At 43.2% G+C, this 142,540-nt stretch overlaps 4 protein-coding genes, 1 long non-coding RNA gene and 1 pseudogene across 8 annotated transcripts; 3 read left to right on the forward strand and 3 right to left on the reverse strand.

Annotated features, from left to right (window-relative positions):
- Positions 1-228: 228 nt before the first annotated feature.
- On the reverse strand, positions 229-1,104 carry LOC137766368 (uncharacterized). The gene is made up of 2 exons (XR_011074308.1): positions 993-1,104; positions 229-502 (listed from the first exon to the last, which is right to left on the reverse strand). It is a non-coding gene; the product is annotated as an uncharacterized lncRNA (long non-coding RNA).
- A 114-nt stretch (positions 1,105-1,218) lies between these two features.
- DYNLT2B (dynein light chain Tctex-type 2B) lies at positions 1,219-21,820 on the forward strand. Of its 2 annotated transcripts, XM_068546524.1 has the most exons (6): positions 1,219-1,473; positions 4,268-4,401; positions 10,203-10,272; positions 15,325-15,394; positions 18,763-18,826; positions 21,673-21,820. In XM_068546524.1, the coding sequence occupies exons 1-5, from the start codon at positions 1,349-1,351 to the stop codon at positions 18,790-18,792; spliced, it is 429 nt and encodes a 142-aa protein (XP_068402625.1). In that variant the 5' UTR covers positions 1,219-1,348; the 3' UTR covers positions 18,793-18,826; positions 21,673-21,820. The 2 variants fall into 2 exon arrangements, with proteins under 2 accessions (XP_068402625.1, XP_068402624.1); XM_068546523.1 differs by lacking the exon at positions 15,325-15,394 and having other exon boundaries at positions 1,222-1,473.
- Positions 21,821-24,396: 2,576 nt separating this feature from the next.
- On the forward strand, positions 24,397-69,582 carry PCYT1A (phosphate cytidylyltransferase 1A, choline). Of its 3 annotated transcripts, XM_068546529.1 has the most exons (10): positions 24,397-24,509; positions 41,345-41,471; positions 52,344-52,443; positions 57,909-58,025; positions 58,764-58,915; positions 61,156-61,234; positions 61,674-61,816; positions 63,277-63,465; positions 68,358-68,406; positions 69,020-69,582. In XM_068546529.1, exons 2-10 carry the CDS (start codon positions 41,355-41,357, stop codon positions 69,022-69,024), a joined length of 951 nt encoding a protein of 316 aa, XP_068402630.1. In that variant the 5' UTR covers positions 24,397-24,509; positions 41,345-41,354; the 3' UTR covers positions 69,025-69,582. The 3 variants fall into 3 exon arrangements, with proteins under 3 accessions (XP_068402630.1, XP_068402626.1, XP_068402627.1); XM_068546525.1 differs by lacking the exon at positions 69,020-69,582 and having other exon boundaries at positions 64,360-68,854; XM_068546526.1 differs by lacking the exon at positions 69,020-69,582 and having other exon boundaries at positions 68,358-68,854.
- SLC51A (solute carrier family 51 member A) lies at positions 69,541-86,558 on the reverse strand. The gene is made up of 9 exons (XM_068546530.1): positions 86,369-86,558; positions 85,651-85,745; positions 74,452-74,606; positions 73,593-73,666; positions 73,024-73,182; positions 72,355-72,466; positions 71,918-72,064; positions 70,309-70,414; positions 69,541-69,757 (listed from the first exon to the last, which is right to left on the reverse strand). The coding sequence occupies exons 1-9, from the start codon at positions 86,404-86,406 to the stop codon at positions 69,600-69,602; spliced, it is 1,044 nt and encodes a 347-aa protein (XP_068402631.1). The 5' UTR covers positions 86,407-86,558; the 3' UTR covers positions 69,541-69,599.
- A 5,875-nt stretch (positions 86,559-92,433) lies between these two features.
- On the reverse strand, positions 92,434-92,664 carry LOC137765706 (cyclin-dependent kinases regulatory subunit 2 pseudogene; annotated as a pseudogene).
- Positions 92,665-94,185: 1,521 nt separating this feature from the next.
- On the forward strand, positions 94,186-104,022 carry ZDHHC19 (zinc finger DHHC-type palmitoyltransferase 19). The gene is made up of 8 exons (XM_068546532.1): positions 94,186-94,325; positions 94,676-94,797; positions 95,355-95,494; positions 96,332-96,504; positions 96,924-97,029; positions 102,614-102,699; positions 103,041-103,245; positions 103,841-104,022. The coding sequence occupies exons 1-8, from the start codon at positions 94,186-94,188 to the stop codon at positions 103,958-103,960; spliced, it is 1,092 nt and encodes a 363-aa protein (XP_068402633.1). The 3' UTR covers positions 103,961-104,022.
- The last annotated feature ends 38,518 nt before the right edge of the window (positions 104,023-142,540 follow it).

Below are 142,540 nucleotides of genomic sequence, written 5' to 3' on the forward strand. Positions count from 1 at the left end.
TGGTGAGGCTGGGGGAACTGCAGGTTGGCAGTTATGGATTAGAGCAGGACACTGCAAACTTTTTCTGTAAAGGCCCCGATAATATATTTTTTCACTTAGTTATCTTTTTTTTTATATATATAGTTTTGCCTGGCCAGATAATATTTCATATTTTGAGAGCCATATGGTCTCTTTTTGCAACTGATCAATTCTGCCAATATTGCAGAATGCTAATCTACTGATGCTGGGTTGTGGTGAAGGAAAGTACAGCGTTTATTGCAGGGTGACAAACAAGGAGGATGGGCAGCTAGTGTTCAAAAGACTCATATTCCCCAATGGCTTTCAGTGCAACATTAGGGGTGAGGGTCCCAGGGTGTGTGATCAGCTCCTGGACATTCTTCTGATTGGTTAGTGGTGAGGTTAACTGGGTTTCAGGAATCTCAATCATCGAATCTCTGGCTCCAGCCAGTCTATGATCTAGCATTTGCAGTCAGCAGTTTCCATCTGGTGGGGGTCCTGGTTTCTGTGAAAACAATTTAAGAATGTGCATCAGCAGTGGATGAGGGCAATGTTTTCTTAGCAGAAGTCAAAGGTTATCAATCACCTTAGGTACTTTTTCCCCCAATTTTATTTGTGGTAAAATACACGTGACAAAATTTTTCATCTTAACCACTTTTAAGTGTACAGTTCAAGGGTATAAATACAATCACAATGTTGTACAACCATCAAAAAAAAAAGAATGTGCATCAGAGGTTACCTATATCCCTCAAGGAGAAGATAGGAATCCTGTAACTCTTTTTATGGCTGACCTATTGTTTATTATTACTTTTCTTGCTTGACTGCTTTTCCATTTTTCTAAACATTAACTGCTAGAGTCTTTTCTTTAGAACTCGGAAAGGCCTAGGAGACTAAAGCGTTTTTCACAAGCAAGAAGCCAAGAACACAGGATCTGTCACTGGACCGCCCCCCCACCCCTCACCCCAGGGTCCAGCTCAGTTTCACCGGCTGCTTACTAGCTGTGTATCCTTGGGCCTCTATGGGCGTCAGGTTCTGTGTCACTTTCTAAGATTGCAGCGCGGTTAATAAGGGCTGACGCGTGTTGAAGTGCTTTGTAAACGGGACAGAAACAAACCAGTCTTTGCCGAAGTTATGGTCACTGCAGCTCCGCCGGTTCTGGTCCAGCATCCGGCGCGCAGGCGCGGGTAGGGCGGTGCAAGCACAAGAAGGGCGGGTCGCACAGCGCAGAGCGCGCAGCCGCCGCACATAGGGTCAAAGGCGGCGCTGTCGCCCTGGCGACCGTTTCCCAGCTCCGTGGCGCCGCGAGCTAAGCCTTCTTCGGGAGAAATACGGGGGCCAAGAAGCTTAGGCCATGTCGGTCGCCGCATCCTTCTCGATGCGCACGTCCTTCTCTGCGGTCGAAGGGTTGCCTGAGACTGAGAAGAACGCTGGGGAGTCCGAGAATACCTATATTCTGCGGCCCATTTTCCAGCAAAGGCGGGTAGCAGACGCGTTGTGGCGTGGCCGACCTGCGAGACTGCAGCTTCCCGCAGGCACAGCTTGCCTGATAGCCGGGGCGTCCGGAAGGAACCCGCGGGTGACGGGCGGGGTGGGGCGGGGCGGGACGGGAGAGAGGGGGCGGGGCTAGGAGGGGAGGGGCGGGGCTAGGAGGGGAGGGGCGGGGCTAGAGACAGAGTGGCGGGACGGGGAGGAGGCCGGGTTTTGCCGGGGAACCGGCGACGGAGGAAGGGACAGGACCGGGGAAGGAGGGGCTGGGCGGGAGAGGGTGGGGCGCTGTTCTCCTTGGGCTTCCAGCTGCAGGGGGCAGCAGAGGACCAGACCTGCGGTTGCAGGGTTAACGCGCCGGGAGGTAGTCCCTTAGACAAGCACAGTAGGGATGGTTGACTCTAGGAGATCCAGAATGTGGGCACAGAGGAATTGAGATAGTTGCATGGCAGAAAACAAGCGGCTTGCATCGAATGCCATTCAGCCCTGTTTCGAGGGTTACTGTGTGCATACGTGTGCCAGAAAGCGCTTACTCTTCAGCAGGGCGCGAGACCTGTATGCGTACAGTCTTACCCAAGTAGCATCTGGAGGCTTTTGGCCTGCCACCCTAATACCTTCCCAGAATTAAGGCACAACGTCTCCTGCAGAGGACAGTCAGTTAGGGCTGTAGGATCTATCACTAACTTCATTTTCACAAGATTTAAAAAAATAATTAAAAAAATGACTTTCCCAAGCCCTTCCTCTGTTTTTTGAAACTAGATTCCTGAATCAAATGCTTGGCAAATACTAGAACCCAGGAACTTTAGTTATAATGTGATAAAAAATTTCATGTAGCAGTTTCCTGGTGGGTAGAAGGGACATTAAAAAAATAGTTCAGTTATCTCGGTAAAAGATTCTAAATACATAGAATGCCATTCACCTGTGTTTCTGTTGTAAAACAGAACAAGGTTAACAACAAATATATGTTATGTAGGAATAGCTCTATGAGATTATTTGTGACTCGTTTGAAGAAAACTTTTAGCATTTTACTGAGAGTGGAAAAGGCTTAAGGGAAGAGCCAGCTATAGTATGTTTGTTAATAGGAAGACCACATTTTGAACAGATCAAATCCTAGAAATTTGTCCATGATTCTAAAGTTCGCCTGTGAGAATAAGCAAGCAAGAGACTAAAGAGAATACTGTTAAAAAGAAATAAGAGGCCGCTACTACTACCAGATATTAAACCACATTATAAGCTCAAAACTTAAAACGTTCTGGTAACTTGGCACATGATAGACAAATCAGCTGATAGAAGCCCAGGGGCTTCCCTGGTGATCCAGCGGTTAAGACTCTGCGCTCCAAATTCAGGGTGCCCGGGTTCCATCCCTGGTCAGGGAACTAGATCCCGCATGCCACAACTAAAGATCCCGTATGCAGCAACGAAGATCCCATGTGCCACAACTAAGACCCCGCACAGCCAAATTAAATAAATAAATAAATATTAAAAAAAATATATATATATATAGCCCAGATAAAGGAACCTAGTGTTGTAATATGTAATAAATACAACTAAAATGCTAATAGTATTGTTAGGGTGGTGAAATGAGGGGAGACTTTTTTCTCTGTCTTCGTTTATTCAGTAATTAATTTCTTCAAAAAATATTGTCTACTATGTGCTGGATAGTGTTCTAGGAATGGGGATATAACAGTGAACAAAACAGATAAAAATCTCTGCTCTTTGGAGCTTGTGCTCTAGCTGGGTAGAAGGACAACAAACAAGATAAATGCCTAAGTGAACCATATAGTGTATCAGATAGTAATAAGTACCGGGAAGGGAGATATAAAGTGGTAGGAGGGTGGTCTGAAGTTTTAGAGAGGGTGGCTAGGGAAAGTGACTTTTGAATAAAGACTTGAAAGAAAGGAAGGAGCTATGCATATAAGGAGAGGAATTGAACTTCAGGCAGAGGTTAACAGCAACTGCAGAAACACTGAGGTTTCCATGCCTGGTGTGGTCAAAGAACATAGGGAAGGCCAGTGTGGCCTGAGTGGAGAGAACTAGGGGCAAAGTAGGAGAAAACAAAGTCAGAGAGTTTGGTAGGGTAGATCATATGGGACCTTGCAAGTAACAGAATGTTGCTTTTACTCTGAGTGAGGTGGGAAATATTTGGGGTATTTTGAACGGAGGAGTGTCATGATCTGACACGTATTTAATAGCACCAGTCTAGGTGCTATGTTGAGAACAGGATTTAGGGGCAAAGGCAGACACAGAGAGACTTGTTAGGAGGCCATTGTAATCCAGGAAAGAAGTAATGGTAGTCTGGAGCAAGGTGGTGGTAGTGGGGTGGTGAGTGTGATTGAATTTTAGATTATTTTGAAGGTAGAACTGATAAGATTTGCTCATGAATGGGATGAGGGCTGTGAGAGAGAAAGGCAACCAAACTGACACCAGGGTTTTTGGCTTGAGCAGCTGGAAGAATGGAGTTACCATTGACTGAGATGAGGACCTTGTTTTGGGGAGAGGAGATGATCAGAAGCTCAGTGTTGGATGTATTAAATTTAAGTTGCCTGCTAGACATCTGGATGGAATATGGGTGGGAATATGTGGTCTGAAGTTCAAGGGAGAGGCTGGAGATATAGGTTTGCAATATGACTTGTTTTCTTAATTTGTTGTTATTACTTTTATAATAAAAAATATGAAAAAGAAGGATTAAATGGTTGTAATGACAAAAAACTGGGGGAAGTTAAGCTGTGAAGGTAAATTAGGGTTTTGGAATTACCAACTGGATGTTTCAAACTGTTTCATTTAGGTTCAGACCCTCTGTGGTTAAAGACTGTATCCATGCTGTGCTCAAGGAGGAACTGGCAAATGCTGAATACTCTCCAGAGGAAATGCCTCAGCTCACAAAACGTTTATCAGAAAATATTAAAGATAAATTAAAAGGTAATAGTGGTGGTAATTGGAAACGACTTGTTCCTTTCAAACATCGAATTTTACTCATTTGTCTCCTTCTTTATTTTTAAATAAGGGACATAACTGTGGATTCTATTAAACACAAATTTTTCTTCACTGTCTAGTCATCTCAATTATTTGGTAACTTTTACTCATGTAGGTTTTTGTAGATGGTGGGAAAGAGCAAAGGTGTGAAATACCTAGTTGTACCGAACTACTATCCAAGAATTCCCAGTATGCAGAAAGGCCAGAAAATACAGGGGCTCCTTTCCCCCATAATTTTTGGTTGTTTTTTCTACCAAGATACCAAGGACTCAGCCTCCCATCAGTACCCTCACAGTCTGACCTCAGTGCATCTCTCCTGCCAAATCCTTAACTACTTGCCCTACTCAGCACTCCACTCCTGCTTCACTCTACATCTGCAGAGCAGATCTTGTGCTTTTCTTCCCTGTTCTTTGTCTTTCTACCTCTCTCAGTCTCTTTTGTTAATAGTGTTATACAATCTGAAAAGTCCCTTCTATCTACCCTTTAAAAATTTTTTTAAATTTAATTTTATTTTTTTGGCTGCACCACACGGCTTGTGGGATCTCAGTTCCCCAACCAGGGATTGAACCTGGGCCACGTCAGTGAAAGCCTGGAATCCTAACCACTAGGCCACCAGGGAACTCCCTATTTACTCTTTTTTAAAGATTTTTTTTGGAGGGAAGAAATGTCTTTGTAATCATAATACATTTTCATTGTAATAAACCTGGACAATACACATAAAGTGTTTTTTTTAATGATATAAAAGTCTGTTATCCATGGTAGTTACTATTTAATACTTTGATGTATTTTCTTATTTTTATTAATATGTTTTAATTTTTAGAAATAAAAAATATAGAAAAATACTAAGAAGAAAATAGCAATTCTATTTCCATCATCCAAATTAACTGTTAGTATATTAGCATTTTTGTTTTCAGATTTTTAATGAAATTCACTATTAAATTATTGTAAAAAAATACATGCTTGTTATAAAAAAATAAAGTGTAGAAAAATAATTAAAATTAGAAAAATCACTCCAAATGCCCCCACCCATGAAGAATCATTAATATTACGTGACCATCATACCAGTCCTCTTTTCTATGTATATATACAGATAAATACTTTAAAAACAATGGTATACTATAGACTATTTCCTATAGTGTTATAGCATTCATTCTATATTTAAATGGAATGATTGCCCACTATTTAGTCCTTTCACCATGCTATTTCCATTGCTGAGTTCTTTTTTCTGGTTCAATTCTTACCTGATGAGATTTTATTGTAAGTTTTTTCAGGAAGGGCTCAGAAATGCTGTATTCCCTGGATTCTTTCATGTTTGAGAATGCCTTTAAACGAGAATATATTTTGGATGAATATAATATTTTGAGTTAATTATTTTTTGAGAATTTTATGGATGTTGCTTCACTGTCTTCTTGCATTGAATGTTACTGTGGAGAAATCTGAGGCCAGTCTGACGTTCTCTGCAGAAAGAATCCTGTCTCTAACCTTGATGCTCAGTAGTTTTTCTAGGGTATGGCTTGGTATTGAGCATTTTATGTCTGTTAATCTGCGGATTTTATTTTTTCCATATCAAGGAAATTTTCTTGTATCTCTGAGTACATTTCCAGTTCCATTTGTTAGATTATCTCCTTTAGGACACCAAATACTGATGTGTTGAATCATCTCTGTCTTCCACATCTATTATCTTTGCCGTAATCTCTTCCTTTTTCTTTGGCGTATACTTGTGATCACCTTGTCAGTATTTGTTTTCATTTGTGTCTGTCTTGTCTCTTGCCATTTTTTAAAAAAAATATTTATTTATTTATTTTTTGGCTGCATTGGGTCTTCGTTGCTGTGCGTGGGTTTTTCTCTAGTTGCAGCGAGAGGGGGCTACTCTTCGTTGTGGTGCGTGGGCCTCTCATTGCGGTGGCTTCTCTTGTTGAGGAGCACGGGCTCTAGGCGTGCGGACTTCAGTAGTTGTGGCTCGCGAGGTCTAGAGCACAGGCTCAGTAATTGTTGCGCACGGGCTTAGTTGCTCCGTGGCGTGTGGGAACTTCCGGGACCAGGTCTACGAACCCACGTGCCCTGCTTTGGCAGGCGGATTCTTAACCACTGCGCTACCAGGGAAGCCCCTTTCTTGCCCTTTTTTTTTTTTTTTAAATGCATTTTCTTTTTTAAAAATTTATTTATTTATTTATTTTTGGCTGTGTTGGGTCTTCGTTTCTGTGCGAAGGCTTTCTCTAGTTGCGGCGAGTGGGGGCCACTCTTCATCGCGGTGCGCAGGCCTCTCACTATTGCGGCCTCTCCCATTGCGGAGCACAGGCTCCAGACGTGCAGGCTCAGTAGTTGTGGCTCACGGGCCCAGTTGCTTCGCGGCATGTGGGATCTTCCCAGACCAGGGCTCGAACCCGTGTCCCCTGCACTGGCAGGCAGATTCTCAACCACTGCGCCACCAGGGAAGCCCTCTCTTGCCATTTTTAATTGATTAGTTCTGCACTGATATCATGTGAGTATTCAGTTTGTTTCCTAGGTCTATAATCTCCCCTTTCATCTTTCTGTTGTTTTGTAATCTGATTGAGTTCTTATTTTACTGAATTTGTGGGCTTATGTTTTTCTATATTATGAATCAGTTGTGAGGAATTTCTCTTTGTTCCTTGATTTATATTATCTCCTAGGTTGAGTTTTTTGGTCTTTTAAGCAGTACGTTTCTTTTCTTGTTATTCTTTGGTTTGTTTTTGCTGTTGTACCTTTGCATATTGCCATTCAGCTTCTTTTAATTTTGTTCTGATGTGGTGTGGGTGATTTTTTTTTTTTTTTACTCTCCTCCCACTGTATCTGACTATTTTATTTTATTAAAAATTTTTTTTATTGAAGTGTAATTGATTTACAATGTTGTGGCAATCTCTGCTGTACAGCAAAGTGACTCAGTTATACACATAGAGACATACTTTTTTAAAATATTATTTTCCATTATGGTTTATCACAGGATATTGAATATAGTTCCCTGTGCTATACAGTAGGACCTTGTTGTTTACCCATTCTATATATAATAGTTTGCATCTACCAGCCCCAAATTCCCAGTCCATCCCTCTCCCTCCCTCCCTCCCCCTTGGCAACCACAAGTCTGTTCTCTATGTCTATGAGTCTCTTTCTGTTTTGTAGATAGGTTCATTTGTGCCATATTTTAGATTCCACGTATAAGTGATATTATATGGTATTTCCCTTTCTCTTTCTGACTTACTTCACTTAGTATGATAATTTCTAGTTGCATCCATGTTGCTGTAAATGGCATTATTTCGTTCTTTTTTATGGCTGAGTAGTATTCCATTGTATATATGTACCACATCTTCTTTATACATTCATCTGTTGATGGACATTTAGGTTGTTTCCATGTTTTGGCTATTGTGAACAGTGCTGCTGTGAACATGGGGTGCATGTATCTTTTTGTATTATAGTTTTGTCCAGATATATTCCCAGGAGTGGGGTTGCTGGATCATATGGTAATTCTATTTTTAGTTTTCTGAGGAACCTCCATACTGTTTTCCATAGTGGCTGCACCAACTTACATTCCCACCAACAGTGTAGGAGGGTTTCCCTTTCTCCACACCCTCTCCAACATTTGTTATGTGTAGACTTTTTAATGATGGCCATTCTGACAGGTGTGAGGTGGTACCCCATTGTAGCTTTGACTTGCATTTCTCTAATAACTAGTGATGTTGAGCATCTTTTCATGTGCCTACTGGCCATCTGTATGTCTCTCTGTATTAAGGTCTTCTGCCTATTTTTCAATTGGGTTATTTGTGTTTTTTTTGTTGAGCTGTATGAGCTGTTTGTATATTTTGGAGATTAAGCCCTAGTCTGTCACATCATTTGCAAATATTTTCTCCCATTCCATATGTTTCTTTTTGTTTTTTTATGGTTTCCTTTGCTATGCAAAAGCTTGTAAGTTTGATTAGCTCCCATTTGTTTATTTTTGTTTTTATTTCTATTGCCTTGGGAGACTGACCTAAGAAAACATTGGTATGATTTTTGTCGGAGAATGTTTTGCCTATGCTCTCTTCTAGGAGTTTTATGGTGTCTAAGACTATTTTATTTTTCCCTCAGAACTGTGTTTTAAGTGATGGGCATTTAATATTCTAGCCACATTTCTAAAGCATGGGTATGAGAAAAGGAGGAAGAGGAATGGGTAGAGAAAGGAGGAAGCTCAGCTGAGCTGTGTGCACTGTCTTTTAAAAATAACTTGGGCTCTGTCTCCTTCTGAGATTTTATTAAGTATAATGAATTAGGGTTCATGTCCCACAATGGAAGGGTTCCTATAAGTGTTCAGATTGTTTGCCTAATTTACTGTATAATCCTGGAGCTTTTACTTTCATCAAAAAGAGTTGGCTCTGGGACTTCCCTGGTGGTACAGTGGTTAGGAATCTGCCTGCCAATGCAGGGGACACGGGTTTGAGCCCTGGTCTGGGAAGTTCCCGCATGCCGCAGAGCAACTAAGCCTGTGCACCACAACTACTGATCCTGCACTCTTGAGCCCGCGAGCCACAACTACTGAGCCCGCGTGCCACAACTACTGAAGCCCACGCGCCTAGAGCCCATGCTCCGCAACAAGAGAAGCCACCGCAATGAGAAGCCCGCGCACCACAACAAAGAGTAGCCCCCACTCACCACAACTAGAGAAATGCCGTGCACAGCAACGAAGACCCAACACAGCCAAAAATAAATAAATAAAATAAATTAATTTTTATATATATAAAGAAACAAAATAAGACTAAATTAAGAGAAAGATTATTTTTTTAAAAAAAGGGGTTGGCTCTGTCTCAACTTTGCCTGTTTCACTTTTCTTTTCTTCACTGTTTCCCCTATTCCTTGGTCAGAAAGGAGGGAAGATAAAGATGCCCATTCAGTTTTCTGTCCCCCAGATTTGGTGTTGGGGAGGATTTTCAGGATTTTGCTGTTTTAGCAGTATAGTTTTGGGGGAAGCAGCTGAGTTGTCCTAGGCCATGCCAGTATTCTCCAGAATCTTATGGTTTATTTTCTATCTTACTGAACAGCTTGCGTTTTTCTAAAGATCACATGCTCCGTGTCTTTGCATATGCTATCCCCCTCCATAGAATGGAGAAACATTGTCCATCTGGTAAATTCTTACTCGTCTTTCAGGACTCAGCTCACTTATCGCATCCTCCAAGAAGCCTTTTCTGGTCATCCCTTCCCCATTGCCCAGTCAAAGGGAGGAGCCATTCAGCTCTGTGCTCCAAATGTACCTTATACATGCCTCTCTTTCAATTATTACTATATTGCATTTTCATTTTATTTACCATGTTTGCCTTCCCAACTACTATGAGTTCTTTAAGGCAAGAAGATCATCTTATTTATCTCTGTATCTTGAGGGCCTAGCTCATTACCTGACAGAGTAGGGGAGAAAGGAAGGAAGCTAAGACCTACTGAGAGACTACTATGGAAGAGAAATGGGTAGAGACAGGAGGCAGCTTGTCTCATGTAACCTCACAACACCCCCAGGAGGAAGGCAGTGATATTCCCATTTAACAGTTGAGGGAGACTTAAACGAAAAAGTTAAATAACTCGTCTAAAGTTACACACTTACTAAGCTTATGGTTAGAATTTGTCCTCAAGTCTGACTCCCAAGCTTATAACCATACTCAGTAAGTGCTTGTAGACTGAATGCTTATGTTCATTTCTAGGCAAATTTGCCTTCATTAAGTAATTTTACCATATATTTGCTTATAGATAACTTTCTTATTTTTTCTTTCCAGAAATGGGATTTGACCGATATAAAATGGTGGTGCAAGTAGTGATTGGAGAAAAAAGAGGGGAAGGTGTATTGTGAGTAGTTGGTTTTTCCTTCTTGTTTTTATTTTTATATATTTCTTATTGGGTGTTCATCTTCTCGACAATCCAGTAAGATAGTGTCTTTGCAAGAGTGAGAGGAATGGATGGTATAATAAAATGCAGCTGTGAACTGAAGAGATCCTGGTACTGAGCAGCGAGGTTGACAGTCTGGGTGAGCTCCATGGGGTAACTCACTTTTCATAGTATCTGTAGGTTAGTACGTCTTTCAGGGTTTATGTATATATGCTCCCAAAGAGAGTGTAGGATTATGTATATATGTTTCCTCCCATATTCCTTGTTGCCTGGTTTTTGGTCCTACCATCCTCCTAAATTAATATCTTTAAAGTTGTCTGAGTGACAATTTTCATAGCTATTGTTATTGGCCTGGGCTTCTGTTTTTTAAAATTCACTCTGGTTTTTTTGGCCCCGATGTCACTTATGTAACTTGTTTCTCTTCTATTTTTCGAACTGATTATTCTCTCCTAAACTGGTTCTTCTTTCTCCCCTACATCCCCAGCTGTGAGCTTTCTTCAAGGCTCAGTTCTTATTCTTCTGCTCTTCTGTGTGCTTTTTCAATGAGCTCATTCATTCTCATTACCTCAAACCATCATTCCTGTATTGGCAAGTTCAAAATCTGTATTTCCTGTCTTTTCCTGTGCCCAAGTGTTAATCTCCTGTTTCCCTTTGTAAACAGTGCCTAGTCCAGTATTTTATAGGAAAGTATGAAAATATTTGCTGGATGAATAAAAAAAAATACCTTGTAGATACTATCACTGAGAATTTTCACTATAGAATGTTTGCTTGGGAAGAGAATGCAGATTCTTTCTGGTGTCCAGTCCCCTTATTTTATGATGACACTTATGAGGTTCAGCATGATTTGCCCAAAATTCTAGATCTGGCTGGTGTCAGGCTCACTAATAGAGCCCAGGCTTCTGACTCCTTGCACAGTGCTCTTCACCGTGGTGCCCTCTACCATTCGGTCAGAAGGCTTCAGGAGAGTTCTTCACCACAGAGAAACTTAAGAAATACTTACTATTCTGTCATCTCAGAGTCAACGTGTTCAAATAGAGTTGCATATTTCTTTTCCCTTCCTCTCCTCAAATAAGCCTCTCATTTTCATTTCTCTGTCTCCTGCCTTGTTACCAAGATTCCAGTGACTCAGGCTTAAAAGCGTGGAACTCTCTTTTATCTTATGTAGCCATTACTCTCTCTCATTGCACGCACTATAACCTGGATGCCAGGGTTGCTTAGCAGCCCCTTATCAGCACTTCCAGACTCTGATCTCTCTCCTCTGCAATTCACAAAGCAGACCAGTCTCCCAGAAGTACACCCTCACCTCCTTTTCTTAAACTCTACAGAGTTTATTTCGAACCCTGTATAGTATAAACTCCTCAAACTTGTCCTGACTGATTTTGTTAAATGTGATCAGGTTAAACTCTAAAGCATGGCATATAAGGCCTTCCCCACTTCCTTTTAAAACTTTTATCATCTAAAATTTCAGGCATATGAAAAAGTACAGGGACTAATGAACTCCCATATGCCTATTACTTATCTTTAAGGTTATTAACACACACCCATGTTGTTTCATTTATACCTCCATCTACTCTCCCTGACCCCACCCGATTATCTTGAAGCAAGTTCTAGTCATCATATCATTTCATCTGTAAATACAACAGTATATATCTCTAAAATATAAGGGCCCTTTTCAACATAATAAAATATCACATGTAAATATTGAAAATCCTTAATATTATAAAACATTCAGTTAGCTTTTAATTATTCCCAGTTGTCTCATATATACATGTACATGTATGTATATGTGTGTTTTTGTGCATGTGTATGTGTATATGTATTTTTTTTACAGTTTGTTCAAGTCAGGATACAGACAAAGTCCACGCATTGCATTTGGTTGATATGTCTCTTAAATTTCTTTTAGTCTGTCATTTTGCTTCTCCTCCCTCCTCCCCTTTTTTTTTAACCTTGCCATTTATTTGTTGAGGAAATTGGGTTGTTTGTCTTGTAGAGTTTCCTACATTCTGGTATTTGAGGATTGTATCCCCATGGTATTGTTTAGTACATCTTCTAGCTCCTGTATTTCCAGTAAATAAGTAGTTACATCTAGTCTTAATCAGTGATAGGTTTGAGTTTTGGGCAAGAATAGTACATAGGTGTTTAGTATACATTCTATTGCATCTTATCAGGAGGCACATAAATGTCTGGCTGTTCCTATTTTTATTGTTAAGATTGATCATGGAGTTCAGATGTTGTTGGATAGATCCATCTATTATAAAGTTCCCTATCAGCTTTACCATTAATGATTTTAGCATCTGTCCTAGATCCATTATTCATCACAGGTTACAAGATAGTGATCTTCTATCATTGTTCTTTATTTATTAGCTGGAATTCTTCTATTAAGAATGACTTTTTTTCTTTCATTTGTTTCATTACAATGAGATACAGTTTGTATAGGAAAGGAGGGATAAATTTACCTATTTTCAGAGTAATGAATTGGTTCCCTAGCATCCTCCCAAGGTTACCAATGAGTTTTTTTCTATCCATGAACCCATGGTTTTAAATATATGTGATGTGTTTAAATCAGTTGCAGTTAGTATCTTCACTGAAGCTCAAATTGTCCCATCTTTGGCCATTGGTAGCTTCTTCTTCCCCTCCCCTCCCCTCCCTTCCCTTTTCTTCCTTCCCTTCCTTCATTCCTTGTTTTTTTTTTTTTTGTAAAAACACAGACACTTTATTTCTTTTCTCAAAACACACCAGATAGGAGTCCAAGCCTGGTGAGGTGCTTCACTGCTGTCAAGGATATAGGCCCTCCTGTCTTGCTCTGCTGTGTCCTCATCTGCATGGTTGAAGATGGCTCAATACTACATTTATTTACATTCCTTAAGGGAAAGAGATAGAAGGAAAGCATATATGCCTTTCCATTTTCAGTACTTTAAAGATGTGATTACATTGTCTTCTGATTTCAGTTGGTTCTGTTGAGAAATCAGCTCTAAGCCTTATTATTGTTCCTTTGGAGGTGATGTGTCTTTTTTCCTAGCCACTTTAAAATGTTTTTCTCATTGCCTTTTTACTATAATGATATATGGTTTTCTTTGTATTTATTCTACTTGGGGTTCTCAGGGCCTTTTGAATTTGTGGGCGCTTGAATCTGTTTTGTATCAGATTGGGAAAAGTCTTAACCATTATCTTTGTTTCTTTTTTTTAAATAAATCTTTTAGAATAATTTAGATTTACAGAAAAGTTGCAGAGATAGAACAGAGAGTTCTTAAGTACTTCACATCCAGTTTCTTCTATTATTAACATCTTCTATTAGTATGGTACATTTGTCACAATTAATGAACCAATATTGATGCATTATCATTAACTAAAGTTCATACTTTATTTGGATTTCTTTAGTTTTCACCTAATGTCCCTTTTCTGTTCTAGGATCCTATCTAGGATACCACATTACATGTCTCTTTAGTCTTCTGACTAAACTGGTACATTCTGGTATTTGAGGATTGTATCCCCATGGTATTGTTTAGTACGTCTTCTAGCTCCTGTATTTCTAGTAAATAAGTAGTTAGATCTAGTCTTAATCAGATCTAAATCTGACAGTTTCTCAGACACTCCTTGGTTTTGATGACCTCAACAGTTTTGAGAAGTACTGGTTAGGTATTTTGTAGAATATGCCTCAAATGGGATTTGTCTGCTCATGATTAGTTTGGGATTATAGGTTTTGGGGAGGAAGATCACAGAGGTAAAGTGCTGTTCTCATTATGTCATTTCAGGGTACATACTGTCAACATTACATATTACTGTTGATGTTAACCTTGATCCCTGCCTGAGTAGTACTTGTCAGGTTTTTCACTATAAAGTTACTCTTTCTTCCCCTTTCCATACTGTACTCTTTACAAAGAAATCACTATGTGCAGCCCACACTTAAGGAGCAAGGAGTTATGCTCCACCTCCTTGAGGGCAGAGTGTCTACATAAATTACTTGGAATTTTTCAGCATAAGAGATTTGTCTGTTCTCTCTCATTTATTTATTTATTCAGTCATTTATTTATTTCAGTATGGACTATGGATTTTTATAATTTGGATTATAATCCGGTACTACTTTATTTATTTTGTTGCTCAAATTGTTCCAGCTTTGGCCATTGAGAGCTCTTTCAGCTGACTCCTGGGTCCCTTTCACATACCCTACTATTGTGGGTTTTTTGAGCACAACCTTATTTACTGGCACTATAAGATGCCCCACCTTATCCATTCCCTGCCCCAGCCCTAAAATCAGCCATTTCCCTAAGGAGCCTTGGTTCATTGTATGGGAGAATGGCATTAGAAACTAAAATCTGGGTGCTATATATATTGCTATTATCTTTTAAAATATTACCTGTGCTTCATTTGCTCTCTGCTATCCTTTATGGACTCCAATAACAAGTATTTAGATCTTTTTACTGTAATTTATGATGCTCTTTTCTGAATTTTTGTTTTTTCTCTCTGTGCTTCAGTTTGGATATTTTTCTATTGACCTGTCCTTCAGTTCACTAATCCTCTTTTCCATTGTGTCTAATCTGCTATTAAACCCACCAACTGAATTCCTAATTTGTTATTATATTTTTCAGGTCTAGAATTCCCATTTAATTCTTTTTTCATAAAACTTTTTTTTTGTAGATTCTAATTGTATATTGAAATTCTTTATTTTTTATCTATGTTCTCCATCCTCCCTCTCTCCTCCTTTTTTGCATTTTGGTCATAACAGTGCTTACCCTAGTATCTGGATCACATGTGAGCCTGTTTCCTTTGATTATTTTTTTGTCTTGTTAATCTTTCATATGGCTCTGTCTCTTGGCATGCCTAGTTTGAGTCCTGGACATTGTGTTAAAAAAAAAAAAACTGTAAAACTTCCAGATAATATTATTTTCCTCCAGAGAAGTTTAACCCTTTCCTTTATAATTCAGGTAGAATATGGGCTACTTACCGTAATCCAATCAGATACTGAGCTGAGTTGAGGTTGGGTTGCTGATTTGATAAGTCTCTCTCTATCTTTAGCTCTCCCTTCTGTCTTGAATGTAGCCCTCCAGATCTTTCAACCAAGAACCTGGAACCCCAGCCTCAGCAGGTACTGACTTTTAGTCCTTGTCTCCTCAGCATTAAACTATTCTTCATTTCAGAGGCTTTTTCTTTAATGAATTAGTTTCCTTAAAAAGCAAAAATATATTATTTTACAGTTCTAGAGATCAGAAATTCAGAATGGGTTTTGTTGAGCTAAAATCAAGGTGTTGGCAGGACTGTATTCCTTCTGGAGGCTCTGGGGGAGAGTCCATTCCCTTGCCTGTTCCATCTTCTAGAGGCCACCTGCATTCCTCAGCTCATAAAACCCTTCCTCCATCTTCAAAGCCAATAACATTGCATCTTCAAATATCTCTTGATTCTGACCCTCCTGCCTCCCTCTTTCTTTTATAAGGATCCTAGTGATTACATTGAGCCCACCTGGATAATCTCTCCATCTCAAGATCCTTAGTTACACATCTGTAAAACCATTTTTGCCATGTAATATAACATATTCACAGGTTCTGGGGTTTAGAACATAGACATATTTGGTGGGGGGCCATTATTTTGCCTACCACACATAGCTTTTTAGGTTCCTGCTTATGTAGTTTCAGAATTCAGCACACGTCTTGAGAGGAAACCTACTATGTGACCGGCTCAGTTCTACTCTCTCCTTTTTCACACGGATCTTGGTCCCTCAAGCCTCCAATTTTATCCCCCCCGGCCCTGCAAGACTGCCAGCAGTCCTGCTGGTTTCTTTTTCCCTCAGTAATTGGTCCTCTACCTGGGCAGAGCCCAGGCTCTCAGCCTCTAGCTCTGTGCCCAGAGCTGGCAAATGCCCCAGGGAGAACTTCGCTGCAGAATATCAGCTTACCTCATGTGGTTCACCTCTCTGGAATTTTGGCTCCCCTAGTCCTATTTGCTTCAGCAGCTCTCTGATTCATTTTATTCAGTATTTCTAATTGACTTGGTGGGAGCATTGGCCTGCTACAAAGTGTTCCATCATTATTTCTTCTAAGTCTTTTGACATAACTTTATCAATATAAATATATATACACATATGTGTAAAAAATATATATACATAAATGTGTGTATGTATATATTTAAATATAACATTCTTTTAAAAAAATATTTATTTATTTATTTGGTTCACTGGGTCTCAGTCGTGGCAGGTGGCCTCCTTAGTTGTGGCGTGCGAACTCTTAGTTGCAGCATGCATGTGGGATCTAGTTCCCTGACCAGGGATCGAACCCAGGCCCCCTGCATTGGGAGTGCAGAGTCTTAACCACTGCGCCACCAGGGAAGTCCCTATAAAATTCTTTTTGATATAGCCCAGGGTTTTGATATGACCCAAGTGTCCCAGGTTTATCTTGTACATTTACAGCCGTGGCCCTAGAATTGGCTGTTTCTCCAAGGAGCTCTGGTTCCTTTTATTGGGAAATTGTGTAAAGAGACCACAATTTGAAAGCAAGGATTGTGTTTTATGCATCTTTGTATCATTTGCACCTAGCACTTTGCTCGTATATAATACTCAACAAATACTTATTAAATACATTTTTATATTCATGCTTTCACTTGGTTCTGCTCAGCTTAAGCACTACTTCCTTCATGAAATCTTCTTTGGCTTTTTCTCCTCTCTAAATTCTCTAAAAGTCTTCAGCACTTCTACAGATTTAATTCAACTATTGTGCAACTTGGACTTGAAGGCTTGATCTAGATAGATATTATAGTCCCTTTTAATCCTAATAACCTATAAATCAGCACCAACAATACATTATCTTATTCTTTTGGTGTGTATTAATTTTTTTTCACCTATTTAAGCTGAGAATTGTTTGAGGACAAACCGGATTTTACTCTTTCTGGACAAATGGTACTTGCTAAATAAATACTTGTTGATTGATCAGTTAAGTAGATTAATTTTATTTCATACTGTTACAGTTTGGAAATAGGTGGAACTTTTTTGATTTAAGAATGTGTGAAATATTAGGCTGGGGGGAGCTCTTCTATGTAAAACTAAAAAAAAAAAAAAAAAGTCTTTTAAAATTAAACCAATATAGCATGGTGTATATATACCTTTCTCTACAGACTTGAGGCTGAACTGCCTAGATTCAAAGCCAAGCTTTGTCACTTACTATATAAATGACCTTGGACAAGTTTACTTAACTTCTCTGACTCTCAGTTTCCATGTTTATTAAATGGATATAATAATAATGCCTATCTCATAGGATTGAGTTAATATATGTAAAGCTCTTAGACCAGTGGGGCTCAAAGTAAGTGCTCAATGTTAATGATGAATCATATACATACATTTAATTTAAAAAAATTTAAAATTACTTTTTAAACTTAACATTATATTGTGAACATCTTTTCATGTTCTTAAAGTTTTTTTTTTTTTGTAAAAAATACCTTTAATGGCTGCATAGAATTTCATTGCTAAGAAATACCTTAATTTTGTTTACCAATCCAATACTTCTGGGTATTTAAGTTGTTTCCACTTTTAAATAGGCTTTTATTTTTACTGACATTTTTTCTTATCCAAGAACTGGGGAGAGGAGAATGGCTAATTTTAGAATTTAGAGGTAGTATAGCATCCTCTAGAGATAATACTGGATTTAGAATTAGTTAGAAGATTGAATTCTAGTTCAGAGTTTGCCCCTTTCTTCTCTGTGACTCTATAAAATGATCAGGTTGGACTAAATAATTTGTTGGGTCCTTTCCAGACCTACCTTCTCATATTATTGTGCAGGAATTGAGCCCATTTTAGCCATAAGTCGTAGGTATTATTTCCTCTAAAAGTCACACATAGATATCTTACCTGAAATAATCTATAACAGAGCTTCTCACCCAGACTACCAGTGACTTCAGCCATCAGGCCATCAGGCAGCCATCAGAGTCTGAGGCTGCTAGACCCCTGGGCTGGTCACCTCCAGCTGAAAGCAGCCTTATCTATGACTCCAGTCCCTTCTAGTTTACCCAGTATACTCTGCTGTACAAATATGATCTTCTGTATGTCATCTCGTTCTGTGAAAAGGTTTGGAAGCACTGATGTATAACAATGTATTGGGGCTTCCCTGGTGGCGCAGTGGTTGAGAATCTGCCTGCCAATGCAGGGAACACGGGTTCGAGCCCTGGTCTGGGACGATCCCACATGCCGCGGAGCAACTGGGCCCGTGAGCCACAGCTACTGAGCCTGCGTGTCTGGAGCCTGTGCTCCGCAACAAGAGAGGCCACGATAGTGAAGAGGCCCGCGCACCGCGATGAAGAGCGGCCCCCACTTGCCGCAACTGGAGAAAGCCCTCGCACAGAAACGAAGACCCAACACAGCCAAAAATAAAAAAAAAAAAAAAAGAATGTATCAAGGAAAACTTTTGCTTGTGGCAGATATATATAGTTCAGATCCTTGTTATATTGTTAATTCTCTATTCTTTGACTTTTTAGCATGGCTGCTCGCTGTTTCTGGGATGCTGACGCTGACAACTGTACTCATGATGTTTTCATGAATGTAAGCCTATTTGGAACCCTTTTTTTCCTTTCTTAAGGTCACGTGGGCATTCCAAATCAAATCACTTACTATTTGTTAAGATGTGAGGACACTTTATTTATTTATTTATTTTGGCCGTGCCACACGGCATGTGGGATCTTAGTTCCCCAACCAGGGATTGAACCCGTACCTCCTGCAGTGGACCGCCAGGGAAGTCCCTGAGGACACTTTAGTTTTAGACATTTGTCTGAGACTTCTTCTGGATAAGATGATTTTACTGTTCGTTTGTGTTATTAAAGCAGAAACCTAGAGTGCTGCTTATAGGCAAGGATACTTTATGATGTAACTCTTCACAAGTTTGAATGTGGAAATCGCATATTATTTATTTGGTGCTAATAGACATATAGCAGTTTGCTAAGCTGCAAAGAAATTTGGGTGGCAGGGATTCCAGGAGCAAAGGTGATTTTCCTTTCAGTAATAAAATTAATTACTTTATCTTAAAGCTATTTCTCAAAACGAAACAAAAGTAAAGAGGAATTTTTAAAAAGAGGTTTCATTTAAACATTGGTATGTTATTGACATGAATGTCATATATTTTAATCATATGTTGTTATTTTGTACTTGCTTCCAGAAATATTCCCATCTTCTATCCAAATGCTCCCAGGCTGTGAATTAGTAGAGTCAGAATTAAAGTACAGTAGAGTAGAAAAGAACTAGATTGGGTGAATTAGGAGAGAGGTTCCATTTCTAGCTCTGTAACTTTCTAATTAAGTGACTTTAGGTAAATCATTGAACTTTTCTGTGGTTGTATCAGTAACACTAGGAAGCTGTACTAGATTTTCCTAAAGACTGGCCGTGGCTGCCTAAGAATAATTTGAGGAACTTGTTTAAAATACAGATGCTAAGGCTCTGCTCAATAGATTCTGATCAAACAAGCCAGGGGTTGGATCAGTGAATCTGAATTTTTAAAAAAGTTCTCCACATGACTATACTTACTGCCAGGTATGGAAGCTGCTTGTGTAGATGATCTTAAGGTATCTTTCAGCTCTAAAATTCTATGGTCCTACCAAAGTTTTATTTTATGCTCAACTGCCCTAGGGATCAAAGGCTGAACAGTGGGAAGTACTATGTAAATCTTCATTTATCAGCTTTCTAGGGGAAGGGTAAATAAAGCCCAGGTGGTGGTTTTTCCTGCTTTTTGGAGTTAAAACTGCGTATTTCTCTGAGTCCTTATATAATACAGTTCATTCATTCAACAAATAATTCTGAGCTCCTATTATGTGCCAGCTTCTGTAGTGGCCTTATATATATATATATTTTTTTTTAAATAAATTTATTTATATTTTTATTTATTTATTGTATTTTTGGCTGCATTGGGTCTTCGTTGCTGTGCGTGGGCTTTCTCTAGTTGCGGTGAGAGGGGGCTACTCTTCGTTGTGGTGCGTGGGCCTCTCATTGCGGTGGCTTCTCTTGTTGTGGAGCACGGGCTCTAGGCGTGCGGGCTTCAGTAGTTGTGGCTGCTTAAAAGATTATCAGGATCAGGTTTTAGAATACAGGATTAGTTGGGGCGCTGTCTAAAAATAATTTTTGAAAGCCTGGTCTAGGTTGCTGAGTTAGTCTACTGTATCTTTAGTCCAGTTTGTTGAGTGTTTATTTAGGCTTCATTTTTTAGAACTTAAAGTACTTTATTTGGGAGAAGATCCCAGGAAGGACCAATAGAAGATGAGGAAATGAGAGAGGGGAGAGAAAAGCATATACTATTGAGCTGATAATTGCTGTGGATAACCAGGGCTCAGTCCTGATGGAGAACTCTGGGTGGCATTGTAAGAACAGTGCCAGTCAAAGTGGGGTCCACAGACCAGTGCCAGTCTATGAACTGTTTGTTATAGGTTCTCAACAAGATAAGTACATAAATTATGTGTAAGGGTTTAGAAACGCTCATGGAATTTGACAAAGTAATTTTATGTTCATTGAATCTAATAAGAAGTTTTGGTTATATTTGTATGTTTCTTTTTTCATTTCATTTTCTTATTAATTTCTGTTGTATTTTATGAAAGTATCAGTTCATAAGGGATTGGCAGTTAAAACAAACAAAAAAATAGGTTCCTCACCACAGATAGCACTGTTTGAGAACACAGCTCACAGTAATCCCATCCAAGGAGCCAGGGAACTGGGCTAACCACAGAATTTGCTTTTGGTTAATAATCGGGTACTTGAACTCATATTTTCTCCCATCATTGCCAGGCTGGAGGTGAGGTTGGTGAGTTAGGAGTTGCTGAGGCAGGTGGAACTCCTGTAATAAGTACCTAGAAAGTGTTTTAACAAATTTAACTAGGATCTGGAGCACGTTTTGAGATTCTGAGTTAAAAGATGGACAAATGAATTTTATCAATTAAGAACAAACAACCAGATATCATTTGTCCTTATCCAGAATTTATGACAAGGTGCTGTATTTTCGTTATCTGTGAAATTATAATAACCTTGTGTTGGGTAATGCATTTACTCCAAGAAACTCAAAGCATTTTAATTATATTATTTCTTTGATAAATCAGGAAAAACAGGAATACTTGTTTTACGAATAAACATTACATAAAGTACATTAGTTTGCATTTTATTTCTTCATTCAAGAAATCTAATTCTTTACTCATCCTACCCTTTTAGCAAGCAATTTTGTAGCTACCCTGAGGCAAGCAAATTTATAGTTATACTCTGGAAAACCTGTTTCTTAAAGAAGGGAGAGAGTCTTCATGATTGAAAATTGGTAAAGATCTGAGATGTTAATTTCACGTCTGTGCTGCCCTTAGTCCTTCATTAGTACTAACATTCTGGATTTGTGTGTTTGTTTTCTGTTTTGTTTGTTTTTTTAGGACAGTTTATTCTGTGTTGTAGCGGCATTTGGCTGTTTCTACTATTGAATCTTTGAAAGCTGGAAAAAGATATGACCATGAAGAAATATAAAGTTTTTTATATTGTTAAATATCTTGACAAAATAAAGTTGGCAGTTTGGCAACTGAGTCTGTTGAGTTTTAGGCCTTATATTTTAATGTTTTGATTTCTTTATAACATGTTATTACATTTGGAAGGTAGAGAAAAAAGTAGGGAAAATTCATAATTCAATTGTTCAAACATAACCAGTGGTGTTTTTTTTTTTTGCAGGGTTAAAAAAATCATGTATATAATTTTGTAACCTGATTTTTCACTTCTCATAATGTCATGTGCAATTTTTTTGCCATTTTATTTGATTGCAGTTTTCACTAGCATACTTTAATAGTTGTACTTATTCCATTAGGTTATACACCATTGGTTATTTTTGCCATGTCCTTATTGAGGGACTGATTATTTCTAATTTTTCGCTATTATAAATAACACTGAGATCAGTTTATTTGTGCATAAAGTTTTTTAGCCTACATGTTTTTTTTTTGGAAATGAGGAATATCAAATAATATATTATTAATCAAACATAACTACAGTGAATTCCCATATAGGAAATATTAATATCACCTTATAGCAATTATAGGAAAAGAGCTTAAGGAAATTGGAAAACTCCAGTTTCTTAAAGACAGTTTTGTCAAAAAAGGTTGGAGTTTACTCTCCACATGTCAAGATGCTCCTTAGGGTCAATATGCAGTGTCCTAAGATCCTCTCAGATGGTTTCAACCTAATCATTGCCAAGACACCATCATGGACAGAGTTGTCTGTAGACCATCAAGCTGGTGAGGGTTACCAGGTTCTGGGTAGGACAGGCTCTTGCAGGTACAGTGCACACACATGCATATGGAGTTCAGGTAGGACACCAGCTGCTCCACCAACTACAACGTGAAAGGCCCTGTATGGAGGGCAATGTGATCATACTGTTGGAATCAGAGCAAGAGGCTCAGAGACTATGTTGATCCTGCTGAGCCCTGGATGTCTGGGTCAAGCACTTAGCCCATGTTTAGAATCAAACTCGTTTCAAGAAGCAGATCGGAATAACTCTGTATATCATTCTTCATGGTGAATTATTGGAAGCATTTCCTTTAAGATCAAGAAAAAGGGAAGGATGTCCTCTCTCACCACTTTCACTCCATATAGTGCTGACGTGCAAAGTTCCAAACAGTCTCCTTTTTTTTGCTCTGAACGTGAATATCATTCCTGGAAATGCAAACTGGCATCCGTTCACTGACCACGCAGAGGCACTGGATCTTTCTAAGCCACGGAGTCAAGTTTTGGAAACCTGCTAGTGCTGGAGGGTCTCCTGCAGAGGCAGGAGGTGGCTGTGGCTCACCGTGGGGACAAGGACACTGGGAGCAGAAGTTCTGGGAAGTACTCCTTGGCGTGAACCCTCCCGGAGTCTGCCATTAGCCCCACTGCTTTTCCTACATTTTGAATGACTGCTTTTATCTTTCACCCAGTGTTTTTGCTCAGCTCTTGCCACTCTACACTTTCCACAGCTTGTTAGTTTAAACATGTATTTGTTTTCTCCAGGGTTTGCCCAGTGGCAGAGTCTGAGAGTTTCCAGGCTGTATATGAAATTAGCTCTCCCTTAAGACTCTCGGAGATTATGTTGGTTACTATCCCAATTCCCACTATCTTTGTGGTAATGTTCCCCTTAGAGTCCCTGGTGTCTTCTCCAGCTAGCTGTCCTTATCTGCAGCACCTTAATCTATCTGCCCTGTTCAAATAACTATTTGAAACTCGAAAGGGAATGGTTACAATCCTTTTTTTCGCCTGGAGGCTCCTTAGCAGATGCTTAACTTTACCCACCCTGTTTCTTCTCAGCCACTTTCAAGTCAAGCATGTAGACAAAAATAAGAAGTAAATACATTAAAAAGTTCTTTTACATACTTCTTCCCTAACATTGGGTATTTACTTGCCTTACAGCTATAGAATCAAAAGGGACCCCTCCAAAGGTTCATTCTAGCAAAGGAAAAAGTTTCTCTTCACCAGACACCCTGCCATGTGATTTCCTACCAGTGGCCTCCCTTGAATCCGTTCCTGTTCAGCTAGCCCCCAGTTTATTCCTAGGAATCACGTTTTGTTGAGCCAACCTGGGTTAGAAATAATAGGAAGAAAGAGGGCTTTTCACAGGACTTGGTTGGAATTCTCTTTACATCACCAAGTAGGGAAAAGGTGGCGCTGTGTGAAGCAGCCGCAGACCATGGGGTGGAGGTACGGGATGTCAAGGGTGGAAGGCGTCGCGTCCATCTGCATTGTCAATGTGCTGGTACGAGTGCCTGGCACCACGCCAGGCGCTGGGGTAGAATAGGGAGGACCAAGACAGGTCCGCCTGGAAGGGACCGAGCCCGGAGCTGGGCAAAAGGGGAGCCACCGCGTTAACGCTTCTTGAAGGACTGCCAGTGAGCACGAGTGACAAGTCACAGAGTGTCTCATTACAAGATACATACGTATCTTCACCGCATACTCTAGTTCCGCATGGAGACTGACCTTTTGCCATTTTGTCTTCTGTCTCTGGGGATTTCGGTTCAGTCACTCCGTCCCCGGGGCCTCTATGGAGGCGGAACTACTGTGTCAGGGGTCGTGGTTTTCAGGGAGAAGTCGTGGTCGGAGTGACAAGTGGGCGGGCAGTAGGCGGGACTTCCGGCCCACGGTTCCGTCAGCTGCCTTTCCCGGGCGTCTCCCCGCAACCCCCTCAACTTCCCTTGTCCGTGACGCGGCGCCCAGGAGAAATTCGACGGGACAGGGACCGGGGGAGCGTGAGCTGCAGGTGAGGACTCAGTGTGTGCCTATCCTTGCGGCTCTATTTGAGAGGAGAAACTGTGGCGCTGGGACCGCGGGGAGACTGACTGAAAGAAGAGTGGGTCAGTGACAGCGAGGGGAGTGTGAGGCTGGGGCTGCAAGGCTACTGTGACCCAGGGGCACTGACAACGAGGGGATTGTGACTGAGACGCAGCTGCGCGCGAGGGGTCTGCGACCCAGCAGCAGTGAAAGCTGAGGGACTCTGACCTCGGAGAACACGAGGCAGAGGCTGCGAGGGAACTATGACCGAGGAAGTATGAAGCAGTGACAGCAGGGAACTGTGACCAAGGACCAACGACTCGGAGGAGACCGATCGATGGATAGTAACTGTGAGGGGACTCTGACCTAAGGGAACATGAAGCGGCGGCTGCAGGGGGATTCCGACCAACGAGCAGTAACTTTGAGGGGCTGAGCTGGAGAAGAGGGTGGGATCAGTGACTGGACAGGGTACAGTAGCATGGTGTTTGGGTACGGGGTGTGGTGACTGGGTGGAGAAGGTCTTAGTGGGAAACACTGGTTTGGGACTTATCAGGCAGACCCGAGTTTAATTTTATGGACAACCTTCTTGTGGCTGGGAAGCTCACCTCACCACTGAGCTACAGTTTCTTCCTCGGTGAATGGGAAGTTTGGGCTAGATTAATGTTTCCTAAACTGTGGCTTCCATCCGATGATTGGGTTGTGAAGTCTATTTAGTGGATGGAACCTGAAATTAAAAAAAAAAAAAAAAAGGAATAGACTAGAAATTTTCAGTGTGTTCGCAGAGTAAGAGTATTATTTCATGAAACGTCTTTCAGTTATGTGTGTGTGAGATTATGATGTAAAATGGATTTCATGTGTCTTAAAATGTAGTAAAAAAAAAGTTGGAAAAACATTGGACCAGATTATTTCTGAGTTTTCTTTCTGGTCTAAAATGCGACCATTCTACGACTAGGGGACTGTTGGAAGTACAAAGATGCAATTAGGAAGACTGGATCCGGGGCTTGGGCACAGGCTCTATCAGATTGACTTAACTGGAGAAGTCTTCCCAAATAGAATCGAAGTGACCAGTTACGACTGGGAACTGAAACTCAGGTTCTCAGTTAGGAGAACCAACAGGTATATATTGAAATAGGGACAGTGATATTTATAAAGGCAGTGAGGATATAGGGGTTTGTGATAGGAAAAACTGCTAGGAATAGACATTGAGGGAGGGGGAAGCTTTGAGGAGGGTAGGAACAAAGCTTAGAAAGGGAACTGAAGATAGAGACAGAAAAGATTCTGCCAAGAAATAAAGTGGGAGTAGGGAGATATAACCTTCAGGGTCCTTTTCAATCTTGGTATTTAGTGATTCTGCAGGTACAGAGAATTGCTAGTAAAAAGAAACTAGTTGAGAATGGAATTTGGTGCAGGAATCAGTGGTGAACAGATAGATGATTATCTTGGAGAAGACAGGATGATCTGGGAAGGTCAACAGTGGTGACTAGAATGCCACAGCGGAGAAGCTTTACTGTTTTTAGCTATCCAGTTCGATGATTTGTGCACTGGAGGCCAAGACTGGCATACTGGGAGTGATACCATGCTGTGGATAATTCAAATGATGTTTTAGCTCTGGTTTTATTTCCTACTAATTCCCTTTCATGAGGGCTGTTAGTGATGCAGATGAAATGAATTAAAGTGAGTTTCACTACTTCCTCCTCTTTTACAGCCCTTTGTAGAAGGTGCTACTTACTGTGTCACCCAGTGTTTTAAAAAATACGTCTAATAGAAGAAGCTTGAGGCAATTTCAACTTACCAGACACTGTATTTATCTAATAGCCTAATAGTCACCCCACCCTCTACACACACATACATTTTGTGATAGGGGAAGAGAGTTCAGAAAGATTCTTGAATGGGAATGAGTTGGGAATGGTGAGGGATAGCCTTTGTTTAGCTAAAAAATGGCTTTTTCTAGAACATTAGATGTTTACTTGGCCTACATTCAACATAACTAAAAGGAACTACTCAAGAATTTGTTCCTAGAACAGAATATAATGCTTAAAGGTAACTCACCACAGAAGGGAAGACATTTAGACTTGGGGACTGCAGCACTGCCTCTGGGGTGATTTGTGTCTGCTGAATGAGATGATTCTTTCTGACTTACCCTGCTTTGCAAATTCCCTTTGAAAACCAGTATAATGGCCTGATTGATAAGAATGATCTTTTATTCCTTCCTCAGCCTATGATTTCTTCTCCCATAAACAGGTGAGGTTTTATTTTTCTTGGGGAATCTTCTCTTTGGATATGTGATCCCTTAAGGAGAATGATCTAGTCAGATAGAGCCTTGGATTCAGAAGTCTCTGGTTACTTTATCTGATGTTAACACTGACTTACTCTGTGTCTCTGGGAAGGATTATTGCTTTCTCTTGCTTTAGATTTTCTATGGCAGAGATAACTGTTCTTCTGGTTAAATGGCCCTTTAATAATCTGAAATATATGCATACTCACCAAATTTAGTGTACAATCTCATGGAGTTTGTAAACCACCTGACCTCGTTCATGATTTTCCTGTGGGAGCTGAATAACCTCTTCATGTTATAAACTCTCATGAGGATTAATTTATGAAATATTCATAGAAAAAGCAAGCATAATAATTTGCTATTATTTTTAATGATGAATAAGGACAGAATATCTAGTTATAATTGTAATTTTCTTATGCTTTTCTTTCCAAGTATTTGTGTAACTCTCATCTGAAGCCAGATCTGGCTTTTCTACTAATAGAGGTAATTCCTCCTACTGAATCAAACAGAAATAGGTCTCTCTTACACTAACGTTTGTGTTACCCTAAAATAGATTGGAAAGAATAAATTTTTCTAAAAGTCATGATTTGGGGGGAATTTTTTCAGTTAGAGAAACCCTGAAATCAGAGTACTTCCCAATCATCACTGGACTGTGAGAGTTCCTTTTTACTCAAGATTGTGGCTGCTTCTACATCTTTTACCTACGTTATCACTACATAAGTCACATTAGAAAACAATAGGCAGAAATAGAGACACAGACTAGAGAACAAACGTATGGACTTCCACCAAGGGGAAAAGGGGGGGGGCTGGGATGAATTGGGAGATTGGGATTGACATATAGATATACACTAATATGTATAAAATAGATAACTGAGAACCTGCTGTATAGCACAGGGAACTCTACTTCACTTGGCTGTACAGTAGAAACTAACACAACATTGTAAAACAACTATACCCCAATTAAAAAACAAAAAAAGAAAGAAAAAGAAAACAATAGGAAGGAGAGTGTTAAGAGCAGGGCTCAGCCCTCCTGCTTATATGCCCAGAGGGTAACTTCTAGCACTTTCTCTTTCCTAAGCTTAAACCTTTCTGTTTCTAGTCCTAAAGTTCCCTTTTCACAATATTCCTGTCAAATGGGTACCTGGACACGTGTATGAAGTATGATTTGTTTTGTCAATTGTTTATGAATGATTTGTGGCAAAATTTAAATCCTAACTCCCTTCCTCTATAATTCAGTCAGTAAATTTAGGGAATATACATTTTTACGTACGTTATTTTGCAGTATATGCCAGGGCACCATTCCAGAAGAAAAAAAAAAGAGTGAGTCTCTGGTATATATTTGGCACTGTGTTAGGTTCGTTTACATACATTATCTCATTAATATAAATAACTGTATTGCCTGTATTTTACTGTTTGCAAACCAGATTAGTAGATAGATATATAGCAGGGTTGTGTTTTGGTTTTTTGTTTGTTGTCTTTTTTCAGTCTTTTTTCTCCCTTTCTTTTGGTAACTCTCTTGTTGAAAGTTATGTTAGTTTGAAGTTTTCTATGTTTGGACTAGAACGATTGCCAGGGGAACCCATGGATCTGCTAGGCTGTTATATATCACATTCACAACTATTTGCAAACCAGTTTGAAGTGAGGGCTGCTAAAAATAATGACTTATAGTCTTTGCTTTATATTAGAGAACAAAATGAGTGTATGGCACTTAACAGAAAACGGTAGTGTTTTTATCTACATAGAATTACCTCAGATGTGATTACGTTTGTTTGTTTATTTTTTGGCACCTAGGTCTTAATCTTTTCTGTGCCGTGGACCCCTTTGTCAATATGGTGAAACCTTGTTGACTCCTTTTTTGGAATAATGTTTTTATTGCAAAAAAATACATAGAATTATAAAGGAAACAAATTATATTGAAATATAGTTATCAAAATATTTTAAAAATGTGTGATATAGCACAGGTAGTTTTTATTAACATAGTAAATAAAGTTTACTGTCTATCAGTGGGTCTTATAGCTATGATAATTTTTAAATGATCGTGTGTTTAAACAGTATTTCAAGGTATTTGTAACGAGTGTGATATTATATGAAAATATCTATGATTTCTATTGGTGACAAAGTCTATTCTACTAAGTGTACTATTACTATTGTGGCTTACGTTCATAATTGAAGGAATGGTGAATTTGCCAGAGGCTAGTGAAAATAAAGATATAATTTTTTTGGTCCAAATCCGAGACTCCCTGAATCTGTCGTAGACCCTGCCTTAGAGATATAAGTTCCATAATCCACTCTAGGAAGAGCAAAATCTTAACACAGGGTTTACTCACTGATTCTTCTAGTAGAATAGTGGCAGAGCAAAATCATTCAACTGTAAGAACTATTTCAAGTGTCCCTTGTAGTTTTTAGGATAATCTCTTTCCTGAAATATCCTACTGTGTGGTCAGGCCCAAGAAGAAACTTTATTTTGGTCCAGGACTAACCCAGGGTCTGGCACAGAGTAAGTGCCCACTCAGTGTTTGTTGAATAAGGGTTTCTCTGGAGAAATTAGAGGGAAGAGATCAAGTTCAGAGCTAAGATCTTAGATGTGGCAATTTACAGGTCCCAAATATTGAGGAATAACGTTGAGCTCCGATTTAAAACTAATCATCCGTGCAGATCCTGTTGTGAAATCACTTTTACATTTAGAACTTCCCAAATCAGGCATTCTTTTGACTTATTCTATACAGTGTGGTGGTATATACAGGTTAGTGACATAAACTGTAGAAATCCTGTATCAGAAAGTTATGGCACAGTTTCTTGAAATAGTTCTATTCCTAGCACTGTCCTCCACTTTAGAACTGTTTGCATAATCTAGGTATTTGGAATTCACTACCAAATTATTGATAAAACTGATCCTGTTTTCATCTAGAATAGAGTTGGCAAACTTTTTAGGTAAAGGGCCAGATAATAAGTATTCAGCTTTGCAGGTCATACAGTCTCTGTTGCAACTACTCAACTCTGCAATTGTAGCACAAAAGTGGCCATAGACCACTTTTCATTCATTCATCAGTGAATGAGCGTGGCTGTGTTCCAGTAAAACCTTAATTACAAAAACAGGCAGTGGGCCATTTTCGGCTTGTGAGCTGCTCTAGGAGTTCTGCTGGTTCTTGAATCCAGTCCCTCGTCCCCACTATGGGTTAGACATATCCTCCCTCAAGCTTCAAAGGTCTTTACACAAGGGGTGATGTGACTGCACTGTTATCTGTGGGAAGGCCTGAATGTACAGCAGATGACATGATTAATGCCAACAGTATTTGATTCACTGTAACCTAGGAGTTCACAGAGCTTGCCTCTTAGAGCACTACTTTATTAAGCTCCACAAAGGTAGAAGCAGATAAAGATCCCAAGTACAAAGTATGCTTGCTCACTCAGCTTTGGAACTGGACATTGGTATGCCAGTAGAGAATTACTGAGCATAGGGTTTTACTGAGGAAGATAATTGTAGGCCCAGAGACAGGGAAGCAGGAATAGAATGCAAAGGAAAAATTCATGTTTCCTCTTTTTACAGATAGTTCCCTGTAGTAATCAGTCAAATTTGAATTAGGTTTAAGAGTATACATGATTGCAACTTCTACTATTTAGGTTGTTGCATAGCTTAGGAAGCAGAGTCCACCTCCTCTTTCACCCTGGGGTGCTTACTAAATCTACCAACAATAAGGAAGTAGAATAGAGGGGACTGGGTGGGAGTTTCTAAAACTGCACTTGTTGGAGACTTTCATCTTTAAAATACAAGCATGCATACCAGCGCCCAGATTTTGTCTCCTTCAAGATATTCACATTGGAAAACCACTTGATTAGATTTATCCTCAGTATCTCCTCCCTGCCACCCCTCCCTGCTGACACACATTTCTACTTATTCTGTGTACTTCCTTAATAGCAAAGTTAATCCATCCAAGCAGGCATCTATTGGAACATTAAAGAACAAGGCAAGCAGTGTGTACTGGGAGGTGAGTCAGCAGAAATGGAGCCAGATTTTGTGAATCTGGGTAAAAATCACAGGAACAGATACCACATTCTGTATCTTGAAAGCAATTTGGAGACACTAAGGCACTTAATAGGCAGGGTTATGGTAGTGATGCTGGTGGTGTGGGTATTTATGTCCGTATTTAGAATCTGTGCTTGAATGGGGAATTTGAGTGACTAAAATAAGGTGACTTATCTCGGGACTGAATATGTAGCAGTGTTGGAAAGATCAGGCCTTACAAATGCTGCATTCTGGCTGCCAGCTCCCTTGTTCTCTTTTGTTATAGCTTCTTTTGACATAGAAACTTTTGGGGAGGATAAACTGCTAAGGAAATAGGAAGTTTTGGCCAACTCTAATGGGCTCATAAGTGAGGCTGTGTATTCTGTCTCCAACTGCTTTCATTTTGACTCATCCCAGCTTAGTTAATGTGGGTGCTATGGCTGGAAGCCAGGCTCCGCCTGCAAATCATTGGGCAATCTCCTGCTCCCCATCCCCATTTTGATCTTGTACTGTATTGGCTCTGAGGAGGTGTCATCTTTTCCCAACCCTATCACCCACTGGACAAACAGATATTAAGGCAGCCTGTGTTTGTGTGTGTGTGTGTTCCCTCTGGAATGTAGATATTTAAAGTCTCCTCCTTTTCCAGGGTCATCACTCACTTTTACTTGAATAGTATTGGTTGATTGCAAAGGGGCAGTTATCATAAATGGAGAGTTGGGAAGTATTGTTCCTCATTGTTGGAGGTATTCAGTGGTTATTGGGCAATTGTGAGTATTGTAAAGGTGGTGTGATTTTAGGTCAAGCTAAGTCTCAGTATAATGAACTAAAAAGCCAACATATATTTGCTACCCTCAGTGTGCCCTCATCCTCCCACATACCTTTTCTCAGTAGCAAATTTGATGTGTCCTAGCAGACATCTATTGGAACTTTAGGGAAGCTGGGGGTAATTTTTTTCATCAGTTTAGGCACTAATTATTAAATTTTTATATATACTTTCATAGTGTATAAGTTAGTAGATGTGAGGAACATGGGAATGGTCTAAGAGAGCCAGTGAAAAATGAAAAACTTGAGAGACCTATAAAGTCAAAGTTTAAAAATTAGTAATAGTTCTAGAGGAAAGGTGTGAGGGTTAATCTCTTTATAATTTCTGAATTCTTTTAGGGTCACTATTATGGAATGACTGTGATCTTGGTGTTTTCCATCTTCTAAGAAAGTGGAGAAGATATAGAAGTGTTTTGCATTATAAAACAAAAAGTATTATATGTGTTTGTTCTAAATCCAGAGGATCTTAAGACTTCAGTTTAAGTCTGATGTGTAATATTCAGTTTAAAGTATAGTATAAGGGACTTCCCTGGTGGCACAGTGGTTAAGAATCCGCCTGCCAATGCAGGGGATACGGGTTTGAGCCCTGGTCCGGGAAGACCCCACATGCTGCGGAGCAGCTAAGCCTGAGCGCCACAACTACTGAGCCCGCATGCCACAGCTACTGAAGCCCATGCGCCTAGAGCCTGTGCTCCGCAACAAAGAGAAGCCACCACAAAGAGAAGCCCGCACACCACAACAAAGAGAAAGCCCGCGCGCAGCAACGAAGACCCAACACAGCCAAAAAAATTAATTAAAAAAAATAAAGTATAGTATAAAATACAATATATGACACAAAAGTCATCTTTGGAAAATAGAAGAACTGTAAGCAGATAAGAAAAAAATACTTTTGACAGGATGAGAGCTTTGTTTTGCCATCTTTGATACACTTATAAATTGACAAGTACTTGACCTCTTTCCATCGAAACAAAATACTAATGTGAGTAGTGCTTTTCAAAATTTCAAAGGAGTTTTTTCACTTATTACATTTATTCAAATAGTTATTGAGCACCTACTTTGTGCTAGGGCTCATTGCCAAGTATTGAATGAATTAATTATGATTTTGTGGTTCTAAGTGATAAAAAACCAAGCTTAATTGAGCTTGAGCAAAAAGGGGAATGTATTGGTTGACACAGTTAGGCAGTTCAGGATCTGGCTTCTCTCCATCATCAGCATTGCTTTCTCTGTGTGACTATTTTGAGAAAGACTCTCTTCCTGGTTATAGGATGACCACTAGATTGTTATAGGATGGTTCGTAGAGTCAGATCTCCAGGCCTGAATTCACAAAGAAAGAAGTGATAATCTTTGTCCAAGAATTCCTATCTGGCGAGTCCTGAGATTCACTCTGATTGGACTATCTTAGGTCACCAATCACTGCCCTTCCCACCTCCCTCCTCCCCCAGTCTGTGGCCTGAGAGAGTGATGTGCTGATTGGTTCAGGTTAGGCACGTGGCATCTGACGGTATGGCTAAGGGTGAAGATCACACAGACGGAATGATACTGAGTCTCCGAATGAAAATGGGCTCTTTTCAGAGCAGGAGAATTGAACGGTGGAAAGACAGCAACATCAGGGAGTTTGTTTTCTAATCTCTCATTTGCACTCACCATAACTTAAGAGTTAAGGTACTAGGTGGAGCTAGATTTTTTTTTTTTTTTTGGCCAGACTGAGAGGCTTGTGGGATCTTAGTTCCCCGACCAGGGATCGAACCCATGCCCCCTGCAGTGGAAGCGAGTCCTAACCACTGGACTGCCAGGGAGTTCCCTGGGAGGAGCTAGAATGAAGTCCCAGTTTATATGATGTGATTCCTGGTCTAGTGCACCCTCTACTCTTCTACTCCGGCCCAAACCAAAATAAGCCCCTGGAATTCCTAAGTAGTCTGTCAGCGATATGCCCAGTGAGAAGGAGCCCAGTCTTTGTGAAAGATGAAATTAAATTCCTGCTTGGCACAGCGTAGTGCATGGCCAGAGTGCAGTAAGTGGTTTTGTTTAAATTCATGTATGACCATTTTGTATACTAGGCAGCATATAATAAGTAAATAAATACTAGACAGTGTTGTTGTTAAGTACACAGATCCTAGAGCCAGAATGCCTTGGTTCAAATCCTGGTTTTGCCCTGTCCTAGGTGTGTGACCTCAGTCAAGTCATTTAACCCAGCTGTGCCTCAATTTCCTCATCTGCAAAATAGAGCAAATAATATTATCCACCACATAAGATTGTTGTGAGAATTAAGTTATTTAATATATGCAAAAGGTTTATAACTTTCTGGCACAAAGGAAGTACTCTGTGTTAGCTATAATTTTTATCATCACTATTATCATAATCTTTGGGACTGTGATAGAGAAATGTGGATTATGTGATAGTACAATGAAACGGGTTTACATCTGATTGAATACCCTAATCATTAAGAATTCTAAATATATTTTTCTATCCTGTTTTCTAAAGATAAACTCCCCTGTGTTTTATATTGTACTAACCTAGAGTATTAAGAGTGGATCTCAATGAGGAGAGAGGGGTCTAGTGGTATGTCACATTGGTGTATGGTGACATATATCTATCCTGATCAATACTTTCAGCACTAACATGGATGGAGACATAAAAACCATGCTTTTCAAGTTTATAGGTTACATAAAATTGTGAATGCTAACGTGATAGATGGCAGTCATGATTTGAAATTATTTTAAGATTAGAACAAACAAAAAGATCAACCATGATGGACTTTAACAGGATTATGACTAATAAAATGAATGAAGGTATTTCTACACAGCCTCTCCTTGAATGTCCTGGTATGCCAAAATGAAATGACCCCGAGGTAACTCAGCCCCTTTTCAGATAACTCTCGTTCCTAAAAAGGTTTTTATTATGTTTAGTTAAAATTTGTGTCTCTGCATCTTCCAACTAGTGATTCATTTTCTATTATCTGGACTTTCACAGAATAAGTGTCTGCCCTATCCAACATAACAGGCATTCAAATATTTAGAGATAGTTATTAGGTACCTTCTTGTATAGTACAGTGTCACATTTTATTGTATACCACAGTCATTAAGGGTGTGTGGTCTGCAGCCAGGCTGACTGAATTTGATTCCTAGCTTCACCACTTACTAGCTGTGTGATCTTATTTTCTGTGCCTCAGTTTAAATAGTGATAAAAATAATACATCTATGTCAAAGGGTTGTGAATGTTAAGAGAGTTTTTTAAAATTTATTTATTTTTGGCTTCATTGGGTCTTCGTTGCCATGCGCGGGCTTTCTCTAGTTGCGGTGAGCAGGGGCTACTCTTCGTTGCGGTGCGTGGGCTTCTCATTGCAGCGGCTTCTCTTGTTGCGGACCACGGGCTCTAGGCGCACGGGCTTCAGTAGTTGTGGCACATGGGCTCAGTAGTTGTGGCTCCTGGGCTCTAGAGCGCAGGCTAAGTAGTTGTGGCGCATGGGCTTAGTTGCTCTGTGGCATGTGGGATCTTCCCGGACCAGGGCTCGAACCAGTGTCCCCTGCATTGGCAGGCAGATTCTTTTTTTTTAATTTTTATTTATTTATTTATTTTTTATTTATTTATGGCTGTGTTGGGTCTTCGTTTCTGTGCGAGGGCTTTCTCTAGTTGTGGCAAGTGGGGACCACTCTTCATCGCGGTGCGCAGGCCTCTCACCATCGCGGCCTCTCTTGTTGCGGAGCACAGGCTCCAGACGCGCAGGCTCAGTAATTGTGGCTCATGGGCCTAGTTGCTCTGCGGCATGTGGAATCTTCCCAGACCAGGGCTCGAACCCGTGTCCCCTGCATTGGCAGGCAGATTCTCAACCACTGCGCCACCAGGGAAGCCCCAGGCAGATTCTTAACCACTGCACCACCAGGGAAGCCCTGAGAGTTTTAATATTTTTAAAGTTTTTAGACATACAGGTGTTATATACATGCTGACAGTAGTAGTAGTAGTAGTAGTAGTAGTAGTAGTAGTAGTAGTAGTAGTAGTAGTATAGTGGTGTTTCTTCATCATAGCTTAACAGCAGACTCTAGAAGAGTTCTTGCTACAACAGTAATTTTTTTTTTTGAATTAGTGTCTGTTGGGCAAGGATGTTCAATTGTTAAATTACTTTATTTTTTTAAAAGATTTGTTTATTATTTATTTATTTTATTTTTGGCTGCGTCGGGTCTTAGTTGCAGCATGCGGGATCTTCGTTGAGGCAGGCGGGATCTTTTGCTGCGGCGTGCCGGCTTCACTCTAGTTGTGGCGTGCGGGTTTTCTCTTCTCTGGTTGTGGCGCGCAGGCTCCAGAGCGCGTGGGCTCTGTACTTTGCAGCACACAGGCTCTCTAGTTGAGGCACGGGAGCTCGTTGTGACGCGCTGGCTTAGTTGCCCCATGGCATGTGGGATCTTAGTTCCCTGACCAGGGATTGAACCCACGTCCTCTGCATTGGAAGGCGGATTCTTCACCACTGGACCAGCAGGGAAGTTCCACAGCAGTGATTCTTAAATGGGGTAAGGATAAGATGGGGCGATGGAGCATACTTCATGTTTTATCATACTTTTACATTAGAAGTACACTTTTTATAGTAGTAATCATGGATGAAAACTTGACAAAATCTTCTTGGCTATAGGGGATACTCAGAAGATAGACTTTAAGGCAGATGATGGCAACTACTACTACTATGAAATAATAATAGTAGCTAATGTTTACAAGCACATACTGTGTGCCAGACGCTGAGCTAAGGCTTTACATGGATTATTCCATTTAAACCACATTTGTTAGATGATGAAACTAAGACTTGGAGAGATAAAGGAATTTGTCCAAATTTTCATGGCTAGTTAGTGGTAGAAATGGGATTCATATTTAGGTAATATGATTTAGGGGCTGACCTCTATTTAATCACTACAGTATGCTAACGGAGTGAGGTTAAAGATTTTTACTTCTCTCAAAATGGAGCATGGATAAAAAATATTGAGAAACACTGCCTTAGACATTTGGTTAGAGGTATTTATATAAGACAGAAGGAGAGATTTTGTTGAAGAATGTATGTACTCAATTGAAATTCAGGTAAAATATGTTAGTATTACTATTATTTACCAATGGGCTTTGCAATGTGTCAGTACTAATACTAATAATAATGGTTGCCTTGATTCTTTGTTCATGAATTTTACATTAGCTTTAAATAACTAGTCAGATACCTCCTTTCTCCTCCCTTGAGTTCTCATTGTGATATTTTATATTTTTTGTATGATTTTTTTTAACCTAGTGGAATAGATCCAGTGTCACAATATCTAGTGACTCCAGATATCAATTTGACTTTAAAATATCTTTAAAACCGCAAGGGCAGTATTTAGCGCCTTTGCTTCTTTCTAGTATGATGATATCTACCATGTGTTTGGCTGGTTAAGTTGAATTATGCAAGATGGTTCAGTACTTCAAGAATTAAACAGTTAAAAAGCAAAGCGGAATTTATGTTATGTATATTTTACCACAGTGTAAACAAAACAAAAAAGCAAAGCACAGTCAGAGTAGGGAGGGAGAGATGGATTATAAAGTGGTATGAGGAAACTTGAGAGTGAGGGATATGTTTATTAATTTTGATGATTTCACAGGTATATAATGTTAACACTCATTAAATTATACACTTTTAAATATATGGTTTATTGTATGTCAATTATAGTTCATTCAGTAAAGCTGTAAAAATATTATAGCACACATAATCCTCCCCCCCACCGCCCCTGACACACACACACAGAGCAAAGACTTCTGAGAAGTTCCTAAAAACATGTCTTTGGATGTGTTAAGTATTTTTCTATTAAACTTTAAGGAATTTTAACTTGAAGTCATGGAAAGTAACTGGTGAGAATATGACATGACATTTATTCCCTTGATTTATTTTGGCATCCTTAAAACTCTATTTTGTATCATGAATGAAAAGTAGAGGTGACTTAAGCACCACCTTATTTGTAATGTCAGAAGAGAGACGAGCAGAGAATTAAAGAATTCTTTATTGCTTACGTTGAAAACTTATCAGGAAATCCTAGCAAAACTTTTCCAGTAGGAAAGATTTGTACAGCTGACAAATCAGGCAGCTTTGGAATCAGGCCAATAGCCATGTCAGTTCTATTTGATTGGTGCTGGGACCTTGTTTACCTTTAAGTGACTGTGACCTTTTATTCCACTGTTCAGTTAGGCTGGTCTGACTTAAGTTTGCAAAAACTTAAGGAACGCATGCCGTGGAAAGAATGTTCTTGATTGAGGGAAGCAGCAGTAATGATGAGACAGCTTCTTTAAAAAATTTGTGAATTTCTGGGAGACAGCATCCTGGCTTTCTCATTTACTAGCTGTGTGATCTCTGGATAGGTTGCTTAACCTCCCTGATCCTTAGTTTTCTCACTTGTAAATTGGGACTAAAAATACCTGCTTCTCAGGTTATATGGGTTAAATGAGAATAATGTATATAAAGTACCTAGCACAGTGCTTGGCACTGGTAATATTGAACAAAAAATAGTCATTATTATGAATTTGCTGTTATTATCTTACTTTTTTGCAACACATTTAGATTCCTAAAACATACTTCTTGGAATATATGTATCATCTACACTGATTCAAAGAGTTAGGAAGGAGAGGAAATCTGTTTCTAGAGACCCCAAAGGACAACCTTAGATGAGGGCCTGTCTGTGTAGAAAATGGTTATTGAACATTTTTAAAAGTAAACGTTTTACTTTTTTTTTTTTTTTTTTTTTATTTTTTATTTTTGGCTGCGTTGGGTCTTCGTTGCTGCGCGCGGGCTTTGTCTAGTTGCGGCGAGCGGGGACTACTCTTTGTTGTGGTGCGCGGGCTTCTCATTGTGGTGGTTTCTCTTGTTGAGGAGCACGGGCTCTAGGTGCACGGGCTTCAGTAGTTGTGGCTCGCAGGCTCTAGAGTGCAGGCTCAGTAGTTGTGGCACACGGGCTTAGTTGCTCCGTGGCATGTGGGATCTTCCCGGACCAGGGCTCGAACCCATGTCCCCTGCGTTGGCAGGCGGATTCTTAACCACTGCACCACCAGGTAAGTCCAAACTTTTACTTTTAAAAAAAAAGTGAAGCCTTTAGAAGAGTTGCAAGAATATTAAAATGAACTCCTTTATGCCTGACTCAGCTTCATACATTGATAACATTTTGCCATATTTACCTTTTTATATGTAATATAATATACACATTTTTCTTTTTTTTTTTCTTTTTGCTGAGGTTAAGTTGCAGAGATCATAACCCTTTATCCCTAGATACTTCAGCATAAAAAAACAATGACAGTCTTTTACATAACAGTATAATGATCAACTTCAGGAAGTTTATTTTAACATTGATATATTTTATTATCTGATACGGAATCCATATTTTAATTTTACTGATTGTCCTAATAACTATCCTTTATAACAATTTCTCCCCCAATCTAGAATTATGCGTTACATTTAGTTGTCATTTCTTTGGTCTCTTTTAACCTGGAACAGTCCCTCAGCCTTTCATTGTTTTTCATGATTGACACTTTTTTAAAGAATACAGCCTTGTTGTTTTGTAGAATGTCCTTTAGTTGAGGTTTGTCTGATTGTTCCTCATAAATCCATACAGGTTATGCATTTTTGGAAGATGATGTGTCCTCAGTGCCTCACATCAGGAGGCATTATTGGTGACATTAATAATCTTTAATTACTTAGCTGAGAGATTTTTTTCACTTTTTTTTTTTTTACATTATTAATAGTGTACATTTTAAAATTTTATTTATTTTTTTTATACAGCAGGTTCTTATTAGTTATCCATTTTATACATATTGGTGTATATATGTCAATCCCAATCTCCCAATTCAGATTTTTTTCACTTTAAAGGTAACTCTTTTTACTTTGTAATTAATAAGTCATTGATGGGGAGATATTTACTTTGAAACTGTTCCTAAATAAACTTTCCTCCAATGGTTTTGCAATCCTAAGGAGCATTTTTTATCATAAACATGTGGTTTCCTCACCTTGATTGAAGTCTTCTTGAGAAAATAACTTTTACTTTAAAAATTATGTTGTAATACCTTGTGCACAATAAATACTCAATATTATTGACTGCCTGACCTTGAGCTACCTGACACCAGATTGCTGATTATATTTCTCATAATGGATTTTGTCTACCTACTCTGAGAATTTAACAGATATTTGCAGCAAAGTCCTCTTGTATGCAAATTAGAAACGGTCATTAACTGAACTGATTAGGCATTCTTAGCAGACCTCTCAGACCAGTGAGATGGGAGTAGTAAATCTGACCTCTGGATATTTCAAAAGAATAATTAATAACAATAATGAAGAAAATCTCTGATCATCATCACTGGAAAAACTTATTAAATATATAGTACCCTCCTTTCATTTTATTTTAATTTGTGATGAAAATACATTTTAATTTTAATTGAATATGTGATGAAAGGAAGTTTCTGGGTGGTGTTCATCTTTCATTTTAGATTCTGACATTTTTTCATACCAGCCTAATACTTAGCCATGACTCATGGTGTGTTTCTTTCAGTCTCTAAGAATTAGGTTAGGTTTCTTGTAGATCTTATCACATTGCCACTTGGAATTTAGTGGGAGGAAAGAAAGAAAGGCACAATTGCGATTGTTTAGATAAACATCTATTCTGGAGGGCTTATTAGAGGCAGTGAGGCAGAGTAGAAAGTCCTCATTCTGTCTAGTATTTTGTTTTGTTTTCTGCTTCTGCTATAAGGATCTTTTTTCCACCTTTCACTGTACTACATCTTGGGCAGAGATGGCAGTTGATCATTGAAGTTCCTCTATCTCCAATTTCTGGCTGATATCTAAAATTTCATCATTATCAAGAAATTAATTTATTTGTGCAAATTATGTTACCTAAGAAAAATGCAGATATCCTTGTAGGGGATTGGAGGTGTAGCACAAGCCAACATCTAAACATGAAACATCAAATATTCAGAACTTTTCTGTAATAGTTAGTTGCTAGACACTTTCTGCTAAATGAGACAATAATAAATAAGTTTTTCCTTGGGGGAAGGAGAAGCCTGAGTGGGGTTTTAGTAGTTGGGGACTCTGAGCAAGCTTAAGGTGCTAAGACTCAAAGAGGGAGGGGAAATGAATTGAAAAAGGAAGAGGAAGGACATTTAAAAGATACAAGTACACTTACTCTACAATTTTCATAGCTCTCATCCTGGAGGAGTGGTCTCTGAAATATACAGAGCATTTAGAGTTAAGAAATCCATGCTTTGTTAAACCAGGAATCGCTGGTGGCCATCCTTTTTAAAAAAAAAGGCTCTTTTCTCCGTCTGTACCGAAGACATACCTTTCACATTTCCTTGCACCTGTCATACTTCTAGGTGTCCTAGAGATATTATGTAAGAGTAGTGGAAAGTCTGTATAACTAACTTTCTCAGCCAAGTTCTTCAGGTTTTTGCATGCAGTCAGGATATGAAATTAGCAGTTGGTATACAGGCTGTATTGGTTGGGAAATAATTTACAAGATCCAGGTGATTAATTGTGCCATTGTTCCACAGAGAGGCATTTCAGTGTTTCTACTAGAGCCTGGGTTTTGTGAAGCTTTGCTGTTTTTGCCGGATGCAATTGGTTCATCTTTGTGAAATGTGTGCTATGGAATTGATACTAAGTGCATCCATATTAACATCTCTGAAATACTGGTGACAGGCTTTTCCCACCCCAATGAGACAAAAATTCTTTTTCACTTTCTATCACCAGTTAGAAGAAGATGGATGCACAGAATTCAGCCAAAGTCAACATGAGGAAGAGGAGGAAAGAGATACCTGGACCCAATGGGGCAGCAGAGGATGATGGAATTCCTTCAAAAATGCCACGCTGTGCAATTGTAAGTAAGGAAGAGATTTCTTTGTTGAACACTTAACCTGGCAGGAGGAGGGTAGAAACTGATATAACACTGACAATATCAACATTACAAGTTACAAGTAACTTTCCACCAGTTGTTGGAACTCTTATGCAGATTATGACTCACAGCTCAGCTGTAAGAGCTTTACACTGGAATTGAAAAAAGAATGTTAGGAAAATTTGGAGGTTGTACATATATTAGGCAAAAGATCAAATTCAAACTAATGAAATAGAGAAGTTGTAGCTCCAGGCAGTGATCTGATCTTAGCATCATCTCATGGTGTTTAGTTTTCTGTGTCTTACTGTCTTTTCTCTCATATCACTCCTCCACTCTATTACTGGTTATATCTTAGATGAGAACCTTTTTCTGTTACTGCCTACCTTATGTTCCTTTATCTCTGGGATGTTATCTTTGTATTTCCTAACCACTTCCAAGCCTTTGATGAAAGACCCCTTTCCAAACGGCTCATCCTGTCTCAGGTTGGTACCCTTCCTAAAGCTTCCCCTAAAAAAAATATGTCAAAGAATATTTATACACAGTTGGAGTTATTATTGATATACAGTGTTGTTATGAAATCCATGTTTTAAAATCCCAGTGACAGAGTTATATGTTTCTGTATGTTTTGTACCTATATTGACCATTAGCCATTGATCCAACTGCAGTTTCCACTGGTTACTTTTGGAGCTTCATAACCCAAAAGGAAAAACATTTCTACTCGGACACAATTACTAGTTGTTCTAAACCAATATTCTATCTTGAGCAATAAAAGCAACTGGACTCCACAAATAGTAGGTATATGCTTCAGGCCTGATATTGATGATTATGTTGGGGGCAAGTGTATTAGTTTTCTATTCTGTTGTAACAAAGTACCACAAATTTAATGGCCTAAAACAATACAGATATATTATCTTACAGTTCTAGGGGTCACAAGGCTGAAATGGGTCTTAAAAGTCTAAAATCAAGTGTTGTTAGGGCTACAGGTTCTAGGGGAAAAACTGTTTCCTTGCCTTTTCCAGCTTCTAGAAGTTGCCCGTATTGCTTTGCTCAGGGGCCAGCCAGCAATCACAACACTCTGACCACTGCTTCTGTCATCACATCTCCTTCTGATTCTGAATCCCCTGCCTCCTTTATTCACTTGTAAAGACCCTTGTAATTACATTGGACATACTTGGCTAATCCAGGATAATCTGTCTATCTTAAAATCCTTTAATCACATTTGCAAAGCCCCTTTTGCCATGTAACATAGTCACAGGTTCTAGAAAGTAAGATGTAGACATCCTTAGGGGGCCATTATTCTTTACAGCAAGTAAACTCAGAAAAGACTCAGCAGTCAACAAAACAGGGCTTTTTTTTTTTTTTTTTTTTTGGCTGCTTTGGGTCTTTATTGCTGCGCGCGGGCTTTCTCTGGTTGCGGTGAGCGGGGGCTACTCTTAGATGCGGTGCGCGGGCTTCTCATTGTGGTGGCTTTTCTTGTTGCAGAGCACGGGCTCTAGGCGCGCGGGCTTCAGTAGCTGTGGCTCACGGGCTCTAGAGCGCAGGCTCAGTAGTTGTGGCGTACGGGCTTAGTTGCTCCGCGGCATGTGGGATCTTCCCAGACCAGGGATTGAACCCATGTCCCCTGCATTGGCAGGTGGATTCTTAACCAGTGTGCCACCAGGGAAGTCCCTAACAGGGCATTTTTAATTTCTGAATGTTTCTTAGAGAATTCAGGTTAAGGAGATGGTGGTGGGCACCAATTCAGCACTGTCACTTGGAGTAGGGACAAGTTATAACCAAGTAGGTAATACTCTGAGCCAATCACCATAGCCACGAATAGACCAAACAAGGCCAGTCTTAGTGGAATGGGCTCTGAGAAGACTTAAATTTCTTGGTTCTTAGAATCTAAGGAATTTCAATGCTTTAAGTTACTCTGCTTCATATATTCATGTCACAGATCAGTTAAGTGGCTTGCTACCTATTTCACATTCCTCTCTGGTACACACTGGCTATTTAACATGGGCTAATGGTCAAAGATTCACTCACCCAACAGGCTGGACTGACTCTAATGAAGAGTGTCTGCTAAATAAACTTGTGTGTCATCTCCACTGTACACATGTGCTTTCTATCTCTGAATCCCTTTCAACTCTGTAGCAAAAACGAACAAGGTTTTTTTCTTTTTTTTATGACAGCTTTACTGAGATCATAAATCCACCCATTTAAACTGTACAATTCAATGGTTTTTAATATATTCACAGAGTTGTGCTACCATCACCACAGCCAGTTTTAGAATATTTTTATCGTCCCCAAAAGAAGCCCCATACCCATTAGCAGTCACTCCCCATTTCCTCCCAACCTCCCCAAGTATTTGGTAGCTGGGCTGGTAGGTCAGGATAAAATGGATGAAGGGAGAGAAAAGAGTTAAGGAGGAAAAATTAAGGGATAACTTTATGGCTAGTTTGTCTATAAGTATAAAGAATTTACTGAAACATGTTTCTAAAGGTAAAATCAAAAGGATCACAGAAATATTTATAAAGAATAGACATTTAGCCTATCTTAATATTTGTCATATGTATGAATAAGTCACAGAGTACTTAAACTCTGAGGTTAATTGACCGAAGTTCTGCTTATGGAGATAGATCTTACAATCTCATTTCAAACTACATATATTGAGAACCTCTGTGTGTCATTTGCTATGCATTGAGATGCAAAGATGCAAAGGTGGCCTTGCCCTTAAGAAGCTCATAGACAAATAGGGGAAAGAGACAAATAATTAAGATACAGTATGAAAAGGTCCAAATAGAAGTAAGTTAGAGGTACAGTGACCCTCTAGAGGAGCAACAGATTAACTTTGACCGAGGGGTGGAGACAGTGGTTTTGGAAAAGCTTCATTGAGGAGATTATTTCAGAGTTGAACTTTGAAGGCTAAATAGGAATTCAAGAAATGGACAAGAGATAGAGTACAACTTCAGAAGTGTGAAATAATAGTATGTTTAGCAAACTACAAGTAACATTACTGGAGCTTAAAGTTCAGAATAAGAATCTGCAATAGATAAGGTAAAGCAAGGGCCTACTCATGAAGGATCTTGTATGCTGTGCTAAGGAATTTGAACTTTATCCTATAGGTAATATGATCAGATATACAATTTAGAAGATCATCCTGATTGCTTTGGAAAGGAACAGTTGAAACAGGGATAGACAGAAGCCACAGGACTAGTTGTGAGATTATTGTAATGATTCAGGTTAGAAAGGATGAAGGATTAAACTAAGGCAGTAGATACAGAGAGGACAAGATAAACTTTAAGTTTTTAAGAAGTGAAATAGACAATTCTTGGAAATTATCAGGATGCAGAGGGTGAGAGGTGTTAAGGATGACTGCTAGGTTTCAGCCTTAGGTAGTTTGTGTAGATGGGGTGCTTCTCGTTCAGATGAAAAATACAGGAAGAAGAGCTGTTTTAGGAGGAAGGCGATGGGTTTAGTATATGTTCAACTTAGAAGGTCTGTGAGGCATCCAAATAGTAGTTAAATAGGTGAGCTCATTGTTTACGTCCATTGAAATGACAACAGGAATCAGGGAGAATGATTGTTTTTCTTTTTCTTTCTGCTCTGTTCCTTATCCCTTCTTTCTCACACCACATGGTATTCCTCTTGAATCTAGAGCCTTTTTCCTGGCATTATTGAAATAATTTGGAACTCAGGAGGGCATGTTACCATTTGTGCAGAATGTTTGGGTAAATGGGAAATGTTTCTCTGTGCCATTCTGAAACTTTTTGCTGAAAAATGTTTACGAATCCTTGGAAATAGAATACATACTGGGAAGCCAATATCAAGTTCTAGTATTATATTATTTGAGTTATCTCCTCTTTCCTATTAGTAAGGACACCAGAATCTCTTCTTCTCTTTCACGAGAATTTTGAGTAGTGAGTTAATATATGTGAACATAATCAGGAGAAAGTTTTTATGGAAGCAATATTGCATCCAGAAGTTCATTCATAATTTGGGAGATGATGATCATTATAAGTTTTAATTTTTAGTTATAATAGTATTAGTTATAATTTGCATAGACTTAGAAACTTTATATAGCATTTAGAAGCTAACCTCTTAGATTAATACAATTTAGTTAATTTTGTTAGTATAATGAAACCTGTGTTCCACAGAATGGAAGAGAAAATGAGCTAATGTAGATTTGTTGAGTGCCTACTCATATGTGTAACATTGTGCTAGTTACTTTGCATATGCTATTTTATTTAATCCTCATAGCAACCTTATGGAGCAGGTATTACTATCTTCCATTTTTTAAAAAATTACTTAATTACTTAATTAATTTATTTTTGGCTGCATTGGGTCTTCGTTGCTGCGCGCCAGCTTTCTCTGGTTGTGGTGTGCGGGCTTCTCATTGCGGTAGCTTCTCTTGTTGCGGAGCACGGGCTCTAGGCATACGAGCTTCAGTAGTTGTGGCGCACGGGCTCTAGGCGCACGAGCTTCACTAGTTGTGGCACACGGGATCAGTAGTTGTGGCTTGCGGGCTCTAGAGCGCAGGCTCAGTAGTTGTGGCGCACAGGCCTAGTTGCTCTGCAGCATGTGGTATCTTCCTGGACCAGGGCTCGAGCCCGTGTCCCTTGCATTGGCAGGCGGATTCTTAACCACTGTGCCACCAGGGAAGTCTGATCTTCCATTTTATAGCAGGTGAAATGAAAGCTGTAGAAGCTTGCTGTGATTTCACAGCTATGAAGTGATAGAGCTGGGATTTAGATCTAAGTTTTTTTCAAGTCCTAAACCCTTGCCCTTTCATTTATACTTTGCTACCAGAGAGTCAAAAGACTTGAAAGCAGTATTATTCCATAGAATTCCTTTGAGGTTAAAATGAAGGAGGTTTGTTTTAGGAGAACACACAGGTAGAAATACTTAGTCCTACTTTTATATAAACATCAGCTTCTCTAACTGAGAAGAGAATAATAGGGTGTTTTAAAAAATACTACTCATTCTAACAGGAGGCAGCTCTAGAGAGTTAAAGATTTTGCTGATCTGTTTTAGCTGAAGAACCTTAGGTTTCATTCTCTATACTTAGGAGGGATCGATTCAGCACAAATTCTAGCCAGGAGGGACAGTTGCATTTGCCTTCTGCCTTGGAATGTACACAGTATACAAGGAAGATGGAAGAAACAGAGTTATGAAAGATAGGATACGTAATGTATCTCTTAAAATTGAGATAAAATTCACATACATAAAGTTCACCATTTTAATCATTTTAAAGTGTACAATTCAGTGGTTTTAATACTGAAAATTCACAGTGTTGTACAACCATCACCACTATCTAATTCCAGAACATTTTTATCACCACAAAAAGAGACCCTGTACCTATTAGCAGTCATTCCGTCATTCCCCTCTTCCCTCTACTCCCTGGCAACTGCTAATCTACTTTCTCTCTCTAGGGATTTGCCTATTCTGGACATTTCATATAATCACACAATGCGTGGCCTTTTATGCCTGGCTTTTATTTATTTATTTATTAAAATATGTATTTATTTATTTATTTTGGCTGTGCAAGGTCTTAGTTGCGGCACGTGGGATCTTTTAGTTGCAGAATGTGGGATGTTTTAGTTTCTGGCTCTTAGGTGCGCCATGCAGGCTCTTAGGTGCGGCATGCATGTGGGATATAGTTTCCTGAGCAGGGATCAAACCCGGGCCCCCTGCATTGGGAGCGTAGAGTCTTACCCACTGGACCACCATAGAAGTCTCTGGCTTCTTTTATTTAGCACAATGTTTTCAAGGTCCACCCAGGTGGTAGTGTTTATTAATACTTCATTCCTTTTTATAGGTGAATCCATATAGACATACTACTTTGTTTATCCATTCATCAGTTGTTGGACATTTGGATTATTTCCGCTTTTTGGCTATTGTGAATAATGTTCTGACTATTATTCATGTACAAGGTTTTTTTTAAAGATATGTTTTCAGTTCTCTTGCTTATATACCTAGGATTGTAATTTCTAGGTCATATATATCCTTTGTTTAACATTTTGAAGAACTGTTTTCCAAAGCTGTGTGCTAGTTTACATTCACAGCAGTGTACAGAGGTTCCAGTTTCTCCACATCCTTGCCATCACTGTTGTTGCCTGTCTTTTTGCTTTTAGCCATCCTAGTGGATGTGAACCAGGGTCTCATTGTGGTTTTGATTTGCATTTCCATAATGCATAATATTGTTGAGCACCTTTTCATGTGTTTTTTGGCCATTAGTATATCTTTTTTGGAGAAATGTCTGGATACCTCTTTTTCCTTAACTCTTCTCTTCCCTCTTCTGCCTCCCTTCCATTCACCAGGACCTAACCCTAGATCTTTCAGTTTCTGTTAATTCTTTGTTTTTCTTCCTGGACCTATTAACTTGGCCTTCTAAAGATTAAAGTTTCTAGCTTGATCTGGGCTGAATATAGTGCTCAGTAGTTCCATTAATCATTTGCTGATGCTCAAATATATACATTTCCCACAACAGCTATTCCAAATATTTTGTACTTTCCTCAAGTTTTCAGTCTCATTCCAAGGTCCCTGTTCTTTATAGGGAACTTTACTTTCTTCTTTACTATACTGAGAAAATTGAGGGCATCAGAATATAAGTTTATACATCCTTCCTCCTTCACATCCAATATTATCCTTTTATCACCTTTCCTTTCTTCTGCTTTCAGAAAAATGTGATCCTAATTACTTATAGGGCCAACAGCTTCCCCGCTGCTCTCCTTTGAGGCCATTCCCTGTCATTCTTCTAGACTCTTCCTTCCTTAATTATCTGTTTTTTTCCTTCTCTTGATATTTTCAATCTCTTCGGCTCCTTTTCCTTTGTCTTAGACATGTACAGATATCCTCAACTTTTAAGAAAACCTGCTACTTGATCCTTCTGTCCCCTCTAGGTACCTTTCTGTTTTTCTCATTCCCTTTATGGCTATACATCTCTAATGAGAGATTATTACTAATCTGTTTCCTTGTCTTCCAATTTTCTTAAAGGCACTGGTGTTCTGACTTTCACTAATATATTCTAGGAGGTCTCCAATAGTCATTTGAATCTCCAGATTCAAAGACTGTCAGTTATCATTTTCTTTGATCTCTACTCCTTTTTAAGAAACTTCTCTATTCCTGCTGATGGTACCACAGTCTTATTTTCTTCAGTTCAAAAGCTCAGTTATTATAAACTCCTCTCTCAAGTGATAGTATATTTTCTCTTTACCATGTCCTACCTATTCTTCCTTCACAGAATCTTTTAACTGTCACTCTCTCTATTCCCATTGCAATATTAGCGGAAAAATCCACAAATCCATTTCTTCCTCCCTGTAATAACCTCTGAACTGATCTCTTTCTAAGTATGCAGAATAACCAGTGGTGTCCTGATAAACTGGGGGGAACAAACCTCTGATATATAGCATTTACTGATTTCTGTGGCTGATTTCAAACTACCAGCCCTCAAAATATGTGAATATTTAAAAACTGACTCCAGCACACCATTGATAATAAATTTCAGAGAACACAGTAAGGCTGTCTTTTATCTACATGTACTATTGTTAATAAGCACAATTTTTTCTATTTGTTTCATATATTTTATATTATATATAAATATATTTATATATAAACAACTTCATTGAGATATAGTTCATATACCATTATAATTCACCTACACATGTAGAGTGTTCAATTCAGTGGTTTTTCAGAATATTCACAGACTTGTGCAACCATCATCATGATACATTTTAGAGCATTTTCATCACTCCAGAGAGAAACCCTGTACCCATCAGCAATCACTCCCTATTTCTCCCCAACCCTTCCATCCCTGTGTAACCCCTAATCTACTTTCTGTCTGTAAATTTTCCTATTCTTGGACATTGCATATAAATGGAGTCATACAATAAGTCGCCTTTTGTGGCTGGCTTCTTTCACTTAGCATAATTTTTTCAAGATTCATCCATGTTATAGCAGGTATCAGTACTGCATTCCTTTTTATGGCTGAATGGCATTTGTTTCTTGAGGTATAACTTACATACAGTAGAGTGCACAAACCTTAAGTGTAGAGCTCAGTAAATGTTTATATATGTGTACATCCGTGTAATCACTGGCACACCTAGGAGACTCCCTCACGCGCCTGCTAGTCAGTAGCCTCTTTCCCCAGATTTTTTTTTCTTTGTTCTCTGACTTCTATTAACCATAGATTAGCTTTGCCTGTTTTTGACCTTCATATAGATAGAATCATAGAATGTCTATTATTTTGTGGCGAGCATATACTTTTAGAAACACAAATTACTGTTAGGCAACTCTTTGGGTACTAACTTCCAGAGGATAAATTGTTTTTTCTAATTTAATCTGTAGGTAAATTTCTAATAACTTCAGAAAATCACACATTTGTGTCCTTGGTCTATTCTTAACCTTTTTTTAAAAACGTTCTTAAAAAGGATAACACACACACATCTCCTAAAAATGTTTTTCTTATACCTTTAGCATATTTTAAACTAAGCTTATATAAGTGCTCTTTAAAAGAAATATGTTTTAATTTTAAAGCCTTATTTTAAAAATCTATCCTTATCTGAAATCAAAACAAAACAATGGGGGCTTCCCTGGTGGCGCAGCGGTTGGGAATCCGCCTGCCAATGCAGGGCACACGGGTTCGTGCCCCGGTCCGGGAGGATCCCGCATGCCGCGGAGCAGCTGGGCCCGTGAGCCACAGCTACTGAGCCTGCGCGTCTGGAGCCTGTGCTCCGCAACAAGAGAGGCCGCGATGGTGAGAGGCCCGCGCACCGCGATGAAGAGTGGCCCCCACTTGCCACGACTGGAGAAAGCCCTTGCACAGAAACGAAGACCCAACACAGCCATAAATAGATAAATAAATAAATTAATTTAAAAAAAAAACAATGTCTTCCCAGTTTCTGAATTTAGCCCAGTCACAATGTGATCTATGTGTAATTTAAAAATCTAAGTAAACATCACTATAGCCCAACAGAAATTAAAAGAATTGTAAGGGAATATTATGAACAATTTCATGCCAAAAAATGTGACAATTTAGATGAAATAGACATATTCCTAGAAAGAGACAAATTACCAAAACTGACCCAAGAAAAAAATAGAAAATCTGAATAGACCTATGCCAAGTAAAATATTGAATTGTCTTTAAAAAAATCTTCCTACAAAGACAAAGTCAGACACAAATGACTTCACTGGTGAATTCTATCAGACATTTAAGGAAGAAATAATATCAATCCTATCCACTTTCAGAGAATAGAGGAGAGAACATTTCCTAACCAATTTTATGAGGTCAGATAGCAAAGACAGGCAAAAACAGCACAAGAAAAGAACATTATAGTTCAAAATCCCTCGCAAACTTAGATGCAAAAGTCCTTAACAATATATTAACAAATTGAATCCAAGAACATATAAAAAGATTTATACAATGTGACCAAGAAGAATTTCACTCAGGAACGCAAGGTTGGCTTAACATTCTAAAATCAATTAATCGAATACACCATAATTAATAAAATAAAAGACAAAACCAAAACATGATTGTTTCAATAATGTAGAAAAAGCATGTGACAAAATCCAACGCTCGTTCATTAAAAAACTCTCAACAGGGAATTCCCTGGCGGTCCAGTGGTTAGGACTCAACACTTTCACTGCCGTGGCCTGGGTTCGATCCCTGGTCGGGGAACTAAGATCTCATAAGCCTCATGGCACAGCCAAAAAAAACCAACTCTCAACGAACTACAAAATGAAGAGAGATATCTCAACCTGATAAAGGGCATCTAAGAAAAACCTACAGCTAAGATAATACTTAGTGTTGAAAGATTGCATGCTTCTCCCCTAAGACTGGGAACAAGGCAAGGATATTTATCCTTGCCACCTCTATTCAGCATTGTACTAGAGGTTTCAACTAGTGCAATAAGGGATAATAAAAGGAAGTTAAAGCCATCCAGATTGGAAAGGAATAAGTTAAACTGTCTTTATTCACAGGCAACATGATCTCATATGTAGACAGTCCTAAGGAATCTACCAAACAAACTGCTAGAACTGATAATTGAGTTTAACAAAGCCACAGGAGATGAGTCAACTGAAATTACTCACACTGATACACATACACACATACAAATCAATTGCGTTTCTATATACTGGCAAGGAACAATCCAAAAATAAAATTAAGAAAACAGTTACAAAAGCATCAAATAGAATAAAATACTTAGGAATAGATTTAACAAAAGCTCTTAAGTAAGGCTTTCCTCTAAGGAGGAAAGAGCATACCTACGTTTTTATTTCAGCATTGCCTCTGAGTAATTGCATGCAATTCATACAACTTCTCTGAACCTCATTTTCCTCATCTTTAAATTGAGGATGCTAACTATTGTACTACTTGCCTCACAGGGCTGTTAATGAGAATTAGAACGTATTTACAGTGTAAAGCATTATACAGTGATGATCGTACTTAAAGCACATGGCAGCTGTATGCCTTCCCAGTCCCATAGTTGAAGTGGTATGAAAAGGCACTTGTGAACCTTGGCAAATTCATCACATAGATCAGGGTTGGCTGTTCTGCCGTCTGGCAGAGGAGCTGTCATTCTGGACCCAGTTAGTTGGGACTATGCTTAGGTTCTCAGCCACCTTCCTCAGTCCTATCCTGAAATCACCATCAAGACATTTATTTTTCATGCCATGATTTGCCCATTTGGTAAAAGGTTGCAACTTTTGCTTGTCATTTTGGAATGCTTTTATCTTTTTTCTTTTTAAGGTTATGAACTTTTAGGAAAAATTTTAATCACAGCATGTTGAATAACTGATTATTCTTTAAAGCTGCCATTTTTTGAGTATTTTAGTTTATACCATTGAATTTTTCTTTTCCTTCACTTTCCTCTTCTTAAGGGCTTACGGCAGCCAGCGCCTTTTTCTGATGAAATTGAAGTAGACTTTAGTAAGCCCTATGTCAGGGTAACCATGGAAGAAGCCAGCAGAGGAACTCCTTGTAAGTAAATGACGAATTATTTTGTTGTTTTACTATTGTTTTTAGCATTCAATTGTACTTATCAAATGTACACCCACTCACTATATTCTTCCCTCAGTTTACCTGTAAAAGCTACTTGAGAGAGGGGTTCCCCCCATCTTGCTTGCTGTTCTATTTGGGAGGATAACTGTACTCCATAGAATTTCATTTATATTGTATACTAATTTCCCAGTATTTTGTCACAGCTATGAGATACAGTGGTACACACTTTTTTGGGGGGCTGTTATCATCACAGCTGTGAGATATAGAGGAGCAGAGACAATAAGATATTAGCCTGAGCTGCTTTATAACCTTGTCTGTTTTTATAAAGGTCCAAATAATATGTCAGACTGTCACATTTTTAATAGCCATCAGAATTTCCCACCTAGTTTTCCTTTCTGTCAGTCAGTACACTAGCTATGATGCTGCTGACTGACAGAGGACAAAGATATCCTAAGTTGGGAGATGCTTATCACTTAATTTTATCTTTATTGATATTATAGTTTTCCAGGTTTTTTAAAAAAAGACTTGCTTTATTATTTTCAAAGCCCATACTCTTTATTTGTATACCTAGTTTACATTATTAAGTAGCAATTTCTGGCCTCATAAATTATTAATATGTATTCCAGATAGTTTTGGGCAGTTGGTTTTAGGGATCATCGTAAATAGAAACTTCCACGAGCATTTGTTATGAATACAAAGTCCTATAGGCATCTGTTCTTACTTCTCTGTAAAGTCTCCATTTCTCCTTTTTTTCCCAATCCTTTTTCATTTCTTTTGATTACAGTGGTAAGTGTTTACTCTATAAATGTAGGGCAGGACTCAACCCAGGCAAGCACTAGGGAATAAGAGGTAGTTATAGCCACAAATCTATACATTTTCAGTATATAGAAGATATTTGTAGTTACTTCTTAATTGTGTTAGTATGTTTACTCTCTCTTGTAACTTAGGAGTACTGAAGTATGAATAGAAATGAATGCTGGACAATGTTAGGCTAGGGGTCCCAATACCCCTTGGCTATATCTTGGCTGTGTGGAGTATGGTTTTGGGGTCCTCAAAATTTCAGAGAATGCTTTCCTTTTGCAAAAGTGTTTAGATATAGCTCATGTTGATCACAACCCTTCTGATTTATGATGTGATTTTTTGGGTTTGGCTCCTCTTACTTCAGTAATAGGCAGGCTAATGGGGCAGAGTAAAATGACAACAAGGAAAGACAGGCTATATGTAACAGTGTAGTGGTGGCAGGTCAGACTTCAAAATGCCACTAGACAGTTCAAGGATCACATTCAGATGTGATAGTAGAGCCTGTTGAGGGCAAGAACTTTTTATATACTCTCTAATGACACACATTCAGAATGCAGTACCTCACTCAGATCTGATCACATTAGTTATATTAGCCACCTTGTTGCTAATCTAGCCACATACCATTTGTGGTAGGAAAAATGTATGTATGTATATGTATACTGTTTCCAAGTTTTGCAACTTATAATTAACAAACACTAATAAATTAATTTCTAAAAATTTTAGAATAGTAGAATTTTATAAGTAAGTCATTTATGAGATTATATACTTCATACACTCTTCATTATATACATGAATATAGGTCCATAGAAACTAAGAAGTGAAACAGTAAAATAATTAGTGATAGAATTGAAGCTAAAAACCTAAGTTTTTCCATCTTTGTGTTCTTTTCATCCTGGAGTGGTGCTATTCTTTTTTTTTTTTTTTTTTAAGTTTTGCAGGAAAGTAGTCATCCTGAAACACTTTTTTTTTTAAGTACATATTTTTTTAAATTAATTAATTAATTAATTTATTTTTGGCTGTGTTGGGTCTTCGCTTCTGTGCGAGGGCTTTCTCTCGTTGTGGCAAGTGGGGGCCACTCTTCATCGCGGTGCGCGGGCCTCTCACTATCGCGGCCTCTCTTATTGCGGAGCACAGGCTCCAGACGCGCAGGCTCAGTAGTTGTGGCTCACGGGCTTAGTTGCTCCGCGGCACGTGGGATCTTCCCAGACCAGGGCTCGAACCCGTGTCCCCTGCATTGGCAGGCGGATTCCCAACCACTGCGCCACCAGGGAAGCCCCGGTGCTATTCTTTATATAGACATTAGTTATAAATAATAGAAGGCTATCAGCAAGCTGATTGAATTTTGGGTGGAACAAATAGTCACAAATTGGCCTGTAAAATTTGCCAGTCTAACTTGACCTCTGGTTTTTCCTTTATCTTATTCTGTCTGTTCAGTTTTATGTTAAATAACCAAGTAAGTGACTGTCTTCATGCCAGTGCCAGACAGGAATAAACAAATAAAGAATCTACACATGCCATATAGTTAGTGAATTTTAAACCAATAACTGGTTCAAGGGGCGTCCCTCGCCCTGCCCCCAGGTTTTCACTTAGGGAGGTTAAGGGAGTACAAGAGGGAAGTTTGTGTAATCTTGGAGTAAACTCACTACTTGGAGATAAAAGGAATACGGCTTGAGAGATGAGAAGATCATCTTTTTTAGAAGATGGAAAAAAACCCAGCAGTATGTTCTCTGGTTTCTTCCTTTCTGGAGAAAGGAAGAAAAAGGCAAAGTCTGAAGGGCAGTGGAAATCTGTTAAAGATGAGTGTTTCAGTGGTAGCTATTTGAGAGAATATATCAAAAGAGATAATAAATTGAAACCCAGGTCTCTTCTGCTTAAAGGAGAACATCTAGTTAGTCTAGCAGTAGTGAAAAGACTATAATTTGTAATACAAATCAAGACTGTTTTTGAGAGTGAAAGCAGTTGCTCTTGATAGTGTGCTGGAACAACAGATATAAATCAGAGGGTATAGTCATCCTGACCAATAGCCACTTGGTAAAGGAATGGATAACGCTTGCTTTCTCCCCAGATTTTTAGTTCAACAGTGGCCCCTTCTGGTCATTTGGTTAATATACAAGCCTGGGTTTGCCAAAGACTTGCAGTTAAGTCATGGGGAATTGAGAGGTTGGGAAGCTGGGGAAATGCTAAGAGGGCAAGAGGCACATCAGGAATTGGTCCAAGAAAGGGTTCAGAGGTGGCTTGGCCTAATATGGGATGTTTAACTGCTGGCAAATAGCCACATAATCAACAGTGTCTGTGCTATTGCTACTATCCAGGAAATGTGTTTACTGAGCTAAATCTCCCTCATCTCACTTTGCCCTTGGTGTAGAAACAACAATACAGTATTCTCAAATTTTATATTCCATCGTTTGTCTTTTAGGATCAAATAAAGTGAGATCATAGCCACTCTGGACTTGTTTAGGAAAGATAGAAGTATATTAGTTACTTCATGGTCATGATTTCTAGGATGTAGAAGAGAGATTATATTACTCAGGCTTTGTTTTGTTTTGCTTTGTTTTATAGATGAGGAAACTGAGGCTTAAAGAGATTAAGATTACAAAGGAATGAGGCTGGTTGGCAAGCTTGAGCTATAATTTTTCTGACTCTTTAAATCCGTCATATAATTTCTCAGTTTTTCATTGTATTGGTGTATTTATTTTATTTAAAATTTTTTATTTCCTGTGTTATAAAATTAGTACATTCCCATGGCCTAACATTCATAAAGTACAAAAAAGACACAGAGTGAAATGACTTCCTCTCACTACTGTCTCACAGCCACCTAGTATCCCTTTTACAGGTAATCAGTATTACCAATTTCTTATTTATTTATTTAATTTATTTATTTTTGCCTGCAATGGGTCTTTGTTGCTGTGTGCGGGCTTTCTGTAGTTGCGGCGAGCGAGGGCTACTCTTCATTGCGGTGCACAGGCTTCTCATTGCGGTGGCTTCTCTTGTTGTGGATCACGGGCTCTAGACGCGTGGGCTTCAGTAGTTGCGGCTCGTGGGCTCTAGAGCGCAGGCTCAGTAGTTGTGGCGCACAGACCTAGTTGCTCCACGGTATGTGGGATCCTCCCTGACCAGGGCTCGAACCCATGTCCCCTGCATTGGCAGGCAGATTCCTAACCACTGTGCCACCAGGGAAGCCCAGTATTACCAATTTCGTGTGGATATCTAAGCAAATAATATATAAATCTTCCCACACTTTTAGTGGGTGGATCATGTCATATTCAGTCTTCCACTGAAATTTAGGTTGTTTCCAAACTTTTGCTATTACCAACAGTGCTGCAATCAATAATGCAATCTGCATGCATATTTACAAACATATCTGTGAGGTAAATTCCTGGAATTGGGATAACTGGGCCAAAGGGTATAAACATTTGTCAGTTGTCTTTTCATAGATATTGCCTAATTGCCTTCCTTAAGAGTTGTACCAATTTATACTTCTATCAGCAGTGTATGATTTCTCAGTTTAAAAACTACTTTTTTATGGATAAAGCTATCTATAAAGAAAAGTCCATTACCCTCCTGAGAACCAGTTTCCTCCCCCTTGATTCACTGTCCTCAAGGCAGGAAGGAGATGTATCTTATCCTTACCTTCAGTATGGTGTATTTGATGAGGCTCTGGCCCTTCTTTCGGAGAATGATGTAGATGCTCCTACTGTTATTTTCTGCTGCTACAGTGAAACAGCTCTTCCTTTATTCAAGTAGTGGAAATATGTTACTAGGACTCATTAGGTTTATCATTTGAAGCATGATGAACCATTATATCAATGTCATTCTCAGTGTGTTTATTTGGCTTTGGAATTAGGCTTGTACCCCAAGAGATCATTTCCTCCTTTTCTTTCATAGTCCACTGCCACTAAAAATAAACTGACAGTCAGTTCTCTGTTATTCTCACTAATGGGGAAGGGAAGAGGAAAGGCTCTAATATAAAGTCCTAAAATATTTATATTTGATTTTCAAATGCCTGGTATATCACCCTCTACTGAGAAAGTGTAACATGCTCACTATCAAGGAGAAATGCTTGAAGGAACTCCGTCTGTTATCACAGAGCAGTTATTAAGGGTGAATCTGGGACTGTGAAGCAATCTCACCCCTCTGCATCACTCTTTACTTTCAAAGCAAAGTATTTTATTTTCAAAGCAAAGCATTAGTTGTTAGTAATCAAGGCAGCTTGAAAAAGAGAGAGCAGGTAGCCAGAGCATAGTTGAATTATACTCTGTTTAAACATAACTGAAGTTTAAACATAAGCCGAAGGTGAAGATTTTGAAGTTTCAGATATAGCTCTTGTATAACTCTTCCCTTCACTTCTAAAATAACTTTAAGAAAAAGCAATCATGAAATCCAATTACCTGAGCAGTTTGGTACAACCAGGCTAACAAAGAGAGTTAGTGGATATGATGCCAAGAGTGTCTTTGTAGTCAAGGAAGCCTGTGATGTTATTCCTCACCACCCCCAAAGTACCCCAAATTAAGGTGAATATCCAGAGAACACCTTAAAAGGGGGCTATGCAGGGGTGGAACAGTCACACAGTGCCATTTCCATTTGTTAAATATGAGGTATTGAATCAATGTATTTCTGTGATAAATTCTTTCCTTTGGATTTAGGTGAACGGCCTGTGAGAGTTTATGCAGATGGAATATTTGACTTATTTCATTCTGGTCATGCCCGGGCTCTGATGCAAGCAAAGAACCTTTTCCCTAATACATATCTCATTGTGGGAGGTAAGAAAACATCTGATGACTTTAGGTGCTGTCCAGAAAAAAATTATGGTAGCCTCTTTTCTCCTATCTTTATAACCCGAGTACATTGCCTCTTATGTTGGTTTTCAAATGAGAGATATAGTGCAGCCTCTTTAAAATGTGAAATATATGAAGAACATGAAGTATATAAAACCTGAACTGTATAAACCTGGAGAGAGAAGCTCTAAGCTCATTGACTTGAGACGTCCAGGGTTTATCTCGCTGGTTTTGGGTGGGTTTCTGCAGTCTGACCCCCAGTGGGGGCGGGGGTGGTCAGAATAGCATTAAGAATAAATGCTACTTAAGAAGAGCATTTGCTTTAGATTTCAGTTTATCATTCTGAGTCAACTGAAGTACAAAAGTCTGCTAAGCTAATGTTATGTGGTCCAGTCCAGTCTAATAAAAGTATAATAGGAAAACATTTTTTAAAACTGTTAATTGATACAGAGATGCACAGTAGTTTCATTTCAAAGCCAAAGATCTTAGTCCTCCGTTGTATCCTCTCCTCTCCAAAGTGTGAACATATTTAGTGAATGTTGCTCCTGAAGGTGTATCTTGGATTAGGAAAAGCATTGTTATCCAGACTGAGCTACATCCAGAAGACTCTTATCCAGGCTGGGGAGATTGGTTATGAGAGGTTGGGAAATGAGAGGTTGATGATTGAGGAGTGGTTAAGCAGAGGGGACTTTGACTTACAACCTTATGTTGTGGTGAACTCAGTTTGCAGTGATGAGCTAACACACAACTTCAAAGGCTTCACCGTGATGAATGAAACTGAGCGCTATGATGCAGTGCAGCACTGCCGCTATGTGGATGAGGTGGTGAGGAATGCCCCCTGGACCCTGACACCAGAGTTCCTGGCAGAACACCGGGTAAGAAACTGAGCACAGGTTTCCATTCCCTGTTCTGGAATTTCCTCAACTTTCAAGACTTCTGGTACTGTGGCTAGTTTTCCACTAGCCTTGTTTTACTTCTGTCTTCTATGTAAATTTCACATAGAAGAGGTAACAGTGTTATTACTTCTAATAATAGTCATCCCTGACATTTTTCTTGGGTTTGATGGTTTACAAGCACTTCTGCATCCATTATATTTCATTTGTTCCCCACAAAAGTCCTATTGGGTAGTTATTAGTTATTTCCACTTTACATATAAGAACAGGGCCAGAGAGGCCAAATAACCAGGTCACACTCGAGCAGGGCTAGAAATTGAACTCTTCAGGGCTTCCCTGGTGGTGCAGTGGTTGGGAATCCGCCTGCCAATGCAGGGGACATGGGTTCGGGCCCTGGTCCGGGAAGGTTCCACATGCTGCGGAGCAGCTGGACCTGTGTGCCACAACTACTGAGCCTGCGCACCATAACTACTGAAGCCCATGCGCCTAGAGCCCATGCTCTGCAACAAGAGAAGCCACCGCAATGAGAAGCCTGCGCACCGCAACGAAGACTAGCCCCCACTCGCCACAACTAGAGAAAGCCTGCACGCAACAACGAAGACCCAACGCAGCCAAAAATAAATGATTAAAAAAAAAATCTTATAAAAAAAAAAAGAAATTGAACTCTTCAGTTATGTGAGTCTGTCGCACCCCCCCCCCACCCCATTATAGAGCGTATCCATCCTCACAGCATATCGGTCTTTTTAGAGTATACACAGCCCCAGACATGCTCTCAAGGAGTTCACATTCCAGGAAATAAGATATATAAACATAGACTTCTCTTGTATTGACTTAAATTTAGTTTCAAGACTTTTGATTTCAGGCTAGAAATTATGTGGGATCAGGAACCAGGGAGGTTTCTCACTTTTTCTCAGTGAGTTGGTATTATAAAAAACTTTTATCTCCTTTTTATTTTCCCACATTAAAGCAACAGGTTTCCTACAAAAGAGGGGTTTATAGCTGAGAAGAATTTATCAGGTCATGTTGGAGGCCCTCAAGCTTGAGGAACCAGCAAGCATATTGTCAGTTCTCTACAGTGGTATGTAGAATGTTGAAGGTGAATTGTTCAATGAGGCAGGAAAGAACAAAAGTAGCCAAAGTGCTTCAAAAGCAGTATTTGGGTAGGCCTGAAGCTAAGGGATATTTGTTATAACTATTTAGGTTTAAGACAGAACTTTTATAGTTCTCTAGCTTTACTGCTTCAACACTTATCAGCCAATGGTACCAAAGGCGATGAGCAAGATTATTCTCAGCAACATAGCCAGGCAAGCCCAGGCAGAAGAGGTTAGAGGAACTTCCATATTTCCTTTTCTCCTTGTTAGCAGTGTGTCCTCAACCATGAGTCTTGCTTGCTCACCATTCTTATTTTCAATTTGCTGCCTATGGATCCCTGACAAGTTGTTCATGGGTAATTGAGATGTTAGCTGAGAGTCCCTGACATAGTCCTGATGAGCGTACTTCACATTACAGTGGCTTCTGGGAGCTGGGTGTGGTGGTATTAGCAATTATATTAGCAAAGGGCATATGGCCTATTCAGGAAGGAGTAAATGAGAGAGGTTTAGAAAGATTATTGATCCCAGTGTGAGAGGTATTGACAGTAGTAAAATAATAGATCTGAGACTTAAAGGTCTTTTATGGCCTTGGGCTTTGCATTTCTCAGGAGTACAGATGTATCTATTCTAGTAAAAGTGCTCTTGGTTGATATTTTTATATTCCCACTCATCTCATGGACTGAGAGAGAAACCAGTTAACAAAGAAGTGACCTCTTTCTCATATTTTTAGAAACCCTATTTGACCCATCCTTGTAGACCCAGGAGGGTGGGGAGATTTCCTTTCTTCTTTCCTTGATTCCACCCACTAACTAGCATACCAGAAAATCCTCTAGGCCTATTTACCACAGCATGGTGACTGGTATACAGTGTGAGGGTAGCACTTCCAGTAGACCAGGAGGAATAGCTAAAAAAGAAACTGGCTAGCTTCATGTTTATGATCCACGAATAATTAGGTTGGGTGGCTTGTGAATGAATCGTGGAATTTATGAGCAAAGCAAAGAGAGATAAAGAGAAAAGTTCATTTGAGGCCTCCCCTCTCCTTGTGGTCCTTTTTCTGGGCCTGAGAGTGTTTACTGGTTCTTTCTGAATGGTAGTTATGCTGGGTTTTAAATGATGTTTCCTTACTTTCAGATTGATTTTGTAGCCCATGATGACATCCCTTACTCTTCTGCTGGGAGTGATGATGTTTATAAGCACATCAAGGAAGCAGGTGAGTAAGTTGATGTACATCCTCATTTTATGGAGTCTTAGGGGCAGTGACAGAGATTCAACCACATCAGTACTTTACAGAGGAAAATTTATACAGTGAGAACTTTTAACATCCAGTTTCAGGTCACACTTTGGTTAAGAGGTTAAGGTGAGCATAGCATCATATCCATCAATTCTCAGTCTAAACATCTACTTTTGATATCTCTTTTAATTTCAGGAAACCCTTCTCCAGCCCCATATTTTTCTTAATATTAGGGCCTTTCCTTACTCCTAACCTTTGATTCAGTGTTCCTTCTGTATGTCAGTATCTCCAGACTTTACTTAGTAATAGCAGACTCTGCTTTATGAGGAAAGAAGAGGAATGTGGCTCCAGTTTCCATCTAGTCCTACTGCCTGAGCTAATCAGAATGTCACAGTGTTTGTATGTGTTCTTGGGTTAGGCATGTTTGCTCCAACGCAGAGGACAGAAGGTATCTCCACATCAGACATCATCACCCGAATTGTCCGCGACTATGATGTGTATGCCAGACGGAACCTACAGAGGGGCTACACGGCAAAGGAACTCAATGTCAGCTTTATCAATGTGAGTTCCAAACCTCATCCTAGAGTTCCCTGGCCCTATAGGGCATGTTGTCTCTCACTTCATCTAAGTTAAACTTGCTTTTCAGTCTGCTGTTATTATCACCTCCAAAAGCTCAGTGGATACCTCTTTGCACATAACGCTATGCCAAGCTCTTTACAAAGAGCATATGGATGTATCTAGAGGTATTTTCTGCCTTTATGAGCTAGTATCAACACGTCGATATAAGGACATACAGCCAATTAAATAAATAAGAACGTGGAACTTACAAAGTACAGTACTTATATCAAATATATTTAAAACAGTGGTTCTTAACCTTTGTTCTTTTTGACTGGATGGTCTTTGCGATCTGATGAAAGCTGTGGATCCTCTCCCTGTGTGCATAGTAACACACAACATTTTGCATGCAATTTCTCAAGGCACATGAACCTAACTTTTAAAATTTGATTTATGAAAGCAAGTTTATCTTAGCTTAATACTGCCCTTTGGAGACAAACTGCTATACATTTTGTATATAAATTATACCTCAATAAAGTTGATTTAAAAAGAAGAAAGCTGCTAACTGTATCTTCTACATAAGTAGTTTACCATGCTCCCTCACTTGCTCCCAGCTCTGTGAATTATGAATAGGTGAAATGGTTTCATTTAAATATGATTTATCTCTTCAGGTAAACCCTAGCTATTGTTAACAATCTAGCTGCTGTTATACTGCAGAATCTATCTTTAGATGTTTAAAAATCCTAAACATATTCGCCTTCCCCTTCCCCTTTATGATCTGGAAATGAGAATAGTTTTCATTTGGCTAAAGACTCCTCCCCTCCCCTCCCTTTGGGAGGGTTCATACCATTTTCCCTTATCTTTAGGGAAGCCTGTAGGACCAAAGAGTATCATCCTTATTTTGCGAATGAGCAAACAGACCTCCAAATATTAAAAAAATAAAAAAAAACTCCTCTATAATCATAGAATAGGCCACTGTTGGAGGAAAAGAAATTCAGTACAATAGATGAATTACTTAAATAAAAGGTCCACTATTTCCTTTTTCAACCTGTTACAGTTGGCTTATTGTTGGCAATATTGTGCAGTGATCTTGTTGCTCTCTCCCTATACATCTCCATCTAGAATGGGGTTTGGGTTTTGTTGGGCATGTTTATCTTCCAAGTTTATGTTTCGTCTTACAAAAATCTGACTTCGTTTGGTATGTGCCTGTCTGTTACTGGTCTTACACTACACATTTAGTTTAGTCCTGGGCTCTACAATCTTAGAATTATTACACTCTTGTATAAGATGACCATCCAGAGCATATCTTATCTGTTATTATGCTGGAGAAGTATGGGATAGGTTAAAGTGAAATTCTCAAGACTGAAAGGAGTGTCAGTAGAGTGCCAAACCAAGTCTTTTCCTTCCCCTTAGTATGGAAGATCAGAATGAGTATTATTTCTCAGAGCAGTTATTTCTTTATCCAGGAGAAGAAATACCACTTGCAGGAGCGAGTTGACAAAGTAAAGAAGAAAGTGAAAGATGTGGAGGAAAAGTCAAAAGAATTCGTTCAGAAGGTAGAAGAAAAAAGCATTGACCTCATTCAGAAATGGGAGGAGAAATCCCGAGAATTCATTGGAAGTTTCCTGGAAATGTTTGGTCCAGAAGGAGCACTGGTATGTTCTTTCTTGCTGGACAATTTAGGGAAATTCAGGAAAATCTAGGGAATTCTCATGCTGTGAAAGAAATTATAGAATCCTTGAGCACAAAGGGACATTGACCTTAAGAAGTTATCTAACCTGTTCCCCTTGTTGGGCAGACCTATATTTCCACTATCCCCAGAAAGTTTTAAAAAATCTGTACAGAAAGAGGTTATACATTCTCCTAAATAATTTTGCCAGCTCTCTATCAACCTCCAAATATGGTGACAAGATAAGTGAGTAGCCTTGCCCAGCTTGCTTCTACATTATAGTTTTAGATGGAAGGGAAGGAAAGAGCAAAGAGCAGTAAAAAGAAAGCTGCCTGCACTACACACAGCTGCTGCAGGACCGTTGGGTCCGGTGGGAGTTCTGTCCTTGAGGAGTAGCAAGGTCTTTTCGAGCCAAATAAATGTGCCTGTGTAGCTATGAGCAAATGAGCCCTAGGCTATCAGGAACGATCTGACTGTGAGGCTGTTTGGATGCCAGAATAGATTATTCTGGGAGCGTATGGAATTTTCTCTTCAGAGAACTCCAAAACTAGGATAGGTACCCTTTTGTCTGAGTTAATTCCTTTGTTTTTGCCTACAGCCTGGACTACAGACCCAAGTAGCCTTTTAAGAATTCCTTTGACGTAGAGGTCAAGGACTGGGTGACAGTGGATAGCAGGTGGGAACCCTTAGATACATAGTATAGCATAGACCACTTTGGAGAAGAAATTGCTTAGGATTATAGCTATGTTCCTCCTCCGGCTTACTTGATCACTTTTGACATTACAGAGGGCACTCATGATAATTTGAAGTCTCATATCCTCCAGTGGTGCTTTAGTAGGATCCATAGGTTTCTTCTAACTCTTTCTTTTGGTCTCCCCAGAAACATATGCTGAAAGAGGGGAAAGGCCGGATGCTGCAGGCCATCAGTCCAAGGCAGAGTCCCAGCAGCAGTCCCACTCGTGAACGCTCCCCCTCTCCCTCTTTCCGGTGGCCCTTCTCTGGCAAGACTTCCCCACCTTCCTCCCCAGCAAACCTCTCCAGACACAAGTCTGCAGCCTATGATATCAGTGAGGATGAAGAAGACTAAGTTTTCATCTCTCCTTTCCTCTCCCCTCCCTCTGTCCCGTCACCTTCAGAAGCTCTCTGTTGAATTCTGAATTGTGATCCCAACACTAAACCTAAGGACAGCTACAAAGGAAAGACAATTGGGGCAAGAGTACTTAGGATGGGGGGACCAGACAGCCTATCCTCTGAGAGACATCACCCACCCCCACCAAGAAAGAGGCTAACTACATCTTAGAAGCCTGTTCGGCATCCATATACCTTCCCCATGGACTTTGCTTTACTGTTTATGTTCATGTGATCTTGACAGGGAAATTGTCATTTTTATTAATTTTTAAAAAATTAGTCTTTCAAATGTAGTAAATAGAACTAACTTTTTGCCCCCAAGGAGTGGGCAGAAGGAAGCGGTGTAATACCCAGAGGCCTTTTCTTCCTGATACACTATAGTATTTGCCTTCTGTTCTGAGGCAAACTGTTTTGCCAAGTCTTTCAGGCAGTGAGCCATGCTGATGGGTGATTTGGAGGGGAAATATCATAATTTTGGTTTCCTTTAAAAAAAGCTAAAAGCTGAGTAACAGTCACAAATCCCCTAAGTGTACTGCTGGCACATGTGTCAATGTGGCTGTGGGAAGAAGGAGATCTGAGTCTAACTTTTCTTGCTCCCTGAGGAGTTTCTTGTTGGACCCAGTGGGGTCCATGAAGACACTGATGGGGATGGAACCAGACCACATGGCATCTGCTGCGGTTTTTCTGCTGTGTTCATCTTCTCAGAAAACTCTGTTGCCCAGTTATTTGGGAGCTCTTGTCAATCTCTTTCCTGTAATCTACCTTTAAAGGGAGGAACACTTCCAGGTTTAGTCTGATTGAGGAGGGGAGTGGGACAATACTCAATCTTATGCAAAGTCAGTTTTGATTAATTTTCTTCCTGAGAGTAAGTCCCTGGCCCTGTGACTCCTATTTTAATACTTATTACCTAGCTTTTTACAAAGGATACTTTGTAAATGTCTGCAGTTTGAACATGATCTGTTAATCCATGTTGCTCATAGCCATATCGACTATTCAGAGAGATTTGCACAGAACATAGGCGCAAAAGCATAAGGAAACACACCCCTTTTTAAAGCCTTTTCTTGACCTCTTCCCCTCTTAAGAGTGTCCTTGACTGGAACCAGTGCTCCATGAGGTGTTTATTTTCCCCTGAGAGTTGGCAGCTGGCAGGGACTCCCGTCTGCTGCCCTTCCAGCAATTCACCGAGCAAGGGCTCACTTTACAAGAGTGTGGTAGGTTCCCTCCCTCTCACTCTGCCTGGTTCCACCTCCCCTGGTATGTTGCCCAGGGGATTCACTACTTAAATTTCACGTCAGAGAATGCTGAAGCTTAACACTTGCTGTTGAGCATAAGCTCCTTTTAAACCTCTAGCATCCTACAGTACATGACCTAGCAGATCATCATCTATCATAATCCTGTAGCTGGGTTCAGGGCGAAAGATTGCTTATGTCCAGGCACCATCCCATCACTCATAAATACCCCTTGTGGGGGTGGAGTTTTAGTGTTTTCAGCTAAGAAAACCACATCTTATCTTTCCTTGCCCCTCTGCTAGGGCTGTGAGCATCTCATAGTCCCCTCCCTAAACACCTTCTGTTAAAACTTGCTCTTCTGCCTGAGGGTCGGTGGCTAGAATCACTGCCTGCCTGCACAGCAGGACTATCTAGGTCCTCAGATCATCCAGAGAGGCAGAGCACAGCAGAGTAGAGGGACAAAGAGGGGGAAACCTCTTGTCCTGATGGCCTATGAAAATTACATTTCTAACTCTTCTCATGAAGTGCTATTTTTACTATCAAATCTGGTTTACACAAGCTTTGGCTTGGAATCCTTTTTTTGGAACAGTTGAAGTTAATGTTTTCCTACATTACTCAGCTTGATATGATCACATATTTTAACTTGCTGCTCCAGTCTTGCCTCTTTGGGAATTCTGCCCATTTCTGTCAATAGAAAAGCAGTGAAATCACCACTGAAGCCCACTTACATGTTCTCTCAAAGTACACATGTTATCCAAGTGTATTTGGAAAAGGAGGTGCGCAGAGTGTGATTTTCCTCCCTGCAGTCACTCTTCTCACGTGTATTGTCTGGGTCCCAAATTTTTGGTCCTCCTCCTCCGCTCTGTAAATGGGCTGCTTTTGGCATATCCTGCCCTTGGAATATGACCTCTAGGCTGACAAGCTCCATGAGACTGCTAGCACCAGCATGTGCACGTGTTCTTGGAAAACTCTCACCCCTTTTGGTGAACCTCTGTGGCCTCAGTCTCCTAACACTAGTATATCTTCAAATAATTTTGACTGAATGCAAAAAATATTATGGTGTGGCATGCTAGATACTTTGGGATAAATGTGATCCTACATGCTGGACAAGGGTGGGTGGGTGGAAGAAGCTATTGGGATGATGCATTGTTTGATGATTTGTGCCTAATTAAATGAGGTTAGAGGTTCACATTCCACAACCATGCATGTGATCTGTAAATCTTTAAATATTGTTGTTAATATTAACTTCTAACATTAATTTTAATATTAATTAGCTGTTTCCCTGAATCCCACACACAAAGCTGTCAGTCTGAATAGACCAAATGTGGCAGAAATTGGAGAGCCTTAAAAGTTGGTTGGCCTCCAGTGGTTAAGAATCCGCCTGCCAATGCAGGGGACACAGGTTCGATCCCTGGTCCAGGAAGATCACACATGCTGCAGAGCAACTAAGCCCATGCACCACAACTACTGAGCCTGTGCTCTAGAGCCTGCGAGCCACAACTACTGAGCCCACGCGCCACAACTACTGAAACCCGCGTGCTCTAGGGCCCGCGTGCTGCAACTACTGAGCCCACGTGCCGCAACTACTGAAGCCCGCATGCCTAGAGCCCGTGCTCTGCAACAAGAGAAGCCACCTCAATGAGAAGCCCGCGCACCACAACAAAGAGTAGCCCCCACTCGCCGCAACTATTGAAAGCCCACGCGCAGCAGCAAAGACCCAACGCAGCCAAAAAAAAAAGTTGGTTGGCCTCAGAGCCTCTCGCTGTAAGATAGAAGGAGAATGGAGACAGAAGCCCTGTAGCCGGTGCTGAGGAGGTGCCATTTCAGCAGTTACCTTGAGATAAGCTGGGCAAAAAGTTTGCTTTTTTCATACACTAGACTCAGTAGCACTGAAGGATAGAGGTTGAAATTTTAGAGGAATAAAAATGGATCATTTGTACTGCTGCAGCTGCTTCTGATAGCTAGAGCCAAAGACCATTATCTTGCTGAGGCTTGGGTAAGAAGGTTGGGGATGCCAGGAGGTTGAAAATCTTGAATGAGAGAAAAAATTTGAGGGAGGTCAAGAGAGCTTTTGACCTTTTCTGATCACTGATAACTTCCTAGGCAGCACCTGAGTTACATTTTTCTTACTTTTGACCACACAACTGTCCAGGCAGTCTTTGAATATTCCCTCCACAATGGTTCTTCTCAGTGATTTTTATTCTGTTTCTTGATGTATGGGTAGCTTTTGTTTTTCTGGAGCTCATTGCCTTTTTAATCCTGTTCCAGACCCTATATCTAAAACCTTTCCAAATCAAGTATATTTTGCTGCTTTTGTTTAATTCCCTAAAAGCCATAGCTTTTACATTTTCTGTCAGCACAAACTATCACCAGAAGTTCAATCAGTACAGGTAGGAAAAGAGCTCCCTTAACAATGTTTTTAACTAATGGTATTTTTTTTTTTTTAACCTTACCAATATAAGTATTTTTAAAGTTATATTTTTCAGGGTCATGCAATGATTGTTCTTGTTTTCTCTCACAGAATAGATTGTCATGGGATAAAGAGTGGTCCCTAGCTATTATTTTTCCAAGTAAGTAGAACATGTTCTTGGGATTATACTATTAAATGTTAATTTTCTTTAAAACAAAGGAGAAAGATACTCTGCCAAAGTTTAATGTTAGTATTCAGATTGGGGTAGAGAACAAAAGTACTTGGTTTAACATTAGGATGACTCCAGTTGTGGTTTTTTTAGCTTCCAAGTGGGCTTTCCCACCCTTCTTAGGGAGGCACTGACTATTTTGAACACAGAGACTTGATTGGTTGAGTTGTTTTATATTGAGGATCCTGAACAGAAAGAGTCTTGGAAAGAAATTCTGGCCTTGGCATGAATGTTGGCCCCATCACCAGTGCTGGTGTCCACAAGGACGTTTTCCTCAATTGGTGTTCAGTATATTGTTTTCCTGTCTGAGTGTTATTAAATTGTTCAGTTATTTTGGCTTTTGTCATTAGCCAAATAAAGGAAAAGTGATTTTATGTAATGTTCCATTTTCTGTGTTTTTGACCTTGTATACATGTGTATGATATGTTTTATGTATTTGGGGCTTTTACCTGTACTATCAGTTCCTTTGCTTTTGCATCCTAATTTGGGGGTTTTACCTGTATGATCATTTCCTTTGCTTTTGCATTTTAATTTGTCTCCCCAGAATAACTCCATGACCGTATTATTGGAATTCCTTTTGCAACTTGGTACAGAAGACTAAAAAAGCCATTGTCCCACAAAGGGAGGCTGATCCAGATCTCCCAGGTCTAATGTCATCAGTGCCCTACTGACACATCTGTAAGGGAAAGAACACCTTTCATCTGTTCTTCAGAAGCCTGGTTTCTTCGAGAGTTTGGGCTCGTACTATTTTGCCTGGCTGAGTTCTATTCCTGTTATTATACCAGTAAAACTATCACATACTCTTCCCCCTTTCATTTGCTTTGGGAAAGCTCAGAGTAACCTTTTAATATACAAGCTTTATGGGCTAATAGTGGCACACACAGAGGCAATGTGCCCAGTTGTAGAACATCAGACTCCATCCTGTTTGTTTATTATAAAACTTAAAATACCTTCCTCAGGCAAGATCCAAAACAATTTCATCCTATTGCATAGTTCACATTCGTCTCTACAGTCAAGTGTATATCATTAGCCAGCTTGCTCTGACAATGGAATCCATCCCATTTGGTCAAGGTTGAGGAACAGTAAAGATATCTTGTGCCCATCTAATGAGTGCAGTGTCTCTTTCATTGTCCAAGCAATCCACCTCCAGCTTTGAGGTTCAAATCCAGGTTTGGAGAAGAGAAAGGTTCATATCCAACCTTGTCGTCTTTCCTTCGGTAGTATATTCGTGTCAGCACGGTTATCAGAAAAGTCTCCAGGATGAGGAGGTGGCAGTTCATCACTGCAGCATGGGGAAAAATATAATGTAGGTTATACTAACTTATAGAGGTGGTATACCACTAGCAGCCCTGGCATATGAGTTGAACAACACTTTCTCCAATTTGTCCTCAAACCAGGACCTAGAGATATTAAGTTGTCACAAGTAACATAGCAGGTTAATAGTAGAGCCAGAACCAGAACTTGGCCCTCTACCTCCTGCAATTTGATGCTAGCATTAAACATTTCTTTTGCATGTTTCATCAGCATGACTTCTGCTTCCTAACCACACCCATTGCTCTTCCTGGAGCTGAGGGTTGACCCATGGCTTCCTGGGTTGGCCATCAGGGCTGGCCTCAAGCTGTGGGATTGCAGCTCTCCTCTGTGTGATCAGAGAGGTCATAGTCTGCTTAGAGCTTCTGCTAGATTTCTTGCAGGTTCCTTTCTCAGTATTCTGAGCAGAACATTCTGAGTATTCTGAGATTGGCTGGCCCAACTTCTGTTCTAAGTTCCTCTCCTCCCTGACCTCCCCCTCTTGCCCCTCCTGGAATAGAGTAGGAGCTCCTATGTGCTCACCTTGAGACCTGATTTTAGAAGAAAAGGGAGGCGAACAAGCAATCTGCCCACCGTTGGCCAAGACTGAGAAGATGGATGGCTGCAGGGCAGTCAGAATAAGGAGAACCTGCAGAAGAGAAAAGAGAAGTGAGGGTAGGGGCTCAGCATCCCCGGCACTGAGGCCGGCTGGCCCACTGCTGTGTTTGAGATGTGTCTTGTACTTGCCCTCTCTGAGCACACTTTTCTGAAGCACAGCCTCTTCAGGGCAGACTTGGCTTGTCTAGGCTTCCCCACAATAATCATGGGCAGGCTCGGCAATCACAGGGCTTTTACCCGCTAGCCTGACCCTGAGTGCTTCTGGGGCCCAGATCCCTTCTGTGCCCCTTCAGTCCCTTACTCCATTTTAGGCTCTTCTGTCCTCTGTCTTCCTCTGGACCCTCCAATTCTACCTACTATGTGCCTGTAAGCGGCACCTGCTTAGATCAAATGAGAATTTATGTGAAATCACTCTGTTAACTGTAAAGGAGTCATTGTGCCTTGGGAATAGGAGAAGGGCCCAGCAAGGAGACAGAAAGAATGAAATGAGAAGGGAAACAACATTGGGCTAGAAGTCACTGCATTTGGTGGAAAGGTTATCTCTGGGCTTAGAGAATGGAAAGTGTAAAAAGTAAACAAACGTGAGTTTTAGAGAATTGTCAGAAAAGATGTGAAGATGAAGAGGCAGTGTGATAAGAAGAGATGTGGGTCTGGGAGTAGACAGATCTAGGTTTAAATTCCAGTCCCATCCCTTATGAGCCTTTGAACAAGCCCCATAACATCTCAGTTTCCTCATTTGTAAAACAGAAATAATAATGACTCTGAGGATTATAGTGAATTTAAATGTAATTAATGTATGAAAAGTGCCTAGTATGTGGTATAGATACTTCATAGTTGTAGCTGTGATAATGCTGATGTTTCTGGTGGTGATGAATTGCAGGTTTTTAGAAGTAATGGGTAGTAAAGAAAAGAAAAAAGCAAAGGTATAAGAATTTAAGGTTTGATAATACATGTGTTATGGGTTGCATTGTGTCCTAACCCTTAGTACCTCAGACTGTGACCTTATTTGGAAAAAGCATCATTGTTTTGGTAACTAATTAGATGTAATTAGTTAAGATGCGGTCACACTGGAGTAAGGTGGGTCCTTCCTTATTCCAATATGACTGATGTCCTTATAAGAAAAGAGACACAAGACACAGACACATGAGGAGAGAATGCCATGTGACATGCCAGGGATGCCAAGGATTGCTGCAAACCATCGGAAGCCAGGAATAGTCAAGGAAGGGTTCTCCCCCACAGTTTTCAGAGGAAACACGGGCCGCTGACATCTGGCCTCCAGAACTGTGAGACAACACATTTCTGTTGCTTTAAGCCACCCAGTTTGTGATATTTTGCTACAGCAACCCTTGGAAACTATTACAGCACAGAAAAGCAAAAACTGGGAAAGAGCAGGGATTCTTTTCCAAATCTCACAGGAAACCTAAGGCTTAAGAAGATTCCCAGACCCACTTTTATCCTTTATTAGTCTCAGCTCCTAACCCCTATTATTTGTGTCTCATTATTAACCATCTTTTCTCTCCCAGGGTATAGTTACCTGAAACAGAACAAATTTGGCTCCTATGTTCTGCTCGCCCAAGTGCAGCTTGGCTTGACGAAAAAGAATGGCCAGGGTCCACAGAGCTAACAGGGTGGACACGCCAAGGAAAGTGTTGATCCATAGAGCCGTGCTCTTCTCCGAAATCTGGTGGCAGGCCAGAAAGTAGTCAGTGAGGAAGCAAGCCCTTTTCTCCTCCTTTTATTTCCCCTCTCCCGTGGTGGGAAAGGTAAAAAAGCCCCAAAACCTTGGCCCCTTCCCATTTCTTCTCTCCCTGTCAGAGTCCCTGAGCCTCTGCTTTTCCACAGCCACCCTGTCCCTGGGGCTACCCCATTCTTGGGGCCCTGAATTAGGGGATATTGGCTCCAGCTAATCCTTCTAGAGCTCAAAGGTATTTAATGAATCTTGGCCTCCGCTGCCCCTTACTCCTGACTTACATCTGCTGGGTCATAGATGCCATCAGGGAGGAGAAACAGGCCCACCAGGCTCAGTGTTATCTTGAAGAAGACATACTGGAAGGGGCCCAACATCATCAGCTGAAGCTTTTTCCTGAAGTGGGAAGAGGGTTAGGAACATGGACCCACAAACCACCCACCCCAAGAAGACCTTCCAGTTCCCTCACTGGGCTCCTGCGCTCCGCCATCATAGACATCAACATGGTCAAATGGATGGGGACTTCAGAAGAAGCCAGAGTGTTGAGAGCGTTGGGAACCCTCCTTCTTGCCTCCCACTCACCCTCAGACCAGAATGCTGCCTTTGAGCAAGAACTGAGTTTTGACCCCAACCTCATTAACCGAAATGGACGGAAGGGGAAAGTAAATAGTCCAAAATCCAGTTTGCTCTGTGTGGTAAAGTTTGTAGGGGACAGTGAGCTTAAGTGATGGGAACTTAGGAGTTCTCCTTCCTCTGCTCCCCTTAGCCCTGCGTGGGTGCCCAGTGTGTGGACCCTGGCTGCGGGATGCCCACCCTTTCATCACTGGCTTGGTTCCATAAAAGCCTAATTCCATGAGGCTTGAAGCAGGGCTGAGAGAGCCAGCAGAGGCTCTTGGGAGAGTGCAGGAGGAGGCCAACCTGTTCTTCCAGGTAGCCTCTCCCTCCCACCTTACCTGGTGAGCATGAGTTTTGGGCAGCAGGGGCAGCAGCAGCAGCAGGGGCCTGTGTGGATCATCACTGGGGTGTCCTTCAGTGTCCTTACTACTGCCTCCTTCCCACCAAAGCCTTCCACCATGACCTGCATCAGCAGGTAAAAGCACATCGCATAAAACCTGGAGTTGGGGGAGAGGTGGGCCTGAGAGTACACAGAAGGGGAGGTGGCAGCAGCTGATAGGACAGCCCTTCCTGCCAAAGAAAAACAGACTGCAAAGGGGGCAGGGAGAGGTGGGGCTTCCTGAGGGGATCAGGCAGGGGCTAGGCGTTTTGAGTGTGTGACCCAAGAGGAAGTGAGAGAGAGGACAGGGTGGGAAGAGGGCAATTTCAGGCTGTGGGAATGAAATGGTGCCTGAGGATGAACTGGAAGTTCAAGGGCTCTATTTGTGATCGCTTGGTTTGCACGGATTTATGGAAGGGACAGGGGATAAAAGAAGACACGGACTCTGGAGTCCTGGGGTTGAGGGGAGCAGAGTGGGGGACCCCAGAAGGATATCCAGTTCAGCTGGGGGCAGGGCGGGACACTCACGAGGTTATGGCCATTTCCACGAGCATGAGGGCGCGAGGGATCCAGAGACCAAAGCAGCAGAACACAGACACTATCTGCTTGGAGAAGAGCAAGGAGCTGGTTAGGGCAAGTAAGGAGGCTTCGTGCTCACCTTTTGCAGCAAGGGCTCAAGGAAGCAAAACCTAAACATTCAAGGCACCATTACTTCAAAGTGACCAGCTGGAAAAATAACTAGTTAAAGTGACCTTGAGTCAGGGGGCTCTTTTGAAGACTATCTCAACTTATATCACTGGGGTAGGAGTAGGTCAGTTCATCTTTAAGATGTTATTAGAGCATCTGATGTCTTGAGATGGCCCAGGCAGATGTCATCTGGCAGGAAAGGACCTCAAGGGCTTTGTTCTTCCCGCCAAACAGACACAGAGCTCACCACATGGAAAGAGAAGTCCCATTTTATGACCTGGGAACATGCCAAAGACCTATCTAATAGCTGTGGGAGTGAGTTAAAAAGACCTATGACGTAAGGGTAGAGTGAGCATGACCCCATGGGAAAAGGTTCTTTTCCTCCTACCCTCTGAGGAACAGGAAGTTGGTGTGTCCAAGAAGGAGGCTTGCAATATTGTAGCAGGGGAGTAGCGAGTGAGGCTGCTGGTGGGCTGAGAGGGTTCTTCAGCTGTTTCTGTGGCTCTAAGGTATTTCAAACGCTCCATCCCACTGCCTGTTGACCTTCCAAGCATGGGGTCCTGACTGCAGATATCAGACTAAAGCCCTCACCCTAAGGTGGTAGAGGAAGGCAACTTGAATTGTTGAGTTTAAAGGAATCCTCAAGATGGACCCTGCCTCCCCTCCAGTCCCTCCCAAAAGGCAGCTACAGGGCCCTCACCGTGGGCGCAGAGCTGCTCCAGAGCAGAGTCTTCCTCTTGATGGGGCAGTACGTGTTCTTGTACAGGTAGACAGCATCCTCCAGGAAGATGGCGACTGAGCCCAGGGCAAGCAAGGTCATGATGACCGTGAGAGAAATTTCCGCAGGGCCCAATGCTAGAGTGGAAAGAGAGGGCAGACTCCAGTGAGCTGAAGACCAGGACTGAGGAGCAGAAGATGTGGGCTTCCTCATGTGCATCTAAATTGCTTTACCATATCTAGAATTACCTGGTCTAGGCCCCCTCATGCAGAAGATGGGCTTTTTCTTAGATCTAGGGTATCCAACATGTGACTAAGAAATAGTCATTCTTCTGCATTCATGAGAGACTAGACCAGATAATTCTAGGTATGGTAAGGCTTATCTGAACCAGGATATAGACACCAAACAAGTTTGTACATAATTAGCAAAAATTCTAAATTAGGAGGTCAACAGGGCTTATTCAGTTTTCTATTTCAGTGTCAGGTGTTTTGCTAGCAGACAGGGACCAATTAACATTATAATTAAAGCAGAATATAACTCTTGATTTACTTTAGAGCTGTTTAAATTTGATTTCAAAAATTATGTCACAAAACTGGGACATAGGAAGGGACTTTAACAAAAGAAATGGGTACGAGTAAAGACTCCAAGGACATTTGACCCACGTTGGCCTCACACTTAGTCTTACATTAAATGTGGCCCAGTAGCTCTCCTTAGTGTTTATTGAAATCATTTGAGGAGTTGTTAAAAAGTAGCTGTCCAGACCCTTTCCTCATAGATGCTGTTTCAACAGATCTGGAACAAATCTGGGATGGACCCAGTAATCCACATCTTAAACAAGCTCACCTGATAATGGTCAGAGGATAACAAACATTTTTTCAGCAAACACCAGTGAAGCTCCTCTGGCCTCACCATTGCTAACAGGAAAACATTAATAGAGTCACAATATTTGTTTCTGAACATGTTCTAACCAATGCAACAATTAGTTTTAAACAAAGGGCTCTGTGTCCTCAGTGACTAAGCCTGGACCCTCATTTATCTAAGTCTCTTCCCTAGTTGGCAGACTCTTTCCTTTCAGCCACTTAACTGGCTAGATGACAGATGAAGTGGGGGAAGACTGTCAGAGTCCAGGGCACTGTATTATTACATTGGGAGTGAAGTATGAGGAAGGCATTGGCTGGTCTGCCCTATATTTTCATGACTGAGGGCAACTCAGGCAGAGATATTACTGCTGACACCAAAACAGGGAGGAAGGAGACCATACCACAGTAAAGACTTGAGGTGTCATCTGGGTCAGTCATACCTGGCAGCACCACAAGGAGCAACCAGGACAAAGGTGAATTTGTCAAAAAATATGTTGATCCTCATTGTTCTTATTTCAGGGCACACGTTTTTCTCTCTGTTTCTGTTTGCTTTATCCAATAGGCCCTTTACCTCTGACCACAGTTAGGTCTGTGATCAATCCAGAGGACCGGCCATGGGGAAGGTGGCCCTTGGATTCCAGGTCCCAAGTTGTACTTCTAAAGTCAGTAGTAAGCTTTTCCTTTCTATTACAGGCCTCAAAAGACAGGACTGTGCTATTTTTCTTCCCTCCTCCCCATTCCTGCCTCCACCCCGCCTCCACTTAATTAGGATACAGCCCTCTCTGGGTGACCAAATTACTGGCTTGGCATTGCTGTTGCTGTTTAACTCTGTTGCCTCTTTCTCAATTACCTCTACAGATATTACTCCAGTAGGATCTGCAAATTTTAAACATTAAGAAAACAAAACAAAACAAACAAAAGCCAAAAAAAAAAAAACACCTGGTTGCAGTCCTTTATTAAAAAGAGACTTTACCTTCCTTCCTTGAAACTTTAAAAATATAAACATCATGGGGTGGGGTTGGGGGCTGTCACAATTTTACCCTTATACAATAAAAAAGTGGATTTAAAACAATTATGATTGTTTTATCATGAGATACACATATATCAAAATAATTCCAGATAGATTAAAGAGATAAACCTTTAAAAATCAAACAGGGAAAATTGAGAGAAGGAAAAGAAAAGAGAGAATTGTATCTGCATCAAGACTTTGGAGAGGGAAGACCTACCTAAGTTTAGGTGTAATCCAAGAAATCACAAAGAGAACGATGGGCAAATTTGACATAAAGAGTTTAAACTTCTGAATGTTAAAAAAATATATAGGCAGCAAACAGACTGGGGGAAAGCATTTTTAATAAATGCGTACACAAGTTTAGATTTTTATTACATAAAGAAAATAACAAAAACAGAAGGCTCTTGCAAATGGGAAAATGATACACAGTTCAGGAAGTGGGAAAATAGTCAACCTGCCTAGCAGTCAGAGAAGAGCAAAATAACAGTAATATATTATTTTTTGCAAAATAACAGTAATATATTATTTTTTGTTTTATTTAAAGATAATGTTTATAATGTTATTAATAGTCCTAAATTTTAAAAAACTTAAATGTCCAACAATACTGAAATTATTATGTAAAATACTCAATAGAATATTATGCAGGCATGAAAAATTTGTGCATACCATAAAAAAATCTTTGCAAAGACTATGTCCTAATATTTGAAAAACGTGTTAACACTGTTTTAAAAAACAGAAAAACTTATTAACAGATCCACACATTTATGGTCATCTGATTTATGACAAAGGCTTCTCTACAATTCAGGGAGAAAGGATTCTTTTCGAGAAAGTGCTGGGTTAATTGCGTCTCGTTTAATATGCAAAGTGATAAAAAAGAACACTGACCCCTCCCTCACATCATACAAAAATACCTAAATGTGAAAGTTAAAACAATAAAGTTTTTAGAAGAAAACAGAGAAGTATACCTTAATGACTTTGAGACAGGCAAAGATCCTTTTAAAATAGGACACAAAAGCACTAGTCATAAAGAAAAAAAATTGATAAACTGGACTTCCTTAAAATTAAGAATTTCCATTTGACAAAGAAAACCATTAAGACAATGAAAGGGCCTGCTCAGACCGAGAGAAGATATTTGCAGTACAAATACCCAACAAAAGACTCGTATCCATAATATATAAAGAATTCCTATCAGTAAGAAAAACAACACAATTTTTAAAAGTGAAAAAGACCTAACAGTAACTTTTCGAAAGAAGATATCCAAATGTTCAAGAAGCATAAAAAGGTGCTAAATATTAACAGTCACTGGGGAAATACAAATGTGAGGTGCCATTATATACCCACCAAAAGGGCTAGAATTGCTTTTAATTTTAATCATCCTTTGACCAATGATTCTAAGTGCTGGTGAGGATGAGGAACAATTGGAACTCTCACACATTGCTATTGGGAGTGGTGCCACCACTTTGGAAAACAGTTTGGTAGTATCTATTAAAGCTTAACAGACACCTACCCTGTGACACAAAAATTCCACTCACGGAAACATATTTAATGGAAATGAGTGCCTTAATCACCAAAAGAATGTTCAGAGCAGCATTGTTCATAATGGCCAAAACTGGAAACAGTCCACATGTTCTTCAACAAGAATACAGATATGGGCTTCCCTGGTGGTGCAGTGGTTAAGAATCCGCCTGCCAAATCAGGGGACACTGGTTCGATCTCTGGTCCAGGAAGATCCCACATGCCGGGAGCAACTAAGCCCGTGCGGCACAACTACTGAGCTTGCGATCTAGAGCCTGCGAGCCAAACTACTGAAGCCCGCGCGCCTAGAGCCCGTGCTCCGCAACAAGAGAAGGCACCGCAATGAGAAGCCCGCGCACCGCAACGAAGACTAGCCCCCGCTCACCGCAACTAGAGAAAGCCCGCGCGCAGCAACGAAGACCCAGTGCAGCCAAAAATAATAATAAAAATCATTGCCCTTTACTGTATGTAATTTATGACTAAAACAAACAAATCTTTATGTGAAAAGCAGAATGCAAAATTAGCAAAGGGAATTTCCCTGGCAGTCCAGTGGTTAGGACCTGGTACTTTCACTGCCAGTGGCCCAGGTTCAGTCCCTGGTAGGGGAACTAAGATCCTGCAAGCTGCGTGGTGTGGCCAATAAATAAATAAAAATAAAAAATAAAAATAAGTAGCGCAGTAAAATTATAACCATGTTTAAAGGATTTGACTGGGGAGAGAAAGGTAGAAAAGAGTTGATGGAAAGAGTGGGGCCCTAATATCTTTATCATATAAAATGGAAAGTGAAGAAGTACTGTCCATAGTTGGCAGAATAAGAAATAAAATATAGGTGTAGTATATACAGCTATACAGATAACCAACTAAAAATATTGACATAACTATGTGGAAAGAGTGGAAGAAGTTTGGTGCTAAGTGAATTAAATTTTCATGTATTATAGAGGCAGCTACAGATAATGTCCAAAATTGATACCACAGGAAATAATGGTAATTTGAAGGTAACTATCAGAATAATCATCAGCTAAAAAAGGAGGATGAAGTCTAGAAACAAGAGGACTTCTCTGGCGGTCCAGTGGTTAAGACTCTGTGCTTCCACTGCAGAGGGTGCGGGTTTGATCCCTGGTCAGGGAAGTAAGATCCTGCATGCCGCGTGGCGTGGCCAAAAAAAATTTTTTTTAAAGAAAAAAGAAATGAGAATAAATAGGGCAGGGGATAGTTGATTTTCTTTAGTAGCCTTTTTGTACTATTTAAATTTTTAACACATGTTCATGTGTTACTTTGATAAAATAAAAAAATTAAAAAATCATTGCCTAGAAAAAAGCCTAGAAATTAATTAACAATGCTGTCTTTGAGTGATGATACTGTGGGTGGTTTTTGTCTTCTTTCTTTTCCAATTATTCTATAATGAGTACGTATCTTATAACAAAAAAGTTTTTTTTTTAAACACATACTTTGCCAAACATAGAATGACGTGAAAAAATTCATATGATGTCATGCTTATAAAAACAGGACATAAAATTGTAGTATGGTATGATTTCCACTAATGTTAAATAAAAGCATAGAAAACAGAACTTATACTACGATATTTGCAGTGCTGGTCTTGAGTGGTGGGACCATACACGACTTTTCCTCTTTTCACTTTCTCTATTTTCGTATTGACTTTATTGAATTATTTTTACAATAGAAATGTTTAGTTAAAAAAAATACAGACAAAATATAAAGTCCAGATAGGCAGAAACCAAAATTAATTCAGTAGATTTCTAAAAACCAACGTCCTTTGTTGGGAAGGGGCATACCGCTGCAGGCCTCTCCTTGTGGGATTCCCCCACCCCCTACTTGACTCTTGTCCTCATCAGCTCACTGAGAGCTGAGAGTGGAAACAGCCCTTCCAGAAGCCAGCAAGTGTTCACTGTCCTTCACTGTTCCCCCTCCTTGAAAATCTCCCTCCCCTTGACCCCCAGAACCACAGTTCTCCTGGTTCCTCTCCTGGTCTCTGACCCTAGGTCTCCTCTACTGATTCCTCATCCTCTCCCGCACCCTGCGTTCTCCAAACTCAATCGCTGCCTCTCGCCTCTTCTGTTTATTGAGGTTTAGGATTTCCCTACCACTCCTCAGCCTCCCAACAACCAACTGAGCTGTTTCCACCTCCAGAACTTTATGGTACTTGGCTTCTGTCTGTTCGTCTTTTCTCCCTGAGCTCCCTGTGGCGGGCTCCTTCCCATCACTGAGCTCTCTCCTCAAATCCCCCTCCTCAGCCAGCCTCCAGTGTCCAGTGTGGTGTTACCTCCTCTCCCTCAAGCTGCCCCCCACAGTTAGGTTATTTACATATTTATTTACTTGTTTATTGTCTATCCCCATCGGAGTGATGGTAGTATAAACTCTGTGAAGGCAGGGATTTTGTCAGGCTTGTTTTCTGTTCTATCTCCAAATGCATGGAGCAGTAACTGTGACTATTTGTTGAATGAAAGAAATGACCCCATGAGAATTCTTATTGTCATCTCCATTTTATAGGTTTTTTCAGGAAACTAGGCTTACAGAGTTGAGCACCTCACCCATGGTCACACAGCCTGGAAGTGACGGAGCTGGGATTTAAACCCAGGGGTTCCTGACCCTAAGTCCATTCTCTTCACCATTACACATGCTGACTCTTGGTGTGTGTTCACATAGCTATGGAAGGAAATGTGGAGTGATATAAACGATCAAATGCAGCCCTAAAGGTTGCTTAAGTTGATGAAGGTGGACGTGAGGCATATTCCAACTGTTCAATATGGAAGTGCTTTTGCAGTTTCTTGTATCTGCTGGCTTTGGTGCTCTATTCTTTCTCATACTTGCAGCATCTACCGGCTCTTGTATCCACTTCCATAGCGCAAAAGCTATGAGAGAGAGAACTTCCTTAGCATACATAGCCCGACACCACTACTCTACCTCAAATTCATTTATCTTCTTGGAAGATTGTCCTCTATCTTTTTTTTTCTGCATCTTAATAGATATTATGGAACAAAAGTATCCAGTGGCTCCAGGATCTTTGGAAACACTTTAAACAAGGTTAAACATGTTTCTTTCCTGTTGAGTATACCAAGTTTTAAATCTGATTTAATTGTTAATTTCCAAAAGGAGGTTACAGAATATAGCTTTTGCAAAACTTATTTTTCTACAGGCTCTGTCTTCATGGAGCACTCCTTGGGATTAGTATTCCAAGGAACACGTTTTGGGAAATGCTTGTCTAACTCACCTGTTTGAATACAATTATACCTTTAGCAACTAGCAAATTTCCCTCTGTATCTGTAACAGTGAAGATTACTTTTTTAAATAATGAAAACAATATAAGAACATTAAAACTTTGAAAAAAGAGTATCACCATAATCCTAGCTAGTTCCTAAGCAAAAATTATTTTCATTTTTGCATAATGTATTTCCATGGAAGTTAAGAGCGTAGGCTCTGAGTTCAAAGTAAAATTCCATTTACTCCTTGCTCTATAATCTTGGGCAGGTCATTTACCCTCCAATTAAACTTCTTAGCATGGAATGTAGTATTTGCTCAGTAAAAACTAGCTTTAAAAAAGCATCCTGGTTAAAGTTCATACATATTGTATTACTGCAATCATACTGTAAAATTTTGCATTCTGTTTTTTTTCATCTAACATTTCATCACAGCCTGTCAAAAATTATTTTTATAATTATTTTTAAAATTATAAAGATTTTAAAAATAAATATAGTAATAGAGAAAACATTAATATATCCATAATCCATTTTAAAGAGTGTTGCGATATTGCCAACTTTGCGTCAAAAGTTATTCTTAGAAAAATAAAACATTACAGATGTACTTGAAGGCCTCTGTATATACCTCCTGGATCCTTTTCCCTTCCCTACCTCACCTCCCAGGGCTAACCACTATTCTGAAGTTGAGGTGTATCTTTTCCTGTATGTTTTAATTTTTTACAATATATGTACATACTCAACATATTATATTGCTTTGCATGAAAAAAAATCTATATAAATGGTATTAACCTGTGAAATGCTTTTCCACTCAACATTGTTTTCATGGTTGTTATTATTTTCATTGTGACAAACAAATGCTACCATAAGCATTCTTAAATGTGTCTCCTTGGCATGTATAGGAGAGTTCCTCTATTCAAACACTTAGAATTGCTGGGTTGTAGGAGATGAGAATCTTCAGTGTTAAAGGTATCTAATTATTCTTCAAAATGGTTATACCAATTTGTACTCCCACCAGCAGTCTATGAGAGTTCACAGTTCACCTTAAATTCACCATCACTTGGGATTATCGGACTTTTAATTTTCATCTTTGAGAGAGTAGTGAAATGTTATTTCATTGTTTAACTTGAGGTTCCCTAATTCCTAACAAAACAGATAATCTTTTTGTACCTTTATTGGCCATTTGGGTTTCCTCTTCTAGTATGAATTGTATGATCATCTATTTTACCTGATTTTTATTGGGTAATTTTTCTTATACTGACTAATCATCCTTTGTTGGTTATAAGGCTTGAAAATATCTTCTCCCAGTCTTTGGTTTGGCTTTTAACATTGTTTATAGTGTTTTTAGTTGTACAGAATTTTGTTTGCTTTATGTAGTCAGTCTTCAAGATCACTTGTGCTTTCTTGTGTTTTATTTTAGAAATTATTCTCTACTTCCAACCATAAGGATATCTTTCCATATTTTCTTTGTAAAAATGTTTGCATTTACATTTAGGTACTTAATCTATCTGGATTAAAGCTACACTGGAGTTATTTTCGTGTTTATTTACTTGCCATAGGGACAGGCAATTGTCCAGCATCACTCCTCAAAGAGTCCATCCTGTCCCACTGATGTGTATACCATCCTTTCATATAACAAGTCCCCAAGTGGCCATGGGTCTATTTCTAGGCCTTCTATTTTATTTAATTTTTCTGCTTGTCAGGCCCCTTGTGAAACAGGAGGGAAGGGGGCAGGGCACAACCTCTAAAAACCATAGCTCTTGAGGATGCAACATAAACTGGTTAGAAACAACTAGGTCCAAGATGGTGGAAGATTCAACTTCCAGTGGACCTTGAGCCTCATTATACACAGATTGTAATATATTAGCATATGCTAAATGACACACCCACAGGTGCTATGACAGTTCGGAGGACAACCATAAAAGGACAAAAAATGAGCAGTGCCCCAATTCCTGGAAATCTCCGCCCCTTCCCCAAAATAGTTGGAATAATCCTCCCACTAGTTAGCCTATGAAATTACCCAGCCCATAAAAACTAATCACCCCGTATTTCAGGGCCTCTCGCCTTCTGAGATGTGTCACACTCTGTCTATGGAGTGTGTATCTCTGTAAATAAATCTACTTCTTACCTATCACTTTGCCTTTCACTGAATTTCTTCTGTGCGGAAGCATAAAGAACCTGGTCTTCAGTAAGTCCTGAGACCAGGTGTGTGATTTCAATGAAAAGACAGTGGGGAACTTCCCTGGAGGTCCAGTGGTTAAGTGTCCTCACTTCCACTGCAGGGTGCACGGGTTTGACCTCTGGTCGGGAAACTAAGATGCAACATGCCACTCAGTGAGGCCAAAAATAAATAAATAAATAAATTTTTTTTAAAGGAAAAAAAAAAAGACAGTGGGTTCAAGTCCCAGTCTGAGTTGTGTGGTTGCAGTTATTACATTACTGCTTTAATTACTCTAGTCTTGATATACAACCCTTAATATCTTCCTTACTCTTTATCAAAATTGTCTTGGCTTTTCTTGGCCCTTCACTCCCACGAATAAATGTTTGGATCAGTCCAGTAAAAAAAATAATCGTGTAGGGATTATAATTGCAATCATATCACAGGCATTTCAAAAACAGATTATTGAAAGTTTCAATAGTTCTTCCCAGAATAGTTCTTTCTTAAATGGCATTTAATTTAAGGAATAACAGAGTTTATAAATGAAGGAGGAAGGGGTTTCAGCACATCCTCCAATGGGCACCTCTTCCTGACTCTCCTATTTCTGTCAGTGTCATCACCACTGTCCAGATTCTCAGAGTCATCATTAGAGTTTCTTTTTCCTTCACTTACCTTGTCTAAATATTTACCAGATTGCCTGCTCTTTCTTTGGATTGCCTGTATTTTCCAATCTTCCCTTCCTTTCCCTGACACTGATCTGGCTCAGGTTTTGCCCTTCCTGCTGGGCTGGGGCAATAACCTCCAATTTATACCCCTGATTCTCAAGACTCTTCCTCCCCAAAGTCTAACTTGATTGCTGATTAATGATCCTGAAACACTATCCAGCCCCTCCCAATCTCAGAGCCCTTGTCCGCTCCTTCTGTCTGCAGGATAAAGTACAACTCCTCTGCCTGACACTCATCAGGCCCCACCTTACCTGCCCAGCCCTCTCAATTGTCCCCTGCTTCCCCACCAGTAACCTTGAATCTTGCCAGATCCAGCTCCTCAGTGTCTGGAGAACCTGCCTGCTCATTCTATCTCCACCCCAACCCCAGCAGTGCCCACCACCGGCTCTCCACTTTCCAACTGCTGCCCACTCCAACAGTTCCACTTGGGAACGAGGCAGCTCTCCAGACTACCAGACTCAGAATGGTCTCCCTGCTTTGAACATCCTTGGTGCTTCTATTTGCACGTTTTGTAGCAAAGCAATGTGAGATCCATTTTCATTGTGTAAGGAAGGATTTCCCAATCTCAGCACTATTGACACATTGGCCCAGATAATTCCTTGTTGTGGGGACTTTCCTTTGTTTCCAGGGCAACATCCCTGACCTCTACCCACTAGATGCCGGTAGCACCCTCTAGCTGTGGCAACTGAAACTGCATCCAGACAGTGTCAAAAGTCTCCAGTGGGACAAAATTGCCTCTGGTTGACAACACTGGTGTGTTGTCACTCGTACCACCAGCTGCACTCTCTGAACAAGAGGTCCCTGGAGCTGAACGTAGCATCTGCTTACTGGCATGAACCATAGAGCAGCTACAAGGCCTCTCTGGACACCCTCTGGCAGTTGGTATTCACTCTGGTTCAAAACATCTGAAACGAGGCTGAACACTGTCCGAGGACATGCCCATGTCTGCCTCCTAGTTCACACTGACCACATCCTGCTGTTCAGGAAGAGTCTACTCCTTGAGGTAGATGTCAGGAAGGAGGCTGGGAAAGGCATTAAGGATACCATAGAGACACAGACTCCTATTCATCAATGCCTAAGAGGTAGTTAGTCATGCAGTAGGGAAACCAAATAAAATTTGCTTTCAAGATTCTAGGGTCATTTGATTGTCATGTTTTAGGTGCCCAAGGAATAAACAGAGTCCCATCATCTGCCTTTCACTTTCAAAAGAAATTCAGTAATAGGAGCTAGTTGGCCAACACTGTCAGAATACTTTTACAGGTTCACCTAAGTTTTCAGAACGTTATTCATAATAACCACCCCACTAGAATTGTACAGACCCTCTCCTGAGGAGGATGTTGTACAGACCTCAAGGGGATTCTATGGGGCTCTGGGCACCAGCATGAGTCCCTGGGTGGCCCTGGGGTCTGAAAAATGCTCCAGACCACTGTCCCCAATTTCAGCTGGGGAGGCCCAGCATGCAGGTTTGTCTGTGGGCCATGTTGTCGTGCCTCTCTTTTGGCCTTTTGTCTCCTCCAGGAGTTGTTCTTCTCCCAGGTTTTTACCATGATAGACAGACACTGGGCCAGTCATCCTCCCAGGCCCTCCAGGCTGGCCAGCTCAGGACCACCTCTCCTCAGCTCCTCTCAGCTCTTCTGACTTCCCCCGGGATGTTCATTTTTTCCCTCCTTTCAGTTCCCTCTACAGAGGGTCCCTGACTCACCTCTCAGAAGTTGGGCTGCTGTGGGAGGGTGAGAGAAGCAGGCAGAGGGAATGCTGTAATTGGTTTTCAGTACCTCCAGAAGATCTGCCGTGTACCTGGAGAGACACCAGCCTGTGTTCAGAATATGGGGACCTGGGGACGGGGAGGGTAGCAGAAGGGACACCAGCAACCTGACATTCCCTCAAATACTCCTGGGTTCAGGGAGCTTGTCCATCTCCCCTCAAGGCCCTGACTCTTAGAGGGAATGGAGAATTGGCCAGGGTCACTGTGTAAGGCAGGCTGCCACCTAGGCCATGGGTAGGTCTGGCTCCAGTGCTCAAAAAGCCCATAGTCCATTTTCTCCACTTCCATCGGGGCAGAAGCCCAGAGGTTGACTAGGGAGAAAGAGCAGGGTCCCGGAGAAAGAGTGGACCCTTAGTACCAGGAATGGATCTCCAGCTGGTCAGGGCTCTGTGCATGCCCCCCATTGTGCCCACCTCTGGGATATTTCTCTCCCTGGTTGGGGGCCAAAGCCAAGGCTCTGAAGGGTCATACACTCGCCCTACCCCACAGTGTCCCTGAGGACCTTGTGGGATGGCCAGACCATTATTAGTCCTGTGTCATTCTGTGTGCTGGGAGCCAAAGGGCCCTGAGAGGGAGGTAGGGACAGGCCAGAGTGAGAGGGGTCCCTGCTGCTTAGCAACTGGCTCCTGGCTCAGGGCTTGCCTCCCTCACTCACCTGGGATCAAGCTTTATCTGAGTCCCGTCTGGCTCCATTGTCTCCTTTTTCTCTCTGGCTTTCCTTCCCGGCAGGCACTGAGGACCCAGGAGGGACAGGCAGGTGTGGGCCCCGGGGGAGGTGGCTCCTGCCGGCTCTGCTGCCTGCAGGACTGGGCTGTGGGTAGATGGAGTGGCTGGGTCTTCGCTTCTCTCCCTCCTCAGGCCTCCGTGCCCACAAGCTCCTATCTCAGAGTTCACCGCAGAGGAATTTGATCCCCTCAGCTGGCTGAGTTCCCTGGTTCCTACTCCTCCCTGTCTGTAGGTGTGGCCCCTCCTTCCTCCCTCCCACAAATGCCTTTGGCCGCCCCTTGCCCCCAGCCCGCCCTCACCCTCCATCCCTCCTAAGGAGCCTTTTAGGGCTGTGGTAGAGACAAAATCCTTGGTCCTCCCTGCAAAACCCCCTGGTCAGCAACCCGCTCTCCCTCAGAACCTGGCTGGAACGCTGGCTCTGTCCCCCTGAAGATGGAAGTCAGGGCCGAGGCCTTGACTGTGTTGGTGCTGTTGGCTTGGAGTGTGGAAGGGAGGGCTAGCCGGGAAGTCCAGATAAGGCCCATGTGGGTTTCCCAAAGCCCAGCCCACAGCATCCTGATGGCAGGCTCATCCAGCCAAACGGCCCCAGAAGATGCAGCAAATGGGGAGTGGGGAGGGTGTATTTAAGAAGCAGAGTTACTGAGTGAGATTTCTGGGCATTTTGACAAATTCTGAAAAACCGCCGAATTGTATGCTTCTAAACTATTTTATTGATTGGTGATTTCTCTTCTCTCTCCAAGTAGATTTAAACCTATTTAAGGCCAAGCATAGTACTCCTAAGTTCCCAGCACAGGACCTCACACATACTAAACGCTCCTTAGAATTGGTTGCACGACTGATAAAATAATAAAATCATAGCAACAGTAGCTAATGTATATTGAGCATTCATGCACCAGGTGCTGTAGGAATTGCTGCATGTTCCTTATCTCATTTAAACCTTACAATTACTCTTAGGAGGTAAATGCTATCTTTATTCCCATGTTACAGATAAGGAAACTGAGGCTCAGAGGGGTTATGACACCAGGTTGGATAGAAAGACATAGAGGTGTGGAGAGAGGCAGAAGGGACCTGGGTCAGGGGATGTGTTGAGGCTCAGATGAAGTTTTCGATAGTAAAAAAAGAAAGAAAGAAGAAAAAAGCCCCATGAGAGGGTCAAGAGAATCAGTTCTGGGAAGGCAGAGAAATCCCCCTGCTCTGGGCTGGTAAGTAAATACAATCAGAGGAAGAAGTTACTGATGTGGCACCAAGAAGACTCCCTACTCCTGTCCCAAAGCACCTCAAAATATCTCCTAAGGTTCAAGAAGAGCCCTCTCCCTCTTTTACCCTTCTCCTAAAGTACAGTTCTCTGGACAGGACAATGTAATGATCCAGGAGTCTCAGGGGCCAATTACCTCCTAAGGTGGAGGTAAGGGCACAACACATAAAATAAGGGCACTAACCTCCTGAGGGTCAGTCGCCTGGGCCCCGCCCTAGCAAGGCACAGGCTGACTCAACTTCCTCAACCATTTACAGGAGTGCTCCATCCTCCCTGGGTCATTCATCTCTAGCCCGGTGAGAGGCCTTGAGCTTAACCACCCAGAGCCCTGAACTTTAGACTACCCTAGAGGAGAACACAGGGTGCTGAGGATGTTCTCCGAAACTTCTTTGGGACAGAAATGGGGGGTGGGGGGTGGTGGAGGCAGGAGAGGAGGTTTGAAGAGCAGGAGGGAGTTGGAAAGGGAAGGCTGCTGGGCTGACACTCATGTTCCCGCAGCTGGGCAGCAGGGGCTGGGAGGCCCAGGGGAGGCTGGCTAATCCTCAGGATGGATGATGATGGAAGGAAGAATGGCAGGGGGTTGGTGAGAGGGAGGGCTTTAGTGCTGATGTGGTACTTCTGTCCGACCCAAAGTCCCTATCTTCTATACAGTGGGACCCATGGATTAGTTAAGGCTGGGCCATCCATAGCTAAGGCGTATCAGGAAGATGAGCTGGACCAGCCAATCAAGTTCTTCTCTTGCTAATTTAGGACTGCTAGTTGTCAAACACTGATGTTTAGAATCAAGGAAAACAAATTCTTTGGACTTCCCTGGTGGTCCAGTGGTTAAGACTCCGTGCTCCCAATGCAGGGGGCCCAGGTTCGAACTAGATCCCGCATGCAGCAACAAAAATCCTGCGTGCTACAACTAAGACGCGGCACAGCCAAATAAATAAATAAATATTTAAAAAGTAATAACCTATTAAAGAAAAAGAATGAATTCTTCACTTCACTTTTTCTTTTTTTTGGTTTAATTTTCTCCACAAAATCATATGGTAACATGATAAGACATCTATCACTTCAGTTTGGGCTTTCTCAGTGTAAGGGTAATTTTTGAAAAAAAAAGACCAACCAACCATAAATTTCGTCAGTTTTCCCTAGTGCTCCTCAATCATTTGATGTTTATTTATTATGTTTTTAATGCTGTATTTCTTCCTTTTAAAAAAATTTATTTATTTTCTTTATTTCTTTGGCTGTGTCGGTCTTAGTTGCAGCACACAGGATCTTCGCTGAGGCGTGTGGGCTTCTCTCTTAGTTGTGGCGTGCGGGTTTTCTCTCTCTGGTTGTGGCGTACAGGCTCCAGAGAGCGTGGGCTCTGTAGTTTGTGGCACTCGGACTCTCTCGTTGAGGTGTGCGAGCTCAGTAGTTGTGGCGGGTGGGCTTATTTGCCCTGTGGCATGCGGGATCTTAGTTGACTGTGTGTGTCTGTGTGTGTAATGTCTTCATATGGCTTGGGTATCATGGTAATATTAACTTCATATAATGAATTAGGAAGTGTTCTTTCTTCTTTCCTCTTCTATCTCTTGGAAGAGTTTGAGAGGGGCTGGTGTTCATTCTTCTTTAACGTTTGGTATAATTTACCAGTGAAGCCGTAGGCATTCTTTTTTGAAGAGTCTACCATGTTATCAACCTTATTGATATCCCATTCTTCAATTCTAAGCTGTTTTAGACTAGCCCCTTATTGGCTGATTACTTTTGGGGTCATTTAAATAATATTCTCTCTTTTAAAAAAACCCCAGAATAAATAAAGAAACCAAATCAAACCAAAACCAAACAGTTTTGGTTTGGTAACCAAGAGGTTACCAGAGGGTAAGGGGCGGGAGGGAGGATAAAATGCGTAAAGGGGATCAACTGCATGGTGATGGATGGAAACTTTTGGTGGTGAACATGCTGTAAGTGTATACAGAATTGGAAACATAATGTCCTACACATGAAAACTATATAATGTTAAAACCAGTGTTAGCTCAATAAAAATACATTTTTTAAAAATTAAAAAAACTTAACTTGCATTCTAATATAATGTCTATCAACATCATAAGATGCTGCTTCTTTTGCAAGATTTAAAATGTCACTTTGCAATAAGTTGTCATCATACCTGCACTTGGCATTGTTTTGCACTGAAGTTGAGATGTAAAAGGAAGATGCTAGTATTAAAGGAAAGGTGATATTTGAGTGGGGCCTCGTTTCTCATTCATTAGTGAATATTTTTGGGTTCTGATGTTTTCATTTACTACACAACATCATAAGTTTAGGGATTCAGATGATGACAACTAAGAACGCAAAAAGGCTCCCGGATTCTAAAACTACAAACATTGGAATACAGGGTGCTAAATTCAATAAATCAATGAAAGAAAAAGTCCACAAACAAACTCTAGAGATTAGCACATAGGGTGTTTATTAGGGGATGATTTGGGGACCAACACCTGTGGAAGGGAAGGGAAAGAAAGGAAAGGGAAGGAAGCAGGGCTGAGCAAAGGGAGAAGTCAATCTGTGGTAAGGGCCTAATAAAAGCCTCAGCCAACTCCAAGGTCACATGGGGGTTAGGATGGCCCTTCGGAATTGTTCTGCATTGGGGCAAAGTGTCTGGGCCTTTATAACCTCATGTTGGACCACTCCTTGGATGCAACCTGCCCCTGGAAGGAGGTGGGACCCTGGGTGAGGCAATTTTCTTTAGCGAAGGCAATCCCCAAAGCTGAGGCTGTTTTCTAGCCACTGGGGGGATAAGATCTTCATTCCTGAAGGGGGTTCTGGGAGGCACCTCATAGTGTTACCCGCAGATCTTAGTGCACGTGAAGAACTTAGTATCTGTCGTAAGAGGGAAAGGAAAGCTTATTTGATAAATGACGCCGGAACAACTGATTATAACGACATGGGGAAAATACACGATTAGATAGACCTTTACCTTGTATCGTACCCTTACATTAATTTCAGGTAGGTTAAAGAGTTAAATGAAAAAGAAAACAAGAAATATAGTTAAATATTTATCAGATAGAAGGAATTAAATATAGTTAAATGTTTATCAGATAGAAGGAGGGGAAAGACATAGAAATAAGGTGAGATGATGCTAAGGAAATGATCCATAGATTTGATTATATAAAAACAACAGGGAGATGCAAGAGGGAAGAGATATGGGAACATATTGTATGTGTATAACTGATTCACTTTGTTATAAAGCAGAAGCTAACACACCATTGTAAGGCAATTATACTTCAATAAAGATGTTTTAAAAAACAACAACAACAACAACAAAAACTTTATACACTAAACATTGCATGCAAAATTAAAAGGCAAACAATAATTGGGAACATATTTGCAATAAACACAACCAAAACTTTTAATATAAGAGAGCTCCTGCAAATCAGAAAGAAAAACCCAACACTCCCATCAAAGGCACAATGAGACACCATTTCATGCCCATTAGGATAGATATTGTAAAAAACAAACAAAAACAAAAACAGAAGAAAACAAAAAGCGTTAGCAAGGATGCGAAGAAATTGGAGCCCTTGTCCATTGTTAGCAGGAATGTAAAATAATGCAGCTGCTATGGAAAATACTATGGCAGTTCCTCAAAAAACTAAACATAGAATTACCATATGACCCAAAAGATTGAAAGCAGGAACCTGAATAAACATTTGTGCACCCATGTTCATAGCAACATTATTCACAATGGCCAAAAGGTGGAAACAGCCTAAATCTCCATCAACATTTACGATGAATGAATAAACAAAATGTGGCATATACATACAGTTAAATATTGTTCAGTCTTAAAAAGTCAGGAAATTCTGATACATGCTACAACATACCAACTTCCAAGACTGCTGAAGCTCAAGGATGAATCTTGAGGACATTATGCTGAGTGGAAAAAGGCAGATACAAAAGGACAGATGTATGATTCCACTTCTGTGAGGTACCTAGAATAGTCAAATTTCATAGAGATAGGAAGTAAAACAGTGGTTACCAGGAACTGGGGAGAGAGGGAATGAGGAGTTATTGTTTAATGGTACAGAGCTTCCACTTGGGATGATGAAAAAGTTCTGGAATGGATAGTAGTGATGGTTTATACATAACATAAGTTTTATGTTATGTATATTTACCACAATAAAAAAAAGAGAAAAATACTTCTACATTTGAAATGTGAGCAAGCAAACGATGTACAAAGGCAGTTCACAAAACAACTACAATAAAATGACCTATAGATATATAAAAATATTTAATTTCATAAGTAATTTAAGGAGATATAAATTAAAAGATCAAGTTATCATTTGTCCTCTATAAAATTGGGGAAATTATTTTACATTAATACCTAATTATAGTGTTAGTATTATGATATGGGTATGGTCATAATAGTATAAACGTGCACAAACTCTCTAGAAAGCATTTTTAAATTATGTAAAATATGTTTTACTTAAAATTTTTTTTAAATGTGACATATAAACTTTATTTAACAAAAGTAACAGGTAAAGTCAAACAGGCACTTATATTAAGAGAAAAACTGACTAGAAGAAATTTTATCTTAACCACCTTATAGTTAACCTACTTGCAGTTGCATTTAACTGAGCTCTGTTGCTGTGAAGAATACAGCTCATGCACAGATATGGATGAACGATCTGTACGTTTTCCAAGTATTCACTGAATACTACTTTATATACACATATACATTAAATTTGAAAAAGATTTAATTGATGATCCCCAGATATACTTCATTTTTGTTGACCTTTTGGAAGAGGTCGTATGAAGCAAAGAAGGTGTGCTTCTGGCTCATGAACCATGTAATGAACCCAGCCTAGACTCCCAAGTCTCCTCCACTCCTCCTCAGACATCAGATGGGTTTTGGGTACTTGTTTGGAAAGTTCTCTGGGTAACATGCCATGCCAGTACTCGTGGTGCTCATCGAAGTACTTGTCCGAGTAGCAGATCTGCTCATGGGCCATCCTGCGGGCGGGCACTGGGCAGCACAAGACTGGAATGACAGGACGCGAAGAGTGGACGCAGGCGAGAGACACGTCCAAGTCGGGTAAGGCAACGACTCGACTCTGAAATATGTTTTCAATATTCGCATTCATTGGGCCTAAATCCAACTGTTAGGAATCTATCATAAGGAAACAGTTGGAGATGCAGGCATGTGGATAACGGCAGAAGGCACCGCTGGAACACAGAATACAATGAAGTGAGGGAGCAAGTTCTGTGAATATATGTGACAGAGAATTCCAGGGAAAGAGAAGAGCAAGTGTGAAGAACCCAGGACTGGACTATACCACGTGTGTTTGAGGAACAGCATGGAGGCCAGTGTGCCTGGCGAGTGTGGAGTGAGTACGGGGCTGAGTGTTGGGAAATGAGGTCAGAAAGTTAGTGGGGCCAGATCAGGGAGGGCCTTGAAGGCCATGGTAAGGACTTTGAACTTTACTCTGAATGGGCAGGGAAGCAGTTGGAAGGTTCTAATCGGAGGCCATGATCTTAAGTTTTAAAAGGACAGTTGCTGCATCTCAGTGGACTCCTCAGTTGGTTGGTGGTAGCAGATCTGAGGCTAATTGGTGGCGCCCAAGTCACAGGCCTGTGTGCTAGCTCCAAGAGAGGCTTCGAATGCAAGTATCTGGCACTTTCAGGTTCAGCTGGGATGGAGAAAGAGTCCTTGCCCTTCATCAAGACTTATAGTTCAGGGATCCTCCAAACACAGAGGGGTTCAGATGCTCAGTGACTAAAATAAATGACAAATATCAGTTGTATGTAACAGAAAACCCAGTTATTTTCTCACATAATAAACAGCTCAGAGGGAGGCAGTTCAAGGCTGGGGCAGTGACTCAGTGTCATTATTGTCATTCTGTTCGTGTCCCATGTTGACTTATTGCCTAATGGGTCGAGCTGGACCAAGGCAGCACGTCTAGGTTCAAAACAGGAAGAAAGGGGCAAAACTGCACCAACTGTGTCTTTTCCCCCTTTTATCAGGAAAGCAAAAGCCTTTCTAGAAACCCTCCGACATCCACTTATGTCCCATTGACCAGAACTGCGTTGTGAAGCCAACCCTGGAAACAAGGGAAGATTTAGCTGCCTCCTCTCCCAAAGTGCAATTTTGTAACAACAACAAGGAAAAAATGGAGATAGAGCAATGAACACCGTTTGCTTTGATTAGCACTGAGCCTGAAAGGGTGAGTAGCATCACCCACCTTCTCCCCACCTGTTTCTCTAATCTCATGTAGTCTCGAACCTCGCAGGGGCAGGACCTCTCAGTCCCCAGCGCAAGTAGGGGTATGGTTTGCTGTTGGAAGTGACGGTCACAGGTGGCAGACAGCGCTGCTGAAGAGCCCCTAGCCCCCATTCTCCTCAGCCTCTGTGATGTCACACTGGGACTTCTTTCCCTCCACCCTGGGCTGTGGCTTCTGAGGCTGCTGTGGCCATGGGGCTCCTGGAGCCAGCAGTGGGGAGAGAGCCTGGGGGCCCTAATCTCCCCTGGGGCCATGGGAGGTCCAGCCATGCCGCTCTTGAAGGAGCCTCATCGCCTGCCTCAGGCCCCACTCCCCTGGATCCTCCCGAGCCTATTTGCCGCTTTCAACGTGGTGCTGCTGGTCGTTTTCAGTGGCCTCTTCTTCGCATTCCCGTAAGTCTCCCACACAAGCTGACAGGTTTCTTACAGAGCAACAGAAAGGAAAACACATAACGATAGTACGGAGGCAGGGAGAGTGCAGAAGGGGGGTCAGGGAAAGGAAGAGGTTCTAGGCAGAGGGAACTGAACGTGCAAAGGCACAGAGGTATAGAGTGCTTGGTGCATCTGGGAGCTGCGGGTGGCTGGTAATACTCAATGACCTTTGGTGGAATTTCTATGGATCTGTCACTAGCCTGGATATTTAGACCAGGATTTATGGTCTGTGGGTCCTGACTGGGTGGACTGGGTCCTGGGGGGAGCTTCAGGCCACCCCAGATCAGGGCTGACTCCTGCTCTGGTCTCAGTTGCAGGTGGCTGGCCCAGAACGGGGAATGGGCCTTTCCCGTCATCACAGGCCTCCTCTTTATCCTCACCTTCTTCAGTCTCGTTTCACTCAACTTCTCAGACCCTGGCATCTTGCATCAAGGTGAGACACTGGCCCCCTGGGAGAAGGAGGCAGCACCCGAAGGGCTCCTGCCTGCTGGGATGACTCCTAAAGTGCTCCTTCCATCTCCCCGCCTGGGGTCTCAGGACCCCTTCACCCCATGTCCTCCTGTGCTCAAGCCCTGCATCTGGCACTTCATTTCTCGAGCCACGGAGGTGTGGAAAAACAGAATTTTGGAGGTTTTCCAGTTGCCTTGGAGGGGAGGACTAGGGGAGGCTGGGTAGAGAAGCTAGCTCTTCACAACCACTCAGTTTTCTCTTCCTCCTTCCTACCACACAGATTCCTTAAAGCATCGCTCACAGTGGCAAAGGCCTGAGTTCTCAAAGAACTCCTCGGGCTGGAAACCCACCTTCCCTTTGACTGTCAGCCTCTCTAAGCTTGGCCAGCTTACTCACTGGGGACTAAGGATTCCCCTGCCCACCTGGTCCCCACCCTTCCTGGAGCCCAGTGATGCTGTGGGGCTGCGTGCCCACACCCTTCTGCTGCAGCAGACTGATGGAAGGGCCTCTTGCTGCTGCTCAATCCTTTTCCCATGCTAGGCTCCAATGAACAGGGCCCCATGATGGTGCATGTGGTATGGGTGAACCACAGGGCCTTCCGCCTGCAGTGGTGCCATAAGTGCTGCTTCCACCGCCCGCCCCGGACCTACCACTGCCCCCGGTGCAACATCTGTGTGGAGGTAAGTGCCCCTCTCGCCTGCCCACCTACCCTCCCAGCACCTGCCTGGGACCAGGAGGCCCACTCACACGGGGGCCTGTGGTCGGTGTGAAACTACTTCCAGGACTGCTAAAGACCACGGGTGGCAGTAATTCCCAGTCACTCCTGGTCACTCATACAAGTCACTGCCGCTGTGCCTGCGCCTTTCCTGGGAGGCTGGCCCTTTCTTGCACTGGTGCTGACATGCAGAGGGGCATCCACATCTATGCTGGGCCTGGTCAGGCCAGGGGAAGGAAAGATACCCCTGACCTATCGAGGGCTCACTGACACTAGATGCCCGAGGCCCTCAGGCAGGTTGCAGGCCTGGCCAGGGGAACTTTGCCTGTCCTCTTCTGGCTGTCCAGGCCAGAGGGTCTCCTGGTCTCCTGGGCTCTAAGTGCACAGCCTGCAACAGTTTACCAATGTGCTGTCTTAACTGGTCCTTACAACCCTGGGAGACTGGCTGGGCAAGGGCGTTATTATTAGGCTCATCCAGTGGATAAGAAAACAGAGGCCCAGAGATATTCTATGTCCTGCCTGAAGTTACACCAGGATGTGTCCCAGAGAAGACCAGCAGGCCCCGGCTCTAAAGCCCTCTTGACATGAAACTATGTGAGCCACAGAGCCGTATGGTGCTCTAACCACAGAAATGCCAGCAGTGTTAGGGACTTTGTGGCTCACTGTCTCCCTAGAAATGGGAGCCAGTGCCTGAGGCCAAGGGCAGGTGGCTTAGAGGGTGGGGGTAAGGCCTCAGATTTGGGGGCGATGGAGCCTGGGTCAGAGGTTGGGTCCTCGAGGTCCCCCTCTCCCTCTCGCCTAGGACTTTGATCACCACTGCAAGTGGGTCAATAACTGCATCGGTCACCGCAACTTTCGCTTCTTTATGCTGCTCGTCCTGTCACTATGCCTCTACTCAGGTGCCATGCTGGTCACCTGTCTGATCTTCCTGGTGCGCACGACCCACCTGCCCTTCTCCATGGACAAGGCTATTGCGTATCTGCTGGGCTGCGGGACCCACGAGGGGAGCTGTGGGGAGGGCGGGGACAGCGGAGGAGGGGCGTCACGGGGCGGGGGGGGGGGGGGGGGGTTGGTGCAGAGGTAATGGTGGGCGGGGTTTTCCGCGAAGCCGCTCGGGAGGACCAGTCTGGGACTAGGTGACGGTGGGTAGGGTCGGGCAGATGGGTGGGGATAGGAGGAACTGCGAAGGGTTGAGCATCTAGCAGGGTCGAGGAGAGGAAGTGCTAGAGGTGGCACGGGGTCCTGGACAGCAGGGTGAGGTGAGGTTTACACTGGGATAGAGCACAGCGAGAGGGTGGGCGGGGCTTGTGGGCGGGGCTGTTTGGGGTCGGGGTCGGTGAAGGGCGGGGCCAAGGAGGACTGGCCGGAGGCGCTGTTCCTTAGCTGGTGCGCAGCATCGTGGTGGCTGTACCCGCCGCCGGCTTCCTGGTGCCACTCTTCCTGCTGCTGCTCATCCAGGCCATGTCGGTGAGCGCGGCCGAGCGCTCCTACGAGGGCAAGGTACGTGGGGCCGAGCGGGGCGCCACTATATCAGGCTGTGGGTGGTCACCTTGCCCCTCCCGGACTTCCGCACTTTCCGCTTTCTGCAACGCCCTGGTCCTTGATGGCCTGACTTCTCTCGAAGGTGCCTCATTAGCCCTTCCAGACCCAAATTCAGCTCAAATCTCACCTCCTCCTAGAGCTCGGTGGTCACTCTCCTTCCTGGGTGCGCTGCGTCGAAGGTGCGCTACTGTGTGCTAGGCGCGTGCGCATTATTTTGAGCTATGGGCGGAGAGGTAAGACTGCATCCTGCGCTTGTGTTGACAAGGAACCTGAAATCAGAGTAACCCTCGCCAGACACCCGCGAACACTCTGGGAGAGGGGCCTGCCTACGTTGTGTAGCACAGACTCAGAGCACTGAGAGTTCAGTGAGGACTTCAGTGTAGAGTAGGACGTGCCATTTAGTGGTTTCGGACGGGCATAAATCGAGGGAAGGGCTTTGCAGTGACGGGCAAAGCTTGCAAAAAAGCTGGGAAGCCTGAAAGCCTGTGGAATGTTGATAGGATGATGAGGAAACAGTTCTAATTGGAGCAGCTGTGGCATGGGCAGGTGGTCTGCCTGGGATTGGCCAGATTTAAAAGGCAAAGAAGTCAGGTGGATAATTTAATCTTGGTGCTGTGGAAACCCGAGAGCCTTGATAGGATTTTTTCTTTACATACAGTAAAACTCACCCTTTTAAGTGCACAGCTGTATGAGTTTTGACCAACTTATAAGTCCTGTAACCACCGCCATAACCAAGATTTAGAACAGTTCCATCAACCCCAACCCGCCGTTCCCCCACCCCCCGCTAAATTCCCTCATGGCCTTTTGAGTCAGTTTCTTTCCCTATCTGCAGCCCCCGGCAACCACTGATTTGTTTTCTATCCCAATAGTTTTTCCTTTTTCAGAATCTCACATAAATGTAATCATAGCTTTTTGAGTCTGGTTTCTTTCACTTAGCATAAGGCATCTGAGATTAATCCATGTTGTTGCCCACATCAGGAGTTTCCTCCTTTTTATTGCTGTGTGGTATTCCATCATATAGCTGTGCCACAGCTTGTTTACCCATTCGCCAATTGAAGGATATTTGGGTTGTTTCCCATTCGTGGTGATTATAAATGAAGCCACTATAAACATTGGTGTACAGGCATGTGAACACAAGTTTTCATTTTTGGGGGGGTATATACTTAAGGCTGGCATTGCTGGGTCATATGGTAACTGTATGTTTAACTTTATAAGAAACTGCCAAATTGTCTTCCAAAATGGCTGTACCATTTTGCATTCCCATAAGGAATATATGAGAATTCCAGTTGCTCTGCATCATTAACATTTGGCTTTGTCAGTTTTTAAAAAAATTTAGACAGTCTAATAAATGTGTAGTGACATTTTATTGTGGTTTTAATTTGCATTTTCCTAATGACTAATGATTTTGAACATCTTTTCATGTTCTTATTTGCCATCAGTATATCTTTGATTAAATATCTGTTCCAGTCTTTTGCCCATTAAAAAAATTGGGTAGTTTTCTTAATATTGAGTTTTAAGAAATCTTTATTTATTCAGGATTCAGACATGTGTTTTGCAAATATTTTCTCCGTGTCTGTCGTTTGTCATCTCATTTTCTCAACAGTGTCTTCCAAAAATCAGAAGTTTTAAATTTTGAAATATGTTATCAGTTTTTTCTTTTCTTTTTTTAATACATTTTCCTTTTATTATTATTTTTATTTATTCATTTATTTGGCTTTGCCAGATCTTAGTTGCAGCACATGGGATCTTTTAGTTGTGGCACGTGGGATCTTTAGTTGCGGCACGTGGGATCTTTAGTTGCACCATGCGAACTCTTAGTTGCGGCATGTGCGATCTAGTTCCCTGACCAGGGATTGAACCTGGGCCCCCTGCATTGGGAGCACAGAGTCTTAGCCACTGGACTGCCAGGGAAGTCCCCCTATCAGTTTTTTCTTTTATGGATTGTGCTTTTGGTGTGTAATTAAGAAATCTTTCCTTAACCCAAGGTCACAAAGATTTTTCTTATACGTTTTCTTTTAGAAGTTTTATAGTCTTAGGTTTTATATTTAGGACTATGATTCATTTGGGGTTAAATTTTGTATATGATGCAAGGTATGGGTCAAGATTTTTGTTTTTTTGTTTTTTTGTTTTTTTTGCTTATGGGTTGTTCTAGCACCATTTTTTGAAAAGACTATCCTTCCATTGAGTTGCCTTTGAACATTTGTCAAAAATCAATTGAATATAGAGATGTAGGTGTATTTCTGGACTCTCTGTTCTTTTACCAGTACCATACTGTCTTGCTTAGTAGCTTTATATTGTCTTGAAATCATACAATGTGAGTTCTTCAACTTTGTTCTTTTTCAAAGTTCTGTCGGCTATTCTAGTTACCTTGATTTTCCATATAAGTTTTAGAAGCGGCTTTGTCAATTTCTGCAAAAAATGTTTGCTGAGATTTTCGTTTGGATTGTGTTGAATGTATAGATCAATTTTGAAAATGGACATTTTAACAATATTGAGTTTCTGAACCCATGAAAGTAGTATAACTCTCCATTTATTTAGGGCTTCTTTGATTTCTTTCATTAGTGTCTTACAGTTTTCAGCATGTAGATCTTGACTACATTGTGTTAGATTTTTTCTAAGTATTTCATTTTTGTGTGCTATTATAATTTTTAAAAATTTCATTTCCATTTGTTTATTATTATAAGAAAATACAATGGATTTTTGTGTATTAGTCTTGAATCTTGCAATTTTTCCAGGCTCACTTATTAGTTCTAATAGTTTTTTTGTTGATTCTACATAGAAAATCATGTCATCTGTGAAAAGGACCGTTTCATTTCTTCCTTTCCAACGTGTATGGCTTTATTTCCTTTTCTTTTCTTACTGCATTGTCTTGGACTTTCAGTACTGTGTTGATTACGAGTGGTAAAAGTGAACACCCTTGCCATGGGATTCCTTCCACCTGACAATGACTTGACTAAAGGCTGTTTTAGGAAGACTGTCATAGGTCACATCAAGGAGGGAGGGGCTGGAGACCTTGAGACAGCTGAAAGGACAGAGGGACCCTCTTTGCCCACCATTTCCCATCCTTCCAGTCACCACTTAATCACTCCACCCCGCCCATGTTTGGTTCCCAGCCCACCTGTGACTCCTCTGTGCAGCCCTGACTCATCAGCTCCCTGTGGTCTGCATGTCTTCTCTCTCCAGCCTCAGTCCCTCATTTCAGCCTCTCCTGGGCAGCATTCTCCCTTCCCATATCCTGTGGTTCTTCTAGCCCAGGTCAGGCCATAGGCCTGCCCTCCGTCCCCTGCTCAGATGGGGCTGTCCCAATCCAGGATCTCCAGCCTTAAGAAACCTAAATGTGGTCTGCACTCTGAGATTCACCAGGCAGGGCTCTTTCCCATTACCAGAACCCATTTCAGGCATTCTTCACACACCTCAACTTTGTTCCCTTCTTACCTCCATCCCTTGACCACAACTTCTGCTGGGCCACTTGCTTAGATCACAAGGGTTCTGGAGCCAGACCACATAAATTCAAATCACAGCTCCACAACACACCAGCAGGGAGATCTTGGCTGTGTTACTTAGCCATCTGGTACCTCAGTTTCCCCATCCGTAAAAGGGGACAGCATGGGTTAATATGTGTGAGATACATAGAACAGTGGCTGGTGTGAGTAAGTGCCCCATAGGTCATCATTATTGCCATTCCTTCCCATCATCAGTACACATGTTCTTCTCTCTCACATCTTAAAAACAGAGCAAACATCCCTTAATATCACAGGCCTCCCCTGTTGTACTCTCCCCTCCAGCGCAACCAGATTTGCTGAAAGCATTGGCTGTGCTCACTAGCGTCGTTCTTCACCTTCCTCAGCCCACTTCAGCCCAGCCTCTGTCCTCACTGTCATACTGATGCTACACTCTCCAAGTGGCCAAAGCCAGTGGGCAATCCTGAGACTAATCTTTCCAGGCTGCACAGAGCAGCATCTGAAACAGAATGTACCTGCTGTGGCCCTTCCCCAGCCTCTCAGGGTCCAGCTGTCTCTGCTGCCCTGGGCTGCTGCTCCCCTGCCTGCACCTTGGAGTGTTGTCCGGGCTGCCTGCTCTTCTCACCAATCCCCTCTCTGTGCTGCCCTGACCACTCCCCAACTGCCCTCAGCACCCTGGAAGTTAAGGCTGGCTTTGTTGTCTGTGGTGTGTCCTCAGTCCCCAGAGCAATGCCTGGAACAGTGTTGAGGTCCCCAAATATTTATGAACAAATGAGTGAACCTACAAACAAAGGAATCCATAATGCTTTGGGAGAGAAGGAGAGAGAGAAAGAGAGAGAAGTCTGACTCCCCGATCGCCGGGGAAGAAGGGGAGAGAGAGCAGAGGCAGCAGGGAATTGGGCAGGAGATGGGGCGAGTAGATACCCACTTTGGTTTTGGTCCTGTGGAGCATGAGGGCGTTTGAGATACAAAACTGGAGCAGGAGACCGGGCCTGAAGCTGGTGAGAGAGGACAGTCTGGGAACTTCCAAGCTATTGGATTCCATTCATTCTGAGGGTCCCATATGGGGAGAGGAAGGGCTCTACTTTATTAGTCAGTTCTTATGAATTCATTAAACAATTACCATTCCTTTAAGCACTGAGCAATCAACATTTTTCTATTCTTCGTGTACATCTAATAAATCAAAATTTATTCTCTAGATTTAAAATTCTGATTGTGAATTTAATCAAACTCTTCTAACCATTTAATTAAAATTGAGAGTAGAATGCCAGTTTCCCTTAAATTCTTGAAACACCTTAAAGTAGGGAGAACTCAAAAAATCACAGTGGTTAAGGGCATGGGACACAGGGGAGCTGGTGGTGGGCAGAGGTGCTCTTGGGCCACTTTAGGACGTGACAAACACTTTGTAGCTAAGGCTCTTGAAGTCCCCATGAGACTCAGCCTGTGCTGGGAAGGAGGAGGGGGCGAGGCTGATGGGCAGAAGGAGGGGAGGAGGAGAAAACCTGGTCCAGAGTTTCCAGGGGAGGACTTGACCTTTGGGCTTGACATCGGTCAAGCATTGGGTGCTCAGGAGCTTGAGCCCAGATTTCCAAGGCCGTGTGATTTTGGTTAGGGAAATATGATTAGGTACCACAAACCGTCCTTCCAGATAGTGAAGTTCAGTGAAGGCACAATTTTAGAAAAGAATGAGACGTGGGAAAGTAGAGGAGTTGAGGGGACATCGGTGGAACTGTCTTTGGAGCAGTTTATCAGCAAAAGGAAGATCCGAAAGGATCTGGAAGGAGGTAGCAGGAGGATGTGTGTGGCCAAATGAGACATAGGGGGAGGATAGTGTGAAAGGGGATACAAGGTGATGGGGAAGGATCCCTGAGCAGGCAGGAGAGGTGGGTGCAGTGCCAGAGCTGCTCAGAAGTGGGTTGGGGACGCCTCGCCTGACTCTCCTGGCTCCTCTGTCCTTGGAGTCTTGCTGCAGCCCTGGGCTGAGCTGACCGGTGCAGGGAGGGCCAGTGGGGGTAGCCTGCCCAGTCCTGCGGGTTCTGAGCTCTTCTTCCTGTCCTCGACCCCCCCCCCCTCGCGCCCAGTGCCGATACCTGCAAGGATACAACCCCTTCGACCACGGCTGTGCCAGCAACTGGTATTTAACAATTTGTGCACCGCTGGGACCCAAGTGAGTTGGCAAACCAGAGGCCTGAGCGGTGGCCCCTGGCGCTGGGGGGGTGGGGTGAAGCTGGGTCATCTCCCCTGGCCCCTTAGCATAGCTCCCATCTCCTTACGCTCACTATTCTTCTTTTGGAGTTGTCTCCAGGGCATTGCGGGAGCCTCTGGAGCTTCCCCTTCCTTGCCTCTGTGGGTTCTTCCTCTAAGAAATGGGGTTAGAGGGGCATGGCAGCCTGGATGAGGTTGGTGACAGCTCCCTGCAGGGCCATGCCCAGGCTGTGTGCTCCCCAGGCTGAGGGGGACCGGGCCAGGAGGGCCATGACCACTCGCATCTGGCTTGTTGCTCCCCAGGTACATGGCTGAAGCTGTCCGGCTGCAGAGAGTGGTGGGGCCTGATTGGGTACCCAGGCAGAACGCGCACTTCCCGATGTGCCCCTCTGCGCTCAGTCCCCCAGACCTCCCTGGGCCTGGGTCTGGCCCCCAGTCCCAACCTCTGGGTCTCGACAAACCAGGGAAGGGGCCCCCAGGGAGTGGTGAGGCTGCAGCCCTCCAGGAGGTGAGGAGTGTGTGTGTGTGCGTGTGTGTGTGTGCAACGTGCACGTGTGCCTGTGTGTGTTGGGAGGGGGCGTCTGCGGATTGTACAGGTATTGGGAGAAGCCCCCCAATGTTGGGCTGGCCCTGAAGCTGGAGCACTTAGAGCTCGAGAGAGGGGGATTATAGGCCTGAAGAGTGTTGGCAGTAGAGTCACAGGCCTCCAGAATACACCAGGGGTCCCTGGAGACACAAAGGGAAAAGGCCGCACCACTCACTTGCTGGGTGACCTTGGGCCAGTCACTTACCCTTTCTGGGCCTCAGTTTCCTCAGCTATTTATGAGGATTGAGACTAGTCCAGTGGTTTATAATTGGCAGGGGTGGGAGGGGGGGAATTCCTTTATTTAAAGGCACCTTCTACTCTGAAGCCCAGTCTATGAACCATGTGGAAGTGGAGCATTAAGAATGATGTAGGGGTGGGTAACCCACAGCCCCTCCAGAGCCCCTGCAGTGACATTCTGGGGTGGTGGGTGACAGTCTGGGCAGTCTCTTGCTCCCCAGTGGGTGGGCTGCGGGGCGGGGCTTAGGGAGAGCCTGCATCCCCCCCACCGTGTGTTTAGCTCCACGCCAGCCCGGTGCTGCCCCTGCTGCGGGAGGCCCCCAGACGATGCTCCGCCTACCTCTTGCCCTTTCGCACTGGGAGATGCCAGGAGCCTCCGCAGCCGAACCTCACCTCTTGAGCCCCTTGTGGAGACCTCTGTGCCCTGCCCTTGCCCACTCGCCTGGCGGGAGTGCTGAGACCCGCCCCCCCCACAAAGCCCATTAAATACCCTTTGCCTACCTCCTACAGCTGCCCTGCTGCACTGTCTGTCCTCGAAGCGAGAGAGTGTGGATGAGGCGGGGTCTGAAGGGCTGGGACAAAGCCCCTGGGAGGGAGGAGCCAGGGTCCTCTGCGACCTCGGGCAAGACACTCAACCTTGCTCTCATCCTTAAAATGGGGCAACCGTAACAGCCACAGCGACGGCTGGAGACGATGGAAGTGAAAACCCAGCAATGCCTGGGTGTGAGCCCGAAGTCCCGCCTCTGCCCTGCAGCACCCCTATCTGGCTGCAGGGGGCGCCCGCCACCTGGGAATTCTCCAAGCCTGGCCCGGTCCAGCCGTGCCCCCTGGAGCCTCGCGGGTGGGCTGGTCCCCCTGCCTCATCCCGGGTGGTGGGGGCGGGGGAGGGGGGGTGGGAGTGTTCTCCGTCACAGACCAACCCTGCAACTTTCCTGCAGGTGGGTCTCACCCGGCCATTTCCTCCTAATGGGGAGTCAGGTGCTGGTTCTGGTCCTGTCCCTGGGGTGGGTCCCAGGCCCTGTGAGTCTGTGTGTGTGGGTAGGTTGGGGTGAATGGAGGGAACCAAATCAAACTGTGGCTCCTCTAGTGGCCAGAGTCTGACCTTGGGAATGGAAATAATGGCACCTTCCAGGAAGGTTGTCAGAGGATGAAACGAGGTGGTTCATGAAAAACACCAGGTACACGGTAGGCACACAATGAATGCAGCCAGTATGATTATGATTATTTTCTCCACCACACAGCTAGCAGACCACTCAGCATCCCTCCAAGGACCACCTTCTCAGAATTACCTGGGCCCCAGACCACTGACTCAGAATCTCAGGGTGGGGGGAGGACAGGAATCTGAATCTGAATTACCATCAAGTGCTCCATGGGATCCTACCACCCTGGAGTTACCGAATTGCTGCCTTAGGCGGTGAGGATGGACACTGACCACACTGCTTCCTACCCACCGTGTATCCAGCTGCAGTGGGGTGCGGTGAAGGTGAGAGGGAAGGACGTCACCAAAGGGTCGGATGAGCACCCCAGGGGCCTGCGAAGGTGTGTGCCTGTGTGTGCACATGTGCTTGTGTGTTGGGGGCCCAACCTGGAGAGGTGGGTGACCTACGATGCAGGATTCGGCTCCAGTTCTCTCTACGCTGGGTCCCCTTTGAGGCTGCCCTTCCCTCTTCCTCCCGCCCTGTCTGTGGCAGCCCCAGGCCCAGCCTCGCCCACCCCTGTGGCTCTGGTTCTTGGCCTCCTGGCCAGCCTCATTCAACCCAGGGACTCCAGTTCTTTCTCGCCTCCTTTGCCTTGGTCCCAGGGTCTCCCCAGTCCCAAGCCCCCCTTGGGGTTCAAGCCTTTTCTCAGCTCTCTCAGGGTTAACCTTGGGTTCTGGGGAGGGATGCAAGGTACTCACTGCCATAGAAAAAGGCAGCCTAGTTTTAGCTTTGTTGTAAATGGCCTCAGTGGCCACATTTAAAATCCTTAGGGCCCACGTTTACAAGTAAAGCTGAAGCAGCCTTTCCTGTCTGGGAAGCCCACAGTCCATGGTCACAGGGTGAGGGGACGAGAGCATGGGACTTTCTGAGCCCCAGACCCCAGGTGTGTATGTGATACACAGATCTGTGTGAGTGGCCTCTCTGTGTGTGTTCAGCTCAGCCCAGGCTGCTCAGCGGTGAGGAGAGGCCCTCAGTCCTCCTCCCAAATGGGAGTCCTCAGGGCGGTCTGGGCCTCCGCCAGAGAGGAAGAAGATTCAGGAACCTGGGCCAAAGCCTGGATGGAGGGATATTCATGGAACTGGCTGGGTGCCCAAATGGTGCCTGCCCAGAACCCCAGCTCCACAGGGCGCTGAGAAGGCCAGGCCGCAGAGTCTGGGGTGGCCCAGCGCTGCCTGACCTGCTGCCGTCCTTCTGTGGTCTTGGCTGCTTCATCAGGACTGCACCTACCGGGTCCCTGTCTCCAGCTCTACAGGGGACTCCCTCCGTTTCAGGCAGGGCCTCGCAAGTCCTAAGTCACACGTGAGCCACCTCCCCCCACAGCCTGGGCCTCATTTTCTCACTGGGCAAGGACATAACCTTCCTCAGATTCTCAGAGGTGGCCGCGTCCCCTCCTGCTCTGGGATGTAGATTCTCGGTCTCTGGGCCCTCCCAACCTGAGATTTCTAGGATTTCTTTAGGAAAGCCCCTTGGATCAGGCTCCTCTGCTCCTCAAGGTGTAAGCAGACCTAGCTCACCCTTTCCTGTGACTCCCCGCGCCGTCTCCCCTAAGCCTTGGGCGCCCTCAGAGATTCTTTCCGGCCAGGCTGGAGACCTCCGTTGAGCTGCACCACCTTCCCTTTCTACCTCCACGTTTCTGCCGAACCTGCCCTCGATGCCCAGACACACCCCTCACAGTCCTTGGCCCGCTGATACGGGGAGGGGTGTTATCAGGGCCCGAAAATGGGGCCAGCTCTCCACACACAACCTGGAAGCCCTGCCGTCCCTGCATTCCCTTGGACAGGATCCAAGGAGTGACCCCCCCCCCCCCTCCAAAACCCTGCAGGGCTGCCAGGTGCCCACATGTCTGGAGCCCCTCTGAGAGGTCCCCAGGCCACCCCTGGAACCTGAAGAAAGGAGGGGGAGCCTGGAAGCAGCCACCCCCTTGTCATCTCTACACTTTCCTCCATGACCTTCTAGAAGGTCAGAGTGTGTGCGGGGTGGGAAGAGCATTGGGCCAGGAGTCGGGAGGCTGGGTGTCACTCAGCTTTGCGACCAGCGAGCATGCTGCGGGAGCGAGCCTCTTCCCTCCGCTTGGCCTCAGCTCCCTCGTCTGCAAACAGGATGACCATAGTGGCTAGCTCACAGGTGGCTACAGGATCCTAACTCTTTAGAGCTGGAGGGGACTTAGGGGTCACGTCATCCAGCTGCCCCTCCACCCTCAATTTCACAGATTTTCACTAGAGAGGGAAGGGATTGCCTAGGGTGACACGGTGTCCAAGCCAGGCGCGCGCTCTCTGTTTCCGGGCTGCCTCTCCCATTCCTGCTCCAGGGACCATTTCAGAGGAGGAAGGCCTTGAGCAGCGTCCTCAGGGCCCCCCTACCAGCCCCCGGAGAGCCAGGCAGCACGTGTTAGCACAGGGCCTGGGGACCTGATAAGAAGGCAGGCTTAACCCCGACCCCAGCTCTGCTGGGAGCGATAATGACGCCCCACTGCCTTGTGCTCAGCCCTGCCCTGCCTTGCCCACCCCACCCAAGGGGGCCCTGCCAGTGGCTGAGGGTGGGACAGGGCAGGGACAGATAGGACAGAGGGGGTGGCTGCAGCATGGGATCGGGGGGCCAGAATCCTGATACCTCCCAGAGTACAGGCCCCTCGCTGGCTGACCCTCCTGGGCACCCGGGCACAGTGCCTGACACCCAGGTGATGCGCCAGCGATGCCCACATCCTCCTCCAGTTCCTGCACGCCGAGCACGGTGGAGGGAAGGGGCTGGGCTGAAGGTGTGCCAGGCCCGTCCTGGCTAACAAAACTTTACTGAGCCCCACCGGGCTAGGGCTTGGGCTAAGTGATTCACATGATCTCCTTTAATCCTCACAGCAACCCCCGAAGTTGTTATTCTTGTCTTAGAGTTGCGGAAACCAGAACTGAGCAAACAAGCCACTTCTCCACGGTCGCACTGCTTCTAAGTGGCAGAGCCAAACTCCTTTAGCCTTTGTCACGACACTGTGCTTCACAGGCAGTTATATTTTATTTCAACTTAGGGTAGTGGCTAAGGCATGGGCTCTGAAGCCAGACGGACGGCCTGGTTTCCTGCTGTGTAATGGGATGAATCTTTGCCTCTATTGTGCCTTTATGAGGATTCAGTGTGCAGCGCACGTGGAGAGCTTGATCCCAGCGTGGGCACGTGGTAGGTGCTTCATCAATGGTCGTGATTGTCCCCACACTAGGATCCAGGTGATGCCTGGGTCAGGACTCTGTGACCTGCTAGGGCCTTTGGGATGCCAGTCACAGTGGCTGCCGTTTGGTATGGGTTTCCTGGTGGCCAGGGAGCCAAGGGGAAGGGCTGCTTCGGAGGGGAGGTTTGTGGTGTTTTACGGAAAATCAAGCAATGTTTGTGTCCCCCGGCCAACGGGGGATGGAGGTGTGGGCTGAGCGTGTTCAAGGGAGCAGCAAGATAACCACCCAACGGCTCTGCCCCCCCATATGGGTGAGGAGGCTTCCGCTTAAGAAAGCACCCTGTTGCATCGGTTTCGAGGCCGGGCAGTGCCCAGGCTGAAGGAAGCCAAAGCTGTGGGCATCTGAACCCTGTGTCTGGGCCTCGCTCGGAGCCACTGCTGCCGCTTCTGCCAGCTCTGCCCTGTCTCTGTAGCCTCCCAGTCTGTCTGTCCGTGTCTGCCTTTGCCTTACCTCTTCTCACCTTTCCACTCCATCTCCTCTCTCTCTCCTCCCCCTCTTCCTCCTTTCACTGTCTTCCACGCTCTTCCTGTGTTCACTCTGTCTCTCTCCCGACCCGTCACCACCTTTCCTGGACAACAGCTTCCAGGAACACAAAGTAAACGGTCTGACAATTTTCAAGTAATAACTTTCAACTGTGATTCTTGGAAGCCCTTGGGCCTGGGCATGGAAACCTCCAGAACTCTGGGCCAGGCCAGAGGCAGGGCCTGCACAGGGCGCCTTTGTCTGTCTCCGACCGGGGCCTGCCAGGCACACGCTTTCTCAGCTGCTTCTGGTCGGGACCGTTTTGCTGCTGACATTGGAGATTCCCACACTGGAAGGAATATTCCCACATTGAATATCTAGCTTATTTCTCAGTGAGAAGAAAACCAAGGCACCGGCACTTGGGGAGAGGTTCAGCAGGGCTTGCCCTGGGGTCACGCAGCTACCTAGAGGCCAGGCGAGGCTGGGTCCCCATCTCCTGCTTCTCAGCCCTTTCCACCGCCCGCTGCGGGTCAGAGGCCGGATGGGTCAGAGGCCTGGACTATAAACAGGAAGGGCACTCTTTCTTCTCCTGGAGGCCTGGTAACTTGGCTCCCATAGGCAAACTCATGAAAGTGACAACAATAGTAACAATCGTTTTGATGCTAACTGTGGGCTAAGTGCTTGGCTTGTATTATCTCATTTAATCCTCAAAATGATTTGTGGGGAAGATGCTATGACTTTTGTAGGCGTGACCTTGGACAGTCCTCGGGCCTCCATCTCCCTATCTGTAAGGACAGTTTTCTGGAGGATCCTCTGGACTATTCCTGCCCTGCCCTCCTGGGAGTCCATGGCTTAGTGGCCAGGGAGGAGGGTCCTTGGTCTGGGCACAAGCCCTGAGGTGGATGGGGCCCCGGGCAGAGCTTATTCGAGGACCTATTAGGGTCCTGTGCCTGAACTTCATCTGTCCCCTAGTAGCCGGGGTGGGGAGAGCATTAGGTCACCAAGCAAGAGTACCGATCCCTGGGCAGGACCCTTGGCCATCTGGGCTGGGAAAGTCCCCTGCCCAGTTGTTCCTAGATATCTGTTCTTCAGCTCCTGGCAAACACAACATGGAAAGACACTCTCCTGCTTGCCCTTTGCCTGGCTGTGCAGTGGAATGCCAAGATGGGACATCAGGAGACCTGGGTTGGAAGGCAGGGTCTGTGCTTCCTGGTGGTGTGGCCCCAAGAAAGCCCCTAGCCTCTCAGAGCTGCTGTTACCACATCTGCAGAAGGGAAACTCGAGCCCAGGCCCGGCTACCTCTGGCACTTGTGGGTGACACAGTGTACCATGGGAAGGTGCTCTGGACTTTTACTTCTTCACACCAACCATAGCCCCAACGGGCACAGGGCTTCTGGAAAGGGAGCAGTGGGAGGGCCAGATTGGGCTTGGGGAGCCTGGCAGGAGTAACTCCCTGTCCCTCTGTCTACATTTCCCCTGCCATTTTTGCAGGCTCTGGATTTGGATCATCTGGAAGTGGCCAAGGCTGAGAATGGGCCACCTCACTTTAAATCCCAGACAGACCCAGCCTGGGTCACCTTCCTTGGGTGACTTCTGAGCTCCCTCTCTTCCCCACCAAGTATCTGTCCCGAGGGGAAGAGCTGGCTGGACTTGGGTTTGGAGCAGGGATATGGCCCTTTCTGCTCCCAGCTGGTACCCCCATCTGCCAGCCACCCTGAGCCCCTGGGGTGGAAGCCTCTGGAAGGCCTCAAGGTCTGGTTGTGATGGCTCGACTCTGAACCCTCGGCAGGGACGTGGGCTGCACCCACCTTGGCCCGGGGGCTCCATCTACCTTGGATACAATCCAGACCAAAGAGTAAAGGAGGTTTGTTCCTGAAGCAGAGACCAGAAGTAGGCACACAGAGGGCTCTGTGCTTTGGAGTTGAAGCTTTTAAAGAGTTGTTTTCTTTAAATATCCTGCTGCAGGAAAGAGAAGCCCCAAATCAAACATTCCTGAAACATGAATTTCAGGTGGCTTTAAAGGAGCAATTTGTTTGGTTTCTGTCCCACCCTGATTCTGCTCAGTGGGGTCTTGGGCACTCATCCCTGGGGTTTGATGGAGGGTCCACACCCTTCCAGGCTCACCGTCCAACCTCACCGGGAGGTTCCTCAGCACCAGATCCAGCCTGAGGGCCTCTGGGCACAGCCAGGCCCCAAGCTTGCTCCCAGGGGACGGTGGGCACATCCATCTCAAGAAGGGAAGGCCACTGTCTGTCCATCCTCAGCTGCATTCCCACTGCTGGCCACACCCTGTTTCTTGAACTCTCTCTTTACCCTTGATCTCGGGTATCTGACGCACTCCTGACTCTCCTCCTGAGTTAGGAATACTCTGTCTATGACTCTTTCTCTCACTTCCTGCCAGGATATCTCCCAGGTCCCATACCTCCTGCCAGGATATCTCCCAGGTCCCATCCTTGGGGTATGCCCCATCTTGGAGAACTCACTCATTCCCTTGCCTTCAGCAGTGCTGGGCCTGGCCGAGCCTCCATCTCCAGGCCCTCAGGCCCTGCCAGTTTCCCAGGCTCTGGCCTTAATATTCTTTTATTTTTTATTGGGGTATAACTGACAAGTAAAATCCTAAGATATTTAAAGTGTACAACATGATGATTTGCTATCTGTATACATTGTGAAAGGATTCCCCCATCAAACTAGCCTTAATTTTGTATGATTGAATTATTCCCTTAGAGTCCCACCAGAGGCTCAGGGTCTTTCCAAGCCCCAGCACCAGGGGGAAGAGAGAGAAATAGCAAAGGCAAAACCAGCCATTGAATGAAAGAGACACTTGTTAGTGTGAGGGAGCCGCTGAGCAGGGTGCTGGGACATGGATCCAGGGGAGATGGCGTCTGGATGTCCCAGATCTGTCCCAAGTCTAGTCCGAAGAGTGTCCCAAGGCCAGCCTTGACCTCGAGAGGAGCAGGGTTAGAGGAATTCTCTGAGCAGCCTTGTTTGCCCTCCTTGCCCTGAGTCCCTTCTTTGGGGCCCGTGGTAGGACTGGATGGGTACGGGGAGGAAGGGCACTTGGTGAAGGGATATCCAGAGGAGGGTACCAATCAAAGGCTTATTCCTGTCATTCATGGAGAAGCTCATAAAAAGACTGAGGCCTGAACTGGGATAGTGGGAATACAAATCCATTCATTCATTCATTCATTCATTCAATAAACACTGAATAATCACAACATACCCCGGAGGTAATGAAATTAATTTTTAAAAGAATGTGTTCATGTATAATTTAATTTAAATTTGTACTATATTATTTAAATCATACTATATTTCAATATAATTAAAAATTATATTTATGTATTTTTAAAAGACTGGAAGCAAATCCATCAGATACTCTTGGTGGATGAGCAAGTGTTTCCTAATGAAAGGGATTCTGGCTGCCAGTCTGGGTGTTCGGACACCTGATTTCTAGGCCCAGCGCTTTCTCTGCCAGACTGTGTAACTGGGAAAAGCCCTTCCCCTCTCTGGACCTGTTCCCTCATCTGTGCAGTGAGAGTGTGGAACCAGAAGATCAGTGGCTCTTTCCAGCTCTGACATTACCTGAGAACAATGGGGACGAGGGGGTTATAGACACTTTCATCGGCATGGCCAGCTGCTCTGCTTTGCCCATGCTCACTGCAGGCCCCTCTCCTGCAGGGCTCCATGAATGGGAGGTAATGGCCCCTGCAGCCTGACCAGCCGTCAGGCTCTGATCTCAAGTTAGAATCACTCCTCTCACTTCTTTATATCCACTTTGAATCATGCAAGACCTCTTCCACCCTTCAGTTGCAGCCTTATGACCTGGATCGAAGGGGGCTATGGCAGCAGCCTCGATGGCTCTGAAGGAAGTGAGGGAGCCAGCCAGGCTGGGAGGTGACATGTGTTGATTACATGTCGTGTCCCCGCAGCCGTGTGCCCGACTCTGTGCCTGAGTTGTTCTGTGGACGTTATTCTCCGCAGCAGCCCTGGGTGGGAAGTGTACCACCTCTTCAGTAGGAGATGAGGCTCAGAGAGGTGACGCACCTGCCGGGTTGCACAGCTGGTAAGTGGGGCTCCAGGACTGGAACCGGCTGTCTCAGCATCAGAGCTGAAAGCAGCCAGAGCCCTAGGCTGCTCTTCCCAGGACTGAGGCGGTTTTCCAGCTGCTTTCAGATGCTGCACCTGCCCCCGCTTCCAGAATTTTGTACATGGTGGCAGGGGTTTAAATCCACTTCTGGTTCTACCCATTGGAAACACATTTCTCCTCCTTAGAAAATGCCTTTCCCTCCTTGTTCTCAGGCCTCTGAGTCCCCCTGACTCCCCAGGAGTCGGCAGGTCCAGTACCTTCTGTCATCTTTCTGTGGAGGCCGGAACTCTTGTTCCAATGGGAAGCAACCTCTTGAGCGGGAGAGAATTTAGGGTCCCTGGCCATCCTGCCTGCCCCTTCACAAGGAGCTGGCTCCGGGGGACCTGCTTCTTCCTATCACAACGTCCCGACTTGGTCCACTGTCTCTGTCCTTTTTTCTCCAGCCTGCTCCCCACTGGCTGCTCTATGCCCCCCGCCCCACCTGTTTTTTCTTCTTTTTCTTTAAATTCTAAAATAGGAGTGCAGGGGAAATTATGTCCACTCTTCTATCTGGCCTCAGATTTTCAGGCAAGCATTCAAGATGAAAAGTAATTTCTTATCAAGTGCTATTGCTTTTCTGTTTCAATTACTGGTGTTACAACAATGTTTTTCTAGGGTTCACTACACATGTTCAAGAATTCTGGAGTGTTGTGGGTTAATTGGCCCTCCTTGGACTAGCCTGAGTACCTAAATACCATAACAGCCCTATTTCAGTGGGAAAATATCTTTTGACCGCATCCTGGGTTATAGGCTAGTTGGAAGTTGGGGGCTGCTAGTAATTAACAAATTCAGATCGGCTACATCTTGGGTAGGATTCTTAACTTTGCTTATTTGGCTGATAGTCCGTACTTCCCAGCACTATCCCAAGTATTAGATGAGGTCAGACATGGGAACATGCCTGCTCCTAATAGGTGCCAGCAGATATCCCTCACTCCTCCCCCTCCATACACATCTCAGCCTCTCCGAACCCCAGTTTCCTCGTCTGTGAACTGGGGTAACAGCCCTGGAGTTGCCCTGACTACCTCATAGGGAAGCAGGGCGTGTGAAAGTGCTGCCTGAACTGACCGTGTAGAGCACAATTACAGGGTTGTTATGTGCAGGCCCTGTGCACCACTTAATTGACTTGTTTTTGAAGCGATGAAACTCCACGCCCTTAAATCCTCGCTGGGCCAGGCCACTCTGAGCTCACGGAGTCAGGCCCTGCCAGCCCACACAGCTCGACAGACCTGAGCTTAACGAAGGCCAGATCTGCCCTCGCCCCCTCGCCCGGTCTCAGCCATCCTGGCACTTGGTCCTCAGGCACCGACTGGCAGGAAGAATGCACTCTGACAGTGGCCTGAAGTGGGACTCCCAGGATGAGGAGACGTCTCGTTGCAGCCAGGCCCTAGCGCTCCCTTGTCCCCTGTGCCCCCGTCGCCCTGCTTGGGGGTGGAGGGTGCTGGTCCAGGTGGCCGGCAACTCCCCCAGGCAGAGGTTTCCCATGACCCACAGCCACTGCACCCTGCCTTGGGCACGGGCTTGGGGCTGCCTATCTGTTACCTTGGGGTCTCCCAAAGCATGTTGCAGCAGCCCGCATGTCCCTTCCCCGGGGGACTTGGTATATCAGTAGTTAAGCATTTATGGCAATGAGTATTAGAAAAGAATATAGGTGTCTCAAAAGAGGCCTGTCCTGACCAAGAATTGAAGGATTTGGGGACAGGAGTTTTTAAAACGGATCAATTGAAAGGAACAATTGCATGGGCTCAGCGTTCTTTAGCAAAGTGTATTTTTTACAAAGTGAGATGATTTAAAGTTGATTCAGTGACAAACACCAAGTAAAGAATAGAGCAGGTGATGTGCAGATATGGTAAAATTTGTGTTGGGAAATTGAATGACTGAAGTTTGGGAAACACTGTTTCCCCATTTAATGCTCATAACAATCCCGTGAGTAAGTGTTATTGTCTTGTTTTCCAGAGGCAGAAACAGGCGCAGAGAGGTGAGGCGAGTTGCCCAAGGTCACTCAGTGAGGGAGTGAAGGAGCTAAACAATGGCTGCGACCAATCTTCAGGAGGGTGGTAGGGCCTGGAGAGAGGGGGTCCCTGCAGGACCACTGAAAGGGGGGGGGCAGTGGAGCCGATTCGGAGCTCACCTCTCCTCTCCACTGGGGAAATGTGCCAGGCAGGGACTGGTCCTCGGACCAGAAACGGTTGCATCAGACTGGCTGACGTCACGCCTGTGGCAGGGCAGATAGCGAGACTGACTGGGGACTTGGGGGAGGGGATGGTGGGAAGGAGAAGCAGGCAGATACAAAAGGCAGGCAGAGGCCTGCCAGGCTGGGCCGCACAGGGATCTACGACATGGAGGAGGAACTAAGTAACTCACCCCCTGAGGTTCTTTTAAGTACTGGTCTGGCCTAGAATTGGCCTCCAGCAGGCCTGTAACACACAATCCGGTGATAGGTGAGGATTCAAGTCAAAGGAAAGCTGTAAACTTTGCAAACGGATCCCCCCACCTACCCAGACCCACAGACACTGTCCCTGCCACAGCTGCCCCTCTCCTCTGACACACACACACACACACACACACACACACACACACACACCATGAATGACATGGGGTCAGGGCCCTTCCTATTTGAACACCATTGCAGACCTTTTGTTCTGGTGCCTTTTGTAAAACCCTTAGGGTGTGCTTTCACCTTTGGAATGACTGTCTCTGTCTCTCTGCCTTTGTTCTATTGTCACCATAAAGTTTAATGGTTTAAAAGTCTCTGGCTGAGACTTGCCAGAGTGGTTCAAATAGAACTAACAAACAAGTAAGGAGGCACCGGGTGAGCTAGCTCTCTGCAAGGGGTGGATTTGCTGGGAGAAAAGAAAAGGGAGGGAGAGAAAGATGAATGAGGTGGCCTTGGCCTCAAGGGACTTGGAGCACCCTGAGGGGGAAGAGAAGGGAGCTTGCTTGAAGCTTAAATGACCAACCAGCAGAAGATTTCAGTAAGACTTGTCAACTGAAGAAGAACACACAACCTAAAAGTCGCGAGTTGCGTTTTATTCAGGGACCTTACTAAAGACTATAGCCCGAGAGACAGCCTCTCAGATGACTCTGGGGAACTGCTCCAAAGAGGTAAGGGAGGTGCCAGGATATATAGGAGTTTCTGTTGAGAAAAAAAAAAATGTAGTCAAACATCAAAAGGTTACTGCTAATCATAAAAAACAGACACCTCAAATTAATGATTTTAGTGCCTTTCTATGTGTGGGAAGATGCAGGAGTCTGGGCTCATTGAAATTATTCCTTTGACATGTATCTTATCTGTCCAGGGCCAGAGTATCCTTTTTTCTCCATCCTGAATTTTCCTCAGGGCACACTGTTGGGGAGGCTACAGTGTCTGATGGTGGGCAACATTAGTTCTTTTTTTTTTCAACATCTTTATTAGAGTATAATTGCTTTACAATGGTGTGTTTCTGCTTTATAACAAAGTGAATCAGCTATGCATATACATATATCCCCATATCCCCTCCCTCTTGCGTCTCCCTCCCTCCCACCCTCCCTATCCCACCCCTCTAGGTGGACACAAAGCACCGAGCTGATCTCCCTGTGCTATGTGGTTGCTTCCCACTAGCTATCTATTTTACGTTTGGTAGTGTATATATGTCCATGCCACTCTCTCACTTCGTCCCAGCTTACCCTTCCCCCTCCCCGTATCCTCAAGTCCATTCTCTAGTATGGAGAATACTAGTATAAAGTCTGCATCTTTATTCCTGTCCTGCCCCTAGGTTCTTCGTGACCTTTTTTTTTTTTTAGATTCCATATATATGTGTTAGCATATGGTATTTGTTTTTCTCTTTCTGACTTACTTCACTCTGTATGACAGACTCTAGGTCCATCCACCTCAGATAACTCAATTTCGTTTCTTTTTACGGCTGAGTAATATTCCATTGTATATATGTGTCACATCTTCTTTATCCATTCATCTGTCCATGGACACTTAGGTTGCTTCCATGTCCTGGCTATTGTAAATAGAGCTGCAGTGAACATTGTGGTACATGACTCTTTTTGAATTATGGTTTTCTCAGGGTATATGCCCAGTAGTGGGATTGCTGGGTCGTATGGTAGTTCTATTTTTAGTTTTTTAAGGAACCTCCATACTGTTCTCCATAGTGGCTGTATCAATTTACATTCCCACCAACAGTACAAGAGGGTTCCCTTTTCTCCACACCTTCTCCAGCATTTATTGTTTGTAGATTTTTTGATGATGGCCATTCTGATTGGTGTGAGGTGATGCCTCATTGTAGTTTTGATTTGTATTTCTCTAATGATTAGTGATGTTGAGCATTCTTTCATGTGTTTGTTGGCAATCTGTATATCTTCTTTGGAGAAATGTCTAAATGTAAGGCCAGACACTATAAAACTCTTAGAGGAAAACATAGGCAGAACACTCTATGACATAAATCACAGCAAGATCCTTTTTGACCCACCCCCTAGAGAAATGGAAATAAAAACAAAAATAAACAAATGGGACCTAATGAAACTCAAAAGCTTTTGCACAGCAAAGGAAACCATAAACAAGACGAAAAGACAACCCTCCGAATGGGAGAAAATATTTGCCAATGAAGCAACTGACAAAGGATTAATCTCCAAAATTTACAAGCAGCTCATGCAGCTCAATATCAAAAAAACAAACAACCCAATCCAAAAAACATTAGTTCTTTACTGAAATGGAAGACAACACTTTTTGTCAGCAACTTGAAGATGACTGACCACAGAAGGGTGGTCACAGTGAAGTACGTGACGTCCTCAGGGCTGGAGCCCACCCTTGGGTGAAGGGTAGAGTGTCAGAGAGGGTTTCCTCTTCCCCGGAACTGGTGCCAACTGAAGAAAATTTGGTCTCACCTGTGTCGTGTGAGGCTTAATGCACAAGTCACAAAACACATTCCCTCATGAGCCAGGTAAGGCAGGAGTTATCGGTGCCAGTAAACAGATGAGGAAGCTGAGGGTCAGGGAAGCATGGTAAGCTGCCCACGACACCAGACTAAGTCAGTAAAGGACGCATCCAGACCCCTGAAGGCAAGGCCAAGCCAAAGATTGGGCTGGGCATGGGGGATGGGGAGGGCACAGGTGGTTACTCCTGGGTCTGCAGAAAAGGGACAAATAAAAGAAGGGAAGGGTAAAGTATGGTCTCTGCCTCCCAAAAGCAGCTTCAGGAGAAGCAAGCTCAGGTAATTCACAGCAGAGCATCAGAGAAGGAGAGGGAGGCCGGGAGGGGGGATATGCAGGGGGAGTGGGAGGGGACACACTTGTTGGCGGGGATGGGAGGGGGGCACAAACGGTGGTTACCGCTGGTTGAGAGAGAAAGATTTCTGGTACTGGGTAAGAGAAACCTCAAAAACTTTCAATTCCAGAACTGACTTTCTGTTTCAGAGATCATTCAACTCTCTTTAGTTTTATCTTTTTTTTTTTTTTTTTTAAATCTTAAGTCAGTTCTATTCTTTTTAATACCTTGAAGTTAAGACAGGAAGGGAATAGCAGCCACTAGTCTCCCAGTCCCTACCGTGCTGTGGGAACACTGCTATGACCTCACTGAACCTCTCAGCCACCTTCAGAGGCTTCTACAGTCATCCCCCATGTTATAATCGGGGAAACTGAGGCACGAAACGTTCCAGTACCTAGCTCAAGGCCACTCAGCAAGCAAGTGGCAGAGCTGAGATGTGACCCAGGGCTGGCTTGTTTTGTCCGAAGCTGGTTGCCTCCGATACTCCAACACGTGGAGCGTCTGCCGCCTTGGCTCCACTCCTGCCCGTCTTCACAAGAGCCCTGTGACTTAGAGACTGCTCTTATTCTGAAGTAAACACTTTTTTTCCCATCACTACAAAAGTAAAACATATCTATTTTGGAAATTGTTTAATGTGTAGAAAAGCACAAAGAGGAAAATTAAAATTCTCTCTAATCCCACAACCCCAAACTAAGCACCGTTAACACCTGGGGGGACACCCTTCCAGTCTTTCTTCTGTCTATCTACATGCAAATGTAATAAAAATTACCACCACACTCTGTGGTAATTTTTAACAGCTTTGTGGAGATAAAAATGACAAGACTGGACATATTTAAAGTGTACAATTTGATGAATTTTGACACGTGTACATCTGTGAAATGCCACCACAGTCAAGATACTGAACACACTGTCATCCCCAAACAGTTCCTTGAGGCCCTTTTATATCCCTCCTTCCCTCCAGTCGCCTCCCAGTGAGGCCGTTACTGAGTGCAAGCTCATACTGCCTGCTGCACGACAGGCCAATAAATAGAGAGACGAGTTGCTGGGGCAAGGAACAGCAACCTCATTCGGAAAGTCAGCAGACCGAGAAGATGGTGGACTAGTGTCTCAAAGAACCATCTTCCCTGAGTTAGAATTCAGTCCTCTTTTATACTAAAAAGGGAGGGGGTGTGATTGGTTGCTGCAAACTTCGTGGTGAAGGAATCCTTTGTTCTCGCAGCTGTCCAGGTAGGTCTGGCTACAGTGTTCGTATAAACCTCCAACAAGGCAAAAGATATTCTCTGTTCTGCAAGTTTTTATCTCTGTATGAATGGAAAAGTGTTATACCTTTAAAGATCAGAGCCTTGAGAATGGGCTATTCTGTAGCTTTCAGGCTGTAGGCAACATTCTTTTAGTTATTAACTTGTAGCAAAAGCAATAGCATACAAAGTTTAAAGTAAAACATCCAGTATGGAGTTAGATTTATTCTTCGCTATTACAAGGTCAGTGTCACAGGCCTGGTAGCAGGCACCTGGCAAGGGCTTGCCTAAGCCCTGGCTCTCAGCCATGGTGTGCTTCAAGGAGCACGAACAATGCCACCTTCTGAGGTCAAAGGGTGCTTTTGATTTTGTCAGCCTCCTCCAGCAGTGTGACCTCCCAGTGGACCTGCTCCCCTCCTCCCTGGGCTCTCAGCCCTCTACCTCTAACCAGCCCTGCAGACCTGCCTCCTTGGATCTGAATCTCCCAGTTCCCTGAAGTCGGCCCCACCTCCCCCTCGAGCTGTTAATCTCTTCCGTACGTTAAGGTTGCTGGGGTCCCCAGTCTCACGTGTCACAGGCATGTCCTTGGCTTTTGTTGCCTCTCCAGGTGGAGTAGGAGCTGGGGTGGAGTCATCCGTCTTTGAGCGGGTGCAGCAGGTTCCCCGAGAAGTACCCATACTTGCTTTTTGCTGCTTTCGACAGACATCTTTCTGAATCTCGTTACTCACGCGCTTTGGTGAGCAGATTTCCTGAACGTAATTTAATCTTTTCTCTATGACTCAAGGCTCTCTTGGCAACCACAGTTGCTAATGTCAAATGGCTGATGGAGTGTGCAGTGTGGGTGGAGGGGAGAAAAACCCCAGCGGTTTTACTGGAACCTGCTTTCGTGCAAAGGCCACACATGTCCTCCAGCCTCAGAAGGGGGGAGGTAGTTTTGTTTCTGCCTGGCCTATTGGCAGCCTAACATGCAACCAATTTATTAGCTAACCAAGAGCTGAAACAACCATCTCTTAAATGGCTTTCTCATCCCGCATCAAATTAACATCATAGGCACCCGGATTTGTACAGTGACAGTTCTCAGTGCCCTTTCACACACATTTTCTCTTCTGATCTTCACAATAACCCTGTGAGAATAGCAGGGCAGGTTCTCTTGCCCATTTTAGATTCCTGCTACACAGCAGTCTCAAAAATCGATTCCAGGTCCATTAACAGGCAGAATATAAACCCTTAAGAAAGGTATATAGGAGTATATCTCTGTGACCTTGGCGTGCAAAGAATTTCTTGAGAGCACTAACTGTTAAGAAAAAGATGAATAAATTCCACTACATTAGAATGAAAGCTGATAATGATGTGTCAGCGTAGGTAAATCAATGGTAACAAATATACCATTTTGGTGGAGGACGTTGGCAGTGGGGGAGCTGTGCCTGTGTGGGGGGCCGGCAGTATATGAGAAACTCTCTGTACTTTCGGCTTCATAATTTTGCCATGAACCTAAAACTGCCCCCCAAAAATAAGTCCATTTAAAAGAAAAAAAGACAAGAAAATTTATGTTCCTCAAAGGATGCTATAAATAAGGTGAAAAGTTGCAAAACAGAAGAAGATACTTGCAGCGCACAGCCAACGTAGGATTAGAGTCCAGAGTACATAAAGAACTCCTGGAAATAAATAAGAAAAAAGACAAGGAAAGTACAACCAGGTGTTTTGCAAAAGAGAAAACCTACATTGTCAGTAAACATAGAAAAATGCCTAACTTCATTAGGAATCAGGAAAAGGCAAATTGAAGACACTAGGAAATACCATTTTACACCCACTATATTGGCACAGGGGATAGCAATCAGGGTTATCTTGCCGAGTATGTTATTGCTCTGACTGTTGCTACCCAGTCAAGACTTGCATCTGCCTTCTAGACCCAAATGGCAGTTCCCTATAGGATCCACCATTCAGGAGGTTCAGGGCAGCACCATTTGCCATGTCAAAAAACCTGTAAGTGAGCCATATAGCTTTGCAGAGTAAAATGGATAAATGGTGTTACGTCACGTAACGGAGCATGGCAGAGAAAATGAATAAACCTCAGCTTCATTCATTAACAAGTGAATTTCAAGAATATATTATTGAATGATGTATTCATTTCCTGGGACTGCCATAACAAAGTACCACAGACTGGGTGGCTTAAACAACAAGTACATTCTTTCACAGTTCGGGAGGCCAGAAGTCCAAGATCAAGCTGTTGGAAGGGTCATGCTCCCTCCGAAGCTGCTGGGAAGGATCTGTTCCAGGGCTTTCTCTGAGCATCTGGTTGTTCTTTGACTGGTGTCAAAGCATCTGGTGTTCTTTGACTGGTTGTTCTTTCACGTGGTGTTCTCCCTGTGTGTGTGGCTCTGCGTCTGAATTTTCCCCTTTTTATACGTATGCCAGTCATATTGGATTAGGGCCCACACTCCCACTCTAATGGCGTTTTTTTTTTTTTTTTTTTTAATAAATATTGCCTTTTTTTAAAAATTATTAGCACGTTTATTTATTTATTTATTTATTTGGCTGTGTTGGGTCTTCGTTTCTGTGCGAGGGCTTCCTCCAGCTGCGGCAAGCGGGGGCCACTCTTCATTGCGGTGCGCGGGCCTCTCACTATCGTGGCCTCTCTTGTTGCGGAACACAGGCTGCAGACGCGCAGGCTCAGTAGTTGTGGCTCACGGGCCTAGTTGCTCCGCGGCATGTGGGATCTTCCCAGACCAGGACTCAAACCCGTGTCCCCTGCATTAGCAGGCAGATTCTCAACCACTGCGCCACCAGGGAAGTCCCTCTAATGGCGTTTTAAAAAAAGATATATATTGTGTGATTGGAGATATAAAGTACACATATGTAAAATATTTGTATGATACATAGGCATATGTGAATAAAATAAAAACACATAGTCACTGAGAATCATCTTTTTCATTTTTATGCCATTGAATGGGAAAATACATCAGTATAAAACAAAGTGGGTAAATAAGACTATAACAAAGTGGGCTAGATAAGAAAGATTGCAAAGGTAATAAAACTCAACAGTACGGAAAATAATGCATCTTTAATACAGTAAATTAACAGTTATTTACACAATTCATGAAAAAAGGAGCAAGATACCTTGACAGGGCAGTGGGGAATTCAAAGGTGAATAAAACAAAATTCCTATTTTCAAGAGACTTGTAATCTAGTTGGAAAGAAAAGATAACCACCTAAAATAAGGTAATTAGTAATCTAAGTTCTAACAAGGCAGATTCCAAAAATAGTAACTAGTCCGTGTTAAAATATTTAGTTGATTTGGTCTATACAAGGCAAATAATTGGCTTCATTGATTTTCTTCCCTTATTTGTTGACTGAGTCAGTCATATGTTTTGGCATCATGTTGAATAAACCAAAACATAAACTTTATGCCTACATTCTGAGAGGTTATGGAGTAAATTGTAAATGGAGGGCCTTTTTTTTTTTTTTTTAAGTGAGTTTTGCATAGTTCCTGAAGTTGCTAGAGAGAAAGTGGGAAAAATTGCTGAAAAGAACATTTAGAGTAGAAATCCAAAAACCAGGTTTTTGTACTGATTGATAATAATTTTGTTGTCAAGTCACTTAGCCTCTCTGGATTTTTATTTTCTGATTTGTGAAATGAAGAGTTTGGACCAGGTGATTGTTTAGAAGTTCCCTAGATCTCCGATGCTTGTGTCCACATTTCAGAATTAGTACATTTAATGGTGGCACAGAGGTGATTTGCCTGGAGAAGGTAATAACCAGAGGTGATGTTGAATAGGAAGGAGTGGAAGGGGTCTTGGAGGTAAGCAAACGGGGGACAGTAAGAGCTGAATATCAAGTTAAGGAGTTTACCTTTGATTTGGTAGTCATTAAGAGATCCCTGAAACTATAGACTGATGCGATGAGTGCTTATTTGAGGCAGATTGTCCTGGCAGTTAATTGTTGGATGAATTAAGGCAGAGACCATCTAGTGGAAGCAGTAAGCTAAATGCCTTGCTACATTATTTTTAATCTTGACAGCCTCTCTGTGAGGTAGGTATTATACTATTTGACAACGGAGGAAACTAAGGGATAGAGAGGTTAAATGAAGGTCACATAAGTGGCAGAACTGAAATTTGAATTCATGTCTGTCTGACTCCAAGGACCAGGCTCTGCTCTCAAAACCACTATATTTTGCCTCTTCCCCAGCTAAGATACTGTTGCTTTTGGTTCAGAGAGTGTTGATAAGAGGTGTTGGTTAGAGTCGACATTGCATTGAAAAGGAAGGGATTAAAAAATAATTTTTTTTAATTTTAATTTTATTGGAGTATAGTTGATTTACAATTTTGTGTTAGTTTCAGGCGTAGAGCAAAGTGATTCAGTTATATATATATATACACACATACATACATATATTCATTCTTTTTTAGATTCCTTTCTCATATAGGTGTCAGAATATTGAGTAGAGTTCCCTGTGCTATACAGTAGGTCCTTGTTGGTTATCTTATACATAGTATATGTATATGATATACTTATACATATACAGTGTGTGTATGTTCAGCCCAAGCTCCTGATTTATCCACCCCCCCTCAATTTCCCCTTTGGTAACCATAAGTTTGTTTTTGATATTTGTAAGTCTGTTTCTGTTTTGTAAATAAGTTCATTTGTATCATTTTTTTAAAAATTAGATTCCAGGGGCTTCCCTGGTGGCACAGTTGTTAAGAATCTGCCTGCCAATGCAGGGGACATGGGTTCGAGCCCTGGTCCGGGAAGATCCCACATGCCGCGGAGCAACTAAGCCCGTGTGCCACAACTACTGAGCCCGGGTGCCACAGCTACTGAAGCCCGCGCACCTAGAGCCCGTGCTCCACAACAAGAGAAGGCACCACAATGAGAAGCCCGTGCACAGCAACGAAGAGTAATCCCCGCTCGCTACAACTAAAGAAAGCCCGCACGCAGCAACAAAGACCCAGCACAGGCAAAAAAAAAAAAAAAAAATTAGATTCCACATATGAGTGATATCATATGGCATTTGTCTTTCTCTGTCTGAGTTACTTCAGTTAGTATGGTAATCTCTAGGTTCATCCATGTTGCTGCAAATGGCATTATTTCATTCTTTTTTATGGCTGAATCCCACTCGATTGACTTCATGTTAACTTGATTACCTCTACGAAGACACTATCTCCAAAAAAGGTCACATTCTGTAATACTGAAGGTTAAGGCTCATGACACAATCTTTTCTCGGGGGGGACACAGTTCAATCCATAACAAATTTAAAAAGTGGCAGAAATACGTTTAATGAAATACCATTTATATAAAGTTTAGGGATACATAAATACTTAAAAGTTTGATGAGAGGGGAGTGGCCAAGATGGCAGAGTAGGAAGACGCTGAGCTCACCTCCTCCCACAGGCACACCCAATTACAGCTACTTATAGAGCAACTATCGCTAAGAACGACCTGAGGACTAGCAGAAAAGATTTTCCACAACTAAAGCTGTAAAGAAGGAACCTACGAGATGGGTAGGAGAGGTGGAGACGAGATATAGTCAAGACCTACACACCTGGGTGTGCAACCCACAAATGGTAGATAATTATAATTGCAGAGGGTCTCCCCAGGGAGTGAGGGGTCTGAGCCCCATATCAGGCTCCTCAGCCTAGGGGTCCTGCACTGGGAAGATGAGCCCGCAGAATGTCAGGTTTTGAAGGCCAGCAGGGCTTGCATTCGGCAGGGCTGGAGGAAACAAAGACTCTACTTTTAAAGGGCTCATGTGAAATTTCACACACTCCAAGACCTCCTTTGGAGGCGGTAATTTGTTAGGAACCTGGGTCAGACCCACTTGCTGATCTTGGAGAGCCTCCTGGATAGGCAGGAGGCAACTGGGACTCCCTATGGGGACATAGATGCTGGCAGCAGCTATTTTTGGGAGCAGTGTTGTACCTCAAGGACACTGTTGCTGGCAAGCACCATTTTGGAGTCCTCCCCCTAGCCTGTTAGCACCGGGGGCTTACCCACCCACCAGTGGGCCAGCACCAGCCTCAGGGCCCCCAATCCCTGCAGCCAGCCCCCTAGAGACCTGGCCCTGCCAACCAAGGGACACCCCATTGGACAGCCCTGGGACACCCCAGGCTGCACAGCCAGCCACGCTGGGACCAGCCCTGCCTGCCCACCAGTGGGCTGGCAGCCTCTGCACGGGGCAGGGCCTGGCAACCAAGTGGGCCAGGGGCCAGCCCTGCCTACCAGTGCACCCACAGTGGTCAGCCCTGCCACAACAGAAGGGCCCGTACAGCTCACAGAGGGGACACTCTACAGCATATAACTCTGGTGACCAGACAGGAGTGTGCTGCTGGGCCCCATAGCCTGTCTCCTACATAAGGCCACTTCTCCAAGATCGAGAAACGTAACCAACTTCCCTAATACATAGAAATAAAAAGAGAATTGGGCAAAATGAGGCAACAGAGGAATATGTTCCAAATAAAGGAACAAGATAAAACCCCAGAAGAAGAGCTAAGCAAAGTGGAGATAATCTACCCTATAAATAGTTGAAAGTAATGATCACATAGATACTGAATGAACTCGGGAGAAGAATGGATAAACACAGTGAGAAGTTTAATGAAGAGTTAGAAAATATAAAGAAGAACCCAACAGAGTTGAAGAATACAATAAATGAAATAAAAAATACACTAGAAGGAATTAACAGTGGATTAGATGATACAGGGGAACGTATCAGTGAACTGGAAGACAGAGTAGTGGAAACTACCCAAGCTCAACAGAAAAAAGAAAAAAAGAATTTAAAAAAATGAGGATAGTTTAAGAGACCTCTGGGACAACATCAAGGATACTAACATTCACATTATAGGGGTCCCAGAAGGAGAAGAGAGAAAGAAGGGGGCAGAGAACTTATTTGAATAGATAATAACGGAAAACCTCTAACCTGGAAGACCTGAATAGACATTTTCCCAAGAAGACACACAGATGGCCAACAGACACATGAAAAGATGCTCAGCATCACTAATCACGAGGGAAATGCAAATCAAAGCCACAATGAGATATCACCTCACACCTGTCAGAATGGCTATTATCAACAAAAAAAAAGTGTTGACAAGGATATGGTGAAAAGGGAACCCTTGTACACTGTTGGTAGGAATGTAAATTTGTGCAGTCTCTATGAAAAACAGTATGGAGGTTCCTCAAAAATTAAAAGTACCATACGATTCAGCAATTTCACTTCTGGATATTTTTCCAAAGAAAACAAAAACACTAATTCGAAAAGATATATGCACCCCTATGTTCGTTGCAGCACTATTTGCAGTAGCCAAGATATGGAAGCAGCCTAAGTGTCCTTTAGTAGATGAATGGTTAAAGAAGATATAGTATATATACACTAGAATACTACTCAGCCATAAAAAAGAATGAAATCCTGTCATTTGTCAACATGCATGGACCTTGAAAGTATTTTTTTTTACCATATAATACTAGTGTTTATTTTTATTTTATTTACAGTAAGTCCCCTACATACAAACCTTCAAGTTGCAAATTTTCAAAGATGTGAATCTGCATTTGCATGTCCAATCATGTAAGTTAGTTCACATGTCTGGCGTACATTGTCACATGCATGCATCCTCTATAAGTGGTTGTGCTTTTGTGTACTGTGTAGAGTACAGTAGTACAGTATTTTAATTTCAAGCCCAGGATGTCTGGAAGCAAGCGTAAAAGCAGCGGTGATGTAGCTGCTACAGTACTACCCAGACATCACTGGATCGTTTTTTCAAGAGGGTAGATAGAATTGAATCCAGCAAGGAGCCAGAACCTCTGCCATCAACGTCAGGCGTGAGTGAAACTGCAGCTTGCCCTCCGTCTCCTATTACTGATGATCCCTCAGCTCTACCATCTCCCACCTCCTCTCCCTCCTCCAGTCAGTAACTCTTCTTGCCTGCTCACTCGATGCCAGCCCCTGTATGCCAGCTGTTGTACTGTACTACTGTACTTTTCAAGGTACTGTACTGTAAGATTAAAAGTGTTTTCTTTATTTTTTGTGTTTGTTTTTTATGTATTATTTGTGTGAAAAGTATTATAAACCTATTACAGTACAGTACTATAAGCCGATTGTGTTAGTTGGCTACCTAGGCTAACTTTGTTGAGCTTACAAATAAATTGGACTTACAAACGTGCTCTCAGAATGGAACTCGTGCATATGTAGGGGAATTATTGTATTTTATTTTTAATTTTTTTAATTCATTTTTTTATTGAAGTGTAGTTGATTTACAATGTTGTGTTCATTTCAGCTGTATAGCAAAGTGATTCAGTTATACATATATATATACATCCTTTTTTATATTCTTTTCCTTATGGTTTATCTCAGGATATTGAATATAGTTCTTTGTGCTATACAGTAGGACCTTGTTGTTTATCCATTCTATATGTAATAGTTTGCATCTGCTAACCCCAAACTCCCAGTCCACTCCCCCTCCCCGCCTCCCCCTTGGCAACCACAAGTCCGTTCTCTGTGTCTATGAGTCTGTTTCTCTTTCACAGATAGGTTCATTTGTGTCATATTTTAGATTCCACATATAAATGATATCATATGGTATTTGTCCTTCTCTTTCTGATTTACTTCACTTAGTATGATAACCTCTAGTTCCACCCATGTTGCTGCAAATGGCATTATTTCATTCTTTTTTATGGCTGAGTAGTATTCCATTGTATATATATACTAAATCTTTATCCATTCATTGGTCGATGGACATTTAGGTTGTTTCCATGTCTTGGCTACTGCGAATAGTGCTGCTATAAACATAAGGGTGCATGTATCTTCTTGCATTATAGCTTTCTCTGGATATATGCCCAGGAGTGGGATTGCTGGATCATATGATAATTCTATTTTTGGTTTTTTGAGGAACCTCCATACTGTTTTCCATAGTGGCTGCACCAACTTACATTCCCACCAACAGTGCAAGAGGGTTCCCTTTTCTCCACACCCTCTCCAACATTTGTTATTTGTAAACTTTTTAATGATGGCCGTTCTGACCAGTGTGAGGTGATATCTCATTGTAGTTTTGATTTGAATTTCTCTAATAATTAGCAATGTTGAACATCTTTTCATGTGCCTATTGGCTATCTGTATGTCTTCTTTGGAGAAATGTCTATTTAGGTCTCCTGCCCATTTTTTCCACTGGGTTGTTTGTGTTTTTTTTGTTGAGTTGTATGAGCTGTTTGTATATTTTAGAAATTAAGCCCCTGTCGTGGACCTTGAAAGTATTACACTGCGTGAAGTAAGTTAGACAGAGAAAAACAAATATCATATGATTTCACTCATATGTGGAATCTAAAAGCCAAAACAAGTGAACAAATATTACAAAACAGAAACAGACTCATTGATACAGAGAACAAACAGGTGGTTGCCAGAGGGGAGGGGAGTGGGGGAGGAGTGAAATAGTTGAGGGAGATTGAGAGGTACAAAATTCCAGTTACAAAATAAATGAGTCACAGGGGTGAAATGTGCAGTGTGGGGAATATAGTCAATAATATTGTAATAACTTTGTATGGTGACAGATGGTAACTAGACTTATCGTGGTGATTGTTTTGTAATATATAGAAATATCAAATCACTCTGTTGTGTACCTGGAGCTAACACAGTGTTCAGGTAAATTTTACTTCAATTAAAAAAACCAAGTTTAGTGAGAAGGAAGGGAATGATAGATGCCATATTTGGAACAGTGGATACTCCTGGGTGGAGGGGAGAGGGACGTGATTGGGGACTTCAGATGCCTTAGTAGTCCCTATTTCTTAAACTGACTGACTGGCAGGTGCATAGTTTGTTTTAATATCCTTTATAACATATACATTATTTTTATTTGAGAAGTAATTCACCATAAGTGCAAATTTTTTAAAAGAATCAGAAAAAAAGACTTGGAGGCAAGGATCCACAACACTTTGGAGGAGTTTTGCTATAGAGGGGAGGAGTGAAATGGGGTGATGGCTGGAGGAGGATGAGGGAATTTTTCGCATTTTATATGGGAAGAGCTAAGTTCAGAGAGGTGAAGTGTCTCACCCAGGCTCACACAGCTGGCCTGGCTCGGCTGGGAATGGCACCCAGGTCCCTGGCCCCCAGCACAATGCCCTTTCCTCCCCCACAGCTGCTGCCTCTTTCTTGTGGTCATCATCAGGGTCCTTGGATACTGGCCCTCTGGTTGGTTCTCCTACTCCTATGGGAATTCTGCGATTCAGAGCCTTGGAGCTGGAGGGACCAGTGCTACCTCTTGACACACTTGACCAAACCTCCCTGTCACTTGTCTCTTACTGTGATATGAAACCAGTTTCCAGACATGTGCAAGGTCGTGTATCTCTTCTTTATTACGTATGTTGACGTTTGTTCAGGGTCCTCGTGACTAGTGAGTGGCGTGGTGAAGACACTGCAGCCATTGGTGGTCAACCTGCGCTCAAATCCTGACTGCATTTGCTATCAGTTTGACCTTTGGCCAGGTTCTTTACCTTTTTCGAGCCTCATCTGCCAAAGGGGGCTAATGCCTGCATCCCAGGGTGGAACTGATGACTGAGGGAAAGAAGGTGGGTGCCCAGCACAGGGCCTGGCACACAGTAGGTGCTCAGTGAAGGTAGGGCCCCTTCCCTCCCCCTTCCCCACTCCATTTCTTGCACAGGGCAAGCCTGGGTCTTCTCTGCCTCTCTCTGGCCAAGAGCAAACCACCCAGCCACGTGCCTGCCTATGGAGCGCCTGCCTGTGTTGTAAACCTAAGACCAGGTTTTTCTGAGTTTAGAATAGGAGAAGGGTCTGAGCCGCTGTCCTGGAGAGTCTTCCTGGCTCCTCCTGAAAGCCAGGATGTGGTCATGAGGCATTTGCACTGAGGCTGTCAAAAGATGGCCCGAAATGACCCCGCAGCTGTTCTGGAGGCTGGCGCTTGGTCCAGTGAGCTGGAGAATTTACACTCTGCTGTTCCCCCAACCCTCCTGGGGTAATAGAGCAAGCTCAGTTTTGGCTCAGTCCATCCATCAAGAAAAAAGACTATTATTCCCCTTTGTGTGCCTCATTTTCTTTTCGACAGAGTTGGATGGGGCCATCTCTAAGTCCCTTCCAGCAACAGAGACTCTAGACTTTTTGTAAGATGTCATTTGAACCTACAAAGTTACCTCATAGAGACACGGGGACCCTCTTTTACTTTGCTTAAGTTCCAGAGCATTTAGTTCTCCAGCATCTGCAGGAGTCAAATCTAGCAGAAGTCAAAGGAGAGAAAGTCTGGGGCCTTCTGAGCACTGGGCAGGGACAGAACACAGAGCACGGGCCAGCTGTGCCCTGTGAACAAAAACGGGCGTCAGGAGGCCCTGGTCAGTGTGTGCTGTCGGCCTCAAGATACTCTCAGTTTGACTCAGTAACTTCACTTCTGGGAAATTATTCTAAGGAAATGGTCAGAAATATGGATAACAGTATATACAGAAGGGTGTTATCACAGTCTAAAAATACTGAAAAACTTTATAAACAACCTAAATGTTCAGAAATAGAAGGCTAGTTGAATAAATTTTATGTCCGTCTGATCACATACCAGGAAGCTATTAAAAATCATGTTATAGGAGATTTGGGAAATACTTACAATACATTAAGTGAAAAAGTAGTATATATAATTGTATCCATTGAATGCTATAAATTACAGCTGGATAGATAGGTGTACACACAGGTACATGTCCAAATTACGGAAGGACATGTATCGTGTTAGCAGCAGTTGTCTCTGGGTAGTGGGATTACGTGTAATTTTAATTTCTTTATGAGTTTTTATATGTAGTACCTGAGATATGTCTTTTCCTCTTTAAACTTTTCTATAAGTACAAGATTTTTAATAAATATTTCTTTTATATGCAGAAAAACACAAAATGTCAATAGGATTTTAATTTTTAATAGTGGTAAAATACACATAAAATTTACCATCTTAACCGTTTTTTAAAATTTTATTTATTTATTTATTTATTTTATACAGCAGGTTCTTATTACCTATCTATTTTATACATATCAGTGTATACGTGTCAATCCCAAACTCCCAATTCATCACACCACCCCCGCCCCCGCTTTCCCCCCTTGGTGTCCATACGTTTGTTCTCCACATCTGTGTCTCTATTTCTGCCTTGCAAACCGGTTCATCTGTACCATTTTTCTAGATTCCACACATATGCGTTAATATACGATATTTGTTTTTCTCTTTCTGACTTACTTCACTCTGTATGACAGTCTCTAGGTCCATCCACGTCTTTACAAATGACCCAATATCATTCCTTTTTATGGCTGAGTAATATTCCATTGTATATATGTACCACATCATCTTTTTCTATTCATCTGTCGATGGGCATTTAGGTTGCTTCCATGACCTGGATATTGTAAATAGTGCTGCAATGAACATTGGGGTGCATGTGTCTTTTTGAATTATGGTTTTCTCTGGGTATATGCCCAGCAGTGGGATTGCTGGGTCATATGACCATCTTAACCATTTTTAAGTGTACAGTTCAGTAGTGTTAAGTACATCCACACTGTTGTGTAACCAAACTCCAGAACTCTTTTCACCTGGCAAAACTGAAACCCTACCCATTGAACAACATCTCTCCATACCCACGCCTGTAACACCATTCTACTCTCTGTCTCCATGTATCTGACCACTCCAGGTACCTCACATCTTTGTCTTTTTGTGACTGGCTTATTTCACTTAGCATGATGTCATTAAGGTTCATCCATGTAATAGCAGGTGTCAGAATTTCCTTCCTTTTTAAGGCTGATTAATAGTCTGTTGTATGTATACACCACATTTTTTAATACATTTTTCTGTCAGTGGACACTTGGGTTGCTTCCACCTTTGGGCTATTGTGAATATTGCTGCTATACATGGATGTACAAATGTCTCTTCAAGACCCTACTTTCAGTTCCTTTGGGTATATACTCAGAAGTGGAATTGCTGAGTCATACGGTAATTCTATTTTTAATTTTTTGAGGAACCGCTGTACTGGCACAAGGGTTCCAGTTTCTCTACATCCTGGCCAATATTGTTATCTTCTTTTCCTTCTTTGTTTTTTTTTTGATAGTAGCCCAAAAAAGTCATTTTAAAAAGAAGGCTAAGCTGAAATTTTGCCCATACCCTCTGAGTGCCAGATAATGACTCCTGGGCTAGGTGCAAAGAGCATACATAGAAGTTTATTACAAAGTCTCAGCCTCCCTGGAGCTTGTGCTCAGCCAGGAGACTTGTTCTGGCTGTGACTCATCACTGAGGACCTCACTGGAAGGACCATTCGCTAAACTCATTTCAAAGTGAGGGCATTCAGGAAGGCCTCGTGCCAGAGCTTGAGCTACAGGGGAGGTTTGTAACCTGCCCCATAGCCACGGGCTGTAAAGGGGTGCATTCAGGCCTGGCCTGGCAAGTGCAACAGGGTGAGCCCTGGCACACTTATGGCTTCCTTGCTTCTGGCATCACGGCCATCCTGGCCTTCGGTCTTCCTGGCCTGGTCTCTGGGGCTGAAGCGGGAGGAGTGGGGCTGGGTTGCCCCCAGTCAGAGCTGCTCCCAAAGGCAGTGTAGAGAAATGGAGGCCCCTGGGCAAACTGGGGCATTGACGGGGACCTGTTCTTGGGCGCTGTGGAGGGTCAAAATAAGTCATAAGTGGGCAGCAGAGCAGCAGGTGGGAAGCAGCCATGTCAGCCCTGTGCACCTCCAGACGGACCTGTGAGATGGCCTCCCAGATGGTGATGCCCAGTGACGCTCCATGTCACAGGACCTTCCGCGTTTGCCTTGAAGTTGCTGGAGGCAGGGGGATGGCCTGGCTGACCTCTGGAGGGCCCAACCAGCCCAAGGATGTCACTTGATAGCTCACTCTCATGCTGGTGCCTATCAAATATTTATGTGTACGGTACAGTTTATTATACGTCTATTTTGGTTTCTGTCTCTGAGACCAGAGGGTCCCTGGCAATTCCTTTATTTCGGATTGTTAGCATCAGTGGCTCCTGTCCCTTTTCCTGGCCCCTGAACCTTCTGCTGGGGGTCTGAGGTGAGGCAGAAGGCACAGTGAGGGACATGCCATTGTCACTGGCCCCCAGACTATCGCAGGGCAGCTCTTTCTCACGCTGGGGAGATGAGCATCCATTCTGGCTTGTGGAAACCCACAGTCACTCCTGATGACTCTCATCAGACAGAACTAACTCTCCTCAAGCAGAAGTAGGGAGTGTGACACACGGTCACTGGCTTGGGGGAGGCCTGTGACCCCTTTCCCACAGGTCTGCTCTGTGCCCGAGTCTCCCAGAGGCAGCAGCTGCCCTTCGTGCAGGACCTGAGGGGCCAGCAAGGGGGTCATGTGGTGGCGGCCCCAGGGCCAGCTGCGCAAGCATGCGACCTGTGCAGTCACACAGGGCCCTGCACCCAGAAGGGCTCCACCCTCAGTTTAAGGCTCTGCTGTCACTGAAATTAATTTTTAATAAATTCAGCTGGTCCTGGTGGCACCTCTTCCACGGCAGCTCTGGAGGGCAGGAAGGACAAGCCCACGCTGCACCCACACAGCCTCTGCCACCTCTGAAGTCCCAGCATTTTCAATTAGCACAACACATAATTGCCACTATACCCTGCCTCATTTTAGACTTATTTGCCTGCGTGCACCATTCTGCAACCAGACTGTACCCTCCTAGGGTGAGGGCCAGGCCTCCAAGCAGCAGAGTGCCTGGCACTTAACAGTTGCTCAGTAAATGCTAGTTGAAGTACTTCTGAAGACTTCAAGCCAAGTCAGCTTTTGAGTGGCAAAGGAGAACAAAACGGATGACTTCTGATTTTAAAGAGTTAGATTTTGTAAGCAAAGTACATGGGAAATAACATGATCTTGGTTTATGCAAAACCATAGCTGGTCCATGGCTGCATTTCCACATTGCTGCATCTCTAGAAAGGCACTGATATTATCGAATGCCTGCTGTTTCTGGGCACTGTGCTGGGTGCTCTAATCCAGCATCTCCTATTTAATCCTACAACCTCTTGAGGTCTGCGAGGCCCAGAGAGCTAAGCAGCTTGCCCAGGGCCACGCACTGACCAGAAGAAGAATGGAGATTTGAACGCAGGTCTGCTTGACTTCAGCGGCCTCCTTACTGGTGTTTTGATCCTGGGGAAGGGCCGGGGACAGTAACTGAGTGAAGGAGGAGGGGACGGCTTCCTTTAAGGAGCAGTCAGTTTAGGACCAAACAGCTGAGGAATATCTGACTTAGGGCCTGTAAAATCTTGACTCAGATGTATTCCTGCAAAGTGTGATGTGCAAAGTGCGGAACTCGCCTTTCCTGCCTGCAGGAGGGGAGATATAATAACGTTTACCTCATGGGGTTGCCCTGAAGATCAATTGAGACAATTAGTGATAACTGAGATGATTGTATCAAGGGCCCAGACTTTGGTGACTTGGATTGCCTTCCCAAAGTGGGGCCTTACAGTTTTCTGGAGACTGTTTCAGCTCCGCTTCGGCATAGTAACTTAGTCTTTACCAAAAACGTTCACCACTGAGGGTCTCACCTCTGGGCTTGGTTGCCTTCCCAACGTCCGTTTCCCCTTTCTTCCTTACTAATAGAACCCTGATTTTGTTTGGTGCAATAGAGCGGCTGACAAGCCTAGGCCATGATCATGGCAACCCTGCGCTCTGCTTTCCCAGCCTGCCTTGCGGCTGAGGGAGACCACGTGACCAGCTCTGGCCAATGGGACTAAAGTGGGAGGAGCGCTCCCAGGACAGGCTGCCTGGTGCAGTTCCCTAGTCTTTTCTGCGTGGGTTGAGGAGGTTCCTGATAGTTGAAACCGCAGTAACTATATTTCCACGGAAAAAGGCCAAGAGAACCACAGAGATGCCAGCCCTGACACCCTTGAGCGCCAGCCCCTGCCCACTTTCAGATATTTTATTTTGTGAGACAAAGAAGCCATTATTTGTTCAAGTGCCTTCGAGTCAGGTTTTCTGTTGCTCATAACTACATTTATACTTGACTGACGTGTGGCACTTCCTTCTGCTTTTACGTTGGAGGGATGCCCTAAGGCTCTCGAGGAACGCCCGGTCCTGCAGTGTGTCTCTCCTCTCCTTATTCAGACTTTTGTGGGAGCTTTTTGTGCTCTTGGAGCCTTGGGGGCATCCTGGTCTTTCTCTGACCACCCAGTTTACCCCATTTTCCCCTCATCTATTCTGACCTCAGTCTTCCATTTCCTTTGGTTAATCCCCTCCCCCCTAAATCATCTTCCTATACTACATACTAATTCAGTGTCCACTTGCTACATCACGTGGCACATAAAGAAAATACACACACACACACACACACACACACACACACACACACACCCACCATACACCTCTCTCCTGGCCTTTTTGTCTTTTATTTTTGTCTTCTTGATAAATGGAGAGCCACAGATCTAAAATCCAGTGTCCTGATTATGCTTCTGCCCAATTCCATCTGCTCTTGCCAGATGGAGTGCTTTTAATCCACATATAATTTTAGAGACAGGAGAGGTTACCACGGGGACCAGAGACATTCACTGGCACACAGAGAGCCTGTCCTTTCTCCCCTTTGCCTCATCAAGCTATGCCCAGCTGGCCTACCCCAGGGGATGTATCCAGGAGGGTATGAGAGCAGAGAGCCTCTCCAGGATTCTCAGTGGAATGCTGACCTCGGAGGCCAGGACGCCCAGGCCACCCTGAGGGCTATGTGGGGATACCTCCCCAGGTCCCACCCCCTCCCGAGCAGGCCCAGAGCTGGCCACAGTGGCTGATACTTGAGGGAATCAACTATTTTCTTCTGCCTAGGCTTACTGCCCTTCTGGCTGAGGAGGTCCTCACTCACTCCAGTCCTCAGCCCTCTCCAGTGCAGGAAAGTGAGGGTGGTAGCTTTGCCACTGAAAGGGGTGAGCTATAAGGAGCCCCTGGGGGGTGGCTCACTGCAGAGGATGAGGGAATGGCCCCCTGTCTTGTGGGAACGCTTTCTCTACGGGAACTGCCACCCTACCTGGCTGATCTCGTGGGTTATGTAACCTAGGCCGCAGGGAGCAGCTCCCGCTGTGTGGGCCTGCCCTGGGGACCAGAAGCTCTGGTTCCACAGCCACACTGAGGTGCCTCCTGACACCCAGCAGAAGGTCTGAAAGCTTTCCTGGCTTCCCCTATTCCTGCCTGCTGGCACCTCTCCCATCCTGGGGAGCCTTGCTGAGGTGGCTGGGGGATGGGTAACCAAGGCTTTCTCCTGGGTGTCAGGAGGCTACAGGCTCCCAGGCTCTCCCTTTGGGCACTCCTGGCTCAGGTGGGCTCAGTGTGTGGTCTGCAGGGCATGGCTGAAGGTCAGGAAAGGGGCGAAGGGAAGGGCACCCCACCTTTAAAGGTCCCACACCTGAGCGGGGTCTCAGACTCCACCGGGGCGGGGGGGGGGGCTCCAGCATGTTTTGGAAAGAGGCCTAGTTCTAGTGTCAGAGTCCTGAGTCGAGACCTGACCATGTGACCTTGTTGCTTTACCTCCTGGAATCTCAGCTTCCTTCCTTGTGGAAGTGCTCCATGAGCCACAGGGCCAGCAGAGGAGGACGTCTGTAGTCAGTGGGTGCTTCTCTTGTCCACCTTCACACAGTGGGGACTCCCTCCTCTTCTGTGCCCTTGGTAGGCCCTGGAGATAGTTCCTTGTGGAAGCTTCCCACATATCCTATCAAACAGTGAACCAAGCTTCCAGCCCACATTAAATATTTTTTGCTGTAAACATTTGGAAAGAGTTTTTAAAAAGTTGCTTTATACATTATAAGTAAGTTATAAATAACTTACTGCATTTTGACTGGCTGATTCTTCAGTGATCATGGTGTGTCCTGGGAATTCTTAGAAAGTGAGAAAAGCTACCAAGAGTTCTAAATGTAGTGCCATTGTCTTGAATTCTGAATGAGTTAATTTGCTAAGCCAGTTAGTAAACCATTAACAGTTTGGTGGGAGCATTTACACCATGGAAACTGCCAAACACTACAAATCAGTGTCGTGTTAATTCATACTCCCACCCCTCAACTGATTTATCCCCAACCACTGGGAAACTGTTTGTTTTAAATCTTCCTGGGTGATTCAAATGGGTAGCCCCCTATCTGGAAGAAGTTCAAGTCTGGGAGTCCACCGAGATGGGCAGTAACAGGGACTCTGGCTCAAGGGGGGCCCCAGACTCACTTCAGTTTCATCCAGGAAGGATGAATCCCTGCGGGAAGGAGGGAGTGCTCCCTTAGGGAACTGTTCCCCACCCCCAGCCTCAGGCCTTGTTCTTGGTGAGTCCTAATTTAGATCAAAGTCTAGTCAAAAAGGGTTTAATCGCTATGTTTTTATATTTGCACTGTAATTAGTTGGTTTGTTTTTATTGTTTGCTGCTGCCATTTTATTCACTACCCTTCAGCCTATTTATTGTGTTTATTTTACTTCTCTTTTTATCTTTCACTGTTAACAGTGAGTAGCGGTGAGGAGAACTGGCCCAGCAGAGAGGAACTGAGGGCCGCAGGGAGCTCCTGAGGCTCTGCTGGGCCTTCCTGCTCCTGCAGCAGGCGGCCAGGGGGAAGTCCTTGATCTTGAACCCAGACGTTTAGGGTCTGCAGGTGGCCCCACTTTCAAAGTGAACTCCCCGTGATTCTGGCCTCTCCCGGCCGAGGAAGTCTGTGAGCCCAGGAGGCTTCCTCAAAGCGGCTCAAGACCTGCCCCACAGAGCCCACAGCCCTCAGAAGCAGTGGGAAGTGGGGCAGGAGCACGGGGCTATCAACAGGGTCCATCAAGCATGGCACGTTTGATGGTGGAGTAGAGCGGACCAAAGGAACAAACCAGATTCGTGTGTTTCAACAGGGACAACTCTCAAGACGTGCTGTGGAGTAAAAAATGCAAGTTGCCAAACCACGGGTGGTACGTGATGCCATCTATGTGAAAACACCCGCACAAACACGGTGTATTTTGTATAGGTTTGTATATCAGTAAAGGAATGGAAATGTCTATGTTTTTTAAAGTTCTGGAGCATACATATCAAACCCATAAACAGTAGTTACCCCTGGGGAGGTGGATACGGGGATAAAGATTGAAAGGGATGGACAAAGAAACTTTAGAGTTATCAGTAAGGTTCTAATGTTTTAAAAGAAAAAACTCATTTATGTATGTAATTAAACCTATTTTTTTTTTTTTTTAAATCTAAACTTCTCTGTGTAAAGGCAAAGCGTGGGGTTTGGGGTTGGAGGGTGTGGACTGAAGCCCTGCTCCACCCCTTGTTACTCCGTGCCTCTGGGGCTGTTGTTGAACCACCTGCCTCAGTTACCGCCTGGGTGAATATATATATGCTAGTTATAATTAGCGTTTGTTTTAAAAAAAACAGTCTAGAGTCTCTGTAAAGACAGGCTCAAAATACATCCAAGTTCTCTCCCCAAGGACAGAGAAAAGAGAGTGATCAGGAAGGAGTCACTTGAGTTTCCTAAGAGACTAACATTACTTCTTTCCCTTCCCTTCTCCTCTCCTTTACTCCCAGGAGAAGGGAAGGGAAAGACGCAAACATTTATGATGGCTTTACTGTGCCCCAGGCTCTGTACTGGGTGTACTCAGAGCTCATATTATAGATGTGAGCCCTGAAGCAGGTTCAGCGATGTTGAGAAGCCCACCTCAGGGGGAAATCGAAGATCTGGATGCAGATCTAGATTCACCCAAATCCTGAGTAGCTAACAGCAGGGGCAGCAGCAGCAAGAGTAGCAACATCCACTGCTATCCTGGGATGTCATTTAATTGTCATAAAGAAAAGTTTTGTTACTCACATTTTATAAGTGAAAAAAAATGAGATGCAAGAGACGTGGAGTAAGCCAGCACAAAGTCACAGGTCTGTCTCACTCCAAAGTCCAAGCTCTTAACCAGGCTACTCTATGGCCTCCCTCCTCTACCTACCATCTTCCCATGCCCAGGAGATTCTGGCCTCCCCCCAGGGAGATTCTATCAGAATCTCTAAAAAGTGGAAAGGGATTGAGTTATTTGTAGTGAGGTGGATGGACCTAGAATCTGTCATACAGAGTGAAGGAAGTCAGAAAGAGAAAAACAAATACCGTATGCTAACACATACATATGGAATCTAAAAAAAAAAAAAAAAGGTTCTGTAGGGGCCGGACAGGAATAAAGACACAGACGTAGAGAATGGACTTGAGGACACGGGGAGGGGGAAGGGTAAGCTGGGACGAAGTGAGAGAGTAGCATGGACATATATACATTACCAAATGTAAAATAGATAGCTAGTGGGAAGCAGCTGCATAGCTGCGGCTATGCCTAGCTGGGAGATCAGCTCGGTGCTTTGTGACCACCTAGAGGGGTGGGATAGGGAGGGTGGGAGGGAGATGCAAGAGGGAGGAGATATGGGGACATATGTATATGTATAGCTGATTCACTGTTATACAGCAAGAAACTAACACAACAATGTTAAGCAATTATACTCCAATAAAGATGTTTAAAAAAAAAGGAGGGAAAGGGAGGGGGCAGCCACGCACAGCTCCTGGTGGCAGCCACCGCTCTAGACTGGGTTAGTGGGTCAGGTTGACTGGTTTATGGGGGTGGGTGCATGGAATCCCGTGGCCACCTGGATTGCAGCAAGACTTTTTTCTTTTTTTTAATTTATTTATTTTCGACTGTGTTGGGTCTTCATTGCTGCACGTGGGCTTTCTCTAGTTGCGGGGAGCGGGGGCTACTCTTTGTTGCCGTGCACGGGCTTCTCATTGCAGTGGCTTCTCTTGTTGCGGAGCATGGGCTCTAGGCGTGCGGGCTCAGTAGTTGTGGCTCACGGGCTCTGGAGCGCAGGCTCAGTAGTTGTGGCGCATGGGCTTAGTTGCTCCGCAGCATGTGGGATCTTCCTGGACCAGGGATCGAACCCGTGTCCCCTGCGTTGGCAGGCGGATTCTTAACCACTGTGCCACCAGGGAAGTCCTACAGCAAGACTTCTGATAGAGGAGATCTTCAGACATGAAAGGACATGAAGGAAACATGGGAGATGAAAACCGATACTGCTTGTATGGTGGGTTGAATTGTGTCTCCTAAAAAGATATGTCGGAGTCCTCACCCCTGGTACCTGTGAACATGACCTTATTTGGAACTCGGGTCTTTGCAGATGTAATCTAGTTAGATGAACTCATACTGGATCAGGGTGAGCCATAAATCCAATGACTGATGTCCTTATAAGAGGGAAATTTGGACATAGAGACACAAAGAAGACACACGTAGAGGGAAGAATGCCATGTGAAGATGAAGACAGACATGGAGGGATGCAGCTTACAGCGAAAGAACGTCAAGGATTGCCAGCAACCAACAAAAGTTAGGAAGAGGCAAGGAAGTATTTTTCCCTAGAGTCTTTGGAGGGGACATGGCCCTGCTGACACCTTGACGTAAGACTTCTAGCCTCTAGAACTGTGAGAGAGAGAATGAATTTCTGTTGTCTAAGCCGCCCAATCTGTGGTAATGTGTGTGCTAGGCAGCCCTAGCAGACTCAAACAACGTGATTGCTCCATAGCTGATTGGGCAACATAGCAGCTATGTTGCCCATATCATGTGGACTTGGGTAGTGGGACAAAGGGCTTTTTCCTTGACCCTAATTTATTTTATTGTCCTCTTGGATGAAAATAAAGAAAATATCTGCCAATCAAATAGGTGATTTATGCAAAACCTGGAGAGATGGTTAGTACTGAAGACAGGATTTAAATTCATAAACACCTCAATGAACTGCAGTAATGGGCCAAATTTTATAAGTTGAAATTTAACAAGGACAGAGTCCTTTATTTAGGTTCAAAGAACCAACTGTGTGCATGCAAAGTGAGGAACCCCTGGCTTAATGACAGCTCATATAATACAAGGTGTTGGTCGCAACTGAATATGAGCCAACAATGCATAGCATAGCATAGCAGTTACTAAAAAAGCTAGTACATCTTTAGGGTGCTCTACTGCCAAGGAGAAATAAGATGAGCATCCTATGGGCCTCTGGACAGGTCAGGCCACATCTAGCACTTCATTCAGCTCTGGGTACCATGTTTCAGTATTTTGACACTACTCAGCGTCCAGGGAAAGAGAGCCAGGAAACTGAGGGGTCCAGAAACTGTCATGCAAGGATAACCAGGGGATCTAGGCTTGTTTTCCCTGGAGATAAGAAGATGTGGGAACATGGGACATGTCTTTAAACACTAACAGTTCTTGTGAAGCAGAAGAAATGGGCCAACTGGGTAGTGTTCTAGGAGAAGGCTCCTAACCAGTGGCTTATGCACTGATCATGAGCAGCCATCTCAGTTTTGGGGCACAACTGTTGATTTTGCAGCATTTATCCTCTCTTTTTCCAATAGCAGCACCCAGATTTCCTTTGTGAAACCACTCCACCCCCACTTTCTCCATGGTTCCCTGGTGGGCATATGACTCAGGCTTAGCCAATCAGAGGGCTCAGTCCCTTTGGCCACAGCAGTCTGCTCAGGGATGGGCATGTGACCCAAGGCACATCACTGAGTGTCTATCCCAGGCATATTGTTGCAAATACCGGACAAAAACTCTCTCCTTCCGTTAGGATAATGAAGCTGGTCGGATAGAAACCTGGAGGTGCTGGAGGCCAGCTTGCCAAGATGGGAAAGGAGCCTGCTTGAGAATGAAGTCAACACAGGAAAAAAAGACAAGAAATGGAGACAGAAAGATTTCTCCTGGCACCATGTGACCGCCTGGATCCAGCCATGACTGAAGCTTGCTTGTGACATGACACAGTACAATCCCCTTTATGCTTTCATCAGTTTGAGTTAAGGCTTGCTTGCTCATTTGCAATCAAGTGTCCTAACATATCACAAGACAGCTGCAAGAATAACAAGCTGTCTGATGACATCGTACAGAAGGAATTATAATGGTTGACATTTATTGAGCACCTTCTATATGTAGAAATTGTGATAGATTTTCATTTAAAGTTTAACTTTTAATAGAGTTATATGTGCACATCGTTCTACAAGTTAAATAGTTCTGTAAGACTTGTGAAAGCAACTGTCTCTTGCAACTCAGACCCTATTTCCAACTCTTCAGAGGCAATCACTTTCAACTTTTCAGCTAATTCTTTATCTATTGACTTTTCACTGTGGAAGATGAGGATTTAGCTTATTTTCGTTCTGCCTGTCCCCACCTCACAGCACACTTCCCATCCCCCATTCCTTTCCATTTAGTTCTGTTGTAATTTTTAGGTCAGTATTCACTGTTTATATTTTTGACTTTGTAAACTCTATTCACAGCTTATTAGTATACTATGATTACTTTTTCTTGCACAACATTTTGTTTTTGCTAGAGTTAACAATTGTCTTACATTTTTCATTTGCTTAGTCGGCTGTATACTTGTTACTAATTCAACCCCAAACTCTCTCCCATGTGTGCAAATCTCTAGTCAATATGTTCAAAACATTAGGTGGTCTGTCAGTGGCATCTTCCTTAGCAGACCTTCTGATGGGCCCTGGTGTGGACCAGTCGCCCTCTAGGCTTTGGCCACAGCTGTTATCCTGGGACCTCCCCTCATCATCAGCTAGAGA

The sequence above is a fragment of the Eschrichtius robustus genome, chromosome 6 (assembly GCF_028021215.1).
Source record: "Eschrichtius robustus isolate mEscRob2 chromosome 6, mEscRob2.pri, whole genome shotgun sequence".
NCBI classification, from domain to species: Eukaryota; Metazoa; Chordata; class Mammalia; order Artiodactyla; family Eschrichtiidae; genus Eschrichtius; species Eschrichtius robustus.

What these genes read in the sequence shown, in the direction of transcription:
- SLC51A (XM_068546530.1), bottom strand. Translation starts at nt 86,406, where the DNA reads ATGGAGCCAGACGGGACTCAGATAAAGCTTGATCCCAG. An exon ending in GGAGCAGCTCTGCGCCCACG is followed by an intron (nt 73,667 to 74,451) that starts GTGAGGGCCCTG and finishes TTCTCCAAGCAG; the next exon opens with ATAGTGTCTGTGTTCTGCTG. An exon ending in CCAAAACTCATGCTCACCAG is followed by an intron (nt 72,467 to 73,023) that starts GTAAGGTGGGAG and finishes TTCCCACTTCAG; the next exon opens with GAAAAAGCTTCAGCTGATGA.
- DYNLT2B (XM_068546523.1), top strand. Translation starts at nt 1,349, where the DNA reads ATGTCGGTCGCCGCATCCTTCTCGATGCGCACGTCCTTCTCTGCGGTC. An exon ending in CGGCCCATTTTCCAGCAAAG is followed by an intron (nt 1,474 to 4,267) that starts GCGGGTAGCAGA and finishes TGTTTCATTTAG; the next exon opens with GTTCAGACCCTCTGTGGTTA. An exon ending in TATTAAAGATAAATTAAAAG is followed by an intron (nt 4,402 to 10,202) that starts GTAATAGTGGTG and finishes TTTTCTTTCCAG; the next exon opens with AAATGGGATTTGACCGATAT.
- PCYT1A (XM_068546525.1), top strand. Translation starts at nt 41,355, where the DNA reads ATGGATGCACAGAATTCAGCCAAAGTCAACATGAGGAAGAGGAGGAAA. An exon ending in AGCCAGCAGAGGAACTCCTT is followed by an intron (nt 52,444 to 57,908) that starts GTAAGTAAATGA and finishes CTTTGGATTTAG; the next exon opens with GTGAACGGCCTGTGAGAGTT. An exon ending in TCAATGTCAGCTTTATCAAT is followed by an intron (nt 61,817 to 63,276) that starts GTGAGTTCCAAA and finishes TTCTTTATCCAG; the next exon opens with GAGAAGAAATACCACTTGCA.
- ZDHHC19 (XM_068546532.1), top strand. Translation starts at nt 94,186, where the DNA reads ATGGGAGGTCCAGCCATGCCGCTCTTGAAGGAGCCTCATCGCCTGCCT. An exon ending in GGTGCAACATCTGTGTGGAG is followed by an intron (nt 95,495 to 96,331) that starts GTAAGTGCCCCT and finishes CCTCTCGCCTAG; the next exon opens with GACTTTGATCACCACTGCAA. An exon ending in TGTGCACCGCTGGGACCCAA is followed by an intron (nt 102,700 to 103,040) that starts GTGAGTTGGCAA and finishes GTTGCTCCCCAG; the next exon opens with GTACATGGCTGAAGCTGTCC.